The sequence below is a fragment of the Dermacentor albipictus genome, chromosome 1 (genome assembly GCF_038994185.2).
Source record: "Dermacentor albipictus isolate Rhodes 1998 colony chromosome 1, USDA_Dalb.pri_finalv2, whole genome shotgun sequence".
In the NCBI taxonomy this organism is placed as follows: domain Eukaryota; kingdom Metazoa; phylum Arthropoda; class Arachnida; order Ixodida; family Ixodidae; genus Dermacentor; species Dermacentor albipictus.
Window position 1 is genome coordinate 484735986 of NC_091821.1, and position 144179 is coordinate 484880164.

The window sequence follows — 144179 nt, forward strand, 5'->3', positions numbered from 1 at the left end:
TCGCTCACTACAACGCTATTTTCACGCCATCTATAACAGAGGCAGGGCAGCCGTCACCGACGTTAATTATTCTGAATGGAAATCCGCAGTATATCGCAGAAAAACAAAAGAATAAGTTGTAAAGGAATTCCTTCGCAGATGCTTGCTAATCTGAGCAATTAGCTGACGCATCAAAGACAGCGAAAATGAATGAGCGGCTTCTCATACGTACTTCAGTATTATTTTTTTGCAGTTCTAGGGGTCTGCTGGCTACGATGATTCATCTCCGACGCCATTTTATCACAGAACACCTATACAAACTTAGAGAAGGGAAACTGTACCTTCCACAGTGCTACGGAAATAAGCGTAGCGGTGGCGTCGTGAACTAAAGTATGTGACCACGGGTGGCGCTGTACAACAGGAAACGGAAACGGGGTTTTGCACACGCTTTACCAGGTGTTCTGTGGCTTTACTGGGTATCTGGCTTCTGCGCCTCGATCGTGCTCCCGCCAGTTTAGTTGCTGTGTAGCAAACGTAGCGCCTATATTAAGTAGGCCCTACGTTTGCCACACAGCAACCAAACTGGCGGGAGCACGATCCAGGCGCAGAATACATGTAGCGCTGAGTCATATCGAGTTAAGGCACACTCTGAACTGACTTTTAAGGGCATCCCGAGCGGTTTTTCGTTTATTACGCCGCCGTTACGCCGAGTTGTGCCGCCGCGCTCCAGCTGTTGCATTTCGTGTAGGGCTACTGACAAAATGCGGTTTCCAGGTGGCACGATGGCCTCGACTGGAATAAACGCACATGACACCAAAGATTGAGTAAGCCTGAAAATATTTTATTTGCATTTTACAAGTGCAACAAAAAGCACACGTCTACGCATCCACACAAACGCGGTTACATAGTCAAGAACATAGGCAAGAAATGGCTCATTAATAAGGGTAGCACAAACGCACCAGAAAGAAGACCTAAGCTACAAAACGTACGGTCGGCTGCTAAGTATAATAATTTCCCTGTCACCGCGTGTCACTTTTATACAGCATCTTTACAGCACTACCAGGCCGGGTAGTTTGGCGGAAAGAATGCAACAGCTTACGGCCGTCAGCTGCCTCTGTCATAATTATCCTAATCTCCGCATCAACGTCGTGCAAGTCCGCATACAGGCATCTGTATCTGAACCATATATCTGCCAGCTTAATACACGTGTAGTGAAATTATGACAACCACTGCGTCTTATCAAACGTATTGGTTTTGCAAATGCGCATTACAGCTGACGGAACGACATACTGTAAGCACAAGAGAACAAGTACAAAAGGAGGATACAACACTTGAAGAAATGAAGAATTAGTAAGCGTACAGCAAACAAGCGATGACGGAGAACACACAATGATCGGGTGTTCTGTGACATCGCTTTGCGTATTTACGGTGTTATGGAGATCAACGGCATAAAAACGTACCTTCAAGCGTACTCCCTCAACCTCCGCCGCATTCATTATGATAATCAACGCCTAAACAGAATGAGGCACTATTTTTTGCCAAGAGTAGACCTCTTTACAGCAAGTCTATGTAATGACTCGCAGACGAAACCAGCATGCTTTCGAAAATGTTTTACCGCCGTAGTATTCGAACACCAACGGCCAGAAAACATCGATGCCAATAGGCTGTCGGCTGTCGGTGGTTAATCAAGTACAAAAACCTTGACGCTATGACTAAAAAGCAGCTTCAACAATCAAATTTAAAAAAAATCAACTGCCTATTTGCCTGAGGTAACAAAACATCCTTAGACACCTCGATTGTTTATGTCAATGGTTTGTGTAGAGTAAAAAATTCACCATGTTTAGCGCCCCTAGCAGAGAAAGCACAAATTAAAGTATTCGACCAAATTACAGTAACTCCACTTGTGCGCTTACGCTGAAACGCGCCTCGGTTGATTTTTCGCCCTCTGTGGCCATTTGTTGAACTTGAGAGTGTACGGGGCCTGATTTTATCGCCAGCTTACGCCGCCGCGGACATACAAATTAGTTGTTGACTGACCTCCAACGCGGAGCCGGCCGAACGCGACGTGAGAAATAAAAAATTACGGGCTTCTGGCCTAAAAAACAGCGCACAAATATTGTTATCTATGTTAGTGATTTAGAGGCAACGTAACTTTTATTTTACGATCACTCATAATTAAGTTCCAAAGCGATATTTTGGAACTCGCATGGCGGTTGCCTTGCTGGCTGCTTTACGCCGAGCCCGCAGTATCACGCCGGCCCTCGGCGCCGAACGAAAACGACTGCGAAGCTCCGCGTGACTGCAAGGGACATTTCGACTGCGTCGCTGTCGAAAGGTCTTTTGTTCGCCCGGTCATGTGGCAGCGAGAGACTTGAGTGACGGCACGAAAGCTGTGCAATGTGGAAGAACTGGCACCGAGCCATGCGATGGCAACGTGATTTGGTAACGTGTCGATCAACTTCCTTGCGAAACAAACTTCTCTGTTACTGAGATACCCAGATAAGAGAAAGAAAACTGAGAGTTAGTCACAGATATGCCCACAGAAAAAATGCACGCGAGTCTTTGTTTTAAAAGACATACGTAACTGTTGCCTGCAAGCGCACTTATGTGAATTGCAATGGGAGCATGCGCCTTATTAAAAACTGCCCGCTACACATGACATATGAAAACTATCGACGTCTGGTTAGTAACTGAAAAAAAAATGTCAACAAATCAATTAATCTCGAAATAAGGATTAATGGGACGACTGACTTCGTTCGGGTTTATTTTTCTCGTTCTTCTGTAGCGCTGTCATAGAAAAACAAAAAAGGAAGAAGGCTCTTTTTGGAAGCCTCACTTGTACGCCTACGTGTCTTAAAATAAAGATCGCATTGCCAATACGTTCCAGCGTAGAAGAAGAAGAAACTTTAGTATACGTTCCAGCGTACGCGAAAGGAGCGGCCGCGTGAGAGCTTTCGTGTTGTGCATTTGTGCCCAGTCTTCGCGTGCGTTGCTGCAAACGAGTTCCGAGCCGGTCGCGCAGTCTCTCCCACAACGAGGCGGAAAAGTGGCGCCGACAAAAACAAACTCGTTCTCTTTCACGCCACATTGGCCGTGCTGGCCGTGCTGGCCGTGCGTTGCTATCGCCGCGTTGCGCTTCATTAGCGATGCGCGCGCCCGCGCTGCACGTTTCGATCGTTCGAAAGTGCACGCTGTTTTGATCAACGGCGGCCGAGCAAGCGAAGCCTTGAAACGTCAATAGAGACGCGCGCAAAAAAAAGAAAGAAAAAGGAAGCCTTGCAACCAACGTTTCTACAAGGGGACCTGACGAAGGCAAGAAACCTCGTCGCAACGTTGGTGCCGTGTGGCAACAACGTTGACTCGGCCAGTGTTATCTGCCTGCGACCGTTTCGGGTGTGCGTTGCTGTTTTTTTTTCTTAATGTGTTTCGTCCAGCAGACGTTGGCGCTTTTAATTGGCGCCGGCTACTTCTTTTCACATAAAAGTGCAAACGGGAAAAATTGCGAGTATGAAAAAAAAAAGAAATCGCAAACACACACACACACGAGCTCAAAGTCAAGGGCACGTAATCTAAATATCGAGCCATACAAATAAGCGAAACACACTCAGTCCCAGTCACATAAGTACACCAACGTTATGGCGCATAGGAAAACACGCACTAAGTTAACAGGAAACGACAAGAAGTCAGGCACAGAAAGTAAGAAAAGTCGGGCCAAATAAAACACGCACAGTGGGCTTACAGTAGATCACGTATACCCGACTCAATACTTTTAAAGAGTATCGCTCGCTTCCAGAAATATTTGGCATACATATCACTCGCAGAGCCTGAGGTATATCAGACAGATAATCGATCTCGAAGTCGGTTCCTGATACCAACTCGTATGAATTACCAACTTGGAAATACATTTTCGTTTTGTTTACTGGAGTACTGACACATATTTTCAAAGTTGTACATACGCCTCGATGCGTTTATATAACTTATGGTCGGATACAACTCAAGTCTGCAGTGAAGCCCCGCCCAAGCCCTCATAAACCTCAGCCACTGTTCCTCCGCGAGGCTGCAAATAGTCGTACTTCAAACATTCCCTGTTACATAAATAAGACGGTAACCACAAAATTAAAATTATAAGTGCGTAATATGATATATGATGGTGCTGCTCATCAAAAAATGAATAACTAGACTGATTCGCGCGTTTCTTCAGACAGAGCTCGCTTGTAGCAGCTGCAGCAATCACGGGAAGGAGCCAGTGCATGGTGACGTCATGACGCATCCACCTCTTCTGTGCGGACACCGGAACTGCTTCATAGAAACAACTATCCTAGTAAATTATTTACGGCGCTCGGGCGTTTACCAGTATAATATTTCGATGGCTTAGAGAGCTTCGAATCGTTACTGAGTGACAAAGCATTCTTTTCAAAGCTCTGGTTTCGTTGACTTAGCGGTAAAATGTTGGTTGTTACAAAAGAAAAATGAGGTCAAAGTTTCCATTTTTTTTTTACTTTGAGACGAAACCGCAGCGACGATACGTCAATGTGACGTCACGAATTTCAATGCACTTTTTTTAAAAATATATTTGGGCACCTTCTGTCTCAGTCAATGAATTATTGAAGATCGGTAGGTTCAGAATCTGGTTCCTTTAGAATGAAATGTAGTTCTCATTTACCGATAAATAATTAACCGCAAGCCCCAGGAGACGTCCTCGAAATCCATGACGTCACAGCGCGCGCCGCTTGGTGCGAGAACTTCAATATGGTGTCGGCACCCGTCCTTCGTGTTTACATTCTTTCTGGCTTATACCACGCGTCTTCTCGCGGTAATTAGAGTGTCCTTTTCTGGTATTAATCGTAGAAGGGTAATTACTAATATAGCTATAATATTCTTTTTTTTATTGTCACTTTAGGTTACGCAGTTAGATGCGGAAGGCGACAACTCCACGTACGTGGAGAAAGGGACCATCTCCTCGCGTTTCTAGTCGTTAAGACCAATTTTCCTTACTTAATCAGGAAGACGTACTAATATGTAACATCGTGATGATGCTACACGCAATGTGCTTCGAACAGCGGTTGCGTGCATTTGCGGGCTACTTTCACGCTCGGAAAAAACACATGTAGCACGTATTGAGAAACAGAAAACTGTATCGGAAGTTTTTTATCTCGCTCTACAATTTTCTCATTTGCACTTTTCATCTACTCATAAATATTTGAGAAGTAGATGATTTAATTAACACTAGTAATGTAATTAGGCGGAATGAACAAAATAATTTGAGTATCTTCAAGGGACTGTAAACAACACTACCTTGCTTCTGTCCAGGTATTCATTCGCATTCGCGTATTTTTTTTAAAACTCTGGCTAAAGTTAACTGGTACAGCCTATGCTGCTTGTGCCCGTCGAAAGATCTACTGCACGCGAAGAAATTACATAGCCATCCAAACGTGGTGTGATATTGGCCAAACAACAAAACTGCTTCGTCTGAATAGAGACAGCAGCGAGTTCGCAGGCTATAACCTATAAGACGAGACGTGCTCGACGAGATGATTAAAGGCCTCTCTGTCGACAGAAGAGGCGTGCTGGACAACAGCGAGATGTAAAGCTTTAGCGAGATGTCGTCGGGCGCGCTGCGTTTCCCCGAATATCGCGCGCCTGGCCACCGTTCCTCAGCCGCCTTCGCGGACACCTCTGTCCGAGGAGGCGACGCTCGTCCTTTTGTGTTCGAAAGCAGCGGTCGCGCAGCTGGAGAGCAGCGATCACGAGGCACGGCGGCGCATGCGCGATCCGGGATGGACGTGACGTCACGTCACTATTACTCGCAGGCTCGTTTTGACCGGGATGTTTCTTGTGTTTCAGCCGCCGTCAGTGCGAAACTTTAACCCTGCCGCGTCGACGTCTCACGGTGTGCATGCACCTGTGGATTTGATGCTTCCATTTCGGCATCGCCTGTGAACGTTGTTGGGCTTTATTAAGAAAGAACGCTGCACGAGGTTGCACGTTGTGTATATGGGACGAAAATTAAGCACGACTGTACATATTGCACTTATAGCTGCTTGTAATAGCATTTAAGTCACGGCTTCACTAAAGCTTCGCTTCACATGGATCCGAGCATGTGCGCACGATAATAATAATAATAATAATAATAATAATAATAATAATAATAATAATAATAATAATAATAATAATAATAATGTTTTTTGCCACACAATATACAAAACAGCACAAGCAGGCCGGTCTAAGCCTTAGTTGGCTTGTAGGACCGTGCCAATGAATATGATAGACAAGGCAAAAGATGTACAAAAATTGATGAGAGATGAATAAAAAAAATAAAAAATGAAAAGCAATAAATTAAAAAGAACAAGATAACATTTGGTTATCTACATATAACAAAAATTGAACAGGTAAATATTGCGATGCAAAAAAAAAAAACAACGTACAAGAGGGTAATTTTACTCTAGCTGCTTTAAGATGTGTTTGAGCGTTCTTTTTGATGTCGCGTTAAATATCTCTTCTGGTAATTTATTAAATATGTCAGGCACATAAGCACAGCGTCTGGCCGCGCCATACCTTGTCTGAACGCGGAACTACATAACGGACATGTTTTCTAAGCTCCCTTGCGGCGGCACGTTTTTGTTTGAAAGCGGAATTCCAGAAATGTTTAACGACAACTGTTTCTTTAAGTAATGAATGGAAGTTTGGTAGCGCAAGTTCACGGAAGATGTTTGCAGATGTTACTATTGGGGAATTGTACGCAACGTTTTTAAGAATGTTTTTTTATAATCCGGTCAACCCTGCATCTCCAACGATCCGAACAAAAGCCAAAGACTGTAATGCCATACCTTAACACACTGTAACCTAGTGCCTGGGCTATAATCTTTTTTACAGACAATAGTGCAATACTTTTGATATTAAATAACAGCCAGGCTACTGACCTCAGTTTGGAACAAATAAGTGATAAGTGATGTTGCCACGGTAAATTACTATTGAAATAGATTCCGAGATATTTCACACAATCCACGTATGGAATAGGTGCGCATTTACAATGAACACAGTCTGACTCATGCAAGTAGAGAGGCATGTTAATAACAGTAGTCTTAAGTGGGGAGCGAAAACAAACAAGTTTTGTTTTTTGGGCATTTACAACAATTCCATTATTAGAGAACCAAAGCATTGCCTTGTGCACGTCATTTTGCAACATTTCAGTGGATGTTTTATAAGAAAGGTGTTTCGCTAATAATACATTGTCGTCAGCATACTGGAATACTGAACATTTCGAAATTGCCAAAGGGAAGTCGTTAACAAAGATATTAAACAACAATGGCGACAAAATGGACCCCTGAGGAACTCCAGCTTTTACCGACAGCTTAGAACTAAATATGCCCTTATCATCGGTAGAGACCACCTGAAATCTGTTGCTCAAATAATTTTCGAGAACTTTGTAAAAAGGCCCACGAAATCCCCAAAAATGCAGTTTACTTAACAAGATTTGATGATTCAGGGTGTCAAACGCTTTCGCTACATCTAAATATAGCGCACATGTGAAAAGATTCTGGTCAAATGCCGAAAACAGTTCATCTGAAAATTCCTCAAGCAGTGCCACAGTACCACGCCCTAAAACAAAGCCAAACTGTCGATTGGTCAGAATAGAAAATTTTTTAAGAAAAGAAGACATAGTGTGGAAAAGAAATTTTTCTAAGACCTGAGAAATAATCGGCAATATTGAAATTGGCCGATAGTTTTCAATACTATCTTTCTTCCCTGACTTGTGTAGTGGTACAATAAATGCAGTTTTTAAGCATTCTGGAATTTCGTCGCCTTCCAAAAAACCATTCAGTATATGCAGGATAATATCTGACAGCGCATTGAAATTCCTTCTGATGGTGTGTAAAGAAATTCCATCATATCCAGTGGGCTTGTTAGGACGGAAACTGAAAATAATTGCCTCCAGATCACCCTTCAAAATTTTCGGAAAAGCCGGCGCAGATACGGTATGCCCTAACGGTGAAGTGCTTGTATATGGAGAGACGGCCCTTTGGGACGCTTTAACAAAGTGCCTGTTGAAAGCATCAGCCACTTCTGTGGGAGGTTGTTGAAAAACACCGAAAATAGAACGGCTATTGGAACTCACTCCTCTGAGATGATTTACCTAAGACCAAGTTTTGCTTACATTATTTGAAGATTATTGGAATTTATAAAAAAAGTAACGGCGTTTGGCGCCACGCAGAAGAGCAACAACTCTATTTCTTGCCAACTTGTATTCTAACCGCAGTCTTTGGTTTCTGGAATAATAATAATAATAATAATAATAATAATAATAATAATAATAATAATAATAATAATAATAATTGTAGCGTTCCTAACTAGAACGGCAACAGAAATGACATCATCTAAGTGAGACGGGTGTCGTCCGCCATTTTATTCCAACTTCTTCCTTCTCACTTCTCCCCTAGCACCTTCCTTCGTCTTCTTTCATGCGTCCAGCGCAGACCGCTTCACTCTTCCGGATTTCTTTTAATTACACCTCCTGGGGTAATACTTGAATACGTTTCCAATAGCGGCGCACTCCGTTTGGCCCGAGGCTCCGGCGTACCAGACATTCTTCAATATTCCATGCTGGCATGCAGTCTTAATAACTTGAAATGGTCCGCAATATTTTGAATTTGAGGGCACAGCTCCTTTCCTTACAAGGACATAGTCTCCAGGCTGTATGTCCGGTATCTGGCTACTGTGCCTTTTATCAAAGTTTCGCTTCATGCGGCGCTTGTAGATCTCCTGTTCTTTGACAGTTTTCCTTACTTCCGCAAGTTCGAGGTTCTCTAGGAGACCTAGCTCACGATCTGCAGGAAGTATGGGCGCTGTACCTGAAGTTACAAAATGAGGGCTGCAGCCTAAACTCGTGGTGTATGATCTGTTGTGATGCTTCACAGCGGCCTCGAGACAGCACTTCCAGCCACCGGCAAAGTCTGGATACATCTTCAGATACTGTTTGATGTCTCGTATGGCACGTTCCGCTAGGCCGTTTGCTGCCGGGTGGTATGGAGAAGAATACTTTATCATGATGCCGTGCTCCTGGGCCCACTTTGATAATTTGGCACTCCGAAAAGCCGGCCCGTTGTCGCAGACGAGCGTCTTTGTGTGTTTAAAACACTCAGCTTTGAGGAGGTCTATTACGCTGTTTGCGTCTTCTTTGCCAGCTTTAGCCGCAATCGTCCGTGTGCACTCATCTATGGAGAGCAAGAAAGCTTGCGTTCGCTTGACTCCTTCCCCCTTCTTTTTGAGCTCCGCGAAGTCCAAATGAATTACTTCGAACGGGATGCTTGAATATTCAGGGTTTGTCATAACGTCTGTCGATTGCTTGAATTTAACTTTGTTCACCTGGCAGAGGTGGCATGTGCGGATGTAATGGCTGATGTCGTTTTTCATGCCCGGCCATGTGAATCTCATGAGCAATTTCTTATAAGTGCGCCAGAAGCCATCATGTCCACCCGATTCAGGGGTGTCGTGGTATAGATGAAGAATCCTTGGAATCATAGTTGGTGGTACGTGATACCTTCCATTGATAAACTGGAGCTCTTCTGTACCTTCCCATAGCTTAATATGATTGATTGTATCTGGATTATTGCTTGATTCCTGTACAAGTAATCTTGATAGTGCGTCAGCGTCAGTGAGGAGTGGGCCAGGACGGTGCGAAATTACGAAATCAAATTGTTGCAGATAGTTCACCCATCTAGCAATGCGGCCTCTTGGCTGGGCCATGCTCAGAAGTTGAGTCAATGCTTGATGGTCCGTGAAAAGTATGAATTTGGCACCTTCCAGGTAAGTACGAAAGTACTGCACAGCTTTTAAGACGGCCAGAGCTTCCTTTTCTGTGGTGCAGTAATTGATTTCGGCGGGTTTCAGGGTATAGCTGTAGTACCCCACGACGTAGTGTTTGGTTTGATCAGCTTGTTTGGATGGCTTCTGGTATAGAACTGCACCGGTAGCATAATGTGATGCGTCCGTGTTCAGCACGAAAGGCAAGGAAAAATCCGGTATTCGCAAGATGGGGTCCGACGATATTAGTTTTACAAGCTCACGATAGACAGCTTCGCACTTCTCGTCCCAATGAAAAGGCACGTCTTTCTGAGTTAAACGTGTGAGGCACCTTGTTCTCAGTGCGTAGTCTTTGATAAACGCCCGGAAGTGTCCTGCAAGGCCAAGAAAAACACGCAGGGAGTGCACATCATAAGGCTTTACCAGCTTGGAGATTCTCTCTACCGATTCTTGCTTGGTGCTTTTAGTCTGTCCATCAAACACCCTGCCAAGAAATACTACGGTATCTTGAAAGAACGCACTTTTCTTGAAGTTGACTTTGAGTTGGGCAAGACTGAGGGCATGAAGAACTTTTGAAAGATGACTACGGTGTTCGTCCTTTGTCTTTGAGTAGATGATGATGTCGTCGATGTACACATTGCAAAATGTGCCCAGGTAAGGTTTCAGAATGTCCGTCATAATCTTCTGAAACCACGCAGGGGAGTTTTTCCAACCAAATGGTAGGCGGTTGTACTCAAACAAGTCAAATGGGGTTATGAACGCGGTGTACTTCTTCGTTTCTTCACTTAGTGGAATCTGCCAAAAGCCCTTGCAGAGATCTATTCGTGAAAACCAATGGCAACCACCGGTTTCGTCAATGATGTCGTCGATTCTCGGCATTGGATAAGGTATCAATTCAGTTTGACGATTGAGAGCCCGGTAGTCTGTGCAGAGGCGGAATGTCCCGTCTTCTTTAGGTGCAATAGTGATAGGAAGCAAATGGGGATACAGAAGGCCGGATGATACCTGCGTCTAACATTTCTTGCAACTCCTTTTTCAGCCACACCTTTTTATCTCTGGACATATTATAGGGGGTTCTACGAACCACTGTTTTATCTGCGAGCTCGAAAGGAACGACATGGGATTTCATTGCTGGAGGGTAGCTTCCTATGCATATAAGCTCTGGGTACTTAGTCTTGATGTCTTCATGGTGAAAAATTAGCCTTGATACACTAGGTTCTTCACCAGGGTCTTCTGTTCTTATCGTGTCTTCGGCCATTACCTTGTCATCCCAATAGAGGTTCATCTTAAGTTTTTTCATGTCTGGACGGGACAAAAGAAAATCGTAGGTGACATTGGGAATGGCCAATACGTCACTGGTAATAGCATTTCCTTGAAATTCAATAGCCAGGGTTACCCATTCGCTATGCATGGCCACTGACCCATCGTAGGCTTGGACACGCAATGTTCTACCAGCGTGCAGACGACTGGCATCCACTCGAGTCTTGTTGATAATAGATACCGAAGCTCCACTGTCAACGAGAGCCTTCACTTCAATGCCATCTACCTTAATGGGGGCGTACAATAAGCTTGACGACACCAAATATACTGTCTCACTGAAGCTCTTTTTCTGGGGCTTGTGATGCACGGTAGACAGATTATGTGGAAGTAGGTTGCCGTGAACTGCGGTAATTGGTTCTTCACCATCCTCACAGTCATGATTTACGCTTCCCAGAGATTTGTTTATGAAGCTGTGTTCACATTCAGTTGACGGCAACGACTCTAGATTGGAATCAAGTTGCTCTGTTCTACCATCTGGCTGTCTTCTCGATGTAATTCTTGGCACTGAGGTCTGTAGAAAGTTCAGAAGGTCATCAAACGTTCTTGGACCTTTGAGCTGGACATGACGACGGATCTCGATACACAACCCTTGCGTTATCAAAGCTACAACAGCAGAAGACGACAGCTTCGGTTCTGCAGAATACAACAGGCGACGCTTCTCAAGACAGTACTCAAGCAGAGAGCCACCTGTATAACTGAACCGCAGTGCCGCATCCCATCTTTCTACTGCGTTGCCTTCGAAAGCCCCTAAAAAGTTGCTTTTCCACAGTTCCCAACATGTTGTTCCATAATCCATGAGTTGCACGTCATACCATTTTCTGGCTATACCGCCCAAATAGCGGCGCATATGCAAAATCTTTGTGTCGTCGGAGTGCCACAGATTCTTGTCACAGGCGTACTCGAAAAAACACAGCCAGTAGTGTGCATTTTGCGATTTTCCTTCAAAAACATCTGGTTCAACAATACTTCGTGCTGACTGCTCTCGACTAAGCGCTTGGACGAAAGTTCTCATTATTTCGATCTGTTGTATAATGTTCCTTTGCAGTTCCATAACACTCAAGTCTAGGCTCACCTTCCCGGCAGGCGTTTCCTCTTTGAGGGTGCCACGTCGTATGGGTTCCAGAACGAGTTCGCTCAGTGTCTGCAGTTGTAGATTCACTGTCACCGATCCTGTTTGCACGAGGGCTTGGCGGCTGATTGCAGCTTGTTGCAGTACCACGTTGATCAGCGCGGTAGAACTAACTTCAAGAGGAAGGTCCGTCGCTGGCTCACCGTGCACTTGGTATCGGGTGAACACAACAGACTCTGATGACGCCTGGTCGACGAAAAACGTCACCCGCATCGCTGGTCTTCGAAAACTGTCGGCTGCGCCAAAATGTAAGTGAAGCGGTCTGCGCTGGACGCATGAAAGAAGACGAAGGAAGGTGCTAGGGGAGAAGTGAGAAGGAAGAAGTTGGAATAAAATGGCGGACGACACCCGTCTCACTTAGATGATGTCATTTCTGTTGCCGTTCTAGTTAGGAACGCTACAATAATAATAATAATAATAATAAAGAAATCGCCTGCGACAGTAGATTGCATTTCCCGCCTTCCCACATGAATTTCTGGATGAGTCAGAAATTACCTTCGTGAGAAATCCCGATTTGTGGATAGTTAAATCAAAAAGATTTGCCGATAAACTTTTCTTCTTTCTAATTATTCACCTTAAAGCACACGTTTCAAATGCGCACTTATCTCTTAATTGTTAGTAGAAGTCTTTCGAGTAGTGTACTTTCAATATATGTATCCGTGCTTGAAATGGGCCCTGAACTCGTCGGCGTTTCAATTAACGGTTATCCACAAAGCTTGTATCGCAGTTTGTATCCACCTTGTATCGCAGTTTGGGACTTAGCTGGAACTTAGCTTAGCTGTAACCCCAATGTATCTTATTATTATTATTATTTTTTAGTATACGACATCTCTGCGCACAGATATTTCGATGTGGCTGGTCGTCTGCGTGCCAAGCTACGATTTAAATTATGCTCGGTTTCAATTTCACCATCGCAACAAGTCCCCGAAGTGAATAATTAAAGCGCTCACTCTGTGAATTTAGGTTAATGAACCCTAACAGTAATGAACCCTACGCTGTGTGCGGCCTGCATATATATATATATATATATATATATATATATATATATATATATATATATATATATATATATATATATATATATATGTATGTATATATATTCTTAATATCCATAAATTCGAGTGACGAAAAACGCGAAGGATATGCGTCTTAAACATTTGTTCAAAATATAGACCCTTTTCACGCTTACAAGCAGGCTTCCCAGAAGACTTCCGGTTAAGCCCTCTGGCATAGAGAAAGGAATATTCCTTTCTCTATGCCTCTGGAGCAACGCAAGCAACAATAGCCTATAAATTTACAGAAACCTCCAGCTGGCATAAGTTTTGCTAAGAAGTTGGAATGTTCTACAAATTAATTTTATTGATCAGGGCCACAAAAAAATCCCATACATGAGATCTACACCTGCCGCACATTCTTTATATCTGAACACATCAAGAATATGTGCCTACAGTAAATTATGCGCAAAATACTTCCGTTTTCTTGGCAAACTTGACTGTCAGAAATGCATGACCGGAAGTTTTCTGGGGTCATGAATGCACTGCTGCCACAGCGTGGATGAAAAAGGTCTATAAAAATGTTCAACTCAGCAAAACAAATCTGGAAGACTGTGCTTGATGCAGAATATATACTATAAGCATAACAGTCATTAGCAGTTCCACGTGCGACAAAGAGCCTTTTGTAGGGAGAAAATGAGGTGCGTTCTTTGATGCGTTACAAGTATATACGAAATTTCGGATATATCTGCGTAGTCCAACCTTGATCACGATTACGAGGTAATATCGTAGCCTGGCCTGCGTTATGTGCACTACAAGCTGCGGTCACATCAAATTCCAGAAAAGTATTTTTTTTATTTTATACGGATTTACTTGCACACAACAATGTGTCGCGCAGCTTCACCTCCACATACAAGTGACTAAATTCTGTTCATATTTCAAAATATGAAATATATATATTTCATATTTATTTCAAATATGAAATAAATATTCCATATTTCAAAAGGGTGCATATCGCTGGCTTACCTTTTCTTCAGAAATATCGTATATGGCACCTCTATACACCACCGCCTCTTCACGTAAATTACTTGATCGGCGATCATATTACTTGTATCATGTAGTAGTTGGTTGTTTTTGAAATAAATAAATGGGTGAGTTAATTAACCAAATAAAGACAACGGAAGCAAATTACGGCTGACCGCACTGTATACTGTCAATATTGGTTGGCGAATCGCAGATGCAGGGCTTCCTGGGGCTGACTGGGGTTGTTCAACGCGCACCTAAATCAAAGTACACGTGCAAGCGATTTTGCATTTCGCCCCCTTCAAAATGCGGCCGCCAAAGCCAGCATCGAGCCCACACGACCAGCCTCTCTCGCGGAGGAAAACGAAGCGAAACGCCAGTGTTCTTTTGCGGGAGATTTTGTGGATCGATATGGTATCTCGTAATGGTGGCTAGTCCCCAGGATTTAAGCTAAATGGACATGGCGTCAACCAAAACGGTCCCGACGTCAGTCTAGCAATTGGTGCACGTGCCCTGAATAATTAAAGAACATCTTAATTTATGGACCGCTGAAATTTATTATCTGCTCGGTCATTGCAATTTGTTGCGCAAGCCGTGTCCTCCTCATCAACTATTAACTGCATATGGAGGAACTAATTGCGCTACCTGTGACAGGCAACTATAAAAACAACGTTCACAGAACTTAACACCGTCTATATTTACGTCAAAGAAAAGCTCCTTCAATTACAGCGTTCGCGGCTCACAATTCTACCAAAACAGCGAGCCTGAGTTGCGAAAGTTCTCGTGAAGGTAGCGCAATTTTTGCGGTTTTGAAAGCATTGCGTGCGTGGCGTTACTATGCTGCGGGAGCGAGCAGCACCTAATTTTCGTCCTTGAAAATTAACGGAATCGCGGGCTGTTTCTAGCCTGCAACCGCGGAGGGTTCAGGCTCTGGGGTAAGCAACTGTGCCTCGAGCCGCTCCGGCAACAGCGGCCGGCGGCTGCTTTGCACAGAAGCAAAACAGCAAGCAGGGGAGAACCGCGCTCTCGTGGTTGCTAGGCGCTCGCCATTGGGTGCTACTGCAACGTCACGCGGCGAGGCAAGCCCCTCAGTGGTCTGAATGGCCCTAGCGTCTGTGTCGTCACATGGACAGCAAAGGCATATAGTGCGACCTACGTTGTCAGTGGTGAAGACAAATGGTGCCAAACATTAGCATTGCGCGGAAGCCAAGAGATAATTGCGCTCGTAGCGCCGCCGCAAAGCGTCACGCGTTGAGCAGGTGCTATTGATTTCCTGTAACTTCTGTAATGTCTACCAAGTGGCGCTACGAGCGTTATAGTCGCGCTTTGCGTTGGGCTTTGTGCGGGTGTCTGTGCATTTTTTTCCGCGCTGGCGGACTTCGCCGGGAGCTACTGTCGCTTGTTCCACTAAGGATTTTGTGGAAAATGTTCTCGAGGTCACATGCTGCCTCGCGCAGCAGCCTGCCTCGCCAGCTGAGCATCCGTTTAATGTTCGATGTACGCTCGACCGGTGCAGTGCTGTGCGAGTGTTGCGTCGTGTGTCGTTGCCTGATTGTCCGATAGTGGTGGTGTGACGGTCGTCGATGCCTGCGTCTTCAGCACAGTGCGGATAGACTCACACTTTCGCAGTGTTCGCTGACAAGGTAGGATGTCTGCCGTGGCGCCCGCGGACGCTGTTTTCTCTCTACTCTTCGGGCTCGGGTGGGGAGAAGGAGATCGTGGGAGGCTTCTTTTTTTCGCAGCCGCCTCTTTGGAAAGAAAGAACGCGACCTGCGGTTCCTCGAGAGCGGGAGAGACAAGCAAACAAAGTATAATAAACCTTCTTGGTTGGCGATGGGCGGGCGTGGGGTGTGGGGAGGGAATGACGGAAATAAAAGAATTAAACGAAAGGAAGTGAACGGCGCAGCCCCTCTCAATTCTTCCTGGAAATCACTGCAGCAGCAGCAAGAACAACATCGGCTCTGTAGGCATCTCTCGGGTCACGCGGTGTTTTTCCACGGCGTCGGCTCTCCCTCCAGTGGCGTCGAGCGGTCTGCTGCGTAGGCTTCCCCCACGGCATCCCCCACAAGGTGTGTGCACACGCGTTGTGATCTCTCGTGTGAGTATCAATGCACACCGTAGCGTCTACTGGTGCTGCTTGTCTCTCTCGTGCGAGGCACGTTCTCAAGGCTGCTTTCACCGTTCGTATGATGCAACGACGTCGCTCGATTGGTTTACGCGAGCCGACGGCTCGCTTCCCTCCTGTTTCACACGTCTGCTCCAGTGGCAGTGACCCGCTGATGGGGCTTGGCGACGGCGCGCGCTGTTCGCGTGCCGATGTGGCCTCGCAAAGGTGATAGTGCGCTGTGTGCGTAGCGTACGCGTGCGGCCGCAGATAAGATCCACGGTCTTGCGCGGATTAACCGGGGGAGCGCGCATCGGCTGTCCGTGTCATTTCTCACGTACTTGAAAACGGTGATGATAAAGCTCTCGAGATTATCGTTTCCATTTAGGATTTAAGTGATCAGCTGTGGAGGTACAGCGAGTAGCTTAAGAGAGATTGGCTTGAATTCATATGTAAACATGACGCAGCTAACATTTCTTGTCGTAGCTCACTACAAAAATTAGCAGGCCTATACTACTATATATTCAATTGTCCGTCTGCAGTTACACTTCTTGTGTACTATATGACGCTGTGCATACATATATATATATATAAAAAGACAAGCGCCTCAACAGGCATTCGAACGGACAATTACATAGCGAACATGCCACCGCCACCTTCGCGAAAGTCTGAGCAAAAATTTGTGCCCGCAGGAGTGTTCAAAATATTTGATAATTATGCCACTGCGTTGCTCGAACTACTGTAGTAACCGCAGTAAATCCTCGCTCATATCTTCATATTCAACCGTCACCCTTATTTGACGCCTACTACCAACGCCTTTGCTACTAATTTATGTCTGAAGTGGGCGTGCGATTATCAGCGGAAACGGATGTGCCCGCAGAAGAACGAAACCATGTATTGGCATAGCGCGACACAAGGCCACGTGTGTTACCAAGACCCTCGTTCTGCAAGAGCGCATATATTACAACAGCATGTTTGTTTTCAGCGTTTAGTTTCATATGTTTGACTCGGCATTTGTGATATGTTAGCACATTGGGAATATTCTTTTACATTTGTGTAGCTGCCTTTTTGTTTGAAAGGTGTGGCACAGAGCTTAGTTCACTTTAACAAGGATAACACAGATTACGATTATCATTTTGCAGAGTACAACATATGTTCTGATTGCTCAATATCCCACAAGGAATGCTGAAGGAACAGAGTGCCCCAGCAGTACTCTGAAAGACGTTACAAGAGAGCATTGTGTACATAGCACAGTACTGCTGAAACGTGTAAAAAATGATGTCATCATGCTTCACTGTTGGAGAATGAAGGGAAGTCGTTATAACGCTGGTGCTGAAGGCGCAACATTTCATTTAAGATGTGTTGTCATCTCTGACTGCATGCTGAGCAAGGAAACAGCAGGCTTCCAGTTTGTGTTGATATCTGCATACCAACACGAGTGTCTCACTCATTGCTTTGAAGAAAGAGATTGTGGAGGCCAGTTGTCTTCTGTACATGACATTTGCGGCTAAAGAAAGAAACGCGAGATGCGTCGCTAGAAAATAACAAGTACAGCAATCTTCTTGATGGTTGGACTTGGATGCCGTGTTGCTTTTCAAGTGTCAGGATATAGTGCTGTCTGAGAGAGTGTCTTTTCTAATCATTTGGTAACATTATAGTTAGCCTATTATGAATGACATTGTGGTACTTTTGTGGTTGGGGTTATTGGAGGGACATCTGTGACCATGTGCAGTGCAATGGAAAAATGTCTGGAAAAGGTCATAACTTGCTTCAAGGTGCAACACATGACTCAATGCTGATACTAGGGGATAATTTTCATATCTGTCTTGCAACAAGCACCAGGAAAATGGGAGAGGAAGAAGCAAATATTCACAAGTGAACATTTATGTGATCTAAATCATAGGCAAACAGACCGTCTGTATACTTATTAGATTTATAAGTTATTCAGGAATACACAAACCATCACATTAATGTGAATACAAAGTTACAAGTGCATTTTTCGGCTTCTGTGGCCGCATTTTGGTTCCCATGGAAGCGAAATCCGAAGGCGCTTATGTAGCAAGATATTGTTGTGCACCAAAAAGCCTCACATGGTAAAAAAAGACAGAATAATTCCAGAGCCCCTCACTATGCTGTTCTTAATAGCCACGCTCTGGTTTTGCTATGCTAGTTATTATTCTGACATAGCAGAAAGCAAATTTTAGTAGAAAAATATGATACAGCAACAGAAGCCCTCACTTTCCATAGGGCCCACACGGACTTGACATATGGACTGATACTGTGAGTTGCTAAAATTTCTTTTTAAAGGGTTTTCACAGTCGGTGTGCAGTTCACAAGGTTCAAATCTAATCTGTAATCCGAATGCACCATAGTACCATAGTAGCAAAAGAAGTTGTCTTTGCCACATCTATGAAAGGGCCTTGATTCTCTGATATGCTGTAAATTCTTGCTTCAGTAAACCCATTTGTATTGAATTATAGAGATGTCTTAGATAAAAAAAAAAGCCTTACAGAATGTCCCAAAAGAATTGTGATAGATATAGGTAATAATGATCCATTTTAAAAACTGAATTTCTGTAGTCCACAACGCACAGACATTCTGCATTATTCAGTGAGGTTCTGCAGGTTCTCAAGATACATCAAGTTTCATTTAAAGAAAAAACAATTTCAATCCACCTAACTGCCACAAAATGCTACAAAGGGACCCATTTTGTTGTCCTTGAGAAAGCACACTTCGCAGTTGATGAAAATTTCATCCTGCTCTGGTGATGGAGCCCTTGGGACCAATGCCTTTTCAGGGCAGTCACTTTACCATCTGAGCCAACTAGCAGGCTAGCAGAGGTCAGATTGAGGCCAAACTAGTTTACACCCCAAAGTGCTGGAAGCTTGAACAAATAAGTTACTTCAGCTTGAAGATTTCTGCCAAACATAGTGTTTGGACGATTTGTTCAAGCTTGCAGCATTTCTTGTCTTGAGGTGCATGTTACTTTCTAGGTCAAATAACTGTTGTCTTCTTCTGCGTCTGTAGGCAAGCATGTTTTTCAAGCAACTCCACGAAATATTGTGGCTATATAATCACAAAAATGCTTCGCCCTGACTTCCATGTACAATGGCAACTATTGTGAGCTGTAGGTTACATGCTTTCATATGTTAATGCTTCAATGCCCAGAAGTGTTTCTGAAATGTACCCTCATAATTTGAACCTCTGCCACATAGTTTAGCTCTTGGAACTCTGCATAGTTGGCTGGAAGTGTAATGTCATTAAAGGAGTGCTGAAACGCTTTTTGAACATAGTAAGAAAACTTTGCAGATCTTTCGTAGAGGCTGCTGTGAACATGTGAGCCAAGTGGTATTGCACAGCACGCATCAGGGACAATCTTGTGTCGAACACAGCGAAAAATCGCTTGCTCTTGCTTCCACGATGTCGTCGTGCAGCGTTAACGCAATGAGCTGGACCCACCAAAGCTATTAGCTGATTTTGTGATCGCGAGGGCATTTTCACTAATGCATAATTGCTAATTTCTGGTCAAATAAATTAAACGTGAATGTCTGCAATCTCAAAAATACAGAAAAGTTGCTTCATCTCTGCGCTATCTACAAACTACAATTGCATGTAGACGACTGTGGACAACTGCTTTGGACGACTTTCTGTGGACAGTACAGTATATTCAGAACATGGGGAGAAAGTAACTTGTAAGCAAGTGCGCGGAGTGGCGGAAGTTTCACTAGGAAAATATAATCATGGTCTGGTGCATCAAACCTACCACAGTTGCATTCCCTTGTGGGTTTCTGCAGAACTTATTTGAATAATTCATTTGTTTTGCGCTTCCTGCGGCAATCTGCTAGCCTTCTGGTTAGTTCAGGTGGTAGGAGAGATTGCCCTGAAGACATACATAATGTCAATGAGAAACATATTTTGTCTTTTTTGCTGTAATATTGCCAGACGTTTGAGGATCCATTTCAAATAGCTTAATAGCTACCATGTTATTATTATGGCTGAAATGCATTCCTATGGTATTAACTAAGGTAGCCACCTGAATCATTTTAGACCTGCACGCACAGCCTTTAGTCAATTTTTGCAGTTCTACCTCGTAATTGGCATGCATTTGCCAATTTTTCACTGTCTTCGTGCATTGTGAGGAGAGATCCCTTTTTAAACAAAGTTAAACAAAAGACAACCTGAAATTGGACCAATGATACTGTTCACCCATGAAACCCCAATATTGGCAAAAACACAAGCCCATTGTGTTGCACCTTCGTATGGCAATGTCACCTTCTAATGATGCACTTTCCCAATTGCCTGTCAGTACAGCTTTCCTTTTTTTCTTCTTCACTGCACGCTACCTTTTGACAATAAACCTAGCGATATGTCATCCCTCCCCTTTGTCAGTTCTTGTGTTGCAATATAGGTGGCAATGTTAGTACTGACTTTGAGCCACAACAACCTGAAACACATGTTGGCTGTGGTTGAAGTGTGGTTTTCAAGCATCAAGGGTTAAACACTAATGCTAGAAATGATGCCAAGCCGAAAGTGAAGAGTGTTTCAAATTGAAGTATCTCCCTGGTTGTCTCATCACTACACTACAGCGCAGCAGAGGCAATATTAATGTCTTTATATTCTCCAAAGAGCCTGTTGCCTTTGCATTAATGTTGTCACAATTTGTAGGCACCCATTAGGTGGGAGCTCTCACTTGACGGAGACAGTAGACTCCCCGCTCTGTTTTCAATGCCTGGACTGCCGATGCGCAGGTGACATTTTGCTGTGACATGAGAAAAAGCACCTGAAAAATGTTTGCACATTGTTGAGGTGTCAAACGGAGAGTCATTCATCTGAGGAAACAAATATCAAAAGCACATAGTCACATGTGCGAACAGAACACACTACACACATTGCAGGGCCTTAAGCAACTACGGAGCACAGCATGCATGAAGTACTGACCTGTTCCTGCATGCTGCAATTGCTTGCACCATTGCCTACGGTGATGTGTTTTGTTAGATTTAGGTGTGTGCCAATGTGCTAATGTTTGAACAAACCAAGAATAATTTGTATGAATGGAGAAATCCTGCCATATTCCATATAGGCATTAACGCAACCTCTTGGGTCAGTTGGTGCATGATGAACTTAGAAAAAGGGGGTGCCAGCGATACACAAAGGACACCTTTTCCTTGTGTACGTGTCCTCTGTGTCTTGCTGGTAACCCCCTTTTTTTTTTGAGTCCATATAAGGCACCAGTGAGCTCATCTTGGCATGCCTTAGTATTCTGTAGATTTCCTCTTCTCATGCAGTTTACACTTGTGTAGGTGTGTATGCAGGCATGCTCGTGCCTGCATGTATGTACGCAATATGCTAACATGCTGCAAATAACTTGGCCATGCCTCAATGGAACACACATTCTTTGCTTTGTCGTAGTATGTCATATTCTTTTAATGTATGCCACAGTAGTAATTTGTGGGGTTTTAAATCTTAAAACTGTATCAAGGCTATGAAGGATACCTTAATCATTCTGATGGAGTATATTTAGCCATTGTGGACCCTTTGACTTGCTGCAAGGTTGCCAGGGCTAGTGCTCTGCTTCGTCCAGCCAGTGCTACAAGAACGAAAAAAGTTTAAGTTACAGGTTGGCTGAAGGAGTATGCCTCTGGGCCTACTACTCAACACTGGGGCAAATGAGAAAGGGTAGACACAATAATATAAAAGATGAGGCTTTGTGATGATGCAGTACCCCCTTTTTTTAATAAAAGAACGAGGTAAGCAGCTGTTATGCAATGTCATACTTCCACAGTGTAGCCAGATGTAATACCCACCTGACTTAACTACAGTGCCGCTTGGTGGTGGTCTGGACTTCGCATCGATCACGCATGGCACAACCTTGGACTGAAAACGTGTGTATATGGATTCACTAGTGACTCTGGAACACTTCCCACTAATACATTTCTTTCTTTCTTTCCTGTTTTTTCATTTCAAGGGCATGCAATGTCTGTAATACTTGGTCTGACCTTGCTGCCTCTTCTTATTTCTTGCCAGTACTCTAGTTGAGACTTTAATGAAGATCCTCATTTTTATGCGTAGCATATTGCAATCACTCAGTTCAGCCCTTGGGCGCGGCCACGCAGCCACCATTGAGGGTATGAGCCATTGTTCATTGCTGCGCGTCTCATATGTGGGTCTATTCTCCTTTAAGTTTGCTATGTTTGTTATTAAGTTGCTTCTATTTTTATGCGTTGCATATTGCAATCACTCAGTTCAGCCCTTGGGCGTGGCCGGGCAGCCACCATTGACCTTTAGCGCAACCACGTGATGTGACGTCACAACAGCCGGAGGAAAAGCTGGGCCCCAAGTCGCGCAATATGCAACGCATTCTTGGCTTAACGAAGCTAAGCCTGGCCATTTTATAATGCTGATGTGCTTTGTCAATTTAGGTAGCCAAGAAAAGTGTTGTGATCATGCTTTGCTTTCAAAAATTCATGGACGTTAACAAGTTTATTCTGACAAGGGTAACCATGGTGGCGGAATGGCTATATGGCAAAGTTTCTCATTTTTGCTGACTCGCAGTTTCAGGGAAGGAGCTTGCGTTGAAAGAATTGGGAGAATATCGCGTGAAGGTGAAAGGGCTGTCTGGGCAGGTGTAGGGAACAGTGTTTTGTAGTGGGCTCTTCTGGGCAGGTGGGTGTTGCCCACTGGTTGATGATTGTTTATCATCAAATGGCAGTGCCTGGTACACTTCAGCTGTGATCACCCGTTTGTTGTAAAGGATGTGATGAAAAAAATGGCAGAACAGTGTGGGTGGTGACGCCCTCTGGTGGTAGTGGACAAGTGATAGAATGCGGCTCACGGCCTGTGAGATAGGTCAGCAGCGCACAGTGTCTTTGCTAGGCTGTCCCACTTGACATGCTCCTCAACTAGCATATAGTACACACTACTTCAACTGAGAGTTGCTATGTGCACTGTCCACCAAAGGGTTGTTTTTGGGAGGACCTCGGTTTCAGCAAATAAATTATTTACACGCACAAATCACACACGTCATGTTTACGCATACGTATGACGTATGAGCATTTTGAGCTCGGAAAGATGACCCGTGCTGCCCATTCTCGGAGGCGATATGTGGTTACCCTACTTGGGGTTGGCAATAGAGGAAGTAATGATTACAAGCACCAGGACAAATGTGGACGTGGTTAGTAAGAGGCATTGGGCTAGTCGGCAAAATATATATATATATATATATATATATATATATATATATATATATATATATATATATATATATATATATATATATATATATATATATATATATATATATATATATATATATATATATATATAAAATGAACGAGAAGAAAGGGGGTTAACCGAGGGGTCTGATTTTTATTAGTCATATCATAAGAAGCCAACAAACACTGACGCCAAGGACAACATAGGGGAAATTACTTGTGCTTACTAAATGAAATAAAGAAATGATAGATTACTGGAAATTAAAGTGGATGAAAAAACAACTTGCCGCCGTTGGGAACCGAACCCAGAACCTTTGCATTTCCCCTATGTTGTCCTTGGCGTCAGTGTTTGTTGGCTTCTTATGATATGACTAATAAAAATCGGACCCCTCGGTTAACCCCCTTTCTTCTCGTTCATTGCATAACGAGGGTCTCGAATCCGGCAACATTGGTGCCTTCAGGTAGCATATGTGGGTTTATTGGCCAGTTGCCCTCACCCTAAAAAGATCACGTTCTCGTGACGCCTGCGGCAAAAAAGACGTTCCACGTCCGCCGCCAAGGTCTGTGAGTGGTGGCGCTGGCTAACACTCCCAGGGTTCTACTAGGACATATAAATACCCAAGAAAGTGGATGGGAAAACGGCGCCGCGGTAGCTCAATTGGTAAAGCATCGCACGCAAAATGCGAAGGTTGTGGGTTCGGTTCCCTCCTGCGGCAAGTTGTTTTTTCATCCACTTTAATTTCCAGTAATTTATCGTTTCTTCATTTTATTTAGTAAGCACAAGTAATTTCCCCTATGTTGTCCTTGGCGTCAGTGTTTGTTGGCTTCTTATGATATGACTATATATATATATATATATATATATATATATATATATATATATATATATATATATATATATATATATATATATATATATATATTGCAGATACCTACGCAACCTTTAGCAGCTACATATTAACAGAGAGCTGCCTATATTTGCTGACTGACTTCTGTGCGCCCATTGCTGGTTTATGATTGCATCATGCACCACAATTCAGTGCAGCAAGGGTGAGAGCTCCACTGTACAATGCATTCAGTGAGCATGTTGAAAGCCTTCAGTCTTGCTACACTTTTCCATGCTGCGGGAAGTTTCACGGCACAGGCGGGGAGTGGATGGGTTGGACACTGAAATGTGCAAATGCAGCAGGTTGATATTTTAAATAACAGTCCACGTTTAAACATTCGTATATGTCTCTGTACTGGTGCATTCAGTGCAAGTTGCAATGTATGAGCCATTATGGGAGCAGTCTTCAGGTCAAGTTCATGGCAATAACGTGCAATGGGCCTAAGAAGAAAGCAGGAATAGTTTTGCCTTTTTGTGGGTGAACAGCTGTGTTTTCCTGCATCTACCTTCTCCGGATGATCAGTGCCTATATCATTAAGCAATAGTACACTAACCCATTGAGAAGCAGTAGCATCTTGTGACGAAGCACTTCGTGGCAAACCAGTGTATTAATGCTTTATGATATAGGCATAATGTATCCGAAGAAACAAGACGTTGGTAAATTCAACGTGTTATAAGCGCAGGTTAGATTTGTGTACAAGATAAAGCCACTTCAGCGAGACCAACCACTACTTTTCAGCAGTTCTCAAACTTCCATTCACCTTGACTTTCCTCAAGGAACAAGAGGTTGCTAGAGTACTAATATGAGAGTAATGAAATCTTTTTGTATAGCAGCAATGAAGAAAATGCAAGATCAGATAGGACAGGGCTGCGTGTTCTATCACAGCATCAGACCCAACCACATGTTGGAAGGAGTCTTCGGCCGTGAAATTGATGCCATCTGTTCCCCATCCTTCATACTTTCATAGTCTTAGCATTATTTTATTATCAAAGCAAAAGCCACTGACACCACTAAGAAAACCCTTGCAAGCAGCTAGGAGACTTAGGTGGGCTTGTTAGTTGCTGGTTTGGGGGAACATGGTCATAACGGTGCGTTTGAGTATGGGAAACAGAAAGAATGCACAGGGGATCGGCGATCGTCCTGGCTGCATTCTTTCTGTGTGCCGTCCTCAAACGTGCTGTTATAACCATGTTCCACTAAATCTTGCAAGCAGAGCCGTGCTACATTACAAATCAAGCATTCCAGGATTGCACCTGTCTTCGACTTGTATGCTTTGTCTCGCATTATGCGCTGGTCATAATTGGACTGGAACATTAGGCAAAATGCTTATTTTTTTTTTCTTACGTCCTTATCGTGCCTATTTATTATAAGCACGAACTGTGGATCCAGAAACGTTTTAGTGGCACTTGAATTGTGCCTATAAATGCCTCTTTCGGTGTTGGTGGCTCTGTTGGATTTACAGAGCCTAAAAATTCCTTCTTCTGTGTTTTGTCCTAGGCTTATTTTTTTTATAATGTTATCACTCGCCGGAGAAATTGAATGAAGGCAGCCAGTTATTACCACAAACACCTTGCAGGTGTAGAGGCTGCCATTAACAGCTCTGCAGCAGACTAGAGCATCACTGTGAGCAGATGTCAAGCTGCGCTACATTACAATACACTTAGGGTTACTTAGCGTACTTGTGAGCTCACTTCAGATTTTTAGCTGACATCATCGAGAATTTTGAATGCTCGTACGAAACTCTCGACCCAAATTCGAGGCTCACTTAAAATGTTCAGAAAAGGTTTGCCGCCATCCCCAATGGACCTGTTGCTTATAGAGCTTGAAACTTCCATCTGCCTCAGTCCAAAATCCCGGATTTTTGGTACTGAGAGAATTAAAAGGTTCTGCCATGCGAACACTGGCATTTCAGAGGGTATTGGATCATTGAATGTTCCGGAGGACATATACATTCCCCTTGCTTCGGTAGATGTTGAGGGTCCCTTTTCTGTATACAAACCAATACTCGGTGAGAAAAAAGATGCAACATGAAATCCGCAAAACCTTCATATGGTGCTAGTTTGCCACTTCTTTCACAACTTTTCTCGTGATGTCTAGGCACTCTAAATGTAAGATAAATTGTGTGCTCACGTCTTGCATTTAGACTTGGAAGTGGTTCACTATCGAAACAGCCTTTGTGGAAGGAGAGAACAGTGCGGCACCGCAGAAGTGCCCATGATGTTGGCATCAGTTTCGATAGTGAACCACTGCATAGTCTAAATGCAAGACGCACGCTTTTTAGAATCTTCACAAAATGAAATTTGCCAAAATCCAGAGTTAGCATCCAGTTTGGAGATCACTTTGGCCCGTGAAGAAGTCCGAGAGTGTGCTCCACAGATGGAATAGTATGCCGTTCTCTCGGAACGTGGCGGTTTAGTTCTGTGAAGTCCATGCCAATTCTCGCGTCTCCAAAGGTCTTTGGGATGACTACCATTGGTGCACACCACTCGGTCGGCTCGTCAACAGGTGATATGGCGCCAATTTTCTGCGTTATTTGCAGTTCCAACTCTCTTTTCTTATAAACAAGTGGGGCTGCACCTCGGAGAGCTGAATATGAAAGGTTTCGCTCCTGCTTGCAGCTGAATACGGTTTACTTTGTGCAGCTTGCCGAGTCCCTGGAACAATGCTGAAACTCGTGGCGTCTAGGCACACAAAATTTCGGATGAACCTTGTAACCTACACAACGTGCCTCATTTTGTTTTATCGAGAAAGTAAAGTGAATTCCACTAAACAGGGGTTTGGTGAACGGTGTTCCTTAGAAAATAATAATCGCTTGTGCAGTGTAAGTTCTTATTATTTGTGCCTATATATCAGTGCCTACATATATGTGCCTCTATAGAAGTACATTCGTTTGTTTTGGTGGGGCAGTTGTTGGCACCTTCTTCATTTTGCAGTAACTTTTTACCACATGACCTCGCAAAATTTGTCAAAGCTTGTAATGGTGCACGAGCATACAGTGTTTAAATGTTACTGTGTGGATACACTTAAATCCCACTTTGATATATCGCCTCACCTAATGCTTTTGCTCAGCCTAGAGTAAGCGTGTAACTCTTCAAAGTGGTGATTTACAAAGCGTATCAGTGACAGCTTTCTCTAAGCATTGAAGAACCCGAGACGTGAGGCGAAACGATATTTTTTGTTGCCAAGATTTATGGGAACTTTGAGAAGGGGCAAACGATCTCATAACGAGCAGTGGCATGAAAAAAATAATTAAAGGGGCAGTAGAGAGAAAAATATACTGGGCTGTAGTAATAAATCATGCTTCTCCAATGCCAAAACAACCACTCGTACCGTGTGAAGAGCCCTGATAAGCCAGAAAAGATGCGAAAATGAACGCACTGCAGTGACACTACACTGCCTTGATGTTTCCGCACCAGCTCTCCCCGACGTCATGAATTTGCCAGTGCCTGCTTGGGCCTAGTTAGTTAGATATCAGCAAGGATGGACTACATTGTATTCTAATTGAGCCAAAGAGTTAACTTAGTTTGAGAACCTTGGCTCGATAGCAAACATCGAAATCCAGTGTCACACTGACGTACTGCCGCTAAGGCCTGCGATGTAAAAAGTTTTTTTTTTTTTAATTGTAGTGCGGCTGTTATTTTCTCTTCAAATAACAACCTATTACCGCAGAGTTAAATAAAATAAAGCTTAGAATGAATGCCTCATCAGTTTTAACTATAAGCTTCTGTGCAAGGTTTAGGACAGGTGTTAGCGGTATGTACTGAAAGGCAAATTTTTTTAGTGTATGTTTTATTTGAAATTAAGAATTCAACAGATCTCGTCAGGCCATGTAAGGTATAGGGCAAGTAACTGGAGCTTTCTTAGGGGAGCCAGTGGGAGGGAAACACGGTCGAGAACAGCAGAGAATTAGGTCGTGGGATCACAATTGCAGGCATAGAATGACGTCTGCCTACACAAAACAAGGGTAATTGAAGATCGCCGAGCAGCCTGTGTTCTACAGTGCACATGAAGGAGGCTAATGATGATGATGGCCTAAAAGAGCCACAGTAATGATGATTGACATAAAACGTAAAAAAAAAGTCTGCTGTGTACCATGCAACTTGCTTCCTGTTCTAGTTATGTGGCCGAAATATTCCGCTGAACCAAGAAGAGAGGAAGGGACAAATTTGTCTTTTTTTGACCATATGGGGAAAGGGGGATGCTTTTCAGGGTTTTGCTGTAGTCTCAAAATTAACTTTGAGATTGTTTTTGTGCTATGTTGAGAGGTAATTGTTGGCATTTTCCTCCTGTTTTTAGTGTAGCTATGTTGTAGCATGGCAAAATGCATGGCAAAACGACTTAAGTAATTTAGTTTGCTAACTTAAAGTACACTTTGCACATTAAAGGTAGTGCTGTTACATGACGACTACTTTGAAGAATCTTTTCAAGATATATTGTAATTGTTTTTATGTTCCAATTTAGCGTGTGTTTTTTTGTTTTGTTTTTTTAGCGTCTCGGAGGTTTTTTTAAAGCAGCATAAAGGGGCGTGGCCAATCAGTTCTGCAGAAATCTGCAAGGTGGAGGTAGTTTCATGGAAGGGAAAAATTGTCATTCACCAATTCACCAGAGAGTAGCACAAACTTGCAAAGTAAGCTCACTGTGGGGTTCTGTGAAAGAAAGATCTGCACTAGAAGATAACTGCGTCCTTGCCCAGGGGTTTAATCTGGAACCAACACTTTTCCAGAGCAGTCGTTCTGCAATCTTTAGCTTCTCAGCTGGATGACAGTGTTTCTTTCCTTTCATGGAACTTCCTCTACAAAGTGGGAATCCGCAGAACTGATCAGCCGTGTCATATGACCCTGTGCTTAGAGTTCTCAATTAATTCGGCCTCGCTCTGCAATCTCCTAGCTTACTGGTTAGCTTACTTGGTAGAGAAACCACCCTAGAAAGACGTTGGTCTCGGGTTGAACCTGACCAGGATGAATTTTTCTTCAACTGCAAAACTTTCTTTCCTAGAAACCCGGACAGGTTTTCTTTGTAGCTTCATGCTACAGTCGGGTGGATGACAATTTTCTCTTTTGGGCCGCATAGACTGCATCTCAAACAGGGTGCTTAAAAACCTGCTTTGGTGCCTTGGCTCTATACAGAAATGTTCCTTATTTAACAAAGCAGACCTGAAAGGATATGTACAAGATGACCCAGCTATCGTGCACTGAGCTTTAAAATGCAGCACAGCATTCCACCATCATGATAAAATCAATTACATTGTGTTAGCAAGACCCTCAAGATGCCTCCTATATATTTCTTTATACTTTTTGCTAACTATATTTAAGGGAGATTTGTGAATACTAGGTTTTAACACTTCCAAAAACCTTCTCACTTAACATGCACTATTCTTTGTGTGGCTCACTTTTTTTTTTTCCCCCGGTGTTTAAAAGAAAGCTTGCGAAATATAAAAAAGTTGACCTAGCTTCCTGCTTGTGCTCTGTGGCACTGCTACTCTCAAGCCTACTGCAAAAGAACCAGTTCTTACTGTGTAATTGCTAATCTTGCTCGTAAATGGGAATCTTTGCCGAGGGGGCCGCCGCACTCGCACCGTTTCTGCTGTCAGACTGGATGCACGGCTTGCTACTACCAGGAATTGTGCCACCATACTAAGACAGATGTCCTGGCAAGCCAATGTAACCATTGGTTCAGGCATCGGGCACATTGAATTTGTTTGCAGTGTGCTTGAGAGCAGCACCTCGTGCCACATTTTTTAGTGGCATGAGCGTTGAGTGACACTCTTGTTTCTTGCCCAGTACTTCTGGTTCACCTCCCGAAACGACCGTGCACAAAATTCAATATAAATAAGAAAAAAATACGAAAAGAATAAATAGTACAGTACAAGATTTATGGGTTTCATTATAGGTATGATATGAGAGCATAAGTTTAGTTAAAAGTTAGTGTCTGTAGCAATTAGAATTAACACTGATTACTGCACAGCAAAGCAGAATCGTATACTTTAGAGACCTGCCATGTGAGCATGGCTTTTGCAAAATTCCTGGAAACCCGTAAGTAAAAAGCGGAAGTAATGATGTCGCTAATGATGTCGCACACAAGGAGGTGGAATTATATTTAACCGGATAATTAATGGAAAACAGTTGCCTCTGAGTTTGGTTCGTACATTGCGTTTCCCTAAAGTTAACCTAAAGAGCACCAATGCCAATGTGTAATTGCCACTAATAGACACCCAAGCCAAAGGTTAGGGTCACCTACCATTTCCTGATGTCCACTTTGTGCTTTCTTTTTCTTTCTTTTTTTTTTCCCAAGTTCGGCAGGTTTTCATTCAAACGATGAAAAACAGAGCCACACAAAAGATGATGTGCCGCAATCAAGTGGAATTTGCATTTTCGTGTTTTACGGCACTGTATCGGTATATTTGCAATAAATGAAACAATGAAAGTGTTCATTCCTTGTCGCACCCTCCAGTCAACACTGCCACTATGTGGGTGCGTGGCATTGCTGAGGAGCTGCACCGCAAAAGAGAAGCACCTCCGCATTCTTGACCTGTCATCACAGGCTGTAGTTAACTTTTGAACAGTGACAACTGCGTACGCAACAGGACGTTCTTAAAATACAAACATTTGCGATCAGTTGCAGAGTTTCAGTGATAACTTGAAGCCTGATGTCAACCCAAAATTTCTGCAAAGCTTCAGATTTGTTGAAGTATTTTCATTTTCCAGAGTTTGGCACCTGGAAACTCAACTAGTCATTCTTCGTCAGTTGAGCTGGCAGAAAAAAGATTTGCATTAGATGCATGCCTTGTGTTATGCGCAGGAAGGAAGAACAAACTAAAGGAAATAGGAAAGGTTATATTAATTCATCTGTTTCTTTTTATTCGAAAATTCTATAGCTTTGTAGTGTTATGAGGAAAATGTGGTAGTTCCTGGAGAAGATTAGTGTGGGGGAAGTTACGAGATGGGAAACTTATTTCACTTAGTGCTTATCTTTGTAATCTGTGTGAAGGATTTAGGTAACTTGTGCATGAATCGATGCAGTATCTTTATTCAATGCACGGATCAGTACAGCAGCTTGACTTAAATAAAGTAAGCTACGCGCTGCCAAGCATCGGTGCAAAAGGATAATTGTGACTCTGGGTTCTGAATTTAATTTTGTTATGATTACTGCGCCATAAGGACTATCACTACACACAGAAAGATTGTCAAAAGGAGGGGAGCATTAAAAAGCAAAGGTTTTGCTTTCTCATAAGATTACAGCAGCAGCTGGCCGCCAGTTCTATTTATTTCTTGTGCCAGAAAATATTTATTGCAAATGTTGCATTTATCTTCCTGCACCTTGTACTTGTGGTCTATTTGTTATGGTGCATAAGATGGCTGGAAAACATGCCTAATATTTTCAATACCAGTTTACCATAAAAAAATATTGTGAAAGAACTTTTCATGTAAGCTTTGCCTACGGTGCTTGAGCTTTACTATTCATATGTATGGAGGGATTTCGTTCAAATAAAAAATAAATTTGTTTGGACCTACCCGTGACTGTTATGATCTGAATACATTCTCATCTTTCTCACAAATTCTTGGGCCATAAATTATGATTTCTTGCAAATTACAGGCACATGGTTTTTATTGATGTTACAATTGCAACCCCTGCGTTTAGTTGCAGTGTTTCGATTGACGCTGGCGCTTACTGGTCTCCTTTAGTAAGTTAACCAGCTGTGCCTTAAAATTTTTTAAATTCCTTTAAAATGTGACCAAGTCGGCACCTTTGGTTTCAGGCACAATTTCAAAAATCTGGCAAATAGTATTCCTTGAATGCAAGACTGGGACCGACATAACGTAAGGATCTTTCTCCGCTTTATTCTATTTGTTATGAAATAAGAGCAGTGCGAAATACAAGGACGAACATAGGAGGCATTGCCTTTATTCCTTTTTGTCTGTTTTGCGCTACCCTTGTTTCATAACGAATCCTTAGCAACTCTCCCAGAAAGAGAGAGATAAGCTATTTATTAGTAGAGAGAGGTTCTTGCTGGTATTCTACTCACATGCTAGTCTGCACGGAGAGAGGGAAGGGGATTAAGAGAATTCCAAGGAGAGTGGGAAAAAAAGGAATTAAAAAAAATTTTTTTCATTACATTAGTATATAAGCCTGATAGCGACATTTACAGGGGAGACAGTGGTGAAAAAATTCTATCGTAAAGCGAACTTTGGCTAAAGCTTTCTGAGAAAACCAATTTTCAAACATTGTTGAGCAATGAATGCAAGGCTCACTGCCCATCGACAGGCTGATCCTGGTGGCAATGTAGTCAAAGCGCCAATCGGACCACCGAGCGAAGCACAAGAAGGAAAAGAGTTGGAGTAGAATTGTTACATTATCCCAGCCCTCTTTACATGATACTTGCGCCGTCTTTATCTGTGGGTGCTATCGCTGTCTCTTGAGCAGTGAGAAAAGCTAACAGATAGTCTACTAGTCCTCAGTAAACATACTCTGGTTTGTTGTTCTTCTGTGATCTTGTGATGTATCTCATGTCTGTCTTTTCTATTCTTTCTTGCTTTGACATATGCTGTCATTGCATTATCAGATATTTTCTAAACTTGGGAGAAGTTGAATGTAGCTCATTTCTGCCACGAGGTCTTGGTCAACAGGTGTAGCTCACAACATTTTCCAGAAGGAAGAGAAGAGCCTGCTATAGGCTTTAGACCTGCAAGCAGTTGACCTTCTTTTCCCAGCTGCAGAATATCCTGGGAGTGTCCTCCTCTTAGTGTCTTAGAAGAACACCTAAAATAATCTTATTGTAGTACAGTATTATTTAAAAACTATTGTTTTCATTCACTTAGCAGAAAAGCTTTATGACAAGGGCAATGTAAAGGGTGACCTAGAAAAAAAAAAGGTTTATGAATATTTTATGCATTTGGTGATAGCCCATTCCATCACAAGAGCCACGTGCCTCTTCATGGCATTCGCCATAGGAAAGTTAATTTTAGTATTTTATTACAGAATTTTAGCATTATTTCTCCTTGCCCCTAATATTTTCGAAAGTTAAGGACTAGCTAGTCTAAATAATGCAGTAGCTTAGTAGGGTAGGAGTGGAAATATTACTTGCAATGTTAAAGAATAAAAAATATTGTTTGATAGTCATTGTTAATAATTTTAACAACACTTTGATGATTGAGCTCCTACTTGCTTTAGGGCACCTGTTGCACTTGTGAAGTTGAAACCAGTTGGTCCCGATAGCATGTTAACCATGTGGAAGTCTTGAGACTAGTGCCATTTTTGAGGTAGTTGCGCCACGAAATTTGCCATAAATAGATTAGTGTTCCACATAGCCAAGGAAGTGTCACAAGAGGGTAAATTGTCATCCACTCGACAGTGCCGCTGGCCACCTATCTATCTGCCAGAGTGAACGGCAACACTCCCTTTCACAGAGCCTTGTGCAGCAATATTGTTTGATAGTCATTGTTCTGTGCGCGTCGCGAATGCACGGCCAGACTTTTCTTTCAAGAGGGAAGCGAGCCTTCCTTACTTTTGTGGCTTTCTCTTTCACTGGCCCCCCGCGGACTCCAAGCTGTGCGCGAGAGAAAGGACCCCGCTCCCTCCGTTCGGTTCCTGAAAGAAACCCAGTGACGACGCTTCAGGGTGTCGGCTGTTGTTTCCCGTGCCTGGGGGCGGCGACGGGGATGGAAACCGCAGTTGGAAAAGCGCGGGACGGGCAGACTCGCCCCACCAGCCCTAGAGACCGGACCACTCTTTTACGGGGCTAAAACTGAACGTTTTGTGTATTTCTGACTTGCTTTTTTGACCTTCTCAGTGTAATTAAAGTTTGTTTTAAATGTTCAACTGCGTTCGACCCGTTATCTAGCTGGACAGCGGACGCTTTGATCCTGTCAAGTGCGATCCGCGAGGCCAGCATAGTAAAAGAGTGAAGTCGACTGCCATCGGCCGCCAACTCAACGTCCGCTGCAGTGGAATACGTCACACGGCAAGACCTCCGGTTTGACCATGACATCCGCCTACTGCAAGGACACGGCATCGCCTACAAGTTGAGCAGCTGACGGCACACAGGGCATCGACAAGGTGGGCTCGTTTCAAATTTCATTGCGCAGCTTAGCAGGCTTCACCACATACGTCCGCTTTGAGTGAGATACGTCGTGAAGCACGCACGCCAAAATGGATCAGGATAAGCGGACGCCTGAAACGTCTCAAGTTATGACAGCACAGCATGAAGCTTCTGCGGCAAACATTCGATCCCAAAGAGCAACTACGCTTTCCATGAAAGCTAAAGAAACGTATGAAACGAGCCGCGAAGAGCACTGCCGGAGAATAGACGCTGCCTGGAAGAACGTGGAGACAGCTATTTTCAAAGTGTCATGTGCAAAAGAGGAATACGTTAACAACGCCGCAACGCAGCTTCACGCAAGCTATGAGCGCTACGAACACGTCGCAGCCAGATACTCTACCTTCCTCGCCAAAACGAGCATATCTGAAACCCAGCAGGAATTGGAACTTCAAAAAGCAATCGACGCAGATCGTTATGTGACTGTGAGCGACAAATTACGTGAGGCTTCAGAACGAGAACGCGACCGCTTACAAGAGGTAATGTCGCAGCACTCTCTATCGGCCCACTCAGGCGTTTCCTCGAGGTCACGACGATCGGGTTCGTCAACAATCAGCCTAGCCGCCGTACAAGCATGCGCACAAGCTGAAGCCGTCCGGGCCAGAGCAGAGTTTGGTCGCAGAGAGGCCACGATGCGTATTGAGAAGGCAAGGATTGAGGCTGAATTGGATATTTTGCAGCATGAAAAAGAAGCGGCAGCTGCAAACGCCCAGGCGAATGCGCTCGAGGCAGCCGTGGAGCAGGATGGCGGGGAGCGCATGCGCACGCTCCCTCCTGTGGACCGAACGCTGCAGACTAGGAGTTATATCGATGAGCAGCAAGCCCTACGCAACTCTGCGCTCGTGTTTACTGAGGAGGCCGTTACCAACTCAAGCGACGACGTAAACAATGCTCGCACGTCACCGAGGGCCAACACAGCTGCGAATAATTCGATGTGTCTGCGAGCTGATGAACGTCCACCTGACTACCATGCTGCCCCTAACAACCCAAGTTTTAAGCATGCTGGAGCTACGAGTCCTCCTATGGACTTACGAGTTGATCCGCAGCCGCTTGTGAATGCCCCGACACACAACAGTTCAAGCTCAGAGCTAGCCGATGTCCTCAAATTCCTGTGCCGCAAAGACCTTGTTTCAAGCGGTCTTACCAAGTTTGATGATCGACCTGAGAACTTTCGCGCTTGGAAATCATCGTTCAAAGGTGTCGTCAGAGATCTAGGTCTTTCTGCCCAAGAAGAGCTAGACCTTCTCATCAAATGGCTTGGCCCTGAATCGTCAAATCAGGCTCGGAGGTTAAAATCGGTGCACGTGGATGACTTTTCAACGGGCTTGAACGTTGTGTGGAAACGGCTCGACGACGTCTTTGGGCGCCCTGAGGCAATTGAGGATGCACTACTGAAGCGGCTGGAAGACTTCCCGAAGATATCTTACCGGGAAAATACCAGACTCCAGGAACTTGGCGACCTCCTGCTAGAACTCGAGGCTGCGAAAACTGACCCGTATCTTGCCGGTCTTGGCTATTTGGATACCGCAAGAGGGGTCAACAAAATTGTCTCAAAGTTGCCATCTGGACTTCAAGAAAATTGGATGTCGGCGGGGTCGAAATACAAGAAAGATCACGACACTGCATTTCCACCCTTTTCTTTCTTTAGCAAATTCGTTAGAGATCAGGCCACCATGAGGAACGACCCGAGTTTCATCTTGCGTGCACAAAATGCGCCGTCTGAATTCAATCAGAGGAAGCAAGACAATGCTACCAAGACCACGCGGCAAAGATCGTCTGTGTCAGCGAGAAAAACAGAAGTGGATCCTGCTTCTGCCAAAATTAATCGAGATGCCACTGCTAACGAACAGCAACCGGAATCGAAGGACTTGAAAAGGTGGTGTCCATATCACAAGAAACCTCACCCTTTGGAAAGGTGTCGCGCCTTCCGTGAGAAAACCTTGGAAGAGCGGCAATCTTTCATAAAGAAGCAAGGGATCTGCCTACGATGCTGCTCATCCAAGAACCACATGCAGTGGCAATGTCAGGCAGTTGTGATATGCCTCATATGCGACAGCGCCGACCACGCCACAGCGCTTCAACCAGCACCGCCAACCTCAGAGCCGTCAAGGGCTAGTGGGTCTGATGACAGTACCACAGATGACTCAGAAAGAAGAGTCACGTCTAGGCGTACTGAAGTGGCAAACGCTGACAACAGCACAAGGTCGTGTGCCAAAATCTGCCTCGTAGAGGTCACCCATGAGACTCAGCCTGAGAAGACAGTTAGAGCGTACGCGATTCTTGACGACCAGAGCAATCGCTCGTTGATTAGGCCAGAACTCCTCAACGATTTCGGAGTGAAGGGGACGCCTACGCAATACACGCTCCGCACTTGCTCCGGCAGTACTGAAGTGGTTGGAAGAGTCGCTCATGGTTTTTTCGTGCAGAGCATGTCAGGCGAAGTCAAGTTTCCTCTTCCACCTCTCCTCGAGTGCAAGGCAATTCCAGAAAACAGAGAGGAAATTCCGACACCTGACGCTGCAAGGCACTACCCGCACTTGAAGTCAGTAGCAAATCACATTCCGCCTCTTGAGGAGGCTGGAATACTGCTCCTTCTTGGCCGGGACATCCTAAGAGCTCACAAGGTTCGTCAGACAATCAATGGACCCCACGACGCGCCGTATGCTCAGAAGCTCGACCTCGGATGGGTCATTGTCGGTGACGTTTGCGTTGGTCGAACGCGGAAAACGGGCAGCGTCAACGTGTTCAAGACCCATGTGCTGGACAGTGGGCGACCATCTCTTTTTGAGCCATGCCCAAGACATTTCTTTGTTAGGGAGGCGCCGATTCTCTACTCTGCGGATAAGGTCTCAAAAGATTTACGATTGGCAGCAACATTGGATGACAACCTGGCCCCGAACCTTTTCGAGACAACAGAATTTGACAACCAGCGTGCTCTCTCCATGGAAGACAAGACATTCCTCAAGATAATGAATAGTGAATTCACCCAAGACAGATTAAACAATTGGGTCGCCCCTCTCCCCTTTCGCACACCGAGAAGTCGGCTTCCGAACAACAGAGAACAAGCTCTGTCTCGTCTGCTCTCGCTACGGCGTACCCTGCGAAAAAATCCTGAAACAGGGGAACGTTTCGTGAACTTCATGAACGAGCTCTTCATCAAGGGTCATGCGGAGGAAGCTCCACCACTTCACGTGGACGAAGAATGTTGGTATCTGCCCATATTCGGCGTTCACCACCCCCAGAAGCCTGATCAAATCCGAGTCGTATTTGACTCCAGCGCTCAGTATGAAGGGGTATCTCTGAACAACGTTCTCCTGACCGGCCCTGATATGACGAATAACCTTGTGGGGATTTTGATACGCTTCCGGCAAGAACCAGTTGCGGTTACAGCGGACGTCCAGCAAATGTTCTACAGTTTCATGGTTCGCGAGGACCATCAGAACTACCTGAGGTTCCTCTGGTTTAAGGGCAACGATATCTTCAGAGAAATCATAGAATGCCGAATGAAGGTTCACGTTTTCGGCAACAGCCCATCGCCAGCTGTTTCAACGTATGGCCTTCGACGGACTGCCCAACAAGCTGCCCCACGATTTGGCGAAGATGCCAGGAAGTTCGTTGAAAGAGATTTCTACGTCGATGATGCACTTAAGTCTCTTCCGAGCAAAGAAGATGCCATTAGTCTGCTGCAAAGAACACAGAAAATGCTTGCAACGGCTAACATAAGGCTGCACAAGATAGCTTCGAATAGGCAGAATGTGCTGAATGCATTTCCTCGAGAGGACCACGCCCAGGGACTGAAGAACCTCGGCTTCGGCACAGACGCGTCGCTTACGCAGAGAAGTCTCGGTCTGCTGTGGGACATAGGCGACGACAGCTTCGTCTTCAGGGCTCCTCGTCAGGACAGGCCATATACGCGGCGAGGAGTGCTGTCGACCGTCAACAGCCTTTACGATCCACTAGGGTTTGTGGCTCCAATAACGGTTCAAGGCAAGTACCTTCTCCGTGACCTCGTGACGAAGGGTTATGACGGGGACACACCGCTTTCGGACGAGAAGAAGCAGAGATGGGACGAGTGGAAGAACTCTCTCCAGACACTACAGCACCTTCACGTGCGAAGAACGTATGCGCCAGTCTCGACGCTTGAAGCCGAAAGCAGGGACATTCATGTATTTTCAGACGCGTCCACAAGGGCCGTCGCAGCTGTGGCATACCTACGCGTGACTGACAAGCAAGGAAACAGACACGTCGGATTTGTCATGGGAAAGGCCAAGCTTGCTCCACAACCAGAACACACCATCCCAAGGCTTGAATTGTGTGCAGCAGTGCTTGCTGTAGAGATGACCGATTCTATACTACGAGAATTGGACTTCCAGCCGAACTCGGTCACGTTCTACACGGATAGCAAAGTGGTCTTGGGTTACATATACAACGAAACAAGAAGGTTCTACGTGTATGTGGCCAACAGGGTGCAGCGGATACGTAGCAGCACGCAACCTGAACAATGGAAATACGTTCACACAGACGAAAATCCAGCAGACCACGCCACTAGAGCGATTCCAGCAGCACAGCTTAAGAGCACGAACTGGCTGTCCGGACCTGATTTTCTCTCACGACGAGAAGAGGAAGCACGGTCGTCGAGCTTCATCCTCTTAAATCCTGATGAAGACAAAGAAATACGCCCTGAAGTCTGCACTCTGGCGACGGAGGTGAACAAACGACAGCGACTCGGAGCTGAACGCTTTCATAGACTCTCGAACTGGAAATCTCTCACTCGTGCTGTAGCAAGTCTGATCCAGGTTGCCCATCGCGCAAAGAACGCATCACAAGGAGAGGTAGCTCCCGTTGAGGCGCTCTCCAAAGCCAGGCTCGTCATCATTCGCGCAGTACAGCAGGACGCATTTTACGAAGAGATATGCTGTATCCAGAGAGGAGAGCAGGTTCACAAGACAAGCTCGCTTCGAAGGCTTGACCCATTCTTAGACGCCAACGGCTTGATCCACGTCGGCGGCCGCTTGAAGAGAAGCGACCTTCCAGACGACGAGAAACACCCTCTCTTATTGCCAGGTCGGCACCATGTGGCGAAGCTTCTCGTGCGCCACCACCATGAATGCGTGCAACACCAGGGCCGACACTTCACAGAAGGAGCCGTACGAGCTGCTGGGTATTGGATCGTCGGAGGTAAAAGGTGCATCTCATCCGTGCTGCAAGCATGCATTTCATGCAAGAAGCTGCGAGGGCGCTTTCACGACCAGAAGATGGCTGACCTTCCGGCAGACCGAATCAGCACAGATCCTCCTTTCACGAATGTTGGAATCGATGTTTTCGGTCCCTGGATGATTGTCTCTCGCCGAACGAGAGGTGGTGTTGCAAACAGCAAGCGCTGGGCAGTCATGTTCACTTGCTTAAGCATTCGCGCAGTGCACATTGAGCTGATCGAATCAATGGATACGTCGAGTTTCATTAATGCCTTCCGAAGGTTCCTAGCAGTGCGAGGGCCCGTCAAGCTAATACGCTCTGACTGCGGGACCAATTTTATCGGAGCTTGCAGAGAACTTGGGATCAGCGCAGAGGGCATTCATCGCTCACAAATAGGCAAGTTCCTCAGCGGAAACGGCTGTATATGGATATTCAATCCACCGCACGCGTCCCATATGGGCGGTGCATGGGAGCGGATGATAGGCATTGCACGTCGCATTCTTGACTCAATGCTCATGCAGTCACGTCATCAACGACTCACGCATGACATTCTTGCAACCTTTTTGGCAGAAGTTGCGGCCATCATTAATGCCAGGCCCATAACTCCTACTTCGTCTGACCCCGAAGATCCCACAATCCTAACTCCGGCGACACTCTTAACCCAAAAACACGGAAGCGCATCTGTAACAACTGGGCAGTTAGATACAAGCAACCTCTACAAACGGCATTGGCGTCTCGTGCAAAACCTGGCTGACGAGTTCTGGAAGCGCTGGCGCACAACGTATGTCACTACTTTGCAACAACGCCGAAAATGGCAAGCAGCAAAACCCGACCTCAAAGAAGGCGACGTCGTTCTACTCAGGGATAAAGAAGCAACCCGCAACGACTGGCCCGTCGGAGTGATTACACGAAGCCTGCCCAGCGCAGATGGAAGGGTGCGCAAGGTCGAGCTGAAAACAGCCAAAGACGGGGTTCTGAAAACATTCTTCCGGCCAACAACAGAAGTTGTGCGTTTGCTGTGACCGTGATATAGTGGTGGCGTCTTAACAACGGAAGACACCAGACGGGGAGTGTTCTGTGCGCGTCGCGAATGCACGGCCAGACTTTTCTTTCAAGAGGGAAGCGAGCCTTCCTTACTTTTGTGGCTTTCTCTTTCACTGGCCCCCCGCGGACTCCAAGCTGTGCGCGAGAGAAAGGACCCCGCTCCCTCCGTTCGGTTCCTGAAAGAAACCCAGTGACGACGCTTCGGGGTGTCGGCTGTTGTTTCCCGTGCCTGGGGGCGGCGACGGGGATGGAAACCGCAGTTGGAAAAGCGCGGGACGGGCAGACTCGCCCCACCAGCCCTAGAGACCGGACCACTCTTTTACGGGGCTAAAACTGAACGTTTTGTGTATTTCTGACTTGCTTTTTTGACCTTCTCAGTGTAATTAAAGTTTGTTTTAAATGTTCAACTGCGTTCGACCCGTTATCTAGCTGGACAGCGGACGCTTTGATCCCGTCAAGTGCGATCCGCGAGGCCAGCATAGTCATTGTTAATAATTTTAACAACACTTTGATGATTGAGCTCCTACTTGCTTTAGGGCACCTGTTGCACTTGTGAAGTTGAAACCAGTTGGTCCCGATAGCATGTTAACCAAGTGGAAGTCTTGAGACAAGTGCCATTTTTGAGGTAGTTGCGCCACGAAATTTGCCATAAATAGATTAGTGTTTCACATAGCCAAGGAAGTGTCACAAGAGGGTAAATTGTCATCCACCCGACAGTGCCGCTGGCCACCTATCTATCCGCCAGAGTGAACGGCAACACTCCCTTTCACAGAGCCTTGTGCAGCGCTGCATAAAAAAACGCTTCCGCTGAAGGTAATGCGTGGATTGCCAATGTATTACACCGCTACTTTGGGAATATTTATCTTGAAAGACTCGCTAGTCTTAGAACTTCTACTCAATGCACATAACTTGAACACTGACCAGACTAGACCTAGACTTTAACCTCTTTCTTCGCCATATGAAGTAAAGCTGGGCAGTCCTGGCTCTCAACTTTCCTGGTGGCTGTACTATGTAAGGCTCCCGAGTGATCCCTGTGGTAAAACACTGTGACCAGGTACTTCCAGTATCTGCTCCAAGGCAATGGGAGTGTACAGGTGCTCCTCAAGCAGCCATGTACAACTTATCACTGCAGGAATTTACAGTAAAACCTTGTTAATATGTAGTTGGCAGAGAATGAGGATAAGGTACACACAAAGCGATGTACTAATTAACCGACAACGGCAGATGAGTGGCTATTGGCTCGCCAGCGAGAAAAGAAGTGCATCTTAATTCTCACTCAAACACACATCCAGACAAGTTTTATTTGCGAGCAGGCAGCAAGAAAAATGGGCAATATTTATTTGCTGTCATGGCAGCTTTGCAACGATTACATCGTCAAACTCGGCAAGGTCATGAGAGTTTCTCCATTGGGTCCCACTCGCAATGATTAATGGTCGCACCACATTGGGTACGGAAAGGCCATCATCCACCTACCCATCGTCGCCACGGACGACATGGAAGCGCCATAACTTATGGAAGCAGGAAACGCACCACAGCCCCCATGTTCTGGCTTCGCTGTCAATGGCGACTGCAGTCCGTGAACGATCCCTGCGCCACAATTTCACTGTATATAGTCTGCACACATTATATTTGCAGATTTCATGCTTGCGCACGCCGAAAGTTGAAATACCACACACAAACCGTTTGTCGTGTGGTAAGCGACTACAGCTTAAGCAGTCTGCCAATATATTAAGTTCAATGGCGGCAGAGGGGGGGGCTTCATCACGACTATATTTAAACCGGAGTTACTTATTAAGTAAGTGCACATTGAGGTTTTACTGTACCTGGGAAGGTTATTGATAGTTTAACGGCCAAGCTGAACTTTTCTTACCATTTTTATTGCAACAGCAATTGTAACAACACTCGCGGCATGTTTTTGCCTTCACTGTTGTCGCCGCTGGGCTGTCACGTTATCGTCGACACATGTGCAGCCCATGCCCAGAGGCTTAGACGGGTCTCCAGAGACAGCAGCAACCTGCAGTGCACTTGGCTGCAAAAACGACAAAGCCAAGAGGATTCGCCTTCAGGCTCGGCTCAATCATCTCTTACAGCAAGGCCAGGGCAGCATTCTGCCTTGTGCTGCCTGGCATGGGCATCGATAGCACGAACACTAGCCTTCCTGCTGCGCAGCTATGTGCACACCACACCGCTGTGCAGACACCGGTCTGAGCAGAACAGACAGCATAAGTCGAGCTAAAACAAAACTATCTTTATCCTTTCATTCAACTCTAACACCAATCCCTTCCCATTGGCCTGGTTTCGTGTGCCATCGAGGTGCAACACCGCAGATGCCGTTGTTCGGGCCTGTCATCGCGTCAGCATTGCGATACGCCTGGGTGCAGTTCCTTCTGCGCAGCTCCAGTTATCTCGCATGCTGTGTAGCGCCAACGTGTCCCATCGTGCTGTTAGAACACTGTCGCGTTCTGCACTTCACTGCTCAGGCTAAACTGCCAATTTTTGTTAACATTGCCAAGGACAACTCCTACTCATCCGCACAATGAGTCATGCATGTCTTGCTCATTTCACTGCCTACTGTGGAGTGTGGGCACTTACTCGTGCTACATATTATTTTACAGTTTACATTTCTCTTGCTGTCATGCATTGAGAGAGTATTTAACCCTTTCATTGTCGGGTTCTTTTTATCTCTGCTATCGTAAAGCGAACGCAACAGTTATTTTGGGTTGTGGTTCCCGCATTCCTATCTGACGAAAGGAATATCAAGAGGAACATGGCAGGACAGAAACGCGCAAGAGTTCCGATACGTCACTGACACTGAAAAGTGTTTCTAATACATTTACATATTGTTGGAAAAGCTGCCTTTCTTGCACGTTGTGTTATTCAATGTCTTCATTGAGTACATGAAATAAACCGTGCAGTTAATATTTATTCACTGAGAACTTGATAGCCTAACATCATCGAACGAACAAAAAATGGGGCATATTTGGTTCACTTTTGCAGGAAAGTACTTGGGTGGTAAAGGGCTAAAGAAACATTAAAGAGGAATCCTTGTACAGTATAGAAAGGAAAGTGGGTTGCCGATACGATAGTTAAAATTTTGAGGAAGTGGACAGATATATACTGGTGCATAGAGCAGCTGACCAGAGGTATTGTAACAGACTGGGTGCCAAGGGAAGTTCTACAGTCAAATCTCATTAATTCAGTCCTTGCAGAAGCGTAAAATTTGTTCAAGTTATCCAAAGGTTAACAAATGGCATCAAAATTAACTAAGTCAAATCTTTTTTTTTATAGGTTAAAGTGGTCTGTGATGTCCTTTTGTCTCTGGCTCTTGAAGCACGACTCAACATGCACGAAGCGAACAGCGCTGATATGTTTAAGTGCTAAAAAGTGCACCTGTCGGGAAACTCCAATAAACGGTGCCATCACCTTTTCTTTCTGGCAACAATTATGAAACCCAGGAAAGGGGACATCGCGCCAGCATGTAAAAAAGGACACGGACAGGAACATGAAAAAAGACACACCAAACACACTGAATGTTCCTGTCCGTGTCCTTTTTTACGTGCTAGTGCAATGTCCCCTTATATGAATAACCACCAACTAGCCCTGTTTTCTGCCTTGAAAATAAATGTGTAGGGAATGATGTCTTATTAATTGAACAGTAAAGTTGAAACGGAAAATGGAAATGACTGTGGAAGGACAGACAACTTGCTGCCAGTGGGAGCCAAACACACAGCCTTCAGATGACATGGGCAATGCTCCGTCACTTGAGCTACGATGGCAGCTGTGCCCTCCTTTTCGCTTTCTTCGGTATTTGTGTGTGTACTAAACCTAGCCCTGGGAGTATTAGCCGGCACCATTCACAGCCATGGTGGTGGATGGGGAGCATCCTTCTAACTGCCTGTATCGCATAGTACATTGACTTGGGAGCACGCAAATGGCTAGTAAACCCTTCTGCACTACCTCCAATCATCAAGGCTACCCGAGTCATCACTATGCAGCGAGCCAGGTTCTGTTGGCTTCATGTGGTTGTTACGCTTGTATATCAGTATTGTCGGTTGCACTCTTGAATGCAAAATGTCATTGTCTTTGTAGTCCTCTGGTCCCTGCAGATACTGAAGAGATATTCTGTTTTGATATACTCCTAAGGTTGTTCTTTTGTTCCCCTGTACATAGCTGTTTCAGGCACCAGCGGGTTGTTTAGGTCGTATAGAGGCCACTGAACAATCTGAATCCCTGCCGGCAAGACATGCTTGGAATGGCTACACAGGTTAACCGAGCTCACACTTCATGGAAGCAGGCAAATATTTTACAATGGCTCTAAACAAACAAAGGAACGGAAGGAAAACAATGCTGCCACGTGTTAGCAAATGACACTGTACTGCAGAAGGGACACACTTGCAGGGCAACAGCTGTTTGTAGAATGCAGGTTTGATAGCATGATCAAAACAGTCGTAACATGAACACTGAAGAAGAACAAGAAAATAACAAGGAATCCGCAGTTCCACAAGCACCTACGCCATCATCCAAAGATTAAATCGACAGCTGGCTTAACATACGCTCCTGGCTTCTATAATTTTTGTTGTTAATGGATATCTGTGCCCGCTCAGCACATGTGCTCAGTTCAGTTTATTACCTTAAAAGTCCCCCGTAGGGGCACTACATAAGGGGTGGGTTTTTATGAAAAATAGCAAAAACGTCGTGAGAAATAATTTAGCAAAATGGTTGGTTACAAGTTCCGTGAACGAAGATGGACAAGTGGTAGTAGCGATATTGGTGTAAAGGCCGTTCCAGTCTGTGGCGGTACGGAAGAAAAAGCAGGCTGCGTAGGTGGTTGCTCGTGCATGTGCACGCGCTACTTGAAGTGGATGGCTGGTGCGATGAGATATGCGTGCTGCTGCTGTGATGTAAGGCTCTTGATTAAGGGAATAAAAGAAGAACTTGTGGTACAGGGAAAGACTGGAAATGCGATGTCGACATGAAAGCATTGACAAACCGGATTCTTATTTCAGGGATGAAATGCTGACATCGTATGAGGTATGAATGAATCTAACTGCACGATTTTGAACTGATTCTAATGCATCGGTGAGATATGCTTGATGCGGGTTCCAGATGGCTGACACATATTCCAGCTTAGGCATGATAAGCGACTTATATGGTAGTAATTTTACATGTGGTGGGACGTGCCATAGATTCCGTTTTAGAAAACCTAAGGGTTTGTTAGCTGCGGAGATAATGCTAGTGACGTGCACGCCAAGATAAATTGTGAGATAGGGTTATACCTAAATATTTGTAGCATTGTACCGATTCTAATGTGTTATTAATTGTATATGGGAAGAACAAAGGGTTGCGATGGTGGGAGAAGGACACAAATTTACATTTGTTGGCGTTAAGGGTCATCAGCAAATTGCTGCACCATTCAAAAACACTGTTAAGATCATTTTGGAGAGCAGTATGGTCAGAGGAGTTATTGATAGAGCGGTAGATGACGCAGTCTTCTGCAAACATGCAGATATTACAGGAGACACACTGAGGTAAATTATTAATGTATATTAAAAATAACAGGGGACCAAGAACAGATCCTTGGGCATGCCAGTGGTTACTGGGAGAGGACTGGAAGGGGACTTGATAGGTTATTATTGCCTAATATCATTTGTGTGCGATTAGACAAAAATTCCTTTATCCAGATTAGAATGTTAGGGTACAAGTTCAACAGTTGAAGTTTTAGTTCCAAATGTCGGTGGGATACTTAATCAAATGCTTTTGAAAAATCCAAAAAGGTTGCGTCAGTTTGTACATTGACGTCAAGGTTAGTATGCAAGTCATGAGTGAAAAAAGGTAATTGAGTTTCGCAAGAGAAACTTTTGCAAAAACCATGTTGTGAAGGGTCAAAAATGTGATTACTGTCCAAGAAGGCCAACGATTTGAGAGTACATGACATGTTCCATGATTTTGCACGGCATGGTTGTTAGTGAGATGGGTCGATATTTTAATGGAGAACTCCTGTTACCTGTTTTGTAGACTGGAATGACCCTTCCTACTTTCCAATCACCCGGCATGTTTCCTGAAGGGAGTGACTGTGAGAACAGTAAGGACAAGTATGATGCAGCCATGCATCTTGTGTTTCTTAGAAGTTTAGAGTTAATTTCATCAGTGCCAAATTAAGATGATAGCTTAGTCTTCTGGATTATGGATGAAATTCCGTCGGCAAAAAATGTGATGCATGGCATTTGACCTTCAATATTGTACAAAAGTAAAGAAATATTTTTTTCGATTTCTTTCGTGAATACTGTTGCAAATGCGGAATTAAAAGTGTCGGTGCATTCAGTATCAGTGATCGTCTCGTGTGAGTCATCGGTGAGCATAATAGTGCAAACAGGATTAGGGTTTATTACTTGCCAAAATTGTCTTTGGTTAGTGCGCAGCAAATTTGGGAGTTTGGTGCCATAAAAGGAACGCTTTGCGCTGCGGATAGCAATCGGGTATTCGTTTTCAATTTTGTAGTAATTTCCCATCGATGCGAGTTCCTGTTATTTTTAGCCGCTCGGTAAAGACGTTTCTATTTTTTTTTTTTTCAAGTTTTTTTAAGGCGTTAGTAAACAGTGGTTTTACACTGTTTAACACTGTTTTTACACTGTTAAACAGTGGATTACTGGGGTGAATGTGAACTTTAGGAATATATTTGTTAGTCAAATCTGTGAACTTATCCTTAAACGTCGACCAGTTATCAAATATTGACTGATTGCGATACGCGGCTTCAAACGTGGGGAAGAAGGTCTCAAGTTCGCGGTTAATTGCGTCATAGTCGCCCTTTTCATAAAGCCTTATAATTTTCATATGTATCTTATTTGGTATTACAGGAAAAGAGAAAGCATGAATGACATTATGGGCACTAATTCCTCGAAGGTGTGTAATTGATGAGAGGGTACTGGGATTATTAGTCAGGATTAGGTCGAGAATGGTTGCAGATTGTGGTGCGACGCGTGTTGGCTCTGAAACTATGCCAGATTAAAGTTCAAACAGATGTCGATAAAATTCCTTGCCTCTGGGGGACCTGCTATTGAAGAATGTGGTAAGTTGCTCCAGTCTATGTTTGGGAAATTAAAGTTCCCGAAAAGTATGATGGAGGCATTAGGGTAGGTTGTCGTAAGTTGTATGAAATTGTTATTTAGCTCCCCACAGAATGCAGGAGTGGCATGGGGAGGCCTGTAGCAAACCCCCTGCAGCACTGCAAGTGGTGATGCACTATATAAGAGCCATAGTATTTCGAGTTTTGATGTGATGTTAATAAATGAACACAAAAGTTGCCGGTGGACTGCTACGCAGTCAGTTCGATTTCGATAAACTTGGAAGTCAGGTAGCTCGGCCAAAACTTCGGTATCAGTGACGTCATTGTGTAGCCAAGCTTCTGTTAGAATGACCAAGTTGCTGCCTGTTGATGATATGATGTTAGATACAAGCTCGCACTTCGGAAGATAACTGTGCGTTAGCGAAAACTGCGGAAAATGAAAGATCATTTCTGGGTGCAAGTTCTAATTTATTTTTAATTTTTTTTGTAGTGGATGGGATGATTGCTACGCAATTTCTTTTACAGATTTAGATGATTCATCAAAAATATATCGTTTAGGACCAATGTACAAGGTTTTATAGCGTAGAGAGTATGCAAGTGACATAGAATTGGTGAAATAAAAGAGGGCTTTCCGTGCTTTCTTAGTCAGGCGAGAGAAATCTTCACCTACACTATAATTTATTCCTTTCCACATTCGGCCTCTTGACAGAAGGGTGTCTTTCGTTTTCCAATGTGTGAATTTTACTATTATTGGACGATTTCGATCTTTGGTGTTTTTTCCTAAGCGATGTGCCCATTCTATATCTGTGGGGTTGATTTCAGTTTGTAAATGATTACGGCAGATCTGAATTATTAATTCTTCAGACTTAGTAAAAGTTTCATTTGTGGTGGGGTCAGTAATTCCATAGAAGATCAGGTTGTTGCGGCAAGATCGGTTTTCGGCGTCCACGATACGGGCCTCTAACGCTGTGACCAGGTGAGTTGTTTCAGTTGTTGTTTGTAGCATTTTTATGTCTTGGCGTAGAGGCATGAGGGCCTGATAATGGGCCTCTAAGTCGGTCATGTGCGTATTCAGGTCGCTGATTGTTCTTTCTGTGGTGGTCAGCTGCAGTTTCGGGCCTTTTAGCTCCTGCACAAGTGTTGTTTGGCCTGCGGTAAGTTTCTGCAATTTGGCCAGTACAGTGTCTAGGCTGGCAGGACCAAGGTTAGTCTCGACGTCGCCAGATGTGATTATTAGCATATGGATGACACAAATGCACTCAGTGGCAATCATGACACAGCACCGTGGGCTCGGGAGCTGTACCAGAAGATACTTGCTTGATTTTTTAGCAAGAAGTGCATATGTTTGACTAACCTGCATGGCGAGAGCAAAGCGGTTAGCGAACTGCGCCAGGGTACAATCACCGGGCCCACAGAGCTGCGTCGACGGTGGTTGTTCCTTTATAGCTGGTAGGGCTGTCGATGACGATGATTCTTTCCAAGTTGTGTCCAGGACCGGTAGCTCGCGTTCAAACGGTGACGCCAATGAAAATTATGATAAGTTGAAACCGGGCGAAGGATGGCACGTGGCCGCCCCGGCTACGTGCCATCAAGGGTGACAAGGGGAAGCCTGCACTGACGAGGCATCCGAGGATGTGCATGCCAGAACAGGAAGCAGCAAGTTGGAGATGAGATAGACAACCATCTGCATGGCGAGAGCAAAGCAGTTAGCGAACTGCCCCAGGGTAGTGGCACCGGGCTCTGTTGGACTATGGCTGACACGAGCAGCCCACACAGTACACTGCCAAATGTGTCTGGGACTACCATTCTTAGTATGAACTATTCAGTGCACCATGTATGTCCAGTACCAATCTGGATGCACAATAGAGAATACATAAGAGAAATGACATAGAAGGGCAGAGGTGCACATTTTCCCCTATTTACCTTTCCTTCGTTCATGAATTCTTTGTCTTGTGTCATGTGCGCTACACCTGGCCACCGTGGGGCGAGTCACCCTGCTTTAGTGTCCCACTGCACAACACAAGGTTAAGGGTTCAACTTGATCTCTGTCATAGCTGCTGCATTTCTTAGTGAGGGGTGGGGGGGGGGGGAGGGGTGATTAAATATGTTGATGTGCTGAGCTGGGGTGGGGAGGGGTGGGGGCAGGTGCAAGTCAAGGAACCCCAGGCAGTCAACTTAATCCAGAGCCCTGCACTACGGCATTTCTTGTAGCTTACGTGCTGCTGTGGAATGTTAAACTGAATCGAGTAATCAATTAATCACTGCTGTTCGTTCCAAGAAATTAGGAAATTCACGGGCGCTAGTTGGAGTCGGTTGGCGCAGGACAGGGGTAATTGGAGATCGCAGGGAGAGGCCTTTGTCCTGCAGTGGACATAAAACAGGCTGATTATGATGTATGTTCCAGAATGACACCTTAATATTATGAGGATGGTAAATACTCAAAAATTGTGAGGGTGCATTTCTCAGTCCAGGGCTCTTTTCTCCAGCAACCACTGATGAATTCTGCCCTGGTTGCTGTATATAGTCGTCTTAGTCTATCATTCAGCAGTAAGTGTGCAAGGGGTAAAACATGTCCTTTTGAACAGGGCAGAAGTGTGGGCTTTTTGGTTTAACATTAGGAGCGCTAAACCATTGCGAAATATGTGGATGAAAGATCACATGCAAGATGCTGTACTATCAACTACACTTTATTTGCTGACATGTGGCTATCATATATATCAATGCACAATTAAACAGAAAAGGCAGAAAAAGGGCAAAATAATTCGGACAGGAAATCAATATCGTTCATGCTGGAACGGAATTCCAGAATACCGGAATGGAATTGTAGGGTTAGGGCACCCCATTTATTTCTATTTGTTGCTTTTGTGCTAATTATTATGTGTTTCTTTGTATTGCACAATGACTTGACTAATTGTTGTGTATAGCAATTGTTTGTATTTACTATTAGTGACAGTTTATTCAGTATTCCTAGTCATTGTTTGTATCGGACCATTAGGCTCACTCCAAATATTTATGTATGAACCTTTTCTAATCGCATAAGTTTACTTTAATAACGATTATTTCTTTGTAGACTTTAGCAGAACACAAGATCTGGCCTGCTCAATCCACAATGGCTTACAAGGCAGCACTTCACAGCTGACAACACCCCCATTTAGCCATGTGGGGTGGCGCACTGAGCACATGCCCTCCCTTCCAAAATTTGTGTGTTAGTATGCAGCCTTCCAAGCACCCCTCCCCCTTTCTCCTCCTCCCCATCCCTGGTCAAATGGGTGTAACACCTGAAAAAAATTTCTGGCTACACCCTTGTTGAGTGTTACTCATTTACTGAAATATAAATAGGTATAGAAAAAAAATGTAAAAAGGCAAAAGGAACATCAATTACAGAAATGTCTGAAAAAAAAAAAGAAAAGAAAGGCTTGAGCAATATACATCTTCCACGACAATAGTCTCTGTGGCGCTTTGCTTTGTTAAAGCAGCAGTCACCTAGTCGTTTTGAGACAGTTGATTTGATTGATTGGTCATCTCACAACCACCAACACTGTGTGCGCATTCTATCATGTGCAGGGAGTGATGGTGGTGCACATGGCCAGTGGGGGCCGTGGGGACACAGAAGCTGTGCTGCTGCCATTCACCCACCAGGTGGGGGGACACAGCCGCATGTTGCTGCTGGACCCGGGCACCCTGTGCAAGCCGCTCATTCCCAGGGAGCTCCACTTCTACCTGCATGTGCCGCGCGAGATGCGACCCTTCGTGCCCGCCTACAAGGGCGTCATCCAGGTGCACCACAGGCACGCCAGCGAAGATGAGGACGACGAGGACGACGAGTCGTGGTGTCCGGGGAAGCCCTCCAGTAGTGAAGCCTCACAACTCAGGTGTGTGTTTGGGGGCTTCGAGTCTTGAAGGGACTCGGCAACATGTCTGAAACACTGCAAATAAGTGTGCCTAGCTGCAACGTACCGCTCTCGTGAGAACGTGAACCAGGTCATATCAGTACGCACTGCAGGGAAACTACAGTTTTACTAAAGAAGACTACCTGACCTTTCCTTCAATGTCCTGAAATTTCCACTGCTCTTCATGCTTATTGTGATGCACCACAGTAGAAACTGTTGTCCATATATGGTTAGATGTCACTAAGCAGTGCTTACAAGAGGAGCAAAATTTGAGAATTCTCAAGACTGATAGGTTGAAGATGGTTGCTTTTCCTACATTATGTGAGAGTCGTTGCATCCTTTAGAAGCTAACAAATTTTACAGCGACAACAAGCAGTGTTATTGCAGGGCCACGGCTTTTGTTTTGAAGGCTCAGGTGTTCATGAAAACAAATGAAACAATGTTGCCATGACAACCAAGCTGGCTTTCATTCGGCATTGGGCGGCTCCTGCAGTGAATTCGCCTTCTGCTCATTTTTTTCTCTGTGTATTTCATGTCGTCTGGTCTCTCCCTGTAATTGTCACTTCCCTTTTACTGAGGTGCTTTGTGTCATGTGTGTATGGAGCTGCTAGACTAGGGAACAGGCGATCAAGACAGGGACAGCAGGACAGATGCAGACGAAGGCAACCATTACAGTGCACACAAAGCCACACTACTACACAGTGCATGTAGCATCCAGGGTCGGGGAGAAGGTTAATTCTGTCTGGAATGCCAGGTGAATAAACAGCACACAAGCATACCGAATATGAGCACCTCAGATTTTTTGCCAGTTTCTGCAATTTCTCTCATCCACTGACATTGATATTAGTGCCCAGTCATCCACTCATCAAACTGTGGTTTCCAGTCGCACATGCTGCTATGGTAGGTGTTGTAAACCAGGAAGCGGAGCCGAAGTAGAGAATGTCTTGTTTATTTGACGCTTGCAAAAACAACTAAAAAGAATGTGGGTGCGCACTCGTGTCCTCACTCGTTTGTATCTTCTCTTCTTTCCCAAAACACTGCACTGCAACTGCTAGTATTGTTGCCGCATGCAGCGGAAATCTTACTTCCGGTGCGACGAAAATCGCATCATGTGAGACAGGTGCAACTTTTAAACAATCTGCGTGTGCTTGCTTCTTTTCAAGACAAATGCTTCTGAAGTATCGGAGCTCGTCCAGCAGATTCTAGGTGGTTCAGCATCTGTACTGGTCTCTGCAACGTGGTGCCACTAGAATCTGCTGGACAAGCTCTGATACTTCAGAAACATTCGTCTTGAAATTGAGCAAGCACACGCAAATTTGTTGGCTGGAAGTTGTTAAATATTATGCTCTGGGAAAGAAGAGAAGAAGATACAGGCGAGCGAGGACACAAGCGTGTGCCTGCATTATTTTTAGTTGTTTTTGCAGGCGTCAAATGAACAAGACATTCTCTACTTTGGCTCCGCTCCCTGGTACTGAACAGTAGGTTACCAGGTGGTGATCAGGGCCCCAGTTAGCTTTATTCATATGTTGGTGCAATTGAATATTAACTCGCCCACATCTCTCCTGCTGTCCCGTTCCTGATCTTGTGCTTCAACTGTAATTAATGATCATGAAATACCAATGAGCATTGGTAAATTGTGAGTCCCTTGTTGAATGTAAAACAAGTTAAATGAAATAAGGGACAGCTTGCACCTTACCAAAAATGCAACAGCAGGTGTAAAACTAGTCGAGTGAAAATGAAGCATGGTTAAAAAGATTAAAATTGTGCTGTACACAGGGAACTGAAAGAATGGAACAAGACACAGGAGTGCAAAGCTGCAGATAGGGCTCTTTGGGCTTGTGTAATGCGTGCAGTTTCCTGTAAATTGTTTTTCATGCATGCTTGAGGTTCCTTTCCCTTTTTTGTTTCATCTTACATAATTTTATGCTTTCGGTGTATTAGTATTTTATTGCCACGTGCCTTTATAGCATTGGGAGTGGTTGTGGCTGGGCTTGTGCATGTGCTGTGGTCCACTGGGTGGAGGGTGTTATCGGATTGCCAGTTTGAAGGTAGTGCGCATGTGTCTCCTCCTATTTCTTCAGTCCTCTGTGTGTCACACCATTTTAACTTCTTAGCGATTTTTAAGTGGTACCCAAGTAATACTAGGCTGCTCTCATGCCTTGGCGTATGATGTTAGAGTCAAAGTAAGGTCTTCTGTGTATTTCAAAGGCAGTGTCTTTATTCTGTGTTGCTGCGATTGCCTTACTGTCTCATACATTTTATCTTCCTTCCTTCAAGTTTAGTAGTAATAAGTTATAACTAGCACAGTCGTGGCCTCGCAGTAAAGTGCCCGTCTCGGCTGTGGGAGGTCGCATGTTTGTTTCTCGCTGCTGCCAGTCACACACCAGTTCGCAATGTGCACAAGTGTCCACAACCTGGCACTTCGCTTTCCTTGGGGGCGATAGCTTGGGAAAGGAGCTTGTGCCTTGAAAACCCATGGAACCACTTGTGAGCACAAACATAACTACTTTATGAGGGGCCGGTTCTGGGCTGCTTCCATGGCGGCGATTCCCCATGCAGTGTCCCAAAGCATGTACTAGGTGGGGACGCCCTTAAGTTGGGGAGAAACACCCCTTTTCAAATGTCAAGGCCCCGTAATGACCAAACACAGGCCAAGAGTGCACTTGTGCCTATTTTACTGCTACGTACTCCGCGGTGGCTCTCGTCTGTCTCCTCACAGCCGTGGCAGATCCTCCCTTCTTTCTTTGAGCTTACTAATTCAAGTATCTGTAGTAATAACTAGCCCAGTTTGAGCTGTAGTAAGTGACGGTAATGTTTGATAGTGGTAGCAGGTGACAAGGGAGTTGCTGAAGGCGATGAGCAGAAAGAGGGAAGTGGTAAAAGTGCCCCTGCAATGAATGGCACACACTTCTTTCTTGCAGGGTGCAAATCTGCAGCTGCAACGAGGAACGCCTGCTGCTGCGCGAGTCTTCATCTTGGAGTGGAAGTCAATGTATCCTTGCCACCGTGGGCTAACCACACACATTCATTGATGTACGATGGAGCCACAGTTCTCGAAAGTCTCCAAGACATTTGTAGCTTACTATGCAAAGCCACTGCTCTTGCTTAAACAAACCTGGCTTGCAACACTTGCGGAACATGTGAACCTACTTAGTTGCTTGACAATGCTGTAATTAACATACATGATAAGTATCATCCCTGTATACTGCATCTGTGTTGCATCCTCGCTGCTTGTGATCTACGAAGGCTCTTCCCCACCTTCTTTCTCAGAACACCATCTGCTCTTCCCCTTGTAGGAGGAGGATGTTGTAGACTGTAGGAGGATGGGCGTCTTGTGCTGGAGTTTGAGGTATAGTAGCGGCGCCTGGTGGCGGCATGGAAAACGACATCTGGGTCGTACCAGCTTGGGTCATATTGAGCCCTGGATGTGGCGAAGCACGTTTCTAGTCTGAGTTTTGCATCGATTTGCACTTTTTTCTGCCCTGTTGCGAGTGCAAAAAGGCTCGTCACTTCTCATAGACTATGCCGACCACGCTGCGAGCTCGCCGCAGCCTATAGTTTAACGAAAACGGACTCTCCGTGTGCCGTTGGACATAATGCTGGGAGCAGAAGGAATCGGTGACGCCGATCCGGAGAGACCTAGCCCAGCCTCGAAAAGGCATCACCGTCATTACTTCTGTGTCATGGGCTGCCATGAACAAGAAGGCCTGAATCCCAACATCAGATTCTACCGTTCTCCTTCAAGGCCTCACAAAGTGGAGCGTCAGGCGCGTTGCATAGCTGCGATTCGTCGTGCTGAGTAAGCGAAACTTCATGCCATGCTGACTGTTTCGCCTGTCTTGAAGCTTGCTTGATTATCTGCGTTCTAAATTTCGGTCTTTCGCACCTACAGTCCCGACAGCAGACCGACATAGCAGCAGGCATGGCTGGTGATTCACGATTTGAGACCCGGCCACAGCGACAATTGACAATTCGACCGATGCGAAGTGGTGAAGTGACCAGGTATGCGCAAATGACCACAAATGGCCGGGCTGATTCGGTGACAATTCACTACCCCACTGTGAGCAGCACAGGTTAGAGAGTTAAATGTGCTCATACTTGACCTCAAGCCAGCATGTTGAGGCAGCGCAGCGAGGTAGTATTGATTACAGCAGATCGATGTTCGAGAGCTGTCATTAAAAGCTGCATCAAGCGAGCAGCGCACAAGCTCGTGCTGCAGCGCGATTCGCACGTATGTGCGAGCTCACATGCATTGCATCAGTTATTACCAGTTACTAAAAGGGACAGATGGCCGCTACTACAACGCAGGCATAACTACTTGTTTAGCGGCATGCAGTCAACAAAGATTGCAGGAGGCCCGCCATTTCACGGCATGTCGAAAGACCGCTGCCGTCGCGGCACGTACGACCGTGCGCTCGAGCAGTTCGTACATCGCGGCGCGTACCGTCCTGTGCTCGAGCAGTTCCGTACACGTCTGCTTATCGCTGCTGTGGATTCATTTACAGCAAGCATTTCCTCGCGTTTGTGCGCCTGAATCTAGCAGCGTGCAAACCTTTTCTGAAGTTCCACTTTGTACGCGACTCGCTTCACTTGCGATTGACACCGTGCTAAAACTTCGCCGTTTAATTCTTGAACGGCGTACAGGTATTTGGCACTGCATAATTTCTTGCCTTTAGGCAGCGTGCCATCCCTGAAAAAATATTTCATGCCCGATATTCGCTGCAGGCCGGGATACAACACAAACGAAAGTGGCGGGTCCATATTGTAAACGTGCTTTCCGAAGCAGATGACCAAGCTTGGTACGACCCATTTTAGGATAGAGGGCGCTTTTCAGCACCTTTTTCGCAGTGCCCCCTGGGTAGTGCAAGAGCCGCATTGGCAACTGTGGGACATGAATACAAAGGTGAAAAAAGCAGCACAAGCACCCACTCGCACTTGAACTTGGTTGTTCCCAACTTTGTGTTCTACAGTTTGCACTCTAGTTATTAACCCCACAACACCGAACATTCCTTTATTTTTTATTTTTATGTGCGTATATATATATATATATATATATATATATATATATATATATATATATATATATATATATATATATATATATATATATATATATATATATATATATATATATATAATATGTGCTGAATTTGGTAGAACCTTGAAATGCTGTTTAGGCATGAGAAGCTTAATTCGAAACTGATAAAAATTTTTGACATGCTCAAGCAAAGCTTCAGTTGCGAACAGCATAGCAAACCAATTGCTAATTAATTTATAACTCAAGTAACACTTTATTTGTTCTTTTTCTTTATGTGAATGTACCCTCCATGGCCAGACATAAAGGTGAACTAGTTGTTTTAATTACATTTGGTGTGGAATGGCGTTCGGGTTTTGCAAGGTTAAGATGATTAGAATCCAACCAGACCCAACAAGTGGTTCTTGTGCCTTTTTCACGGGGGGCTCGAAGCTCAAGCTTTTCATAGACCTCTAGCTGTATGTGCACCAGCGCTAGCGAGCTTTGGTCTCCTTAGCCCTGCATGACCCAGACTTGCTGTTGCTGGAGAACGTTGTGTCACACTTCCGCCGGCCGTGCATTCTGGACTTGAAGATGGGCACGCGACAGCACGGTGACGATGCCTCAGAGGAGAAACGCCATCGCCAGATGGCCAAGTGTGCTGCCAGCACCTCTGCTTCCTTGGGTGTCCGCATCTGCGGCATGCAGGTCATTGATCTGCCTGCTATATTTAGGGGCTTAGCGCTTTTGCGTGCAGGAGGGCTTGCACATGAGGTTGGTGATGCAGTAGCAGTATTAACAATGGCAATCATGTGCAGAGTCAAATAATGGGGTGTTTAAATGCCCCAAAGCAAAGCACAGACTATGAGGGACACTGCAGTGGGGAGCACGGGATTAAATTCGGCCACCTGGGCTGCACGTACCTGTCCTGAATCTAAGTAAATATGCGTTTTTGCATTATGCCCCTATTGCAATGCGGCCTCCGTGGCCAGGAGGCAAACCCATGACCTTGTGCTCGGCAGAAGAGCACCATAGCAACTACGGCAGGTAATCTCGTACTAAGCGATGAGTCTACATATGCATTTCTGTTCTGCATTTAAGAAAAATGTTAAATTCATGTCATCATTATGTGAATATGATTCCTTCCTTCTTTATGGTTATAAGGCTTTGCATGTCCCTATAATAAAAAGATGAGCTGTGCACTCAAATACATGCAACACTATTTATATACATCTTTGCCTTTCTCATGCATTAGAATTTCGAACCATTTCTAACAGCCGTTTGCTGCTTGGCAATCTGATCAGTACCCTCTCAGTGGAGATCATTCACTTTACTTGCACACTTAATGAGTAGGAAACACTGGCAGAGGTGCTGATCAAATTTTACCTTGTAGAATTTATGAAGCCTGACAAGCATTTAGTTGGTCATGCTGCTCCAAGTTTGTTAGGAGGTTGAGGACAAAGCTGCCAATCAATTACGAAAAGTGCATTGAGAAGCGAAGGTGGTTGTACCACGAAGCAGTGGTTGAGGCTACAGCATGAAAAGAAGGCAAGAAAGGAATTTGATTGCAGTGTTTGGCAATGTGATATCGTCAAGTGGAAGCTCAAGAATGACTTCTTTATGGTTATGTGCAGTGTTTGTGTATGACCTACTTCGCGAAATCCACTTCAAATATGCAGTGCTGGTCAGCATGTTAGGTTACCAACATTCTTTAGCACATGTAGGCCGTAGTTGCTTTTACATGCTTTGTGCGTGTTTATAATGTGCTTAACACATGTGCGGCCTTCCTTGGCTCGTCCATACACAGGTGTACCAGTCGGGCAGCTTCATGTGCCGGGACAAGTACTACGGCCGTAGGCTGGACGACCGGGGCCTGCGCCACTGTCTGCGGCAGTTCTTCCATGACGGCTACAGGCTGCGTGCCGACCTGGCGGCACTGGTCACGCAGCGACTACTTGGGCTGCGCCGTGCCGTTGAGCGCCAGAACTCATTCCGTTTTTATTCATCCTCGCTGCTTGTGATCTACGAAGGCTCTTCGCCATCTTCTTCCTCGCACGAAGACGATGAGGCCAGTCACTCCAGCAGTACAGCAGGGACTGCCGCCGAGTCTGAAGAGGACGACACGCCGTCGCCACCACGTGTGGATGTGCGAATGATCGACTTTGCACACACGACGCACGAGGGCTACGAGGGGGACACCACGCGACACTGTGGGCCAGATGCGGGGTACCTGCTCGGACTAGACAATCTTGTGCGGCTGCTGAGCGAGGTGCAGGCATCGGCCGTCGACATGTAAATTGGATGCCCCGTGCATCGTGCTGTTTCGTTACGTGCCCGCCCACAGGGAAAAGCGGCGGTGTTACCGTGCCAGTGACTGGTTGCATTTCGGGATGCTGCAAGTGCGAGGCAGCGAAACTTGTATGTACATAACAGCCCTGCCAGTTTGTCGGCAAGGGGCCTTACCTCACTGCCAGCTTTCACAACTTCGACTGTGGACAGGCTGGGTGGAGACAACGGTGAATGTGTTTGGGACAACAACGCGTGTAAAAATACATTTGTTTTCTTTACATCTGTGTTGCTGTACGTCATGGATACTGTGGCGGCTGCACAGCTTGGGTTGTCAGAAATGTTTTTCTGGCTACCATCTCATGGATACATGACGATGTTGACATCGAGCATCTTTACTTCATTGCTGCAGATTTTTTTTCTTTCTTTTTTACGATGGTAGAATCATAAACTGATAAAAGGCTGTAATTGTTACTTGTTGAAGAGGAAAGAGGGAGGAGGGGAGGGGGATTGCTGAGGTCTTTCCTCTTACACAAGCACTGCCCAAATCCCAGTTGTCTTTACCACACCTGATGTTACCTCTCTGTTGGCCTTCTAGGTTCAGTCATCCCCGGTGATTTCAGCAATCACTTTTTTTGCATTGTGCTGACTGTCTTCCAGACCACATGGCACAGATGCTGGTAGCTTTGTGGTGAAAGTTGTTGTGGTTCTTTTGTTTTGGCGCTTATATTCGGTGGTCGAACCAGATGCATTGTGTGATTGCAGCCCAGCGACAAGACCAGTTGCATTGTCCTTTGCCTGGTGCAACATCAATGTAAAAAAAATATTGCAGTAGGTACGTGCTTGACCTGTACGTATGTGGTACGTGGAAATCAACGACATTGTATTCTGTAATTATTAGCTCTGCTTTAAGGAAGTCTAAAGGTTGCGGACGCTTCCAAACCAATGGGCACTTGTTGACTGTGCTCTTTACAACATTTGGCTCATTATCTTGTGTTTAGCAGATGCATATGAAAAGATAGTCTGTTTCTACAAAGTTCTAACATGTTCGAAGTTTCAGCAAGTGAGTTCCTTTCAGCCTAAATAGGAGTGCTTAATGAGCTGAGTGCATGAATCACTTCTTGTCTTTTTTTTTTCATTTGTCCTGCCTGAAAAAAAAAAAGAAATTGGTAGCAATAAGCGCTATCCAATTAATGCATCAATTAAAACGCTATCCGGTTGTGCATCTGTGCAGTACTTTGTTGGTGTGGCATATAGCCTAACATGTACTGCCGTTACTATGGAGGGCGGAGTTAATGGTCTGGTGCTTCCTGGTGGTCTAGGTAAACTACGTGCTCATGTTGTCCAGTCAGTGAATGTAGCATGCGTTGGTTTGTGTTAGCTCCTTTGTTAGGTACACACCCTTGGCGCTTGCAAGGTGACCGTTTTGGCTCCATTTCTCTGGCCTCTTCAGGATTACATGACTGCAGTTGGCATGCGTACGGGTACTTTGGCTCGCTACTAGCACTGCCCTAAACCCAAGTGCAGCAAAGGGACTCAAGTGACGGCCTTCTCCCAGCAACAGTTGCAGTCTTGCCCAAACAGAATGTACAGCAGAATATGTGCAGAAGTGGTGTGCTTACTCGGCTGCTTTTACTTTTCCGGTGAAGTTACGTGAAGAGAAAGAATTGTGAGCCACAACTCCTGCACCATGCTCTGTCTGATGTCCAATTAGGCACAGCAGCAGCAATTCGAACAAAAGCAGCATATTGGCAGTGCCCTTCCCTGCTGATTGTCTCCTATGTTAGGGGATTGTCCCGTGCCAAACGACCTTGTCAGCGGGGCCACCGCGTACTTTGTATTGAATATTTTGCGCCTTTATTAACTGTGCATCAGTGATTCAAGATCTGTCGCACCAAGGAAAAACCATTAAAGTCAAGACAGCTTCTACAACACGGTGTGCCAAAAATGCGGTCCAAGTTGTCGTTAGAAATCTCTGTGGCTGCCTCTTCCGAATTGTTGTGGCCTTTGTTAAACTGCACCCTCATCATGTGTTGCATAAACACTGCACTACAATGTTGCCTCTTTTAAAGACTGCAGCCCGAACTTGGGTCTTATGACTTTAGTACGTGACACACTTTCACAGTGTTCACTTTGTATGCAGCACCGGCCAGTTTCGAAACACTTGTGAAATTGTGGAGCATCATATTTTGCCTCGAAGACATGCGTGTCGGTGCAACCTGGATGCAAGATCTCACAAAATGACAGTTAATTTTGATGGCAATAGTGATCAGGGAAGTCAAAGTCAAGAAAAGAGTGATGGTGCACTGGTGCTGGTTTGGGGATGAAGTAGCACGGGTGTTACACCAGCACTAGTTTTTCAGTCAAGGCGCGCGAGCAGTTTAAATCTTTTGTCATCGCTGTTGTTGTTGTTGTTGTTGTTGTGGTTGCTAGTGGGTTTTGCAGTACGCTGATGCCTGCCATTCAGCTGATGCATACTGATAGTGTCCGTGAACTGCACAAGTGAGATGTAACGGCAGCTTTACAAAAAAGCGTTAGCATTGTGCTGCTGCAAATTACAAAAAGTGTTTACTTGCAATCTCAAGGCCAGATGTTGCTCATTTAATATATATATATATTTATCTACCTGTTTTGTCTTTGTTTAGGGCCTCCACTGTGTGGAAACGTTTTTGTTTTTTTTTTCCGTGGCTGTGAACTGTTTGGTGTATTGTGTGGAGTTTGGCAACTTTTATTTTTGTGCGAGTTTTTGCTATCGTCTGTTAATGTTGTTTACCTTTATTTTCCTAGATTTCTTATTGATGTGCTTGTTGCGAGGTGTAGTGTATTCTCGTGCTGCAAATTATGTGTTTTCCTTTATATAGAGTGTTGTCAAGTGGAGATGTGGAGTGTGCGGACATTTTGGCCTCGCCTAAGCAATAGTGCAGCACTGGATTTTCGTCTCAAAAGGGGCAGACTGTCTGGACTAGAAATGTCACTTCTCCGGTCGACTGTGTCTTGCGTGCACGATTGCCCACAGATGGCGATTGGAAGTTGCAAAATGATGAGCCGAACACTATGCATAACTCATGTTGTGGTTGTATCTCATGATATAGTTTTAAATTAAATTTGGGGAGACCTCGATTGTGCCTCATGCTTCGACGTTCTTTGCTCTGCTGACAGGGTGCCTGCTTGGCCTTGCAGAGCAGCCATTTGGGCAATGTTCTGCTGCGGCAGAACACAAACTGATACTACTCTGCAAGTTAACTACACTAAGGGTCTCTGACCACCTGACCAGAAATATTTTGGTGTTTGTTTGTATTATCATATGGAAAACTTGTAGACATATGAATTTCATGCGCTTATATTGAATGGGAGGTCCATTTTTGTTTACCATCATTTAGTTTTAATTTTATGCTAGTTGTTCTTTCGTAATGTTTATATTAATTCCTCAGATATCAATAAAGTGGGCAGCAATGGCTTTTGCATGATTTGAGAAATACAGTAAAACGAACCTTTTGCTCTCCCTTAGAACAAGAGTTGCGAACTTGACACTCACAGGAGTGTATTCCAGTTCGTCAACTTCGAAGTCTTGCAACTCGTGCCCCACGGTGAAGAGCAGTATGGTTGGTTTTATTGAATTTCTTGGAATTATTCGGAAGTCATCGATACCCTGTATAGAGAAATCCAAGGAACCAATTTTTTCCAGAAAATTATGCAAACTTGATAAACTTAACCCTTTCAGGGTCAATGACGTAAATATACGGCACCGCAGACAAGTCCAAAAATTGTCGATGCTGTATATTTACAGACCGTCTGTCGTTTAAAAAGCACGCCAATTTCCTAACTTTCTCTTTTCTGTCATGTGCTGCCACGGTGTGGGAATACAGGGAAAGTTTTTTGCAAGCCTCCCTCTCTGTTTTTGCCCGGTTTGGTTTTAACCCTCAAAGGGTTAAAACCAAATGAGATCAACAAAAATGGTTATAGTAACCTCATAAAATTACATATATCTATAAGTCTAAATATGTTTGTCTAAACCGAACTTTCCCCTATAAAGGGACACTAAATAGAAACATTAAATCATTTACATTGATGAAGTATCCTTTATAAACTCTATTTTTATTAACCTTGCAATAATTAGTTGGTTATTACAAGAGAAAGATGAAAGTCAAACTTTCATTTTTTTTAAATTTTGCACCGAAATCCCAGCACCAATGTGTCAGTGTGACGTAGTGGATTTCAAAGTATTTCTTCGTGTCTGTGCTGTTGTGTTGCAGTGGGAGTTCACGAAACGTGCCAAGTTCATGCTTTGGCTCCTTTAGAATACAATGCCAGTCCATCTTTGCGGATAAAACATTTACTAAGCCCAAGTAGATGCAGTCTAATGATGTCACAGCAACTTAGTGCAGGAACTTAAGGTTGTCATCACCACTGGCCTTTCCTGCCAGCCTTCTTTCATGGTTCCAGTGCATTCTTCTGGGTATTGTAGAAAGGTAATTTGCTATATAATACACATTTTTCTCTTTATGGGGACCCGACTTTCTTAGGGGCAAATTGCTTGGGAGAGGCTCTGCTAACCATGCTGGCCCGTTCGTGGGATCTGAGAAGTCAAACGCACAGACACTCCAAGCATTCACTGTGGCCTTGGGCCGTGACACATGTCGGGCAACCGAAAACAGAGGCCTACTCTGACAACGCGCATGCCATATGTGGGCATATATTTATTTAAAGATAGCATTCAGGCCTTTGCAGGCATTGCACGAGAGAGGGATGCACAGCAAATTTCATGGCACTAATATACAAAGAATAGGAAACACCGACGGTAGCAAAAACACACAAGCTACATTAGTGGCTAATGTACAACTTGCATTAAAAAATTTATTAATGCTAACCCCCTTGCAAGAATCGAAGAATGTGAGGGCATACTAAAAGAATTTCGAGACAATTATTGAGCTAATCAAGGCTATTGGCAAGACATAAGACCTGTAAGAGCAGCTTCTTCATGTATGCCACAGGCCAGGATCATGTGATCAATCATTAGAACAAGACTCTTTGAGACCGTCTCATCCTGCTAGGAAAAGGCATGAATAAAGGACTCCAGTTCCCTGCCACGCTTCATTTGCTTATGCTGCCCTTGACCCTTGTCCGTTAGCTCCTAATCAAGAGCCTCAATAAAATGTTTTTCTGTATCTCTATATCGTATCTTTAAAGGAAGGACAGTGTACAGATGAAAGCAAGCAGTCTCTATGTTGCAAGTAGCAAGGTTGCTACAAATATAGCAGTTTCGTTGACTCTGTTCAGTAAGTGACAACATTGCATACTGATTTCGAATCGCGTTCCAAAAATGTTGCGATGTTGTGATGGTGAGGAAGCAGAATGGTGACCGGAAAGTGTGATTAAAGCTCTTTATTGGGCGAACTTATGCTGAGAATGAAAAGCAACATCCAAACAACGCTAGTGGAGAGCACGATCATCAGTTGTAGACTCTGATCTTCCAGAGTAATAGCTGGTGCTCATGCAGACTCGGAAGATGGTGCAGCACTGTCTGCAGCATGCATACAATTCAATTAGATATGCCTCTCTCACTACAGATGCGACAATGTGAGAAATTTCGGATACAGTAAGCTACAGTAATGCTGGGTACAGTAGAGTAGGATACATTAGTATTTGTACAGTTTATTGATAACGTGCCAACAGTGATAATCTCTTGAACGGTCACAGGCCAAAAATAAAGCAACATACGCGAGGTAGTAATGCACCCTGAAAAAAAAGAAAAACTGTTGGAACCAGCTTTGTTTGGCTGGCTTTTTCTGTCTTAGCATTTTTAAAACTATAGTCAAGTGCTTGTGTTGCACATTTATGTTGCAATGAACACCTGTTGGGCATTCATTATGAAATTTTTAGCCTTTCCCATGTATGTGTAATCAATATCACTGCTTTTAAGAATTGGCCGACCACACTGCCTGCAAGACTGTACATGATGGAGTGGAATTAGTTTCCACGAATGTGCTTTGTCAAAGTTTTTGCTTCTTAAGCTGCTTACAAGTAAAAAAAAAAAATGCGGCATACTTCAGCACATTGCCCTAAGGTGCCTCAAAGATGGTTGCACAGCACTGTGGTAAGCCCTGCACAAGATTGCACACAACTGCTCAGGATTTGGAGGTGAAACGGCTATGTATTTGCTATGCATGACTCTGCAAGCACCCACAGTGATCTGGTGCCATATATTTCGGCTGTTATTCCAACTTCTCAGACGTACTGTTTGGCATTGTCCCAAGTGTCCCAGTCGATGGTGTCCCAAGCTAATTACGAAGCAATGAAAGAATGGAAAGTGAAGTCGTTACAAAAAATACAGCCCCTTAAAATTTTTCGGTTATTGCAGCCTTGGGCCAACAAGCGAAGGTCTAGTGAGATGTGACCGTGGCACAATTGCCAATTCAGTGCGTAACACGGGACAGGCCACCAGCATGGGGCCCAATGATATGCCACGATTATTGCCTGAAAAGTACCATGTCTCTCGGGGGGGCCAAGGACTGTGGAAGTTCAAGGGATCAACTTGCATTGCACGATACAACAGAAAAGTTTTAGCTGACTATGTGCCTGAACTCCCATTCTACAGAACAGAGTACACCATGTGAAGTCACTGGTGATGGCAGGCCACAAGAGACTATTGGTACGCTCAACCACTCAATTCAGAATGCTCGCTCCAAGTAATCTTTGCCTGTCCTGTTGTGCAAAGTACGCTATAACCAGCTGTACTGTCCACAATTCTCAATGACTACTAGCAGGCAGCTGAGAAAGTTGACACACTTATTTAGCTGTTGCAAGGTTGCGAATTACCACATTGAACATAAGGAGAACTGGTAGAGCTAATGACTCGGCAAGCCAATGGCACAGACTTGCTTCATCATTTCATGATGTTACCGCTCCTTAATGTTCTGTCAGGCGGAGGAGTAAGAGCACTTTACTTTCGTCAACATAATTTACAGCATGTAAGTGCTACATACATAATTCTAATAAAAAGCATCAGCTAGTTGTGGAATTTACATAGGACCAATATATTCCTGTTGATAATGCACTGACTCAACCAGAAAGTTGAGCGTATAAGAAAGAACTCCCATGTTTCTGTTGAACATTTATCTTTTCATACTTCATTTTGAATGAGAAGGGGAACCCAGGGGTTCGGTTTCTCCAAGTCACAAAAAGCATAGGGCAGTTATTTGAAATGTTCATTGAAAAGTAGAAATGATAAGGTAAAGGGAAATAAAAATGGACAAAAGGAAAGTGGGTAATGCCGTACTGCGGAGGATGTGGCTTCAGCTCCCACTGGCGGAAAGTATTCTTGTTCTTTCATTTCCCTTTACCTTGTAGTTTTTACAGTTCAATTAAAAACAAATAATTTCCCTTATGCTTTGCTCGGTTTCACATGGATATCTATTGTGAACGCCTCTACAGTGAAGATTAAACTCAATTAAGTTATGAGGCTTTACGTGCCAAAACCACTTTTTGATTATGAGGCACGCCGTAGTGGAGGACTCCGGAAATTTCGACCACCTGGGGTTCTTTAACGTGCATCCAAATCTAAGTACACGGGTGTTTGCGCATTCTGCCCCCACCGAAATGCGGCCGCCGTGGCCGGGATTCAACCCCGCGATCTCGTGCTCAGCAGCCCAACACCACAGCCACTGAGCAACCGCGTCGGGTCTACAGTGAAGATCACAATGAATTTGCATGCATGACGAAGGAACTTGACAGGGGTAGGACTCTTACGTCATTTTGATATAAACGAAAATTCCTGTGCCGAATGCAGAAAATTCGTTGAAATTGCACCACACTGTGCCAGATGGCTTCGGCATGTGTGCTCCAGCAGTGGCAGTGAACAACGGATTCATCTTCAAAAAAGAGTGCAGTCGTTCACATTCCGCATACTATGCAGGCCGCACCCAAGCATTCAGGGAACACAAATTTTGCTGTGGGCAATTTGTGCTCTTTTGTGTTCACTTTGGGTTCTTTTGTACACCCAGCAGTTTGCGTACCCAACACTCGCATCCACTACCCCAAGACTCTCTATTAAAAGTGCCGACTCTAAATTTGTGTGTGCTAGAGTAAAATGGTCTGGTCTATATACATTGCACACAGTCACTGCAAGCCTTCATTTTTGCTCCACACAAGGCCAGCCATAGGCAAAGGTCTTGTAGTGCCATCTGTCTTCAGTTGTAGAAACTGCTAGATAAAGAGTGTTCATAAGAGTATTAATATTACGCCCTGAACAATCGTGCAGTTTGGAGATGGCACAATGCACTCGTCGTGCAAAGCTTCCTGACGTCAGGAAGCTTCAATCAGCTTCCTGACGGTTACCATCTGACAAAGCTGCAAGAGCGAGACACAGACACGAGGGCGACAACATAGGGAAGTGAGACGTCATCGTTTATTGAAGCTCCTTTTTCCACCTCTGCTCGTCGGCTTCGGCAAACTGCCTGTGCGAGCGCTTTACAGCCTTCTTGGGCTTGTACTTGACCACCTTCTTCTGCTGCTGGCGTGTTTCGATCACGTTTCGACGCTGTAGACTTTTATAGCGGTCCTCAAGCACGTTTATCTCGGGCCGCAGCTCGCGCAGCGAATCCCGCAGTTCGCTAGACAGCTTCAACGGCAAGTCTGGTTCCTCGTATTTGTACGCGCTCAGCCGCCGCGCGCCGTACAACTTGTCCACCTCGCGCTGCTGGCGGCGCTTCTGACGCGCCTCGGACGCCTCGGCGTTGCGCCGAAGCTCCGCCTTCAGTGTCCGTATCCGGTACACGTCGTTGGCTAGCACACGCGCCTTCTTGCGCTCCAAGGCCTCTCGACGCAACCTCTTTTGTTCCGCAGCACGACGTCTCTGCTGCCGAGTCTTACGAGCGGCAGTCGGTGCCGGTAACGCGGGCGCTTCGGCCGTTGCTTCGCCGTCAGAAGCTGTCAGCTCACTGGCCTGGTCGTCATCCTCTTCCTGGTCGTAAAGTCCCTGCGACATCTCGGCGAGCCTGTCCTGCTCGGTGGGCCAGTCGCGCTTATTCGGCATCGCAAGGCAGCGGTCGAGGCGGCGCTCCTCGTGCAGCTTTCGCTGCTCGACCTCCACCGCCCGCCGCAAAAGGTCCTGGTGGTCGGCGTGCGACGGGTTGTACGACGTCCCCGGGTGCGGCGGTTCCACTGCTGGAAGCAGCGATGGTTTCTGGTGTCGGTGGGACGGCACGCGATGTTTACCATCCCCAGCCATCGGTGACACCTCTTCACTGTCTTTGCTCCAGAGGTCGCTAAGTCCTGTCAAGTCAAACCGGCTCGTCGTCACTTTTGCTTTTCGCGCAACGCCGCGCAGGCGGTCGACGGTGCCTTGTTCAAGCCGTTTGGCGAGACGCTGCCTCTGCGTTTCGCGAACTTCAGCGGGCTTGCGGGCATCAGGATCCCGCACACGGCGCGGCTGCACCGGTGCCTTTACCTTGGAGCTTGGCTCGAGGTTTCTGAAGCATGTCAGCTTGCGGCTGCGGCGCAGCTTCCTGCTCGCAGCATTAGCGAGAGCCGCGGCCTTAGGCGCTGCGGGTAGCTTATCCACGAAGAACAACTGCTCGTCCGGCTTACTGGCCACAGAGCCGCCGATACGCTCGTCAAAGCGCTGGTCCTCAAGGAACTCTTCCACATCGTTGATGTCGCAATGCTTCTTCCACGCTTTTTTGCGGTTCTTACTGACTCCCACACGTTTGCGCTTCGTGGTCGCTGCCATTTTGACGTGAAAAAGAAAGGTTGACTCCGGTTGTGGCTGGATTTGACTACAAATCCGACTAGCTTTAGAGGGTTGCCAGCGTGCACAGTCACAGCAGCTTCTTTCATCAAGGCACCGCCAGGGCCAGCGCTGCACAGAGAGAAAGGGAAAGAAAAACAAGGAAAGATGGGAAGTTAACACGAATGTCCGGTTTGTTACCCTACACGGGGAAAAACCGCGCGAACAGTCAAAGCTGGCCTAATTAGTGACCACGGAGACCCACATAGATACCACGACACAACGACCTCCTCGTGGAGGTCGTGGACGTGACAGGAGAACAGAAGTTAGTTCTTTATTCTGTGGGAGAAATGGGCAACTTATGGGACAAAAGGGTGTCAACGGTCGCTGTGGCTAGCGAACGCGCGACGTAGCACCGATACCGAAAGCCGTGGCTCTTTGCTGGGAACCGCCGCACCCGAGAACGTCGTACGGCCCGTCGGACGCCGACCACTAGAGCGTGCCGCGTCCTGCGGTGGTCGATGGAGTTCGATGCAGCGAAATTAAGCTTAACGATGAACGCCGCCTCTATCGCTGCCTCGCGATGCTGAACAAGCGGCACTAGCGCCGTCCGGCGAACAACCGGGCGCACGTGTGCGGAGCGCGCGTAGATGTAATTAGACGAGGCTGTGGGACTGGGGCCCACCAAGCAAGATATGCTCACTGGTACGTCTCAGGGACTACGACCATGCAGGCCAGTGAGCTGACAGCTTCTGATGGCGAGGCAACGGCCTAAACGCCCGCGCTGCCAGCACCGACTGCCGTTTATAGGATTCAATAGCAGAGGCGTCGCGCTGCGAAGCAGAAGGAGTTGCATGAAGAGGCTGCAAAGCGCAAGGCGCGCGTGTTGGTTATGTGTACCCCATCCAGACACTGAAGGTGGAGCTTCGGCGCGACGTGACACCGAGGCATCCGAGACCCAAGCCCAAGGACAAGATATGCACAGCGCGCGGCGGCTGAGAGCATACAGGTACAAGGAGCCCGACTTGTCGCTGAAGTCGTCTGTGAACTGTGGGAGTCGCTGCGCAAGCTGTGGCATGAGGCGAACGTGCAGACCAATTTAAAGGAGTACTGATCGAACCACGCCTCGGGCTTGGTGAAAAGACAGTCCGCATATAGCATACACTGCTGCAATGGCTGCTGTGAACATCTCAGCCAATCTTTGCTGTCACACGCGGCGCATGGAACTCGCAAGTGGAGCGCGAAGTCACTTTAATCTCAAACGCTCTCTTTTCAACAGAAGCCTGCTCCTCACTCTCTCCTGGACGCTTTATTTCATAATAAAATTAAGTGAATTCCCATACGCGGCTGCTATTGGCCGATAGGTCACGTCAATCAAGAAGGGTGTTTCGATCGGTGCGTGTCATGCAGCGAGCATCGGCGTAACCGAGTAAATGAGCACAGCGAAAAATGAAAGACACGAGGATGAAAGTGGTGGAGGAGGGTATGACAAGAGCGCGAAAAGCGTAGTGCAGCGACGATAGCACCAGAGTAGTGCACATTGTCTGGGAGGTCTGCCTGTGGCGGCTGCTGTGAATCGTGCCCACGTGCTGCCACTTGCGATCTACAGATTAGCGAGGCAGTCGCACCATACTTTGCTCGTTTGCAGCGTGCCGCACGAGACAGATTATCCACACCAGCCAATGTATTGCGAAATCAAAGCATGTACATATATAGAGCTGCGCTCAAATTCCACATTAGGGAGTATATCATAATTGTCAGTGAATTTTTGATTGGCAAAGTCCAATGAACAGGCTAAAGTAAGCGAAAATGTGCTTTCAAATTTCAATAATAATTACATATGTACTTCCAGGAAAAGATGACTATCGTCTAGCCATGTGCGGCCACCCGCATAGGAATTAAACTTTGGCCACCCCGCTTATTGGTGTCGTACCCGGTGTGTATTGCTAATTTCGACTAGTTTTGAACACTCAACTAGCCTCGAACGATGCAATACTTAAGGTCAGACCACATGCATGCTTGCTAACATGCGCTCACTCCTGGCCGGTCCTGTTAGACACCTTGGCAGTCTAATCGATAGCGTTTCAAAAGGGTGCAAGTTGGATGTGGCTACTATGCAATGATCAAGCTGATGAAGGACAAAGCCGGTCTGCACCATGCAGCATGTAGCACGTAAGCGTGAGCACGCACTCAAGCCCTGTCATGCACAAAGCAAACCCTGAGCATAAGCACTACTGTTGCACGTAGCTGCGGTCTGCTATGTAGCATAAATACCGCGGCCACCATGGCCTGCTGCGACAAGTCCACTGGCTAAGCACACTGCGGCTCGCTCAGGACAGCCGCATTTGGCTTACATTTGGCCTGTCGTAGGTGCCAAATCAAAAGTAGTAGCATCTATATTGCTATCTAAAATTAAATTTCAACTGCGTGCCATGGTGAGATTTAGAAGGCGGACTGTTGTGGGAAAGCCCCACTCCGCCGTAGCCTTCACAGTGCAAGGCATTAAAGAAGGAGCAGAAGCACTGCGAAGTTTGATTGCCAATAACTCCACTTCTGTTGAATGCGTTGAAGTACTTTCAGTGGCAAAGTATTTCTGAAGTAGCCTAATTTAACTTCTAATGCATTTCTCCTATTCTATAAAAAGTGTTTCAGGGCCCCTTTAAAAGCCTTCAGCAACGAGACATGGTAGGAACACACTGGCAGCAAAAGAACGTGACCAAATATAAGCCGAAAAAGGTCCGCAAGTGCTCTCACAGGCTGTTTGCCAAGGCCAACGAGCAGAGGTGAAAAATAGAATTTTAATAAATGCTCAGGCATCCCTACTTGTACCTGTGCCTTGGTCTTTGTCAGATAGCTGATGGAACCCTAGGTATGCACACATTGCAAGGCTTCCACTGTATGCAATCTCTAAAGTGCATGATTGTTCGCCGTTTGGTCATAATGACCATAAGCATATATAAACGCTTACACTGGGGAGCTCATGCAACTGAAGCCAGATGACATGTCTACAGTTTGCATCTGGCCTTGGCACTTTACTGACATTATGTGGATAGCCCAAACGCAAGGCTAGCAGTGACTGTGCACACCGTTTCATGACACTGGCTGGCAGTACAATGTTGCACACATAGAAGATATGACAAGATAAAGGATAGAAAACTATGTTGCAGTTGGCTCTAAAGACATTGGTTGGCTCATAAGAAGCCTATGTTGTCTGTACATAAAATACAAAAGCGTGTGCTGCATAAACAAGCACTGTGAGGTGGCTAGTTGGTGAGTAACCATAGCTGGGTGTTACACAAATGGGAATGCAAGACAAAGGAAAACGGGGTGGGTGCAAGTGCCTGTCTGCCCCTTCTTCAGCTTGTCTTCTACGAGGGCGAATCAGAAAGTATTTACCCCTAATTTTTATTAGCCAAATTAATATACATACAGGTAATTACAAATATACATACTATTCTATGTATCTTACACTATTTTTCCACATAGACCCCACACCAGCCCAGACATTTGTCCCATCACAGCACTAAGGAAAGCATTTGTCACCTTCAAGAAGACAAGTCCACCTGTTGAAACGTTGGTGCCCGCTTTTACCTTGTTCTCATTTTGGTCATCGTCTTATATGGGTTAGTCACTTGCTTATTGTAAGCTAAGTGCGCAAGTTAATCAATTCATGCTTCTCATCCCTCGCCTACAAGTTCTGTTGTTATTTGCGACTGACTGCATGTGTGTGATTAAGCTGCCTTTTATGAGTGGTATCCTATAACTAAACCCTGGGCTATCGGCAAGGTAATGAGAGTTAATGGCAACCAGCTTTTAATCTCTTGCAAATGACTGGAATCCCACCGTGCTGAAGTTATGACGTTGCATGGCAATAATTTCGTCTGTCCTGTCAGGGTCAAAATAATGCATGTCAACTGTAGTGTTACTCAGAAGAGTAATTGCCTGTCAGCCCAATTGACATGTTCTGCAGATGTTGTGGTGTTACCTAAGACATGGCTGTAATATGACAATGTTAATTGAAGTGAACTTTTCACTAGCAAAACTAAATTTTCTGCTTATAGAAGCGATTGTAAAGGTCACAATAATGGTTGTGTACTGATTGCAGTCTCTGAAGAATTACTTTCATGCGATGCTGATTCATCATCTCTTGAGCTTAAGTATAGTTGTATTAAAATGAACAACAAAGTTGTAGTATTACTGTGTGATTGTAATTGTCTACCTGATGCAGAAACAACATTCAGAGATCACTTGCATGACTGTCCAAACCAGTTTTGTAACCAAACTTCCAAAAGCTCCAATATTTCTTCTTGGGGATTTCAAATATCCTGTTATCTCATGGAATAGTGTATATCCATGTGTAAATTCTAGTTCTTCAGAATGGCAAAGATTTATTGACATCACACACATTTAACCTTTCACAATTAGTTACAGAGCCTGGTGTTGCAGAACCTGGTTTATTCAGAACGTTGACAGAACCTATTTAAGCACTGAAAAAGCTAAGATGAAAATTATGCAGATCCGATGCACATGTTTGAAATCTGTGTTGAGTAAAGCAGACACAACAAATAATGTTATAGGGAGCATAGTTAAGGCATGTGTGCAAGGTACCAATGTTTTTGTTCAATAAGGACAGGGACCACTATCAAACAAAGAACTCGGATAACTTGCAAGCATGCCTTGTTGACAACATTATCTATTGTGTCTGCTTATCTTGTTTTTTTTTCAGTATATATTCTGTTAACTTTTTAATAAATGCCAGTTGGAAGTAGTGGCACGTTTTTCATACCTGCTTATTTGTCTCTGTCTCAATCATAGCATGCTTTTGCAAGTTTACTACAAATGAGCAACTCATCCAAGTTCACACCCCTATAAATTTTCTATCACAGTGCGAACCAAACAAACACATAGAGAAGGCATTCAACAGAGGCATCTTCTCTTACGCAAAGGGACAGGTGTCCCAATGCATGGCCAAGTGAACACACATACATGTGAACCTAGAGTGGCAACACACTGGTTGCCCACAACAAAGAGTGTGCTTGCCACATTAAACTGCAGTAAATATGCTATGCTCAAGCACATCTAAGCCATTCTTCAAGGCACAACACGGCTTCTTTGATCAGACACCTAGCGTTTGGCGACAGGAGAATGTGCATGTGCTTACTTCACCTTTTCTGCTTTAAGCTCATGTGGCACGATTGCATGGCAAAAGCCACACATTTGTTAAACTGATTAATTGTATAATGAAATAAGTCAGCTTTGAGTGCGAACTTTGTTGTCCGTTTTACTTGGCTCAACTTTTTGTGCTCTTTTACCTCTTTTTATGAAAGGGACGCGGACTCAAAAAACATGTTTTATAGTGAAATGTTCAGTGTACACTAAAGAGAACAAAATATTTCAGCTATGCCAGTAAATCAGCCTTCCACATTACCGAAAAAGCCTCTCCCACCACTAGAAGCTGCTTGGCAAGTCAGAGCAGAGGACTGAACTTAGGAAGTTTCAAGAACATTACTGAATGACGATGACCGAAATGCGAAAAAATGCTTTGAAATCTGTTATGTCATGCTGATATAGCAGCTGTGGGGTTTTGGTGTGATATTCATAAAATGAAACTTTGACCACCATTTTCTCTTCTAGTTATCAACCTATTGCCACAACATCAACAAAAGTAGAGTCTTTGAAAGATACTTTTAAAGATCTAAACTGATTGAGTCTTTTGTTTTAATGCCCCTTTAAAACTGCGAGGGTCGAGATACTTGCATCTTTAAATAATAATAATAATCATAATATTTGGGGTTTTACGTGCCAAAACCACTTTCTGATTATGAGGCACGCCGTAGTGGAGGACTCCGGAAATTTTGACCACCTGGGGTTCTTTAACGTGCACCTAAATCTAAGCACTTGCATCTTTAAAGCAAAGCTTTTCTAGTGAACCCTTCCAAACATTGCTGACTGCAGCTGCTGTTGTCTTATCAGGTAGCTCACACAACAAACAAAGAAGTATGTGCACTATGTTTGGATCAAACCTCAAGCTCCCAGCACCAGACCCTGATGCTCTAACCATTGGGCTACGATCACACACATATTTGTCTCATGCCAACTCCAAGTAGACCTTACTGAAGACTGGCACATGCATTACATCGCTAACAGTATCCAAAACTGCCATGCACATGCACCAGTTTCTATTTTGTCACATGCTGGAATGAAATGGACAAATGATTGTCAACCTTACTGCTGTCCTTCACTTCCTACTTTCTCAGGGCATGCACCTCTCCTCATTATTTATTGCTTTACTTATTTATTTACATATACTGCAGCCCTGATTTGGGGCGATAGCAGGAGTCGGAAACATTACATAGCATCAGTAAAAGACGGCAAACTCAAGAAAATAATTGAACCAAGCGTCATCGGAAAGCAGACTTGCACATAAAAATGGCCACCTCTATTCCACCCCATGAAAGTGGATGTGCAGTGAAGCTGGTGCAGACGTCAGACAAGTATCACCACCCCAACTGACATTAGACAACGTTACACATGCGTCACCACCGCAAGCAACATATGTTGTGCGCATGTGTGCGGAAGTGCAGCATACATCCTCATTCTTCTAGGCCATTTACCAAGCGCAAGTGCCCTATTGAACTAAATTAATGATTAAAAGTAAAATGTGCAAGAAAATTCAAAAAGTATGACTTACGCACTACCCGCAGACAAGATAGCATCAGATTGTAATTCGAACATATAGGAAAACATAATTCTGTTACGTGAAAAACCAAACACAGACACCTTTTCCAGCTGCCGAGGCAGTACTGTTGTACATAATGTCGATTACAGTTGCAGCACACACTGTGTGACAGATGCAACAGGCAGAGCTGCTGGATTTCCACACACGTGCCGTGTGCATGTGTGTGGAAATCTAGCATACATCCTCATCCTCGTAGGCCCTCCGCCTGGCATAAGTGCTTACTATCAACTGTAATTATAAACTGAACTAATTAAATTTTGCAAAGTAAAATGTGTGATAAAATTCGTAAAGTATGACTTACACACGACCTACAGACATGATAGCATCGAACTACTGTAATTCGAATATACGAGAAAACAATTCTGTTATGTTGAAACTCGTACACAAATCCCTTTTCAAGCTGCCAGTTTTGGGTGAGCGTGCCGCTAAAAATCCCAACCAACGAGAGGCTGTAAAAGAACAATAATACAGATGATCATTGACTAACATTCCTCGACAAAGATCGTGTTCATCTTCGTGACGTCACTGCGTTGACATCTTGCAGTGTGCATTTGCAGGAACTGCTGTATACACTTTGGTACAGCTTATGGTGTAGTCCATAAACAGACATTGCACGAGATTGCATGTTGCATGGGATGACAATTTACACATTCCGTCTTGTTCTATAGCATTTAGCGAGTCGCCTAACAAAAGCTTATTCTGACATGTGCATTGTACCTGCATACTTTTTAAAGAGGGACATGCAAACTGATGGCAGACAAGAAAATGCAAGTTGTTGGCAGCAAACAGGTAGACTGTGCTGTACTTTCAGCTCAAAAAACTGAGTGTTTGGCGTTTGTAGTCTCAGTTGCTTCATAAAAATTCAGCAAACATGAACTCAATATGAGGCATCAGGCAAGTGTTCGAAAGCTACAAAATAAACCCGAGAACTGACAAATCTAACAGAATCAGTGCGGTCAAGGCACGTTTATTGCTAGTATATACATGCACGTTCAGCCTGTGCTACTGCGACTAGACTGTTCTGAAATTTTGTAGGAACGGTAGAGCTCTTCATGCGATTGCGCAACGAAGACGGCTTATTACGCTGACGCGAGACTGTTTACAACCTTGGCGACGGCACTGATATCGTCCGGCCCAGTCCCGCAACAGCCGCCAATCCACCGCGCGTTGAGGTCAATCCATTCGGGGACGTAGGCCGAAAGGGGCTTGCGCGGCGCTCGGTCGGCCGGAACCCTGCCGGACGAACTGAACATCTCGCCGCTATTTGGATAAGCAATAAAGGGGACCCGAAGGTGTCCGGTCGACCGCAAGGCGGCCGCCACATTTTCCGGAGGACAACAGTTTACGCCGATGGCGATAATCTGTCTACAGGTATCGGCGAGGAGGCACTCGTTCATGGCCTCTGCGAGCGGCTCTCCCTTGGCCGTGCAGTGCGGTGCATCCGGCGAAGTGCTAAAACTGAGCCACGCCTGGGCACCGGGGAACTGGCGCAATAGCTTTACAAGCGCCACGGCCTCGCGTGCCGCCGGTATCGTCTCGAAGGCCAGCACGTCGCAGCCGGCCGCGACTAGACACCGAACACGGGGCCGGTGCCACTCGACGAGCTCTTCGACGCTCTTGGCGTCTGCGTACCCACCGGTGTATTCGGACAAGTCTGCCTGCGCGGCGCCGTACGGCCCGACAGAGCCAGCGACGATCACGCCTGGTCGTCCGCACTGTTCCCGCGCCGCGACGGCTGCCATGCAGCTGCGAGCTATCAGGGCCTCGGCCTCAGAAGCGCCGATGCCCAGATGAAACTGCAGGTTGTCGACATTCGCTTGGTAGCTGCACGTTGTGACGACGTCGGCGCCGCTCCTGATGTAGCTCTTGTGCACGTCCACTATCGCCGGGAGGTCAGTGACGAGTACTCTGGCGCTCCAGAGAGCATCTGTCGGCGGTATCAAACCCCGGTCGCTCAGCTGCGACCCCATGCTCCCATCCAAAATGCGCACCGGCCCGCCGGAGTCCGCTGGCGCCGCCATGTTTAAAAGGCGTGGATATGGATTGGACTTCGCCATGGTGGCCAGGTCGCTTCGCGGCTTCCAGAGGTTCCAGACCTTCCAGACTTTCCAGGTAGAGTTCTTGTTCCGGAATGCGGCAGCCATGGCGGTATTATGAGTGGTACTAAACATGTGCTGGTTTGATGGCGGAATGTACTAATGGTGGATAAAACTGTTGCATACGTTTATTTGTAGGTATTCTGTGCCAATCTTCAACGTGAGTAATTAATCTTTCCACTCATTATGCCTGTAGTATAAGGTTGGGGCTGGTTCAGGTAGTAATGTTGTTGTCTTGAGTGGCCGTGGCACATACCCACAGTGGGGGATTGGCCATGAATCGGGTGGTTCAATTAGGTGCATAAAAATAATAATAATAACAAAGAAGTTAACAATTTGAGCGTTGGAGTTTAAAAGTAATGCCTGACAGAACGTGAACGGCAGAAAACAACAACGTGGTTGAACGGTTCTTCCATCAGATTGTGTTTTCGCGCTTTTTTCAACAACGTGTTTGAGCAGCAGCTCGCCTGCAGCTCATTTAATAATCTAATATACATTGTTTTTAATGAGCCAAATGGCATTACTGCATAGTGGCATTCACGAATTGCAGCTGGAGCTATCGTGCAAGTGTCTTTTGATGCTACGGAAAAAAAAAAATGCGTATCCCATGCGCTGTTGGAATTTGTTTAAGCGAAGCTTTCATCTGTGTTTGGGAAAAACGTTGTTCCTGCGTAGCGACCATTTACAAATAGAGACCACACGATCCAGTTGGGCATTTCACTGGGAACCACATCGTGCACACTCGTTGACAGCGGGTGCGTACTTTTGATCGCGATCAAGCCCGATCCGGATCGAATTGGTCGCGATTGGTTCCTTTGCGCAAGCTGCGCGAGGGAGCAAATGGCGGTCGAAAATTTCGATCCGGATCGGGCATGAACGCGATCAGAAGTGATCGTGCGACATCGGTATGCGATTGTCACACGGCGCACTTTTGATCGCGCGATCAAGCCCGATCCGGATCGTATTTCTCGGTCGTGATTGGCTCATTAGCATAAGCTGCGCGAGGAAGCGAACCGCTGTCAAAAATTTCGATCCGTATCAGGATTCATTGCTATCAAAAGTGGTCGTGCGACGCCGGTATTATTACCGCTCCGTGAGCACGCACCCAGGCTCCAACCGCCGCGCCCAGCCGGGGGCCCCCGAGGCACCGCGCGCGGCACGGCCAGCCTCGAGTCTCGCCAGCTCGGAGTTCGTTCCGGCGGTCGTCATAACCCGTCCCCCTTCGCCTCTACGACCAATCGCTAGCCCGCGGTGCAGATACCTCGACCGCTTACTATCCCAGATATGAAACAGACCAAGACTTCCCAGGTAGGCGACGCCGGCAACGAGTGGCTCTCGGTGAAGTACAAACAGAGGAAGGCAACGCAAGCACCACCAGAAACAACCCCCAGTCCTCCCACCCAGACTCGCGCCGTACACCTTCAACGCCCACATCCACTTCTTAAGCACGCCATAAAAGTCATAATCCGGCCACGAGATAAACTACACAAATCACGGTGAGCATCAAGACTGCAAGCAGTCACCCAGCACCTGACCACCTCAGCAATCTTGCCATCATACTAGCCATTGAACAGAACATTACAATCGCGAGCACTCCTCAGGAAGGCCTGACAGTCAACATCCAATGCATCGCATCTTTATGGCTCGGCACACAAGACTACACAGTCACAGCTTATATAGCTGCTCCTGACAACTTTGCCCAAGGCGTCATACATGGCATGACTCTGAGCCAAATTAATGCCAAACTCGATGCCCAACTTGAGGCTAGTCAACAATCCATCAGACAGCAAATTCGGGAAGCACATGCCATGATACTGCCTGGTAAGGAACATCGCTGCAAATAACCTGCAAGTTTATGCCCACCGTGTAGTCTACCTCAAGGTGCAATCTGAGCCGTATACCAACCAAGATGAAGCCTAGAATACCAGCTCCGTAACTACACTCGTCACAATCTTGCAGTGGAATTGTCGGAGCTGCACTCCAACAGTACATATGTAGTGTGAGAATTCCAGCAGCAGTTCTAGTCCTACAGGAGATGAGAGAACAACCCTCTCTTTTCGGCTCAAAATCATTTTACAGCCGAAATGATGTCGACTGTAAAATTCAGCACTAGATCAGATATACATTCTTAGGTTAGATAGAAACAAATGCTAAGAACTGTGTTTGCTGCCATACAGCCAGCTATAATTCAATTTTCTTCGAATAATGAAAATTTCCACATACCTAGTTTCCAAATCAAATATGACTATTAAAAATATAGTATTCAATAATATTGAACATTTTTGAATATTACCACACCCTTACAAATAAGCTTTGGGAACTTGTACACACATCTTATGGATGAAAGCATAATTTTTTTAAGTACAGTAAGAGTGCATAGTCCTACAGGGGCAGAGATTATGACTGGCTTCACTGATGAGGCAGTACTGAGGCATAGAAGTTCTTGTTACCAAAATAAGTGCAGTCTTTGAACACCTTGACATGCTTATTGTCAAATTGTGCAGGTTGCATCACGAGGCAGGCATCGGCAATATCTGTTTATTGCCATCGCACGAAACCAACATAAACAGCAGGCCAACCTGCTAACACCGATAAATATATATATCGCTTCCCATGCCCAGGGTGCAGAACACTACTCAACTATTCTGCTGAACTTAGCAGTCAGCTTCAGTGCACAACACTTATTATGTTCTTCGTGCATATCATTACATGAGAAACTGCAGGTGGCATGGTCCACAGTGAGACATATCCAAAAATGTAGCTTTCTTTTCTACACACGTTTATAGAGGAATTGCAATTTCTTTTCATGAGCAGAAAAAGAAACAGACAACATGTAACTAACTTTTTTGCAGGTAACTGTGTGACTGTAATATTTGATGTTGGACGACATGGTCTACAATAAACCTGAGATTAAGCAAAGTACAACACAGGACATTATTAACAACTATAATTTTTGTAAAGCAATGAAACTACATGTATCAAAATGAAACATGAGCAAAGTGCAATAAAAATCATACTTTTCAGATCACTGGAATGTTGAAATGCCCAAACATCACATCGTAGACACAGTAAAGTTTTCTGCGTGCATGTCTTTTGCTTATGCAACAGCATATGTAGCCTGGTAACTTTAGCTGCTCCTCTACAATGAGTCAACACATCAATTTCTGGAAGTAAAAATCAGAGCCTCTCCTTGATGTGTGCACTCACTACAATGAAATACAGCTTCTCGGTGACATCTAAGGGAAGGAATCACTTGCAAGAACTCCCTCCATTGTATAGCCTTCATGAAGGAACTTAATATTCCTGAAAACGCTATTATAGATCAGAAATAGTAGGGAAATGGCCCTGAGATGCAGCCATTAAAGCCCAAGTGCAAAGAAGCCTGCACGGCACCACTGATGGTGGAGCATTGAGTAAAAGTTGTCACGTCTTGACGATATCTCCGATTCTGAACAATGCTCCATTCCCACAAAATTTCACTCTCTAATGTCAAGGCAGTAAGCCCAGTTGAAATAATATGTGGTTGAATCACATTGTCAATGGTTTCAAGCTCATTACATGCCCCTTCAATAATGTGCAAGTTGGTTGATCTTCATGGTAAAAGCAGTGCAAAAATAACGGCAACACAATGCAGAGAAATACACAGGACAGGTGCTGCACTAATAACTGACTGGCAATAAACCAGTTAGTTGTCAGTTCAGCGCCTGTCCTGTGTATGTTTCCCCAATAATATCTGCTAGCCTGCCTTATGTAGGAACATACCGAAGGGAGGAATTTTTTTAATGAATCCATTGGCTACTGATCTCTGTGCACAGATGACTGCTTACTAGGCACTGAGAAGACTACCAGCAGTAGTGGTTTCAGCCCCTTACAGCCTTCGGTGGATGATAGATGCCATAAGCACATACTGCAGCACTTTTACTTAGTTCACTTTAAGTGACTTGGTGACAAGTTTCACCAAGCAACCTTTTGCCAGGTCAGGAGTCTATGGGGTTCTGGCCTGTTCCAATAAACTGCTTTCAACTTAGAGGAGTGTTCTCACAAGATTCTTCTAGCACCAAGTGCTCTAAACGTGATGTAATTTCTCACTGTGCCTAAGTGCTATTTCCTGCAAGTTGAAGGGACAATACGTGCAGGGATGACTCGTTACAAGGCCCTTAAGAAAATGTACCTTCACATCTTGCAGCTTGAGGCATTTACCACTTTCTTGCGCTACCTTCATCCATCAGAGAGGAATGCAATCATTTCCGAGAAAAAAAAGATGGGAGCTTGGTCATAGCAGGGACTGGTGAGAACGGTATTTTTTCCAGCGCCTACCAGTGTCAAATATAAAGCAGTTTTCTTCAAAGAGACAAAAATTTGGTAAGACACGTTTGTGGGTTCTATATGTATAACTTGGCATAAAAGCTATGCGGCAAAAGTTGCAACCTTAGCTGCCAACTTGTTAACAAGGTAGTTATAGCATTCCCTAGCTTTCAAAAGAAAGTGGCAGACAGGGTAGGCATGCAGGTTGTATTTCCTGTAAAATGACCTAGGCACTTTACAATGGCTCCGCTTTCCCCTCCTCTCTACCATTATATCTAGCTTCTCTCTGGACTTGGATGTTAGTAGAAAGGCAAGCGCTGCAATTTCTGTAATGCTTTTGCTGAGGTCACGGATAATTACAACTGTCAAGAGGCTAATGTGACGATGCCCAGGGAGCTCCAGAGGGCATTGTGCACGTTCGACGCTGTGTAATATACAAACAAGTTTCTTGCGTCGCTTTACCTTTCTGCCACACTCCTATCATATATACACATGCTCTGAACCACCTCCCGATGCAGTGTGCCAGACAGCAGCAGCATCAGTGGGAAATTCGAAGGGAGAGACAATGAAAGCTTCGATTGGAAAAATGTTTGAAAGGGAATGTACAGTGGCACCAAGAGTGCAAATTCAGGAAGTACTGTGCATACCATTCTTGCTAATACTTTTACGTAGCAACATATGTGGCGGCTGCACCCATACAGGCAAGGCCTGAGCCATTTTGACCTCTCATAGAGGGCTAACGACTGATGTGGAACAAAAACAGATTGGAATAGTTTTATGTTATTCCAGCCCAGATAATGTTTAAATTACTCCCTGGGCAAGCATGTGTGTCTGCTTTCTAGATGCCAAATTTTGGCAATCCAGGTACAATTTCCCGCTTCTGTAGTAGCTGGGACGACTCATGCACATTCATCAAAGGCCATGGGAAGCTCAGATTAGCAAACACTGCTGTTGTTAAAGGGACACTAAAGGTTACCAGAAAGTCAAGTTAAAGTGGTAGAGCAATGTTCTAGAACGTCTAAGGCGTCAATATAATCGCGAACAGAGCTTTAGTAACCGAGAAATTGAGGTAAATGCATGACACGATTTGAGACCCCCCAGCGACATTCCGGTACTAAACCGATGACGTAAGGTCTCCCCGTAATTTATGTTACTAATACTCAACTACTCGTATTAAAAATATCATTTCATTCGATTATAAGACGGAAAAAAATGCTACTTGTCTACGTCTATTCGATTCTAAGAAAAAATAACATTTTGACGTTGCCCTTCAGTAATATGGGCGTTCGAAAGGTTTCGTTTTCGCTCGACTCTGCGCGCTCGACCCTGCGCCGCGCACGCTTTGGAGTTTCAGTACTTTCGTTATCGCGTCGTGCTGTGAGGGTTCTGCTGGCTCGCGAAACTTTCATTTGGAACAAGCAGCGAGAATGCCACGTCCATGTGATGTCGTGGGAAGCCCTCGTTGCTTTCCCGCTCCGGAGAGCCGGTGTCGAGGCCGCCGTCGTAGTACGCAACGACGCCGGCAGTGCGAGCCCTCAGCAGCAGGTTGCGCTCGTCGGTGCTCAAATCGCTGAAGTTGAGCCCACCATCGCGAGCCAATCTGTCGGTGTCAGGGTCCATTGCAACGAGCGTCGAAGTTAGCGTCATAGAATGAAGTACCAGCTTATGGGCGTATTGCGGTATAGTAGCGGCGCCTGGTGGCGGTGCGGGAAACGACATCTGGGTCATGCCAGCTTGGCTGTGGCGAAGCACGTTTCTAGGCCGAGTTTTGCGTCGATTCGCACTTTTTTATGCCCTGTTGCGAGTGCGAAAAGGCTCACAGACCAAGCCGACCACGCTGCGAGCTCGCCGCAGCCTATAGTTTAACGAAAACGGACTCTCCGTGTGCCGTGGGACGTAATGCGTTCCTCCTTCCGCTAGCCACCATACTCCCGCCGCTCCCGCTTTCGCACTGCTGTCGGCTCTGTCTTGGCTCTATTTCTGGCCGCGCGTTTGCGTTTTGCGCAGAAAAGCCGTAGCGCCGTCTGCGGACGCCGTTCTACTCACCGATGGCGCAACGTCACTATGAGACCATGATGTCAGTTCTCCTCGATCGGAGGGCGGGCGATTTGAACTGCGCTAGAGGTACGCGGACGCTTCAGAACGCATTTTCTCTTAAAATAAGTCTCTCCTTGGCACGAAACAAGCGTTTCGAGGTTTCTGTGATGGTATTTCAACAGTCCACGTTGACTTAATAGTAACCTTTAGTGTCCCTTTAAGGAAGGTTCTGTGCACCTGCATGTACATTTTGGTAGTTTAATCTAAAAAAAATATAGCACTTTAAGCCAGGTTAAGGTGGTCCTCACCACTAGAACGATGACACATACTTGATAGCTGGAAAGTATGAGTTGTTTCACAAGTTTCGTTGTTAGGTTTGTTACAGTGCATTTCAAGACACAGACAAAAGGAAGGTATAAAACGACAGCATGGCCTACCATGACCCAACTGGCCTAACCTAACCCAGCCATCCTAACCTAACCCAACCATCCTAACCTAATCCTAACCAACTGGCCCAACTTGCCGTCTTTATGCAGTTGGTTTCACATGTTCCCTGCATGGTGAAGTATTTATCGGTAGCAACGCAACTATTCACGTAGAAAATTTCACACTTTTTGCTGTGAATGTGCAGGCGCAGATGTCTGCTCAACGGGCACATCCAAAGGCTGCTGGGCAGTGCTTGTTGTGGCACCCATTATGCGCTGGGCCCAGAGCTTGGACACGCCACACGGCATCATATTTATGGATTCCACATCATGTGATGCAGATGGTAGCACGGTGACTATGCTACTCACGGCCACCAAAGCAGGGGCAATGCCTGCAGACATGCTTGTGCACAGTTCCCAAGCAAGGGAAGGATACCGTGTTGCATTTCAGCTGCTGAAGAACAGGAATCCATCATGCTTCACTGGCAGAGAGGTACAAATGCTCACATATTGCAACTAAAACATGTAAAAAAAATCAGTTTTGCCGCGCTAAGGAATCAAATTTCTATAATATTAGGAGAGGTATGTTAAAAACTCAAAACGACTTGCCACTTTGATAAAAACAGAAGGTTACTATTGGCCTCGAGCTCCACCACTGGAAAAGCTGGCGCCACCGTCGGCGTGACGTGGCATGAGGGATCACGTGGACACAGCGGCTGCGTCGGCTGCTTCGGAAGCGTCGAAGCGAGCTGAAAACGAAAGTTTAAAGTCGCACCTGCACCGTGGTTCTGGTTAAGTGGTGCGGCCTTACCAGGTTTGGTGTCTGCTTGACAACATCTGAAACTACTATAATAGGTAGTGGCTGCTTTTGGAGGCGTGCAGCATGGTAGGCTACTGCTCGGTGCCGCAGTGCCGGACGCACGCAACGGAGCCCGGTGTCAGCCTTATTCACACGTAGCCACAGGGCAAGGAGCTGCGTGAAGCCAGGCTGGCAAAACTTGGAACCGGCAGACAGCCATAGGCTACGACTCGGGTATGCAGCAAGCATAGACGCGAGGAACATTTCTGCTATGGCGCCAGGACTGTGCGATGTTCGGTGAGTAGCAGAAAACGCGCACCAAGACGCTCGCCCGCGCCCGCTGCCCGGCTAATGTCATGACGGTTTGGTCAGTGAACTTGTTGATGCTAGATACTGAAAAGTTCACTGGAACGGAAAGGGAGCGGTAAGACGCACATTATGAAAAGGCACGGCATATGTTATGTTTGTGTTATGGATTAATGCACTGGATTACGAAAATGAAGCTGAGGGAAATGGCATGCTGAGAAGACTGATAAACATACAGTGCGACGTAACTTGAGAAGTAATATTGAAATGTCCAAGAATGTAGAAGACAAAAAAAAAACAACATTGAATCGTCGCGACGGCACATCACAGTCGCCGTAGGAGTCGAAGTCTCTATAAGAAAATTATTTTTGAACAGTTCTCATAGCGTCCACGCAACAATGGTTGCTAGTGTACAGGGAGATGCTCATATGCTGCAGCCTAAAGCTCACGGCACGGTGCGAAAATGAGCTCACAGCGAAAGCAAAACATGGTGCGTGGACATGCATGCAGATGCACAGTCAGTCGCCGTGAACCCATGCGATGGCTTCACGCATTGAGGCTTCGTTCTGTTATGCGCCATTTGGTTATACAGACCACCCACTATAAGAACATATTTCACATAGTTTGCGCTCAGCGAGTTCCGACCTTTCACGCAAGATGCCGGTTCGGGAGATTCCATCGCGGCGACCGCGCGTAGTGGCGTTCACTGTACGTATTCGGTAAAGAGATAGCGTCTGTAAACGTTTCTGTGCTTTCAGTTTGCCCAAGATTATTATATCGACAGTCAAAAACTTCCCTCGTTTTGAAAGTACCTACATAAATGTCCAGGAGGGCTGCCGCCTGGTGTTTTTATTGAGCGCCGTAAGCGAAACCTACGCGGAGCGCGCCGCGTGATCCCTCATACTACGCAAGGGAAGCGCTTCCGACAGATGGCGACTCCGTAACTCCTCGCCGCCAATATTGTATTATGGCTGCCAGGAAACATATTTCTATGCTTTTTCTAATCACGTTTACTGACTGACTATTGTACAGTACAGGAATATACAGATCGCCAGTAGCTGCATAGCTAGAATGGTGCCTGTTTGCAATATTATCACTGATTTAAGGATGTAAGCAACATAAAAGAAGGAATGTAATATAGGCAGCCATTTCAGAAAGCACATCTTGATAACTTCAACAAAATATTACGAGATACCCAATTACAAAAACATAATTGATTAATAAAGAGTCCAAGGACTGACTACAAAATGGCACATAGGGAAAAGCAAGTTTTGTGTGAAATAATGTTCTGCACAGCGTAATTAACACCAAGGCACAAAAACCTTCATAACATTTGGGGCAAAAACAAAAATAAAATTGCTACATTGGGAACAGACCTTCCTTGGCCAGTAGGGTTACCTATTTTTATTTCAAAGACTGTGCAAGGTAGCACACGTTTATCTTTCTTATGAGACCTTGTCTTTGCCTGGTTTGATAAAGCATGCTAATGTATCAAGCAAATGCACCATAGCCTATCCACAAAAGTGCCGATTCATTAAGCTGTTTTCACCTGTGGGTCCCTGCAGCTTTCATGAAATACAACTCCTGAACAGAAAAGGATCCCCTGTCTAACGTCCGGCCCTCAATGAAACAGCTGTTCTGCATATTCCATGTCCTGCAAGCAGAATGACGATGGCCAATGTCTGCACAAAAAAAAGGCGCCAAAAGATGACCAGCACCAAAAGGTAACAAAGAAGTCTTAGCATTAAAGTGCGTGCATTATCAATAGTTTAAAGATGTCAGAGAAAACAGCACAACAGAACTTAACGTACATGTTACTTAAAACAGTTAAAAATAAAGAAAAACGAACTAATGAGATGGTATTACTACTACTACAGTAAACGTGGCCTCTGATTGTTTTTACATTAAGGCTTCACTTTTTATGTACTATCATGTAGCATTGTGTGTATTGCTTGTTAGGACAAAGGCCTTAGACATGTTCTAAAGAGGACCTGTGTTAATGGACGGCAAATACAGCATGCAGCAAACTCGATTCACTGCTACCATGGTACATGCTCATCAACACTACTGCAACTCTTTGAACAGGAGACTTATGGCGTTTTTCACTGGTTGATCTGGAGCGGCCGCCGAAATCCTCGAGGAGCGCTCGAGTTTCACAAATACGAATCGGCCAGCGAAGCACAAAAACGCTCCGCGGCGGATCACACAGGAAGTCTGTGTACACGTCGCACGAACCGGTTCCGAAAACCATGCCCTACGTACTTCTATTCTGTACGTTTCCACGGCAACCAAACTCGCCGTCCCCCATGTGTAATTTGACCGTGGCAGTCGCATAGTCTGTCATTTCCATGTCGCACCCGCAAGGATTGTGCATGGACAACGTGCATAGAAGTCTTCGTACAGCACCTGCGTCACTTCGTAATCGCTGTCGTCCGCGCTCTCGTCGCTAAACGCGAGCGCTGCAGCAGCACCGAACGCAGCCATTTTTCGAAGCAACACAATGTTGTGCGTACCAACCGGGTACCGATTTCGCTTGAAGATGGAAGTGACGCGAGCTATTTCTGCCCGAATCTGCGCCTTGGGGGCGGAGCAAGTGGGAGCGATCAGGCGCGGAGCGAGTTGATCCGAAACGACCAGTGGAATGCGCGAACCCGCTCCAGATTGACCAGTGAAATTCGGATTCATTGTTGCGGAGCAAGAAATCCTGCTCCGAATCGACCAGTGAAAAATGCCATTAGTGTTTCCAGTAGGGCTCATGCATTTAATACAGCAAAAAGTGCACTGCAACCCAGGTTCCATTAAGCTGAAACCGTACAAACTTGTGCAGTCTATCTTACTTCAGGGCTTCTTAGTGCATGCATAAAACAGAGACGCATGGTATCAACAGTTCACGTAGGAAACAATGGAAAATTGATGCAACAAACTGATTACAGTAAACTTGCGTTGACTCAAAGTGGTAGAAAAAAGGAAAAAGTTTAGATAAGTGGAGTATTAAGAGAAGTGAAATCACAAAAATTGAAGCCTGCTAGTTGTGCATAGACCACACGCAACCTTCCCAAAGTTCACGATAGAGTGTATAAGCGCGACTGAAAAAGGAAGTAGAAAGAAACAGATACACAGAGACAGCACTTCACTTTCACTATAGATTTTATTTTTGCACGCATCGATAAATATATACCATACAAGCAGAAATAAACGTGACAGCAAAAAAGAACATTCAGTGTTGCATGTCGATGAACCATACATGTGTGCAAGGCATGGCGAAAACATATACTGCAATGGTTGCAAAGATAAACCGAGGAATCGTATCTCGTTTTCAGGTAGTGACACTGATGGCTTGCTTACGTACCTTTCCTCTAATTTTGCAATTTCATAGGCCTCCACAGCCTCCGTTGTCCAGTGGCATAGCCAGAAATTTCTTTCGGGGGGGGGGGGGCTCACGTTGCAGCTCGGCCTCCTCCTCATAGAATTTGTCCAGTAATCCAATATGTGAATAATAACTGCATTGCCATTGCCAAATATGCTGCAAACGAATTCTTGAATGCTACGTACTGTCAAGACAAGTAAAATATGTATTTTTTCATAAAAGAATACACTCGTATGTCCCAGAAGTTGTGTCTGAAATAACTGATATCAATACTTCCAAATTTTTTCTATATTTATTAAGTAAAGAAAATATCGCACAAACATTAGAACTATATCAGTTCAAAACCAGCAAAGCAGCGCATGCCAGTGCTATGAAAAATGTAAAGGCTATGAAATGAACAAGTTGACAAATCTTTCAATTAAAATTTGTCAGTCAAGAACCTTGTTTACATTTTTGTACATATACAATGCCAGTGAAAATTTTCGATGACACTGTCATTTGTTCCAATGTATTGTTCAGGAGCAGCTGCCACCGGTTGTGTATTGTAATTGCACCGAAATTATAGTCTCAACAGAGAGCACATATAAAAAGCTAGAGTTCTGCAAAATATACGAGGGCGAGTCAAATGAAAGTGAGCCAATGCGAATATATGACAAACGGGACACTTTATTTAAAAGTAGTCTCCATGAGCATTTAGACATTTGTTGTCCTGCTAACAAGCCGCGTGGTTCCCATCTCATGGAGACGGTGTGATGGGTGTGATTTCCAATTCCTCGGGTTGCTGCTTCGAAAAAAGCTTTAACTGACTCTGTCACGTCATTGTCCGACACAAATCTGGTTCCCTTGAGCTGTTCTTTCAATTGCCCCAAAATGAGGAAGTTGTAAGGTGACAGGTCTAGGCTGTATAGCGGATGGGTGTATAATGGTTTCCAGCAAGTACGGACGCGAGCACAAAGTAAGTAGAAACGGACAGGGCAACGCTGGAAACCATTATACGTTCACCATGCATCAACTGGCCCAGCAAACTACTCTACTGTATAGCGGACGTTGCAGCGATTCCCTCTTGAACTTTGCCAGTTTTGTATTAACCACATCAGTGACGTGTTTATGGGCATTGTCGTGGAGCAAGATGACCCCATTTGTCAATTTCCCACGTACTTTCTTCTTAATTGCGACACGCAGCCGATCCAGCGTTTCACAATATCGGAAACGATTGATAGTCTCTCCAGGTTTATCAAATTAAATGAAGATCAAAACCCCTGGCGATTGAAAAAAAAGTCAACACATTTCTGGCGTAAATGACAGCCTTTCCTTTCTTTGGGGGCGGTCAATTCGAATGTTTCCACTGTAGGCTTTGCCGTCGTGTTTCAGGCTCATACAGTGCAGTCCACTTATAACGATACCACATATAATGATATATCGGTTATAATGATGGGTCGACATGAGAGTGTCATTTTATGCATTAGGTCTATGGGGAAAAAGACCACTTATAACGATGGGTTATTCACTGCATATCGGATATAACAATAAAAATTTTGCCGTCTGGACGGCCTTTTCCGTGCCAAATAATCGTAACATTTGCGTTGCTTAGTTCCCCGAAACAAACGATGTCGAGACGAGGCGATGTTTACCTTCGTAAGTTCGTATCTGCCGCCATTACCGCGCAGCGCGTGCCGCCCTGCCCGCGCACCAGAGAAAAAATTGGGGGACGCTTAAGCTTCGCCTTCAAGAGTGGAACGCGACAGCGTTCCCGTCGACCTGCCAAGGGGTGTAAGACAAGGTGCTACGGTGCAGTGATCACTTAGGGGGCGCCCCACATCGGACTTTGAACCCACCAATCACACGGTGAGCATCAAGCAACGCAGCGTTCGGCGCGGCAACGAAACGTGCACCTAAGCAAGTGGAACGAACCAAAGAACTCGGTGTCTCAGAGGGGGAAACGATGTGCGCCAGCCAAACGTCGTGATCGGCACGGGCAGAGAGATAGACAGATAGTGATCTAAAGAAAGGAAGGACGCTTGATTCTGCAACCCGTGAGGGAGCACAGCGAAGCATCGTCAGGGGAGAGGGAGTCCGGGCCGCAATGCGCCTCGCACTTGTCCCCGCACAGCCCCAATGCATGTGTGGCGCGCCACCTGTCGGGGCAGCGCTGTACATTAAGAGGAGGGTGTTTTCTGTGTTTGCCGCAAGATGGCTCTGCGTGTGTGGAAAGTGCAGAAGAAATGTAGCGGAAACGCACTTTGCTTCTCGTGTAACTGCGACTTCTGTAAGTTACATGTTCATAATTACCGATATACACCGCAGTATTGGCAACGTTTAACATTACAATGTTATCTAGTGAGGCGAGTCTAGCTGTGGTATTGGAGGAATTAGAGGGCAGTAAATGGGATATAATAGGGCTCAGTGAAGTTAGGAGGCCAGAAGAAGCATATACAGTGCTAAAAAGTGGGCACGGCCTGTGCTACCGGTGCTTAGCGGAGAGACGAGAACTAGGAGTCGGATTCCTGATTAATAAGAATATAGCTGGTAACATACAGGAATTCTATAGCATTAACGAGAGGGTGGCAGGTCTTGTGAAACTTAATAAGAGGTACAAAATGAAGGTTGTACAGGTCTATGCCCCTACATCCAGTCATGATGACCAGGAAGTCGAAAGCTTCTATGAAGACATGGAATCAGCGATGGGTAGAGTGAAAACAAAATTCACTATACTGATGGGCGACTTCAATGCCAAGGTAGGCAAGGAGCAGGCTGGAGACAAGGCAGTGGGGGAATATGGCATAGGCACTAGGAATAGCAGGGGAGAGTTATTAGTAGACTTTGCAGAACAGAATACTATGCGGATAATGAATACCTTCTTCCGCAAGCGGGATAGCCAAAAGTGGACGTGGAGGAGCCCGGACGGCGAGACTAGAAATGAAATAGACCTCATACTCTGCGCTAACCCTGGCATACAAGATGTGGACGAGCTCAGCAAGGTGCGCTGCAGTGACCATAGGATGGTAAGAACTCAAATTAGCCTAGACCTGAGGAGGGAACGAAAGAAACTGCTACATAAGAAACCGATCAATGAGTTAGCGGTAAGAGGGAGGAGGAGGAATAAACTTTTATTTTGGAAACAGTATTCCGGGGTAAGCCCAGGTTCTACTCTCGGTGGGAGGTCTCCTCATTCCAGGAACCCTCTGGCCTTCACTGCTTCCTTGGCCCTGGCGACGAGACGTCATTGTTGTTCCAGGTCCTCGGAGATGAGCTTGGCCTCCCACATTTCTATGAGGTCTTCGCTTTGTCTGGCGTTGCAACAGTTTCTCGGTGAAGGCAATGCGTCTTTGTCTAGATGCCATGGACATTCGAGGATCAGGTGCGCTAAGGTGTCCGGTACACCGCACATTGGGCAGTGGTATCCTTGTAGCGTTGGGTACAGTCTATGCTTGATGATTCCGTGGATATAAGTATTACTTTGCAGTCTTCTGAGTGTAGTGCTTTCTTTTTTGTTGAGCTTTGGGTGAGGTGGTGGGTACACCCTGCGTTCCAGCCTGTGCTGTTGAAGGATCCCTGAGTACATGATGGGTACGATCTCTGCCTCCGCTGGCGCAGACCGGGTGTCTCGAGAGTAGGAAGGGTTGGCCCGGCAGGTGTGGCCTCGGGCCGCGGCGTGTGCGGCTTCGTTCCCCTCCAGCCCCTTGTGCCCAGGAACCCATTTCAGGCAGGTGTAGGGGATCGGAGTACTACGGTGCTTCAATAGCTTCAGTGCTTCTGTTGATACACGACCCTTAGCATAGTTCCTGATGGCTGCTTGAGAATCGGAGAAGATCACAGCTGCGTCATGCACGTAGTAGTTGCTAGGGCAATCGTTGTCTCTTCTGCAGTCTCGGGGTTTTGTGCACGGACTGTGGCATACGCTAGCTCTCTGCCCTGAGAATCTACGACGCTTAGGGCGTAAGCGTTTCTTTGCGGGTATTTGGCTGCATCGGTGTATCTGGCGTCTGGATCTTGCCTGTGTCTTCGCCGTAGAGCATCCATTCGGGCTTGTCTTCTTTCCTTGTGGTGCGTGGGGTGTATGTTGCGTGGAATTGGGGCTATGCACAGGGATTCGCAGAGGTTTGAAGGAATTCTTTTTTTTTTTGGTCCGTGGTGGCTATAAAGGTTTCACCGTAGCTCAGCCGTTGCAGCACTGATCTTCCGGTGGGCGTGAGCTTCAGTCGTTCTGATTGACTGGCTTTGTGAGCTTCAGCTAGCTCTTGCCAGGTGTGGTGTATGCCCATCTTGGGAAGTCTCATAGTCGATGCTGTAGATGGTAGGCCCAGGGCGTTTTTGATGGCTTTCCGTATTTGAATGTTAATTTTTTCTACCTCTACATTCTTTAGCGCGAGGTAGGCCGTGCCGTATGTTATTCGACTGGTGAGGAGTGCTTGCATCACGCATAGCGTGTCTTGTTCTTTGAGTCCGCTTCTGTGGCTTGCAACTCTGCTGACGAGATGCGTGAGCTGTGGTAGCGTTCACTGTAGTCGCGGGAGGGTGGCCACCCCAGACCCGTCTTTGTGTATGTGTAGCCCTAGAACTCGTAGGGTTTCCACTTTTGGAATGGGCGTTCTATTGAGGGTGACGTTAGGATCAGGTTCATCATAGCCGGGTGGTCTGCCTCTCGTTCTTGACTTGAGGACAAGGTGTTCGGACTTCTCGGGAGCACAGCGGAGGCCGCATTTGTGCAAGTAGCTCTCGATGGTATCTACTGCTTCCTGTAGGCGTGTTTCTTGTGTTCCAGTGTTTGAGGCCCTTGTCCATAACGTGATATCATCTGCATAGAAAGCGTGTCTTACGTCTGGTATCGCATCAAGGAGGCTGGGTAGTTTGATCATTGCGACGTTGAAGAGCAAAGGCGATATGACCGAACCCTGTGGGGTGCCTTTGCTTGGTAGTCGAAAACTGTCGCTGCGCAGGTTGTATATTCCAACTGTGGCCGTACGGCCCGTGAGGAAATTCCTGACATAGTCGTATGTCCGAGAACCTCAGCCCAGGTCTTCGAGGTTGCAGAGAATAGCTTCGTGTCTGACGTTGTGAAAAGCTCCCTTTACGTCAATGGCTAAAATCGATGATTTGCTTCTGGTAATCAGGTGGTCGATGAGGTCTTCTTTGAGTAGAAGGAAGACATCTTGCATTGACAGGTTCTGCCTGAAATCGAACATAGTGTTTGGAAAATATCCGTTGTCTTCGAGGTACGAGGTTAGTCGGCTGTGAATCATATGCTCAAAAAGTTTCCCTACGCACGAAGTAAGGGAAATTGGGCGCAAGTTCTCGATGCTGAGCTGTTTATTTGGTTTGGGGATCATGGTAATCTCCGAGTGCTTCCATGCAGGTGGTAGCTTTCCTCTCTCCCAGCATGCATTGAAGTACTGGAGCAGGGCTGCAGTAGCCTGCTGCGGAAGGTTCCGAAGATGCTTGTTCATGATCCGATCTTTGCCAGGGCTGGTGTTTCTGGTGAGCGTCGATAGTGCTGCAGAGAGTTCAGCATGCGTGAAGGGTTGGTCAAGGTCGGGGTTTGGTTTTCCCCCGTAAACTTTGTCATGTGCCGTTGTATTAACGAGTGGGTCGCTGCGCAGCTTCTTCTGAATTTCTCGGAGGAGGTTCCCTTCCGATCCGGTGTGGTTGTGCATGAGCCTACAGAGGTTCTGTCGCTGCTGCGTCTTCGTAGGGTCGTTGTCGAGAAGGGCGCGCAGGAGATGCCACGTCGTCTTTGTGCTCAGGGTTCCTTGGAATTTGTAGCAAAATGCATGCCATTTCTGTCTTCCTAATCTCTACGCGTATGCCTGTGCTTGCTCGGTGAGGAGGGCAATTCGCTTTAATTTCTTGTTTAGCTTCTGTCTCTTCCACCTCTTGAGGAGAACTCTTCTGGCTTCCCAGAGGTGGAGGAGGTGCGTGTCCATGGCTGGCACTACTTCATTGAGCTGTATTGTTTTTGTGTGGCGTTCTGCCGTGTCGAGGACTTTCTCCAGCCAGTCATCTATGTTCTCGATGGTGGTCTCGACATTTAGCACGTCTCTGAATGACTTCCACTCCGTTACCCGGACCATTCCAAGGCTAGCGAGCTTGCGAGTGTGAGCCACAATTAGTTGGAGGATGTGGTGATCACTGCCCAGGGTTTCTCGGAGTCGGCTCCATTCTTCCGAGGGCACCTTTAGCGTGAAGGTGAGATCCGGGTTTGTGTCTCTGGAGACACTATTACGTATCCTCGTTGTTTGGAGTGGGTCATTCCACATGGTGAGTCTGTGCTGTTGTGCAGTGTCGTGCACTCAGACTCCTTTCTTCGTGGTGGTCTGGTATCCCCAGGCCGCTTGTGGGGGGTTGAAGTCCCCTACTATAACGATTTGATGACCATCGGTGCACTTTTTAATTTCTCGGACAAGGTGGTCGAAGTCTGAAAGGGTGTCTCTGGGAGGGCTGTACACACTGACTACGAATACGCTCTTGAGCGATTTGCTCTCCGGTATGATTTCGATTAAGGTGTGTTCGATCGGTGTATTGACGGGTTCCCATTCCTGTACAGTGAGATTCTTCTTGGTGAGAATTGCCGTGCGTTTTGTTTGTATGTGGGCGTTGTACACTTGTAGTCGGACATTTAGTGTATTTGTTTCTTGCAGCACTATGAGGTCGGGTGGGTCTTGTTTGACAAATTCTTGTAAGGTAGCATGCCGTGGTTGATAGGAACGACAGTTCCACTGCCATATCCAGAGTTCAGAGCACATTTGCAGTCCTGTGATTAGGGACCGCCATCTTCGGTTGTTTCTGTTCTCTGCCGGCGCTCGCGGGTAGGTGAAACTGAACGAGAGGCACTTCAGCCGTTTGCTCGCGGCCGCTTTCTGTCGGGCTGAATGTCATTTAGTGACGTGTTGAGGTGCTGTTTTGTTACGTATGTCTTCTTGATGTGGGCTATGAAGTTGTTTTGTTGCGCTACGAGTCCATCCACCTTGGCGTCTAGCGTGGTGACCTTACTGGCTATACTTGCGGCGAAATTCGTTATTGCTGCCTGGACGATTTTCTCAATTGTGTCATGGGTACTTTTCATGAGAGTTTCTTGGAGAATTTGGAATCTTGCGTCAACTACGGATTGAACATCTGCGTCGGGAAGTGAGGGTCGCGGCTGTGCAATGTTCTCTTGGACTTTCGTACATCTCTGTTGCAGTTTATCAATGATAAATTTTTGCTCTTCGCACTTCTGTAGAAGCCTGTTTATGTTGTCTTGCTGTATCTGTTGACATTGGATCAGCTTGTCGATGAGGGCCTCTTGGCTTTGTAGTTGACTGTTTTGATTGTGCAACGTGTTTTGTTGAATTTGCACTTTATTTTCGAGAGCCTGAAGGGCCGCAGTTTTGGCCGACAAGTATTTGGAGCTGCTCATGGTTCTCGATCCACTCGATCCGCTTACCACATCCGCATAGCTCATGCGATTGGGCGAGTGCGAGCGTGAGCGTGTTCGGGAAGGCGATCGGAGTATAGATCTAGATCTACTTCGTTTGGGGATGCTGCCATCACTGTCCCTCAAGCTGGTGGTTGAGCTTCCTAATTGTGGGAATTGTTCACCACCTGAGCTCCAGCGACTGTCTCTTACTTTGAGCCTGTTGATGCGTTGCTGTCGTATGTTGAATGGCGGCGGGTTGGGTTTCAGTCTTTTCTTGCGATCTTTGCTTGCGGTTTCGTGCCCTTGTCCACATAACATGCATGCGGGTTTGCACACGTGGTCGGGTAGTTGATCGGTTTCGCCACATTTAGAGCAGAAGGCTGGCAATGGTCTCGGCCAGACATCCTGGTGGTGTCCCGTGTTGCCACAAGTTCTGCAGTATTGCACTGACTTGCGGTAGGGTCGGCATCGAAAATCGAAACTCTGGAAGCGGACGTAATAAGGAATGTGCGGTCCTTGGAAAAAGATCACGGCCACGGACGATTGCCCAAGCATACGAGCGTGGAGGACGGTGTACCTCACTGGTGCGCGAAGACTTGCCTTGAGTTCTTCTTCACTCGTGCCGGGCAAGAGCCCGCTTATTACGCCTCTGGATACATCGTCCGGGGTTCTCGTGTTGCGTTTTACAGTGAAGAAAGTGCCGCCAAGTTGTCTTGTGCTGATATTTTCGAGTTTCTTCGCGTCTTCCCAGTCGGCCGTGCTTGCAATAATCAGGTTCTCAATTCTTTGCACTTGAACACACACTTTTTCGCCGGCGTCTTGCTGCAAGAAACCGCTGGCTCTTCTGATGGCATGCATAATGGCGATATTGTTCCACTTTGCAAGCTTGAGGCCTGGTTGTGGGCGGAATACGACCTTGTAGTCGTCGACTGGTAGAGGCGGCATTCGGGGCTTTCGCTGTTGCGGTGGTGGTGGCTTTCCATTCGTTTGTTGCTTGGCTGGGTTGCTTTCTTGTGTCGTTTGATGCTTTGCGTCCTTCTTGCCTTTTCTGCCCCTCGTAATCCAGATACTGTCACGTTCAATAGTTCTTCTGCTGCTTGCGTCATAATTCCAGGCAGCTTCTGCGTTGTTTACTTCAGTCGGGTCCATCTGCATTGTGTTTGTATCTTCCAGCTGTTCCCTTGGTGTGTTGATTGCTTCTACTGCTGCTTCGCTCATCTCGAGAGCTCGTCGCTGCGTGGGCAGGCGCCCGTGCTATGCTCGCAGATACGCTCGAGCGGCGCAAGCACACGCCACGGGGTTGCAGCCGCTCGTTCGTCATTGGGCTTAGCTAGGCAGCTGTGCGGCCGTTGCAGAAATCAGTAAATATGACACTCACTTGATGGTGGCTAGTGTCCGCCGATTTCTCTCATCTTGCTGGTTATGCAGTTGGCAAAATTAAGTTGGTCACTGGCCGTGATCCTGGTTGACAGGCACGAGAATCGGGAGCCCATGTGAAGCGCGTCTGTTCTCCACAGCCCCCTAGCGGCTTTTTCTTTTCAGCGGTAAGGGGGAAAATAGAGGAATTCCAGATCAAGCTACACAACAGGTATTCAGCTTTAACTCAGGAAGAGGACCTTAATGTTGAAGCAATGAACGACAATCTTGTGGGCATCATTAAAGGGACACTAAAGTGAAAAGTGATTTCTTCTGCATCAGTAAATCACCGTTCTACAACACCAAAAACACCACTCTTACAACGATAAGACGTTTGGTAAGCCAGAAAAAGCGCAAGAACGAAATACGGGTGGCGACGCCTACTTAAGTTCCCGCACCTGGGGGCTGTGACGTCATGGATTTTGATGGCATCTTCTAGGGCATACTAAATATATATATAGCGGTACAGATTGACTACATTGTGTTCTAAAAGAACCAAATATTAAACATGCCAAGTTTCGGGAACCTTTATTCAGCCAACGCGGCCCAAATGCGAAAACAAACTTTGAAATCCCTGACGTCACGCTGACGTACCGGCGCTGGTGTTTCGGCGCGAAATTCAAATACTGATACTTGGACCTTCATTATCTCATCTAATATTCAAACTATTTTCTTGAAATGACTGCCTGCAGGGTTCTCAAACAATGCTTTATTAGTCTAAACTGATTTATTGTTTCCCTTTAGTGTCCCTTTAAGGAGTGTGCAATAAAAGTCGGCGGTAACTCCGTTAGACAAAATACCAGTAAGCTATCACAGGAGACGAAAGAACTGATCAAGAAACGCCAATGTATGAAAGCCTTTAATCCTACAGCTAGAATAGAACTGGCAGAACTTTCGAAGTTTATCAACAAGCTGACAGCTGACATAAGGAAGTATAATATGTATAAAATTGAACATGCTCTCAGGAACGGAGGAAGCCTAAAAGCAGTGAAGAAGAAACTAGGAATTGGCAAGAATCAGATGTAAGCGTTAAGAGACAAAGCCGGCAATATCCTTACTAATATGGATGAGATAGTTAGAGTGGCTGAGGAGTTCTATAGAGATTTATACAGTACCAGTGGCACCCACGACGATAATGGAAGACAGAATAGTCTAGAGGAATTCCAAATTCCACAGGTAACGCCGGAAGAAGTAAAGAAAGCCTTGGGAGCTATGCAAAGGGGGAAAGCAGCTAGAGAGGATCAGGTAACAGCAGATTTGTTGAAGGATGGTGGGCAGATTGTTCTAGAGAAACTGGCCAACCTGTATACGCAATGCCTCATGACTTCGAGCGAACCGGAATCTTGGAAGAACGCTAACCTAATCCTAATCCATAAGAAAGGGGACGCCAAAGACTTAAAAAGTTATAGACCGCTCAGCTTACTGTCAGTTGCCTACACACTATTTACTAAGGTAATCGCAAATAGAATCAGGAACACCTTAGACTTCTGTCAACCAAAGGACCAGGCAGGATTCCGTAAAGGCTACTCAACAATAGACCATATTCACACTATCAATCAGGTGATAGAGAAATGTGTGGAATATAACCAACCCTTATATATAGCTTTCATTGATTACGAGAAAGCGTTTGATTCTGTCGAAACCTCAGCAGTCATGGAGGCATTACGGAATCGGTGTCGATGAGCCGTATGTAAAAACACTGAAAGATATCTATAGTGGCTCCATAGCCACTGTAGTCCTCCATAAAGAAAGCAACAAAATCCCAATAGAGAAAGGCGTCAGACAGGGAGATACGATCTTTTCAATGCTATTCACAGCTTGATTACAGGAGGTATTCAGAGACCTGGATTGGGAAGAATTGGGGATAAAAGTTAATGGAGAATACCTTAGTAATTTGCGATTCGCTGATGATATTGCCTGGCTTAGTAACTCAGGGGACCAATTGCAATGCATGCTCACTGACCTGGAGTGGCAAAGCAGAAGAGTGGGTCTAAATATTAATCTGCAGAAAACTAAAGTAATGTTTAACAGTCTCGGAAGAGAACAGCAATTTACAATAGGTAGAGAGGCACTGGAAGTGGTAAGGAAATACATCTACTTAGGGCAGGTAGTGACGGCGGATCTGGATCATGAGACGGAAATAATCAGAAGAATAAAAATAGGCTGGGGTGTGTTTGGCAGGCATTCTCAAATCATGAACAGCAGGTTGCCATTATTCCTCAAGAGAAAAGTATAATAGCTGTGTCTTACCAGTACTCACCTACGGGGCAGAAACCTGGAGGCTTACGAAAAGGGTTCTACTTAAATTGAGGATGACACAACAAGCTATGGAAAGAAGAATGATGGGTGTAACGTTAAGAGATAAGAAAAGAGCAGATTTGGTGAGGGAACAAACGCGAGTTAATGACATCTTAGTTGAAATCAAGAAAAAGAAATGGGCATGGGCAGGACATGTAATGAGGAAGGAAGATAACCGATGGTTATTGAGGGTTACGGACTAGATTCCAAGGGAAGGGAAGCGTAGCAGGGGGCGGCGGAAAGTTAGGTGGGCGGATGAGATCAAGAAGTTTGCAGGGATGACATGGCCACAATTAGTACATGACCGGGGTTGTTGGAGAAGTATGGGAGAGGCCTTTGCCCTGCAGTGGGCGTAACCAGGCTGCTGCTGATGATGATGACCACAGTATAACTTTCTACGGCTCGTTTCTAAGGCAACACCGCATTCACTAGAGGCGCTTTTGTACTGCTTTGAAGCATGGAACTCGTGGCTGAGTGGTAGCGTCTTCGTCTCACACTCCGGAGACCCTGGTTCGATTCCCACCCAGCCCATCTTGCAAGTTGTTTTTTATTCATGAAGTGCCTCCCGGGATTTATCGCTCACGGCCAACGCCGCCGACACCGACGACACCGGTTATTCTGCGACACGAGCCCCTTCACGCTCTCGCGTTAATAGCTGAGTAGGCGCAGCATGCCACATGATGGCGCTAGCTGCTTCATGCGCATAGTCTGCCACAGCCGCTCCGAAAGAGAGAGAGAAAAAAAGCGACAGGCAAAGCGGCGCGGTGGCGCCCGTCCTGCGTCTCTCTCTCTCGCGATAGCAGGCTGACGCCACCGAAGCAGCGTGCAACCAGTGGTTCAACCCAGTTCGAAGATGGCGCTGACAAAGCGCAAAGCTGTGTCGCTTGACATGAAGATGGATATTTTGCAGGACTCTCGATGCGGCTTCAAGGTGAGCGCCCTTGTGAAGAAGTATGAGCTCACCCAGTTAGCGATATCAACCATGTTGAAAACCCGGGGGCACTGCGATTGTGAAGGCAGGAGCTATCAGCAGCTATGCCGATCAGCGGAAAAGGGTTAGAGACCCTTTGTACGCCGATGTTGAAGAGGCGCTTTACCAGTGGTCCATCACCAATTGCTTCAAAAAGGTGGGGTTTGTGCATAAGGACGAACTTCCCCAACCCACTGAGACCAACACGGTGGAAGCCGTTGACATAACCGAGCGCTGGGAGCTTGTTCCTACTGGTGACACAGGTGGTGCATTAAAGGAGGAGTTTTTGACTGCACACAGTGCTGCCTCGTTCTGCGATGAGGTCACCGACGAGGCGATTGCCGGAGATGTGCTGTCTCGATAGACGGCAAAGTTGTGCGACAGTAGCAGCGACAGTGACAACGAGATTGACAGTGGCTCCTTGACCCCGACCTCGATGTCCACGCAAAGTGCACTGTCGTCGATCGACTCCTTAATTGATTTTATGCATGCTAATGGATTGCCGCCAGTGTTCGTGCAGCAGCTGGAATCCATGCACACCGCTGTTGTGAAGCTGAAGCTGCCGCAAAAGCAAGTGCAGATTTAGGACTATTTCGGCACGCCTAACCCTTGACACAGTCATTGGCGCTAGAAATAAAGTTTGTTTTTCACGGCCTACTTTCTACATCATCTATTCTTTAGAGCAAGTAGCGAATTCGAAGCTGCAAAGGTATGTTCCGCGTTTTTTATTTATTCTAAAAATTTTTTTAATAACTGCATTCCAGATATAGCGATCATCGGTTATAACGATCATATTTTTCGTCTTTCTTGATATCGTTATAAGTGGACTGCACTGTAGTAGTGGCACCATGATTCGTTCCTGGTCACAATTGCAGACAAGAAGTCGTCACTCTCAATGTGACACTGGATCAGAGGAGTCAAGGCTGCACCGAACTTCTCGGTTTTCTGGCAGTGGTTCAAAATCTTGGGCATCTGTTGCGGACACAAGAACCGATAACCGAGTTGTTAATGAATAATGATGGGAACCGAACTGTGTCTGATGTTCACATGTTCTGCCAGTTCATCGATGCTTACCCTGCATTCTTGTCTGAGCCACCCATCAACCTTTGCAATTGCGTTGGGGGTGATTGCACAGCGGCTTTGGCACGGTCTTACATTGTCTTTGGAACTTTCACGTCCTTCTTTGAACCGTTTCCGCAAACGCTTCACAGTGGCCAATGAAACGCAATGTTCAACGTACACGGCTGCCACATGGCGACAAATTTTTTTTGAGGAAACACCATCAGCTGTCAAAAACCTCACGACACCGTGCTGTTCAACTTTTGGTGCATCCATTATGTACGCAACCATGTTCAACCCAGTGTATGAGAGCATTAAAAAACATTTATCCTCACAACTGCGTGTCAGTTTTGTAAATGAGAGATGCCTGTGTGCTACACGCATGCCTTGCAGGTAATGAACCGAACCATTATTGCGCGGGGTTGGTTGGCTCACTTTCATTTGACTCGCCCTCATGCATTAAAAATGCGAAGATGCAATGGAATATACAAATGCGAAGATTCAGCTTGGTATAGGGCAAAAAAGTGTTTCTGGGAAACAAAGTTCACTGTACGTATACGTAAAACCTTGCAATAAGATATTTAAACATACGTTTTACTCTTTAATAAGTCTCCGTATCTAAGAAAAATCACGGTAAATAATGCGGCAAACAAGGCAAATAACCATGTTGCACAACCACAGATTCACAGCTCAACAGAATCCTAAGGCCCGCCACCCCTTCCTCCACTCCCCCTGATGTATCGCGTGCGACAAAATGTGCCGTGCTTCCTCCTCACTTCTCTCTCTTGCGCAGACAAGACTAAGCCACCATCGTCGGCTCACCCATGCCTCGGCCCCCACATTTCACTCACACATACAGCATGCAGCGCGCAATCACAATGTTACTGCCATTGTACTTTATACGGAACATGACGGCGACAGCAGGAATGTGCCTAGAGTGTCCATATAATTGCTATAGCAATAATATAATAAGAATATCCGGGGACTGAAGCATCCCGTGGCCCATTACTTTCCGCAAAAGAAGGAGTAACAAAATCGAACTTTCATCATGCGACAATTCGATGCGCCACAACAATGTCTTTTTTTTTTCTTTTGTGGGGCGGCGACACCAAAGTGAAAAAAACACAAAGGAAAGTATCTTGGCCAGAATGGAATGCCTACTTTGGGCACCTAATGTGGCTACCGAAGGAATATCGAAGAAAACGTGACACGCTTGGTCCACAGAGAACCATATGCATATGGCTCGATATCCTACACCAGCAAGACAAGACTTTCCGGAGAGGTTACGCTCAAGCGAATGTGTTTCAATACGTTGATTCCCCACAGTGATTTCGGCGAGCGACCATTGTTTCTTTTTGTCGTCTGCTAGCCAGAAGGCGTCCAAAACTCTGCCAGGCAAAAATCCACTCTCCCAGAGAAAAACGAACGCGCACCGAAGTGCACCGCGTGGTGGTCGGGGCAACACGAGAAAAACGCATGTGCTCTGGCTGGCTCTGGCAGCCTGCGAGTAACGAGAACAAGAAAAATGAAAAGGCCCAATGTGTCCTTGCAAATAAAAGTCAAAGTAGAAAAATAAATAAGAATGTAGTTACCTTTGCTGGCTTTAGTGTCTCGAAATGGATGCTTTGGCCTAGGTAAAAAAAAAAAAAAGTTGATATTTTTTTCTGTGATATGACAGCACAAATGAATCACCACGTGTCATCTCATTGGACCTCGCTGCGTGCCTTGTCAAGTTGTCTGATAGTGTGTTGATTTGGCTTTTCTTGCTGTATGTTCTGATGTACGACTTTAGAAAAGTCAATGCACGTTTGGCACCAAGTGTTTATAACAATATTAAACCCACAAAGTTTCGGAATTGAAGATCTAAAGGATGACTTTAGAAATGTCAATGCACTTTTCGCATCAAAAGTTAATACCCATAAGTTTACGGAAATGAAATGCATGCGATCTGTAGATTCTGCGGCTTCCGCAAGATGCCTTATCCAGGCCGCTCGCCATAGCTTGCCATCAAAACGCCTTTGAAACTCTGTGCTTGGGTGGGGCTCCTTGTGTCATGCGACTCCTGGTGCATGGACGTTGCCGCGAAATCCAACGTTACTAGATTATTTTCAGTTGTCAAACTCCGGCGCCGCACCTGACCCCTTTCTGTCGCGCCCGCGGGGCGGCGCGCGCGACACTGTCGGCCCGAAGCCGGGTGGTGCGAGCAACGTTTGTGCGGGTAGACAGAGACTCCGACGCGTTAAGCAGAGTGCTACGTTTTGCTCGTGTTTCTTATTTGTGCGCCAGGAAAATGCTGCTCGCCTTGTGAACAAACATGCCTGCAATGAAACAATGAAACGGCAATGAAACAAGAAAAACCATGAGAAAGAGACAAAGTGATAGCTAGGGAGGATGCAGCGCCCTTCCTATCACTTTGTCTATTTTTACTCCTGCTTTTTTGTTTGTGTTAATAAAACCTTGCTAGCATTCTACGACGAAATAGTGTACGTGACCACCGCCTTTGAACTTCGTGCGCATTTCCTAAGGGCTATAAAGTTGTTTCACTAATTATTTCAGGTGATCAAAGTTTTTTTTTGGAACTGCTAAACTTGACAGAACAGAATGCAATTCAAACGAACCTGAAGCTTTTTGCATCATAACAAACGACAGAGTCGCTGCAAGTAACTCTGATGTCGACTTTAAACAATGTGGATAATCTGCTGCGTCAAGGTGCGCTGTATGTTTCGACAGCCAAGTTAAATCAATATCGATTGGAGGTAAGGCACACTGTTCACATTTGTTGTGACTGCATTCACGTTGCACTGTTTGCTAGGAAATTCACTCCCTTATGTTTTTTCAGCCTCACTTTGGACTAGTGCGTTCCTTCGGTGGAGATGAGTCTCATCCAACTATAATCAACTTCGCGTAGATATTCCGCCTTCTAAGCCTGTATACACCTGTTAAAACGGCGCTACGTGGGAGTGTGGAAGGTGTGCCAGGCCCTGCGCTCGTCGTTGTCAACGACACATTCAAACAGACCAGAGAAGCCTGCAAGTCAAAGCATAGTCTTCGCAATGCCATTGAGGCGACGTTGATAAGTTGCGTGGAGCCAAGCAGCTCACCAGAATGTGCTTGCAATGAGCACACTTATGTTCGAGGAAACATAGAGGGCAATGTTGGTTATTATCTGTGTGGATATGTCATTCAGAAAGTCAGAAAGGGCGCACCATGTGATCTATGCATAGCGCACATAAGCTCTGAAATCCCAGAAGTTGGCTGCGACAGTTACTTAATTGAGCACAGAAGTCTCAAGCAAGGTTCCTTAAAGCACCCGACGCCGAAGATGCTGGGCTTTATGAAGACTGCTAACAAAAGTGTGTCAGCTAGCTTCCCTGGATGAGGCAGGCCTTTACGGAGAGATATTTTGGAAGGTTTTAGATGATCTAGAGGGGTGCTGCCTCCCTCTTCTTGGTTGTCCAGAGCATATGTTCGCGCTCACGTGCGAAGTACTGAATTTCTTCATTGTTATGCGGATGCATTTGTACTCCAGGGATACAAACTGTCAACTAGAAAGTGGTCACAAGGTAGCTGTAGCAACCAAGAAAGTGCATCTTTTGTGAACATCGATGCAGCATGCTTAGATTCATCAATCCGGCGTTGTACCGGTCCTATTCTCTTTTTTCATGTATACATAAAACAACATGCCGCAAACGAAAAGACTCACTCTCCTCTTCAATCACCTATTAGCTGATTTTTAGAGTGCACAATGTAAAAAGGTTATTCTTTGAACATTTAGTGCCATGAAGAGCAGCAAAAAAAAACTAGCAGAGTCGGCGGCGCGCTGCTGCCTTGGGAAGCTTCCGTAGCCAACCGGGCCAACCGTTGCAGCAGCGCCACCACGCAAGAGGAGACGGCAGAGGGTCACGTTCTCGCGCCGCTCCCAGGCGGAGTTTTACAACTGAAAAGTATCTAGTAGCGATGGCGAAATCTAGCCCAAGTTTGCAATCTACGCACTGAGATGTCTTTTTGAGCGTGAAAGACATTCTAGACAAAATCCAGAATGATTTCCGGCCCCGGGGGTTGTTTTGATCGGCGGTGCATGGACAGCATGAAAAAATTTCGGGGCGGCTGAAGCCCCATAATTTCCCCCCCCCCCCCCCCCGGCTATGCCTCTGCCCTTGTCATCCTGTTATGAGCCCGATACAGAATGGAAGTGTTTTCAAACATGGGTTTGCAGGAACAATCTCAGCAATAAATACCCAAATGACTCGAGATTACTTGAGTGATGTTATATTGATGCTCTTTTAATCTCTCATTGATGCATCTACTGATTTGACCAACATACGTTCTTCTGCACGAAGATGCAGAAGAACGTATGGTGGTCAAACCGGCCGATGCATCATTGAGAGGTTTGAAGAGCATCAATATAACGCTGCTCTTATAACGTTGCTGTCACGTTTGTTTCCGCTCAAGTGGGTGGTGTCCTCATTCCAGGACTCCACTGGCCATGGCTGCTCGACGTACTTGCTGGATGAAAGCTTCTTGTCCCGCCATGGTATCGCCGGTCAGCTGTACCTCCCACCGCTCAAACGACGTACTGGGCATCTTTAAGTGTTGAGGTTTGCCCCCGCACCCCCATGAGATGTGAAAGAGTGTAGGGTGTGTGTCGCCGCACCAGGGGCAGATGCCACGATATGTATGTGGGTACATTTTGCTGTATCTGTTTAGGCTTGGGAATGTGCTAGTCTGAATAAGTCTGAGAGCTACTGCCTCTTCAGTACTGAGCTTTCTGTGAGGAGGAGGATAAATCTTGCGGTTGAGTCGCTGGATCTCGAGTCGGTCGCAGTAATTGGATGGCAGGGGCACGAAGGTAAAGGGTGGGGATTGATGAGACAATTGGTTTTGCCCCGCTCGGTGGATTAGTGCTCGAGCTAAAGCATTCGCCCTTTCATTCCCCTCCAGTGTCGCATGGCCCGGCGTCCACGTGATTTGATGGGATTCTTGCAGCCTCGGGCCTAGAATCTGAGCTGCCAGCAGTGGTGTTCGTCCGTTGGTAAAGTTACGGCAGGCCTGTTGCGAGTTGGTTATGACATGAACTTCCCCGCCTACCCTGTCTTGTTGCTTTATTACTGATGCCGCGGCTACGGTCTCAGCCGCAGCTGGGGTCTCTGCCCTGACGGAGGCCGTGAGGGTGAAGGAGTTGTCTCTCCCGTTCACGGCGGCTACCGGAAAAAGGCCTCCTACAGGGTATCTTAATCTCTTAAACGGTGCTACTCGGGATTTTGAGGGGATCATAGTCACCTTTGCTTCCTTGACCCTGCAGATGCACAGATATACAACTGCGCCGTAAGCTTTGGGGCTAGCATCTGTGAAGATGTGTGCATTTTTCCGGCATTTGTTGGGCAACCTACCATATCGTCTCGGCGGTGTTATACCCATTAAATGGCATGCCACTCAATCCAAGCTGCTTTGACTTCTTCATGCAGAGGGGAATACCGCTCTATGCCGTACTCCCACACTGTTTGGAACATCAACTTCGTTGTCACTGTGACAGGAGAAATGAGACCAAGCGGGCAATGCATACGAGCCTATACTTGAAGGATAAATCGTTTTGTGCTGTGGTTGCGGTCTAGGAAATCTAAGGTGGCCTCTGTGAAAAAAGCCAAATGATCTCTGTCATTTTCCCATACAAGTCCCAGGAAAAGTCAGACACTTGCTGTTGGACATTCCACGTAGCTAAGGGTGCATCTGGTTCCTTTATCATTGAACAGCTGTTGGAGCTTCTTGGAATTTGAGTTCCTTTTGCAAAATGTCATGCTTGCCCAGTTCCTGACATCTAGTGCCTTTCGGTAGAAGTCTCCAGCCTCCTCCATTATGTTTGCTCCTGTTATGTGGCCATCCACGTAAAGGCTCTTGCTGCTGATTTTTTTTATTTCTGGGTAATCTCTTGTCATGGACATATGCTGGTGCACGGTGGCTGCGAGGAGGAACGGACTACTTTTCATGCCAAAAGGGAACCGTGTCATTCTCCAGACTTCCATGGGAGGCTCTGGGTCTTTATTCATTGGAAGCTATTCACACCAGAAGAATTGGAGGGCATCACAATTTGTGAGTTGCACCAAAATTTGCAGAAATGCCTTTTCAACTTCTGTGTGATGATGAATTCTGAAGTTTGGTAACACCATTTAAGCAAATCTGGAATCAAGTTTGGTACTGGTTCTAGGGCTTCGCTTAGAGATATATAACCAGCATCGTGAGAAGATGCGTCAAATACGACTCTAATCTTGGTTGAAAGGCTGTCAGACCTTAAGACAGCACAATGAGGCATGTATTTTACTTGTGTCTTTGATTTCTGCCGATGGATTTCCATTGATTTCTTCCGATTACATAAAGGGTGGTTTGTACATAAAGAATACATTTGGACACATTCGTTTTAGCAAAAGAGGTGATTTGTTACGTTTGCAATGAAAGTTGATGGGCAGGTGATGGAAACAATAGAGCAGGGAAGGTTGTTCCAATCTTTGGCTGCACAGGGAAAAAAAGAGGCGGAAAAAGTGACACTTGAAGTGGATGGGCGGCGCGCTGTGAAATGTATGTCAGGGGGATGATGTAAGGCGTTAGGTTGAGGGAAGAATGAAAACTTTTATGGAAGAGGGAAAGGGTGGCAATACTACGGCGAACAGAGTGGTGATAACCCAGATTGTGCTTGCAAGGATGAAACGCTGATATCTTATATATATATAAATGATTTATTTATTTCGAAAATTACATACAAATACGAGCCTGCCCAAGCCAACAATGGGCTTGTGGGGCAGCGCTCGGCAGAATGGAGCAATCCAGGGAGCGGCACAGTAAATCAGTTATGTACAAAACTCAAAAATAAAACTAAAGAAAGAAAGAAAGAAAGGAAGAAAAGAAACCAAATTACACATACAAATCAAAAATATAAGATTTAACTTCTTTCCGTGTGCTGGAAGATAAAACTTTATCTGGCAGGTCATTTAATACATCAGGTACATAGAAGGCACGGACACGTTTGGCATATCTTGTCCTTACTCTTGGTAAGGTAAAGCGGTCACGTGTACGTAATGCTCTGGCGGGGACATACGGGAGGCAGAACTCATTGTTCCATATATACAAAAGGATTACCGTTTCTTTGAATAACAGCCTGAACGAGGGCATGTGCGAGCATGAAAAAAGACTGGAATTGTTAGTAATGTGCACACCATACATCACCGCCCGAATTATGGATTTTAGTAAAGAATCAACTTTATTGCGCCAAAACACTGAACAGAAATAAAAAGAACAGATTCCATATCTTAGCACACTGTACGCTAATGCATGTGCTATTGTTTTCCTTACGTAAATTGGGCATAGTGCTTTAATAGAATGCAGTAGGCAGGCTATTTTGCGCAGCCTTTCACAGACGTTAGCCAAGTGAGTGTTCCAGGACATGTTAGAATCGAAATGAACACCGAGATAATTGACACTTGAGAGGTATGGAATAGGAGAGCAAGAGCAATTGTTACACAGAGGAGAATGAAGAAACAGTGGAGTGATAACAGGGATAGATTTCAGTGAATCGTGAAAACATACTAATTTAGTTTTATTCTGGTTAATAGAAATTAAGTTTTTACGGTACCAACTGATAACATTTGTAGTGTCAGTTTGTAATTCAGCCACGGCTTGATGGTAATTAGTGTGACGAGATACTAAAAGCGTGTCATCTGCGTATTGAAACACCCGACAGCGAAAAATTGCTTGACTGAGATCATTAACGTACAAGTTGAATAAGAGGGGAGCTAAAATCGACCCTTGGGGAACTCCAGCGCTCAACTGTCTAGGTTTGCTTTTAATATTTCCGAGAACTACTACTTGAATTCGACCGTGCAAATAATTCTTAAGGAAAGTTAGAAAAGGCCCTCGGAAGCCATAGCTATGAAGTTTACAAAGTAAAATTTCATGGTTGACGGAGTCAAAAGCTTTTGATACGTCTAGAAATAATGCACAAGCGAATGCACTAATTTCAAGAGTACTATTAAGGAAATCGGTTAATTCATCTAATGCTAATCTAGTACCACGCCCACAAGTAAATCCGTACTGATTAGGCGACATTATGTTGTGCGCGTCAATGAAGCTCTGCATTACGTGAAAAATATGCTTTTCAAGTATAAGAGCAATGCACGAAAGTATCGAAATTGGCCTGTAGTTTGTGACAACATTGACCTGTCCGCTTTTGAAGAGAGGAACTACAAGCGCTTCCTTGAGGCCAGGCGGTATTTCTTTCGTGGTTATAATGTTATTTATAATTGCTAAAAGAACATTCTTCAGGGCCTCAAAATTTCTGCGAAGGACGTCCACAGATACACCATCTAATCCAACCGACTTGTGCTGTTTTAAGTTAAATAAGATGTAGCGAATATCATCCTCGGTACAATCAGGTAGGAATGCAGAGTCAACTACCGATTGTGGCATACAATAACTAGCCGTATTACCGGACAAGCTTGCTGCAGTAGACGAGAAAAAGGGATTAAATTGGTCTGCTAACGTTATAGATGGTGGACCGAAATTCTTCGCAATAGTTTGGTATGGGCCTTTCCGGGGACGACCCCTTAATTCGTTAACCACGGACCAAGTCTTGGACGGGTTTTTTCTAAATTCAGAAAATTTACCTTGGAAGTGCTGTCGCCTGGCACCTCTAAGCACAGCAGTGACTTTATTGCGAGCCATCTTATAAGCTTCACGAAGATACTGATTATTAGGTGAGCGCCGACAACGCGCCCAGGCTAGTTCTTTTTCAGCTAACGCGGTTAGAGCATTTCCATTTATCCACGGGCATTTCGGCTTTCGTTGCTTTAAGACGACTACGTTTTTGCAAGAGTGCACTGCCTGCGTATAAACGGCAATAAAAGATTTATACAGGTGACTGGCAGGAACTTCTGCTAGGAAAGATTTCCAGTCGTAGCCTTGCAACAACGAGTCCAGCTTCCTTTTATCAATAACCTCTATCTGTGATACTGGGTTGTTAGCCGCAGCATGCTGAGACGATAGAAAGCTACACCCAACATAGAAGTGATCGGATAGCTTTTGCTCAATAATAAACGGAAGTACCTGGTCGTTCTCAGTGCGAACGTTGACGTGATCTATGCATGAAGAAACAAGCGATGTACCCAAAATTTCGACACGTGTGGGAAGGTTGATAATAGAATCTATTCCAACGTCAGCAAGCGTGTTCAAGTAATCAGCTACAATGTGTCGTTCTTTCTTCAGCACGTCAATGTTAACATCACCTATCATGCACACTTGACCAGATGGAAAAGCAAGTAGATGCAATTCGTCCACAAACTTTCTAACACTTTGATTTGGCGGCCTATAAATAGCGAGCAATGTGATGGCAAAAGATCGTGTGTGAATACGAAGGGCTAGCGATTCAGCACTTGTGAAAATTATGTTCAGAGGACTTGAAATCCAACAATTTTTGATGAAAATGGCAATTCCACCGCCACGGCCGTCCTTGCGCGTCAAAAAATGATTGTGATAACCTTGGAGTTGAAAGAGACCAGTATGTTCCTGCCCAATATTAATTTCAGTTAAGACAAAAACATCAGCTATATCACGTACTGCACCAGCGTGGACACAAAATTCATTCCAGTGCTTGCGAATACTACGCACGTTTGCATGAAAAACAGTGAATGTGCCTTCACCTGGTTTTAAAAGAACAGAAAAAGAAGGAAAGTCTCGAAATTGTTCGCACGAAGCCATGAATCAGGAAAAAGATTACAACAGACAAAGCAGAGGATAAGAGGTCAGATTAGCCGAGACAAGTCACAAGGGCTCATTATGCGCACAACTGGGTCACCCTCCTTCTTACGGGCATAAATTTTGCCATGTTTCACCCATACGAACTTGAAATCGGCCTCTTTGGCCTTAGTCTTTGTCTCCCAGAACAGTTCTCTGTTGTATTTCGTCAAGTTTTCGACAAAGAAAACCGAGGGCTCATTTTCCTTCGCCAGAGATTTCAGTTTCTTTCGCTTTGCCAGCCAGCTGTCACGTATGCCCGCCGAAAGGAAGCGCACTAAAACTGGAGCTGTTTTGCTCTTGCTGGGCAACCGGTGCACAGCTACTACGTGACCTGGCAGGAATGAATCAATGCCTAGTTGAGCGGCCAGTTCAGCAACAGTAGTAGTCAAGTTTTCACTAGGAAGTTGGGGTACGTTATGAATTTCGAGGTTTGAGGACCTACTATACTGTTCAGAGGCATTTATTTCTCCTCTAAGGTCTTGAATGACAGCTGCCTGAGAAGCGACCTGATCCTCAAGTACCATCACCCTAGAAGACAATTCAGTGACCTGTTTCTCTCGTGTTGCTGATCCTTTCAGCAAGGAATCATATTTATTTGAAAGAAAGTCGACCAAGTCGTGTATTTCCTGCATTTTTGTTTTCACTACTTCGATCTCGGACTTGAGGCACAACAGTTCGTCTATTTTCGACGGAACCAGGGAAAGAGATTCAACTTTCGCACGAATAGAATCCAGCAACGACAGCTTTTCAGCAATAGCTGTTAACTGGCTAGAACTGCCTTGGGAAGAATCCGCTGATCTACATGTTTTACACCGCCACTTTTCCCTCTTTTTCGGGCCCATCGACAAGAATGTGCCTTCAGCCACACCTGAGCACTCTTGACCGAGGTGATACAACGATGCACAGTTAGAGCATTCCATACATCGGTCTTCGCCCGGCAAAATCAACCCCACATTGAGCACAATCTTTTCCTTCCATCACACATGCGCACAAGAGAACACATGCGGTAGATCAAGCAAATGACAGTTTTGCAGTTGGCGGCATGGAATGTACAGAAAAGTTGCTACAGTGAAACCAGCTCACCTGCAGGAACAGAACAAATCGTTTTAGGGCCGGCTCTGGACGTGCCGCCAACTGCGCTTGCTGCTTGCAAGCGATGCGTTTTTATGGGGACGATGACGGCGCTTGTTGATCAGAGCACCATCTTGTGACGCGAACCGAAGTCAAGAAGAACTGGAAAAGTTCCACGTTTTTCAGCAGAGCTGCCACACCGTCGAAGCCATCCGTGCAAAAGAGCATCCGACGTCCGATGAACCACTTGAAACTCTTGTGACGTAGTTCCGCACCTGCAGGAACAGAACAAATCGTTTTAGGGCCGGCTCTGGACGTGCCGCCAACTGCAAATGAGTATAGGGAGTGAATGAATCGGGCGGTGCGATTTTGCACTGACTCAAGATCATTTACAAGATATGTTTGGGGCGGGTTCCATACAGCGGAGGCATATTTGAGTTTCGATCTGATGAGTGACTGGTATGCGAGCAATTTTACGTGCTGGGGCGCATGACATAGGTGACGTTTTAGGAAGCCCAGTATTTTGTTAGTGGATGAAATGATGTTAGTTATATGCGCATTCCAAGTGAGACTGTGAGACAGTGCGACACCTAGATATTTGAACGATGATACTGACTCTACAGGGACGTTTGCGATATTACATGAGAAAAGTAAGAAGTTTTTATGATGGGAAAAGGAAACAAGCTTGCATTTGTTCAGGTTAACCCTGTGTAAGGCAAGGTATATTTTTTTCAAGAACTAAGAAAAATGTTGTGTTATCTGACTAAATGAAGCCAACAGAAATAGTTTGCACGAAATTTCAAGCCATTAGAACAAGTAGTTTATTCAGAAAAAGTGGGACAGATGTGTCCCACTGACACTCAATGAAATTTCAGAAAGTGGGACGTATTTGTCCCATCGCCTCTCAAGGGCTTTCAGTTCACTTTCGACCAGCATGAAAAGGCCCAAAACATGGTGCGCAAAGTGGCACATTGCATGCAGAGCACAAAAAATTGGTGCGAGCTTCTTTCTTGGCACTGGAGCACCAGCGACATCGCCTCCTTTTCGCGACTTTCTGAGGGTGGGTGGTGTCCATCTCCCAGAAATCGGACTTCGTCCTGAACTCCTACCATTTTTTGGCCATTTTTGGTGCCTTTTTTGTTGGCTTTATAAGGCCGATTGTTAGAGCCTTTGAAGGTTTGGCCGTTTATCAACTGGCGACTGAGGACAAGCCGGAACCACAGGTAGCTCATTTGATTGTCTTCTTTCATTTGGAGGAAAGCATTCACTACTGCTGCATCCAGCAGAAAGTAGAAAATTCGATACCAGGACTTTTTAGATCTTCTGTCTGCCGGATACGCATTTCTCCTCTGGTCAAACCTGTCGACTCCACCCATACAGGTGTTGTAGTCTGAGATGGCCTTTGGGCATTGGACAGACACGGACGAGCCATTGGCAAGCTTTCGAACAGCGTCCGCAGTGTCGTTCGGGTGATGAAAGTTGGAAAGTGCGTGGACGTTTTTCGTATCCTTCCACTGGTAAGCCGTGATGCTTCCTTTTGTCCGCCATATATAGTCACCCTTCTGCAGCTTGTTATCATGTCTGATTTCTTCAGGGAGATTCTTGCGATTTGTTCGAACGGTCCCCACTGCCAGAATTTCCTTTTCTTTCAAGGCCTCCATTAGCCGTGTGGATGTAAAAAAGTTATCAAAATACAGTTGTGTACCAGGCTCCACACCATCAAGCAGGGAGAGCACAACATGTTCTCCGAGACCCATGCTGGCTGGGCGGTCAGCAGCTTTCCCTTCATAAACCTGAAAATCAATAAGGTATCCTGTCTGGGTGTCAGCGCGGCACCAAACCTTATATCCGCGTTTTATTGGCTTCATAGGGAGTGTTACGTTTCGCCTATGACGCGCGGTGTAGCCGTCGCGAATTCAACGGACGCCGGGGCTTCATTCAAAGCGGCGGACATTTTGGGCCCGTTCGGAGCGGCCGCGACGCATCCCCGGCGAGCGCGTCCCGGCATGTTCAGTGCCACGTGTCTTTGTGTGTGCGTGTGTGTGTGTGTGCCCACGCTTGTCAAAGCGCGGCAGCCGGGGAGAGGAGCTCCCCCAGTGTGAAGCGAGGAGGTCTGTCCGGCGCCGGCCCGGCTGATGCGTCACCTCCTTGTCCCAACGTGTCTATCAGTCCGTCCGTCGCCGCTGTCACGTGGTGTCGTCCCATGACCTTCCCTCTTGCTCTCAACTCCAGAGTATAAGAGCAGCTGCCCCCGGACGCCAGGAGAGAGGCTCCGATTTCTTCTGTTGAGTAACGTGCTCTCCCGTCTCTCTACTTCGGTCGACCTGACCACAAGTTGTTCTGTTAGCAGTCGCCTCATGCTTTGCTGGGACCTTCGGATGCTTCCAGTGTGCCCCAGGCCGCCAGGCCAACGCTACCCTTGGGGCTTGCGACCCATTTGCAACAACGGGCGCCAACGGTCCGGTTGCAACAACGGGTGTCAGCACTGAGGTTCCGACAGCTGGTGGCAGCGCTGAGATTCCAACAGCCGGTGCCATCGGTGCGGATCAAACATCTGGTTGCCAGCGGTGAGATCGCGACAACGGAGGCCAGCAGCGAAGATATGCGGTTGACTGTATGCTGAGCAGCACAACGACCATCCGGGAGCAGTGCAACGAGCCCTGTGTGATGACTGGTTGCCTGCAGCGGAACGACTGCGCTGAATTCTTGGCTTCGAGGTTTGGTGAGTGCGGGACTTTCTTCTTCTGAGTTTTGCCAGGCTTTTGTTAGTGTCAGAAACAGAGCTGGTAATTGTGGTTGTCGTTGCTGCCGGGTTAGTTGCGGCAAGACAATAGTAGGCAGTAGAGAAAGCAGCATTCAGAGCAGCCATGGATTTGAAGTCGTTGCGCAAACCTAAATTGTTGGAGCTTGCAAGAGAGTTGGGTCTGGATGTCTCAGACAAACTCAGAAAACCAGAACTGCTAAGGGCTATTCTTGAGTTAGGAGCTGAGGATGACGAGCTGTCGGAATGCCTTGAGACCATTGAGGAAAGGGCAAAAAGACAGGAGCGCGAACTTAAAGAACAGAGAGAGCGAGACCAACAAGAAAAAGAGCGAGAGCAACAAGAGAAAAAAGAAGAGCGTGACCGTCAACACGCTTTGGAAATGAAGCGTCTCGAGTTAGAGATGGAACGCGCTCGTAATGGAAATCAGGCACACGGTGCAGGAGAACGAGTATTGTTTAAAATGACTGACCTGATGCGGCCGTTTAAGCTTGGAGAGGACATTGGTTTGTTCCTGGTTAACTTTGAGCGAACGTGCGAGAAGCAGGGGTTCTCTCGGGAAACGTGGCCACAGCGCTTGCTCACTTTGTTACCCGGCGAGGCGGCCGACGTAGTCGCTCGCTTGGAGAGAGAGGAGGCAGAGGATTTCGACAAAGTGAAATCGAGTCTGCTAAAAAAGTACAGGCTGTCCGCGGAGGCGTTCCGTCGGAAGTTTCGAGAAAATGAGAAAGGCAAAAGTGAGTCGTATACAGAGTTTGCCTACAGGCTTATGTCAAACATGCAGGAGTGGCTCAAAGAAGAGAAAGCGTTTGGTGACCACGAGAAAGTTCTGCAGTGTTTCGGGCTGGAACAGTTTTATAGTCGGTTACCTGAGAACGTGCGGTACTGGGTCTTGGATAGGCCAGACGTTAGTACGGTGGCTAGAGCCGCTGAGCTAGCCGAAGAGTTTGTGACGCGTCGGGCTCGCGGAGCTAAGGACGGTCAAAAGGGTGAATTTGGCTCTAAGTTCGAGAGGCCGAAGTTCACGCCCATAAGAGCAAAGGGGGACACACGTACTGCGGATGCGAGTGAAAGCAGTCCGACCGAACGTAAGGAGACGGCGGCAGCCGAAGCCGAACGCAGAAAGCGGTTCGAGACGAGGCAAGCGCGCGTGTGTTATACGTGCCAGAAGCCGGGTCACTTTTCGGCGCAGTGTCCGGAAACAAAAGCAAAAGTAGTGTTTTTGTCATTATGCAGCACTGACGAGAACATGAAGCTTCTCGAGCCTTACATGCGAGACCTCCTCGTGAACGGGAAGGAGTGCCGAGTGCTTCGCGATTCCGCAGCTACGATGGATGTAGTTCACCCTTCTTACGTAGAACCCGATATGTTCGCGGGCGAGTGCGCATGGATCAAGCAAGCCATGGAAGCTCATAGCGTGTGTCTGCCCGTAGCAAAAGTGCTTATTGAAGGACCTTTCGGAGCACTTGAGACGGAGGCGGCAGTGTCATCTATGCTGCCCCCCCAGTACCCGTACCTATTTTCGAACAGGTCCGATCACCTCCTGCGCGAGAAGGGGCTTTTGTTTGGTGAGGCTAGCGTTCAGGCCTTAACCAGATCGAAGGTTCGGGAGCTCGCTGCAAAGGCGGTAGTTGCGGGGCCGACGTTGTCGAACGATGAGAAAGGGTCAGAGGCGCAGCAAGCTGATATTCAGAGCACGCCCGAACTGAATAAAATTGAGCCTGTAGCGTTAAAGGCACCAGATACTGGAGAGGAAATGCCCGACACGGGAAAGTTAGAAGAGCTATCTGAAGATTTGCTCATCGCGCCTACGTCAGACGGACTTAATAGGTTGCTAAAAGTCAGCCGGTCGGCTTTGATAGCCGAGCAAAAGAAGGATGGCAGCCTAGAAAACATACGCTGCATTGTCAAGGAAGGTATCGCCAAGAAAAATGCTCGCTTTGTGGAAAGAGGTGGGGTCCTGTACCGGAAGTATGTAGACCGCAGGGGAGTGGAGTTCGATCAGCTGATCGTGCCTCAGTGCTATCGTCAGGATCTGTTGCGCTTGTCTCATGGGGGTTCGTGGTCCGGACACCTAGGAGTTACGAAAACTAAGGACCGTCTCTTGCAAGAGTACTATTGGCCAGGGTGTTTTCGGGACGCAGACCACTTTGTGAAGACATGTGACACCTGTCCGCGGGTGGGCAAACCAGGGGACAAATCGAGGGCGCCGTTGAAGTTGGTACCTATCATTACGGAGCCTTTTAGACGGCTCGTTATTGATACATTGGGACCTCTGCCGGTAACAGCCACGGGGTACAGACACATTTTGACTGTGATCTGCCCAGCGACAAAGTTCCCTGAAGCAGTGCCGCTTAAAGAACTCAGCTCAGTTGAGATAGTCAATGCACTACTGTCCATATTTGCGCGAGTTGGTTTTCCTGCGGAAATCCAATCAGATCAGGGCACAGTGTTTACTAGCACTTTGACGACAGCCTTTCTCGAAAGGTGCGGGGTAAAGCTGTTACACAGCTCAGTGTACCACCCACAGTCGAATCCCATTGAGAAGCTCCTCTCCGTCATGAAGCGCGTGTTGAGAGCATTGTGGTTTGAACAACAAACTGACTGGGAGCTGTTTCTGCCTGGGGTGATGTTTGCATTGAGGACCGCGCCGCATGTGGCTACAGGGTTTTCGCCAGCTGAGCTAGTGTACGGTCGCTCGCTGCGATCTCCGCTTCGCATGCTTCGAAACGGATCACTGCCCTCTCCAATGGCTGCAGACCATCTGTTCCACAAATGGCCGCCTCCTGCGCTGGAGCCTCGCTTTGCAACAATATTCCTTTGAGGTGCGTTACAAAAAGGGGAGTCTCAACGGTAACGCCGATGGCTTAAGTCGAAGCCCCTAACGTGGGAATCAGCCTCAAAATTGGTTGTTATTGATGTTTTTCTTCCTGAGGCAGGATTTTTAACATATTGCTTTTGTGTAGTGTTTCAAAGTGATGATGTGCTTTCTAGTGCAATTTTCCGATTTGTGGACGCGTTCTGAGTGCTGCTATAGACTACTGTAAGGAACTAGGCAGTAGTATAAAAGGGGAAAGAGCCTGGCATGGCTTAGTGAGGGTTGTGCCGTGCTTGCTGACTGAGCGGCTGAGTTTCGGCGCAGTTCTAACGCTTGCTGGGAAAGAGAACAAAAATGGCAACTCTCCCGAAGTCACTTTGCAGTGTCCTGTGTGAACCTGAACGTGAGAACGAGGCCTTCTCGGTGCGCTGCGCTCAAGAAACGCCGAGGGACGACCGACTTCGGTTATGAGCATCATCGAGCGACATCCCTCCGGACAGCGGATGCAGTCCCCTGACCATCGGGATCTCCTTCCCCTGGCGGGGCGGTCTGTTACGTTTCGCCTATGACGCGCGGTGTAGCCGTCGCGAATTCAACGGACGCCGGGGCTTCATTCAAAGCGGCGGACATTTTGGGCCCGTTCGGAGCGGCCGCGACGCATCCCCGGCGAGCGCGTCCCGGCATGTTCAGTGCCACGTGTCTTTGTGTGTGCGTGTGTGTGTGTGTGCCCACGCTTGTCAAAGCGCGGCAGCCCGGGAGAGGAGCTCCCCCAGTGTGAAGCGAGGAGGTCTGTCCGGCGCCGGCCCGGCTGATGCGTCACCTCCTTGTCCCAACGTGTCTATCAGTCCGTCCGTCGCCGCTGTCACGTGGTGTCGTCCCATGACCTTCCCTCTTGCTCTCAACTCCAGAGTATAAGAGCAGCTGCCCCCGGACGCCAGGAGAGAGGCTCCGATTTCTTCTGTTGAGTAACGTGCTCTCCCGTCTCTCTACTTCGGTCGACCTGACCACAAGTTGTTCTGTTAGCAGTCACCTCATGCTTTGCTGGGACCTTCGGATGCTTCCAGTGTGCCCCAGGCTGCCAGGCCAACGCTACCCTTGGGGCTTGCGACCCATTTGCAACAACGGGCGCCAACGGTCCGGTTGCAACAACGGGTGTCAGCACTGAGGTTCCGACAGCTGGTGGCAGCGCTGAGATTCCAACAGCCGGTGCCATCGGTGCGGATCAAACAGGAGGTATTGCTTCAACGAAGACCGTCCTTTGAAGCGCACCATGCTCTCATCAATAGATTGATGGCTTGACGGAGTGTATTGCCTTTTGAAGCTGGCATTCAGCGCTTGTATGAGAGGGCGTACTCTCGACAGTCTGTCGTACCCGTCTTCCCCTTTCTTTTTTTCTTTGCTTAGGTCGTTGATATGTAAACAGTTCATAATGTTTTGGAAACGGCGGAAAGACATGACCCTTGATATTTCGGGACAATTGAAGAAACTGTTGCTGCTCCAGTACAGATACATTTGATGCCTTGGATTCGTGCTCATCAGCAGCAGTATGCCGAAATATGCGCGAAGTTCATCAATTGTCAGCTCTTTCCAGTGCTTGCGGTTTTTCTGCTTTGCAAACCGGTTTGTCTCTGTTACTAGTGTATGCATGACACTGTCGTCAAAATATAGAGCAAAAGCTTCACACGGCCTCGTCGGTGATTTTGATGAGAACTGTGGGTCCCAAATTTTCGGGTCGCGGACGGCGTGCTCCAGTTCGCTGCTACCCCAGACTCCAGGCTCCTCTCCGACTTCTTCTTCAGCAGAAACTGTGGGCGCTTTCGGTCGTTTCCTTGTCTTTCTCGTGTAAGTAGCCTTGTGCTTTTTAGGTCTGCTTGTTGAAGCTGCTGCTCCATCGTCGCCGCTTTCGTCATCAGAGTCTGGCGGAGCGAGCTCTGGTACGAAGTCGACGTCTGTGTCCCCATCCGAGTCACTCGACGTGGGGTCGTCCGGAAGGCTAAAATATAGCTCAAGCGCTTCTGCTGCCGTCAGAAATCGATTATCTGCATTTCAAGAACAAACAAAATATAAAAGTTTGAGTAACGTATTCCTCAACACATCGTCCCCGAAAATCGGGAAGTTAGTCCTAGCATAACTCATGCTGTTTTCTAAGGGTGGTCCTATTTATACAAGATTTTCAGGCTAAATATTGCTTGTATTCCTCAAAAAACGCGATTCATACAAGCTAGTGGGCTTTGTTTTGAAGCAGAGAAACGGAAATGCTCACCTGACATCTCGAATCATTCTTGTTTGGAGACACAAGAAAAAAATTCCTTCGCCTTCCCGAACGGAGACACAATTTTCCAAACAACGGACGCCTAGTACCACCTGTCGGAAAGCAGCAAAACTACTTTCAAAAGTAATTACAGTATTCGCAGATAGATGGCAGCACAGTAAAAAATTGGATGCATGCTTCCCAATGCCTTTGAAGAGCCCTTTTCGGCGGCGTAAAAAGTGGGATGTATATGTCCCATTGCCCTATGAAGGGTTAAGGTGGCAGGCCACTAAAAAAAATGTATTTTGAAAAAGGAGCTAGGGTTGATATAACTTTTCCTTCAGAATAAGCATGGTTTATTTACCTTACCCAGCTGTTTAGAGCGTAAAATATTGTTTATTTGTTTGGCAGGTAATTTTTTGTCGAAAGATGGGCTAAAAGTGGTAGTCACGCCAGCCGTGATAACTTACTAATGAAAGGCTTAATTGAGTAAAACTTTGGCATTTGTGTACCTACATGTTGGGGCTATGCAGTCAACTAGGATAAATATTACACAATAAATATTAATGAAGTAATGTTCAAAAAACAAAAAACTGCAATTTTTAACAAACCTCCTTGCAAAATTAGCCCTGAATTAAAAAGTATTGCATCATTTTCTTTTATTCTGGTTCATTGCACAGGTATATATGTTGGAAATGAGTATATAAAATTTCAGTTCAATATACACACCCAGAAAAAGGTTATGAAACTTTCTATCACATGAGCTGGAGAAATATCTTGTTTTGAGAAAAACATAAACAAAGTTTTCAGATCTAGTGAAACGTGCAAAACACCACATAAGGACCTAATATGCACCAGGTTCATAGCTGTGTCCCTCGTCAGATGCATTAGAGTCTCCTTGCATTAGAGTCGAAGTCTTGCATGAGCTAGAAAGGGCCTCAACATCAATAACCTTTCCTGTGTCGACAGAAATCACTGATACGCAGCCATTCAAAAATGAATGTCCACACTTTTGCCATGTTCCATCACCTGAAATGCTGACGCGGCACTCCCCACAAGACTATGAACTTCCGCAGCAGGATCAATCATCGATTTGAACGCCACTTCTGTAGCCGCTGCAGAAAGCTGAGACGATATATTGTCGTAGGTGGAGTGACGTGGACAGACAGGCATGTTCATCACTTTAGAAAATGTTTCCGCACCTGCGCGCCCTTATTCTAGCTGGGGCATCGCGTAAACGAGAGGAACATTGTTCTCATTGCCATGCGCCACTCTTCTCGATGTATCGAATACAAGCTCGAACCCACAATCAGTACACACGACTGCGCAAGTAGAGCATATCCGTCGTTTCAAGTGTTCCTCGACCTTCAGTGACGTCTTCAAGCATTTACTACATGCCAGCGATGAAAACACATCAGAAAGGATAGAAATGTCCACTACCCTGTTTTCTTGGAGCGTAGAATCCTCTAGCGGAGCTTCGTAGGCTTTTGTGATGTCCCAAAGCTCCTTGGCAGTCTCCGAAACACCCGCATCTACTGTGTTCGAAGTCAGCCTCTTCGGCGTGTGTTGATTCCCAGCAAACTTGCACTTCCTTGTTTTGCATGCTCTGAATTTCGCCATGCCTGTCGGAATGTGGTCTAGATGGCCGAAACACACTGCTGTAGTTGCACTAGCACTTGGGAAATTCGCCAAACGAAGCCTGACGTAGCCACCAAGTTAAACAAAACAGATATTCTATGAGCAATGCAACGAGTGTCTTTTGCCCCCCTTGTGGCTGTTTCTAGAGTTAAAAATAGTTACAAACGCAAAACTACGTTTTACAACATCAATTAAGCTTTCAATCGTAATAAAATTTAGAAAGTATCTTGAATAATAATAATGTAGACGAAAAAACACTTGCTTTCTGAACCCATAGAATGTGGTTTTGGTTTTGGAATACGAGGGCATGGTATGGAAAACGTACTGTAACTCCGGAACTAATGACGATAGGAGAATAGTTTTTGTTGCTACATATTGAATGTTTGGGCATACAGAAAGCACCAAAAGCAAAAAATCGATCTCATGTAAAAAAACTGACTTCTTTATGTGGCCTACCACCGGTTTGACAGATACAAGTCATTTATCACACCATTCTTGAATGTGGTTAAGTTCTTTCTGTACGGTTACTTGGTCGTGGGTGTTACTTACTGTTCGGTAGATTACGCAGTCGTCAGCAAACACTCGGGTTTTGCAAGATACACTAAGGGGTAAGTTGTTAATGTATATTGGGAATAGAAGGGGGCCGAGGACTGAACCTTGAGGTACACCTTATGTTAGTTTGAGACACTTGGAAGATTTGTTATTGACATGCACGAATTAAGAACGGTTAGTTAGGAATGCTTCGATCCATTTTAGTACATTAGGGTCCAAGTTTAACTGGGATAATTTTAGCGTAAGTCTTTGGTAGGGGACTGTGTTGAATGCCTTTGCGTAATCTAGAAAGATGGCGTCAGTTTGTTAGTTGTTGTCAAGGTTAGCATGCAGACTATGAAGAAAGATTACAGTGCAGTCCACTTATAATGATATCGAGAAAACCGAAAAATATGATCGTTATAACCGATGATCGCTATATCTGGACCGCAGTTATAAAAAATAAAAAAATAAAAAATAAACGCTGAATGTACCTTTGCAGCTCTGAACTCGAATTCGCCGCTTGCTCTAAAGAATAGATGATGTAGAAAATACGTTGTGAAAAACAAACTTTATTTCTAGCGCCAATGATTGTGCCAAGCGTTAGATGCGCCGAAATAGTCTGAAATCTGCACTTGCTTTTGCGGCAGCTTCAGCTTCACAACTGCAGTGTGCATGGATTCCAGCTGCTGCGCGAACACTGGCGGCAATCCTTTAGCATGCATAAAATCAAATAAGGAGTTGATCGACGACAATGCACTTTGAGTGGACATCGAGGTCGGGGTCAAGGAGCCACTGTTGATCTCGTCACTGCCTCTCCCGTCACCACCGTCGCACAGCTGTGCCGTCTGTCGAGGCAGCACATCTTCGGCGATCGCCTCGTCGGTGACCGCATCGCATAATGAGGCAGCACTGTCTGCAGTCAAAAATTCCTCCATCGGCGCACCACATGTGTCACCAGTAGGAACGAGCTCCCAGAGCTCGGTTATGTCAGTGGCTTCCACCGTGTTGGTCTCAGTGGTTTGGGGAAGTTCGTCCTGATGCAAAAAGCTCGCCTTTTTGAAGCAGTTGTACATGGTGGACTGCTTTACTTCATACCACGCACCATAGACAAAGTGCACGGCTTTCAAAAGGCTGATCTTCAGGTCAGGGGGCCTGTCTGCATGACCCGATGTGCCAGGAGCGGCGCGGTCAATGGCTAAAATTAGCCACTCCAGCATGTGCCGCCGATACAGGACTTTAAAGTTCTTTAAAGTTTATAGCTCCTGCCTTCACAATCGTGGTGCTCCCAGTTTTCAAGATGGTTGATATCGTCGACTGGGCGAGCTCATACTTCCTCATGAGGGCGCTCACCTTGAAGCCGTGTCGAGAATCCTGCAAAATATCCATCTTCATGTCAAGTGACACAGCTTTGCACTTTGTTGGCGCCATCTTCGAACTGGGTTGTACCATTGGTTGCACTACAGTGGCTAGAATAGGAGAAGTGTGATGAGCGCGCGTGCTTCGTCGTGATGCTTTGCAGGGAACGGGACAGGTGGTGCTGTAACTCACTCACACAACAGCCGCTTGGAGCAGAAGCGTTGCCTAGGCCGCGCCTGGTTGCGCTTCTTTATTCGATTTAGTGTTCATGTTGCTACACAGCCTAAGATAACATGGTGTAGCAGGAGGAAGTGGCAAAATCTTCTGCAGAAGCTTTTAAGCTAGCCAATGCGGCATGCATTTAATGGAATCCAAGCGACGGGCAGTCGCACACTCACGATAATGGCGTTTCCATTTGCCCTGGATTTTAAGCAGTGCCTTAAACAAGAGTGAGGGCCACAAATACTTCTATTGCCATAACAAGATTAAGTTTCAGACTCACAATATAGAAATACAGACGCGAATCAGTCCCTTTTCGATTGAATGCTCATGTAAGATGACTGAGCTTCAGATGCTTTCTTTTCTCGCAAAAAGATGCGCGTTACCTGTTCAGGGACTTCGTGAAGAAGTGAAGGCGTGAGATGAAAAAAAAACTTTATCATCTGGCTCGTAAGATCGACACCACGGCGTGCACAGCCAACCAAGACAGAGTTTTTCTGCAGGCAGGAGGTCAGCTCATCCATACTGTCTTGGTGTAGTTCATTGTAGCTGAACCATGTCGTGAAGGTTATCTCAAGGGCATCCACAAAGGAGAAGAGCTTCTCCGAAGGATAAAGGAGGCCGCCGTTATCACAAAAAACTGTAAGCACAGCAAGATCTCTGTTCGCCTTCTGCGGTGATATGAGAAGCTCATCAAAGCAGTCGCTGCAGCTGCTTTTAAGATTGTCTTCCTGGCAACATACCCTGTTATGCAAAAGACAAGTCGGGCATCGCTTGTCTTTTCGAGATAAACATGATCAGGAATGATCTTTGACTTCTTGAGAACCTCGGAAGCTTCTTTGGGCTTGCCTTTGTCAAGCAGTGAATCCACTTGTTTGGCCTTACTTCCATCGACTAACAGAGATGTAAGCGAGCCTCCTGCACGTTTCCCGCTGCTTGGTGCCTTTACCAGATCATAGAAGCTTAGGCAGTTCACTGTGATTAAAAATTGGGTAGCTGTCGGGTGATCGTTGCACCCTGAAAACTGATGGATAATGCCGAACAACTTCTCTATACAGTCTTGGCTGAGTCGGCTTGTGAGGACGTACTTGAAACAAAGTTTCTCATTGAGGTACTTTAGAAGGCCCAGAGTAGTGTGCAAGGTAACTCTCAGTCCCTCAGCAGTGCTTGCGGAAATTAATCCAAGCTTGGAACTGCACAAGGAAGCTTCCCATCTGTTTGGGTACTCTTGAAAATCGATTATGTTCTTTTCCTGGGGAGAACCAACTTTCAGCCCTTTTGATGGGATGCGTGCTGTCATGGCCTCAATTAATTTCACCATCATGAGCACAAATGCTTGTGTTGGTGTCTGGTCACTCCAATGCTTAGATATCTCACTCTTGTAGAAGAATAGCCCACAGAGAACTTGAGCACTGAACAGATGGGATGCGAAGTTTACTTTCATCTTTTCGAAGTCAGGGCGAATGTGAGACATCGTGATTTTAGGCATAACTTTCAATGTTACAGCGCATTTATCTTCATGGTACGCCGCCTTGATGTGCTCCATGTAAACAGCACCATCTGGTGTTTTGTAAGGAGCTTTAATACAGCCATTTCTGACACATTTCACCAAATGTGGAAAATCAGAAATGAAAAAAAAAGGCGCTTTCCTATCTCGACGAGATGTGGCACGGATGACTTTATCGAGGATGAAGCCCCCGATATCCCAAACTTGGGCCACATGGATCGATTCCACGAGGCTCCATCAGAGGTGATAAAATCCACCTTAAGGCCCGCTTTCTCTGTAAGCAGCACGGCTTCCATTATGATCTTCGAAAGCAGTGCAGCCTTCACATTGCCCCTGGAAGCGAAACAACCCAGTACTTGGTGCCAAGAACCTGTCAATGGTTGAAACATAATGACCAAACCATGATCACAAGAAATGTGTTGTTCGGTGTCAGGTGTAAGCTCTCCCAAGTCCACAAGCCCTTCCACCTTCTCTCCTGTGCCAACACTCAAGCATTCTGACAACTTCATTTCATCCACTATGAGTCCTCCGTGTCATTTGAATTCATCCATTGATTTTGTTTTCTGAGCAATCCCTGCCAAGACAGCAGAATTAAAGCCGAACCCACTCTTGTACTTGCGTGTATAAACCTAGAGGCATGATCGACTAGGCTGCAACAATATGCCCTCCCATCTCACGTGCTCATAGAGTCTTCAGCTCTCCATCCTCATTATCATGCATTCCAGTAGCCAATCCGGGTTGTATTTCATACCTTTCGGTGTCTTCCATCGAGCACCCCCAAAACACTGCATGACGGCGAGCCTTTGCTTGGGTGTGAGGGCTTTTAGTTGGCCTTCGAGGATGGTTTCTTTGAGCTCCTCACTCAGTTTCAGTTTCTGAATTTCAGTTCTGAAGTTCTGCTTCAGTTTCTGAATGGTTTCTTCATGCAGCGAAAGCCTAGCCTTCAGCCTTGTGCAAACGCAAGCCTTCAGATGGCTTGCGTTTGCATGCACCTTCTCATTGAAATACGTGCAGCTTGACTCTGGTTGCATTGTTTCCTTGCAGATCTTTGATTGAGAAGAGCTTTCCTCAAATGTTTGCATGAAATGCATGGCTTGCTTTTGTTGGCAGTTCCCTGGCAATTCTGGCTTGAGATTGCAGTTCCTGAGACAGAAAATTTATTATTTCCAATGACGAAAGGAAATACTTGAGTTCCTGCACCCGCGCACATGCTGAGAACATCTACATTCCTTAACAAACAGTCAGGATCGTCCGACACACAGTGCGGTATCTGCAACCCCTTCAAGAACACTTCTTGTTTCACTCCATGCTCATCTTGAGTGAACACAACTTTTTTCTTGGCGAACAGAATACTCTAGTCCTCAGTGGGCTCACACACACTGTACGCAACAGTTAGGGTCAAAGCACTCGGGGTGTGTTGTCCCCATGAACACGACAGTAACGTCAAGATGTCAAACGGCGTGCACGATGTATTTTCGTAGTCAACACTCTCTATCATACTTTCAGCACTTACAGGTATGGTAGCTCCCTGTCCACGTTTCTTCCTGGGTGGCGCATTCTGTTCACTTGTAGGATGCTTTCTCTCCGGTGGCAGCCTCTTTGAACAATAAGCCGGGAGGTACAGGAACAAAGTAGGGACTGCGTCTGGAAGCAGCACAGGCCTGCTTCTCTCGATGCGGACGAGCTCACCGTTCACTTTATGCTCAAAGTGCCTTGACACGTACCGTTCGTCGAAGTGGAGCTCACACACTGCACAGTTTTCTTCCAGCTTTTTGTCAGCGCGAGGAATAGCACGCTGCCATTATGCGAGCGCACTTAAGTCTTTTGGTGCACCAAACAAGGACAGTTTCTTCTTGCTCGACTTGTAGCCTGTTGTGCACCCGGGCACAATACAGTGACTCTGCCTTCTAGGCATGACTGCACAGACGCTAAAGTGGGCGAATTATTGACTGCACGTACATGTCACATGAAAACTGCACGCACACAACGCTATCAATACAGGCGGTGTTCTGCGCTGTGTCTGGGCTTGACGTATGGATGGATGGATGAATGAGGTTCAACCCTTTGAATCGGGCGCCGCTAGCGCACGCCACCTAACCTTGAATGGTACTAATATGTGCATGCATACCCATGTATTTACTCCTTTACATTTGTGTTGATATTATCCACCAATCAGATAGCCTCCATTTACTTATTTCTACCTGTTCAAAGTCTATTTTGCTTTCACTGTCTTTAAAACTTAAAGCTTTGAATAGTTCCCCATTACATTCAACTGCAGGGTGAAGTTGTTTACAAGCAAGTATCAGGTGTTCAGCCGTTTCCTCCTCCTCTCCACATGCCCCGCACAAGTCTATCTCCTGGTATCTGGCTCGGCACGTTTTAGTCCGCAGTACACCTGTCCTGGCCTCAAACAACGAATTTCCCTTAGAGGTATCGTAAATATTTTCTTTGGGTATTTCTTGCTTAAACATCCTGTATGTCTCTAATGCTGATTTGGTTTGCATCTCTGTTTTCCACATACCCCTGTCTGTCTTTTTAACCTTTTCTTGACGGATGATTCCTTACCTGTCCCCCCACTGCTGCCCAAGTATTTGCTTGACAATTTTCTAGTTTGTTTCCTCCACCTTGTGTCAACATTCCTCGTGTATAAGTAACTGAAAACCTTCCTAGCCCACCGCATTTTCCCCATTTTTTTTTCTCAATCGCTCCTCAAATGCTATCTTGCTACTAGTCTCTCTGCCCTTGAAAAAAGGCCATCCCAGATCCCCCTGCACCCCAAGATTTGGTGTCTTGCTATGTGCTCCCAGAGCGAGCCCTACCCACACCACATTGCCTAGTCTCCAACTGTGCCCGGGTCTCTGCTCTCATACATAGAACTGCATTGGCAAAAGTCAGGCCCGCAACCATTACCCCTTCGAGATCCATATCCATATCCCTCATACTACCTCGTACCTATTGTAGTTCCACAGTGCCCTACTCTTCATAATCGCTGCACTTCTGTTACCTTTAGTTGTTACATATTTTTCGCACTCTGTCAGATACCCAACGCCATTATTTATCCACACCCCAAGATACTTGTACTTATCGACTATCTCCAGCGTGGCCTCCTGTATCTTATGCTCGCCGCAAATGTTATCATTCAAAATCATGACTGCTGATTTTTCTTTGCTAAACTTCGAGCCTAATCTGTCTCCTTCTGTACCACATATGTCCATCAATCCCTGCAGATCTTCTGTATTGTCAGCCATTAATACAATATCATCCGCATACATCAGTCCTTGTAATGAATGTTCAATCAATTTTCCTTGTTTGAAAAATGATAGGTTGAAGCCGAGTCCGCTTTGCTGTATTTTGGCCTCTAAACCTTGTAGGTACAGCATAAGCATCAGAGGTGACAATGGACACCCCTGCCTAAGCCCCCGCTGAATCATTACAGGCTCAGAAACCTGTTTTTCCCATTGTATAATCACCCGGTTACATTTATAGATATCTTTTAAGAAATTGGTTACTCCATTCGCACTCCTACAGTTTCCAGAATGCCCCACAAGCCCTCTTGAAGTACACTGTCATAGGCTCCCTTGATGTCCAAAAAAGCCAGCCATAGGGGTCTGTGTTCCTTTTCAGCTATTTCAATGCACTGTGTTAGCGAGAACAGATTGTCTTCTAGCCTTCTATGCTTCTGGAACCCATTTTGTAGCTCTCCAAGTACCCCCTCGTTCTCTACCCATGCCTGCAGTCTGTCCTTTATAATCTGCATAACCACCCTGTAAACCACTGACGTCACTGTTATATGCCGGTAGTTATTTATGTCAGCTTTGTCCCCCTTTTCCTTATTTATCATTATCATCCTACTTAGCCTCCATTCATCAGGTACTTTACCATCCATTAGCATTTTGCTCACTGCCTCCCTTAATGCTTTCTTAGATTTCAGGGCCAATTTCTTTATTAACATAATTGGAATACCATCCGGGCCTGCCGATGTGCTACTTGGTACTCTCTTCTCGGCCCTTTCCCACTCTCCTTGTCCAAGCGAAAGCAGTCGATTGACCGGGCTATCCCTCTCCGAGGTACTGCATGTACCATTTCTCTGTTCTGTAAATTTTTCCCTCATCATGGTTCCTATATGCTTTATTGCCTCCTCTCCTTCTAACCGAGTACCTTGAGCTGTTACTATATACCTCTGCTCTAGGCTTGTCCTATTACCCAAGGAGTTCAGATGTTGCCAGAATTTCCTAGCTGCCTGTTTAACTTTTTATTGCTTATTTCTGACAGCCATTGGGACCCTTTTGTCTTGATTTTTCTTTGATAAAGTAGGATGCTTCCCTTCTGCATTTTGTGTAGTTTGCCCATTTCCTCTCTACTTCTGCTTCAGGTTCTCCCTTACTTTTGGAATACCTGTGTTCCCTGGAGGCTTCCTGATCTTTCTTTATAGCCTTCTTAACCTCTTCATCCCACCAGCTGTTGAGTTTTTGTATCCCTTGCCTTTTTTTCCTGACTCGCACCTTACCTAGCTTATGCCCAAATAGTCTCATTTACTTTGGGTAAGTCCAATCAGTTTCAGTACCCTCTGATATTCGCTCTTCAGTTTGTTTGGCTGCTATTTCCACTTGCTCTTCTGAGTAAAAAATACCATCTGGCATTTCCTCATGCCTTGTTCGTGCTTTAGTTTCCCTCTTAAAACTCAACTTGATACGTTTGTGGTCGTTACCTATACTTCTGGAGCCCTGTTCATCTATAATCATGGCTCCTAAGCTATCGTAAATCCTGTGTGACATTAAAGCATAATCTCTTGTCGAGTGTCGACCCCCTACCTCCCATGTTATAATCCTGTCGCACTTCTCAGTAGAGTTACAGACTACTAAGTTATGCCTCTCACACATATCCAGCAGCATGTTATCTGTGGAGTCTGTGTACCCATCCATATCTTCAACATGCACATTCGTGTCTCCTAAAACAATTATCTGGCATCCTTTTCCTAGCTCATTGATGTCCGCTGGTATACAGTCCAACATTTTTTTTTTCCTCTTTAGCATTTAATCCTGTCGAAAGGTAGACAAAGCCTAGAAGTGTTTTATCCCCCGCTACTGTTCCTTTTAGCCATAAATGCTCCTTGCATTCCTGTTTGACCCTTTGCCAATTTGTATTTTCATGAATGAGTGCTCAAATTACCCTGCCCTTTCTGCTACCCTGCACTCTGTTGCAGTATTCCCATGCATAATCAGGGTTACAGGGCGGTTGTTCCATGTCCCTAAGATGTGTCTCTACAAACCCATAAACCATTAAGTTCTCCTGCCTTAGTGGCTCTTTGATTTCCTCCCATTTTAGCCTATTTCTGCCACCTTGCATGTTAATGAACCCTATGTCTGACTTAATTTGGCTCTGGTGCTTACTTCTGTTGCCTCTCCTACAGTACCGATGCTTGCTTGTTTGTAGCTCCTGCCTCGAATCGTCCAAGCCTACACTGGTTCCTTCAGGACTCTAGGTCCCCCTAAAAAAGCTGTTGCCTGGCGACCCATCTGTCGTATGCTTATATGAACAATCGGACAAACATACACGACAATTTTCCTTTTCCCTTTTTTTTTCTTCCTGCGTCCTTGTGTTAGAATAGTTGTGAACAAATTTCTCGAGAAGGGGAGTATTGTGATAATATATGGTATGCGAAAGTGGAAAGTATAAACATAAGGCAGTGCGCCGTGCGGTAGTGAAGAGGACACTGACTCTTTGCAAATACCTGCGAGAGAGCCATCATCATCATCAACGCCGATTTGGGAGCGTCGACAGTGGCGCCTCGAAAAGCGTGGCGCGAGAGTGTGTGGCGCGTAGCCCGGTGGTGTGAGCAGTGCGCGAGGTTCGGCGTTCGATGGAAAACAGCTTCCTCGCTGGGCGTCTGGCCCATAGGAGCTATCGCCGCCTGCGCCACTACGCCACAACCGAGTCAACGCTGTCACCTGCTGAGACGTTACCTTGCCCCGCTCTTCTGCTGGGCAACTGGTCCAGGAGGGCTGGCGGTCCTGAACCGGGGCGATCGAGCGTTCGGGTGAGCAGCCACAGGGCTACCCCGCCAGCTGTGGACGCAACCCGGTGACTGCGGCCCTGGGCTCCCGAGCGCAAACCCCGCCAGAGGGAAACCGGGCACGCAGAGGCTCCCGTATATCAGCTGTTGCGCAGGGCCACCTGAGCCCCGCGAGGCGGTCCGACCTGGCTGTCCGACTCGGCCGTCCGACACGGCTGTCCGACCTGGCCGGCCGACACTGCTGTCTGACCCCGCTGGCCGACACAACGACACGCGCTTCCGCCTGAACTGTCGGCCAATTATAATCAACCGATCCATAGATATTGCTGCATGTCATCTATGAGGTATTTTGGGGAACTGTCACGTGTGTGTGCCCTTTTCTGTGTTATGTGCGTCAATACAAGTCTGATGCGTGCTTGTGCTTCTGCGTGCTGCTTCTCCCTTTTTCTGGAGTGATCCTGCATCCAATAACATCACACCATCCTGCCCCTTATCCTTTTGCCAGTGGTACCACTGTAGTGAATGCCATCCTGCACAAAAGGCCGGGAGCCGGCTCCGTACACGTCCCTGTTGACCTCCATCACGCTGTACCCGAGTCGTCCGCTCAGATTCCTAATGACCCGATTGGCCTCAGCCACCCTCCTTTCTATCTGGTAAGTCTGGTCCTGGACCTCTGGGATAGTGCATATGGTCACATGCACCCTCCCGGAGGCCTCTCTAAGCTTACTCAGACCAGTCTCAATGTGAATGCATGTATGTAGGGTGCCTCGATGCGCGCGCACCTCTTCGCCGCCGTGCAGGGTGAAGACAACTGCGTTGTCTGCTATGGCGTTCACCATTATGATGCCCACTCCCTAGGCAGTCAACAGGCATCACGCAGCAGCATGTACAGTTCGCTTTCATAGCGTGTGCTGCTTTAATAATATGTCGAGAACACGAAATTTTTGCATCGGCAGTGAAGGTATCAATTTAATATTCTGTCAATTTTATTTTTAAAGCGGAATTTCCAACTGGACTTGCTGGCAGCAGAAGCAGAAAACTTCCGTCCACGCCAGAGAATGTCTTGTTGGGCTAGCTGGTGACTGTTCATCTTGGTTAAAGGCACGAAACATAGGCAGGCACGAGTCCCGCCGTCTTTTGCTGTGTCTGTGTGCGAGTTTTGTGCCTTTAACCAAAGCGCAAAGACCGTTGGGTGCCAGCTGAAACCCGAATTTGTTAAACAAACCACGTGCCGCCACGGGACAAAAGAATAATTATCATCGCACACCCTACTTTCAAATCTTGTTTTCGAATCAGACATCAGTTAGCCCATTTACGGGCTGAATGCTGCAACGCTGGGTAGAAAGCAATGATCGTAACAGTCAAATAACCACTCTGCGGTTGAAACGAGGCCGTGTGTAAGTGATGTTCTACCAATGTTGAATGGTTGTTTCGGGGTCATGGAAACTGCAGTGAATGTGCCAGCTTTTCATTTGTGTCTGTGTTACCTGTGCTAAGCTAGAGCAACAAACCGGCAAAGACTGCAAGAAGGAACAGGATTAAGAAACAAGCTCCGAAAACTTTAGTTGGTGCGAAAATATGTGGCTTCTTAGCTCTGAACGAGAAGAGCGTTGGCACAGCATTGGGCTTCAATTTTTTCCAGCCGTCCGCCCGGTTCTGCTCAAAGGCGCTTTCTTCAAAATGTGCCTGCAGCACGGAAGCACGCAATGGGGACACCAGCTTATCACTGTTTAAATTGAAAAGGCTTCATGCTAACCTTCTAAACAGTCCAAAATAACAAACACACACAGGGACTTTCACGAACAGTTATAAGTGAAATTTAGGGGCTCGCTAAAATATAATCAGGAAGAAGCCAAAGACTTGGCTTTCTCTGAACAAACAGGGACAGTGTGAGGAAATTCTACAATATGAACTGAAGGCGTGTGCGCTTCCCAATTTAAAATATTAAAGCTTCTTGCCTATACTGACAAGGGTAGTGAGCTAAGAAATCATTTTAAATATGAAAAGTGGCACCCTGTTATATTATATGTATACTCAGAAAGGCAATGTTGTAGGTCAACACTGGCGTCATGCTGTCCACAAAGTTCATGGAGCTCGAACACAACAGCTCTCTTTTTCGCCTAATTCTGTCACCACCCAAAATAAATTTCTGTCGTTAAATGGGCACGTAGCCTTGACATCCTCATCAATCGTCTATTATCCGATATTCAAATAATTCACCGATCATCGGGTGGGGAAAAAATAGCGAACGCACAGACAATGCATGATCAAATTACTCATGTCTAATGCACAACTACGTGGCTTCTATACATAGCAGTAACCACCAATTAATTGTCACTAAATCAGTCATGATGAGTCATGACCATACATGCGTCATGCATGGTCATAGGTCTCATCCCTCCCCACACACAAACACACGCATGAATACGCACACGCATGGACACCAAGTACCGCCCGAGTTGGACAGCGGCACAAGAATAACGCTGGGAAAACATGTCAGCACGATCCGTATGTCATCACATGAAAGGCAAGCTTAAAGCTCACCTTACCTTCTACTGCGCCATGCGTATGCTCTTCCAGCTAAGTACTAAATCAAATTGTACGAAGTGCCGGTCACAAAGAGTGCACAACGTATGCGTACTGTACTACATCTTGACGCTCTTGCAGCCAGTGTGCAACAAGCGATTAAAAACAAAGCATTTTGTGTTATCCAGAAATAAACTAGTTACACATGCATGCATATGTGCCAGATATAAAAAATACAAGACGAACATGCTACAGAAAAAAGCACACAAATGAACAAATAACTACGAATGCAGAAATGGCATAACTTACGCTGCACACACACGACCGGTCCGTGGGTTGCCACTTGTCGTCCTTGACCTTAACCAGCCAGAGGAGTCGTCTTTTCAATTCTTTAGGAAACCGGAACATCTTCCACTCATTCCGTGAGTGGTTCATGCACTGGGGCACGCTTAGGTTACTAAGGCGAATTACCAATAGACACAGAGGCTTAGGAGAAGACAGCGCTTTGAGGCTAACACAGGCCTTTGCTCTCTGTCACTTCACTTATGTGGCTGGATTATTCAAATGGAAGCAGGCAGAACTTGAAAAACTTAATGTGATGCTCAGGAAGCTCGTTAAAGTTGCCCTAGGGATACCCAGTAATGCTGCAACCGACTCACGAGTCTAGGGGCGCACAACACAATGGAAGAAATCACGGAGGCCCAACAGCTAGCACAGCACGAAAGATTGACAAAGTCACAAGCTGGCAGGAACATACTACAGGCAATAGATTCAGAACTGAATACATCAAGGAGCCCAATAGAGGCTGAACTAGAATTAAGGACTGGAGTTAGGAACAAGATCAGAACCAACCCTCTCTCCAGAAACATGCATCCAGAATTCAGTGTCGAAAGGAGAAAGGCAAGAGCTAAAGCACTCTTGCAGGAAATAGAGCAGCAGAACCAACTGGCAGCTATAGTTGATGCTGCCTGGGTGAAAGGTAAAGAAGCATATACGGCCATTGTATCAAATTATCAAGGGAAGGTGCAAGACGCTCTCAATATTTTTACCAGGGACCCCACGGTGGCGGAACAAGCGGCAATTGCTCTAGCCATCAGGAGTAATAAGTGGGCCTGCATTTACAGTGATTTGAAATCTGCTGTAAAGTGTTTTGATAAAGGTTACGTAGCTGGAGTTGCAGCTAAACTTTTTGAAAACATTGGGATTGTGAGAACTGAAATCTGATGGTTTCCTGCGCATATGGGGAAAGTGGACGAGACTCGGGTAAACCTCAATGAGGTTGCTCATGACTTGGCACGAGGACTTGCTAACCGCGGCAGTCACAATCGAGCCGTTCACCATCAAGCCAGGGAATCTAGAGATCATTTAATAACATACCAAACATTACTATTTAGGACGGAGACAATTCCCATTGTCACATTCAAAACTGAACAGGGCTCAGGCAGTCTCACTGCGCTTATTGCAAACGGGTACATATGCCACACCGTACATAATTAATAAAATATATCCAGAGAGGGAGATTAACATGGACTGCAACGATTGTAATGGCATCATTGGAATCAGACATATGCTGGCGGGGTGTCCCGCAAATCTCCCCAACCTCATTGAAGAGTGGACACAGTGAGAGAAAAGGATTCAAAGCCCATTGTTTCAGGACCAACTGAGGGCAGTCCAGAGGGCCTATGATGTCGCTGAAAGACTTGGCCTGACAGTGCCAATGTGGGAGCCTTGGCTTAAGAAGTCGAGCCTCCGGACCTCATTGCAATAGATGTTTTCACACACACACACACACGCAACACCTGGGCATTTCGGACCAGAAAACGCCGTGCACGCGTCTCTCTCAACCGACTGTAACGAAATGTGGGGAGCGCAATGGCGGCCGGCGGTTGGAAGGCAGCACTGACCCCTGCACAGAAAGACTCCACCCTCCAAGAGGGCGCGCGTATCGAGTCGGATACAACTTTAGAAGAAAGGGGAGGCCCCGCCCAGATGACCGAAGCGCGATGTCCGATTGCCTCCGCAACTAAAATAATACCTCTAAAGAAATCGTGCTTCTGAAACGTGCAGTTCTCGGTATAAATACTCTTGTATTTTGATGACTAATTTAGTAGAGCTCTCATGTGCTACAGCACATGCCGGATCGGGACAGAAAAATAACCCCATGCATTCCACAACGCTGCCCGTCGTCTGCTCTTTAGCTTATTGCAAGTGACGAAAGTAGAAAGAGCAGCTCTGCATGGCTTTTGCGCTTGTTTACATGTACACAGCACATATACTACTCCTGTTCCGAGCTTCAAATGAATCAGTTGATATTGAATAAGTATATATAAAACAATGCATTTATCACAACCATTACAAACTCAAGATGCTCGGTGTCAGCGAAAGTACAGTGCTCAAGGTGAGGAGGGAGGTCAAAGCTTCGCATATTTCGGGTGGCAAACTGTAGACGCCCTCGCGAAAGCGCCCATGAAGTGCATAGAAAAGAAGACGCAGCACGAAGTATTACACGTTGTGCGCGCTGAGGTTGTGTGCACGATTTCTTTCGCCGCAACAAGGTACTGACGGTCGTGATCACTAACGAGTTCTCGAAGCGTATATGGTGTTGTGTTTGTGCTCTGGGATTTGCCTGACGGAAGGCCAGTGCTATGGTATGTCGATCATGGAGGCAGCATTCATCCCCGCATGGTGCCTGCTTCGGGCACACGACTACATGCACGGGCCGGGTTTCCTCGTGGCTGCGCGGTGTCCACGACTGAAGCGGCCACCGGATCACGAACTGCTATTCAGCCTCTCCTCGTGCCGGCACCAATGCAGCCCCCCCCACCCCTCCTTTGTCTAGTGGCGCCCGCACCACGAACGACTCCCACTGTACGTGTTTGGGACAGTTTCCAAAGGAGGGCTGTGTTTCGACACCGTGCCTTGCAGTTGCAATGTTCCCTTTGTCCTATGCGGGCTATAAAACTTCCCCGGCGCACCATTCTGACTGACCACCAGATCGGCTCGACGAAGCGCTGGTCACCGAGAGCGGCGTTAGGACCACGGAGGCTGCCCGGACCCTCTCTCTCTCTACCTTGTTTCTTCCTTAGAGGCTGTCTGGAGAATCTGGGGACTGAGGGGTGTTATTTAAGCAACTTGCAGCTGCTCTGTTGGTCTCTCTCCTGATAACGACCACAACATGTAAACATTGTATAAAGAATTCTTCGTGGAGAAAGCTCTCGTCATCTCTTGACTATGCATGAAGTTGGGTCCAGACCTCCTGCCGGCCACACATACCTCGGCACACGCAAAAATGGATCTCCCATCACTGAAGCGGTGAACTGTGCGTCGCCTGCTTGTCAAGATCTGATTCAAGTATGAGAAGAGGATCCGCAATTCGCTGCTTATCGACCGGGATGACATCGCTGAATGGTGGAATCGCGACCTTCTTGACGTGGAGCGCTACAGGCTTTGTGCTTTGCGTGCAGTTGTGCTGCCCCTATTGTTTTTTTCCAGCCCGTTGAGATGAATAATGCCAATGTCAGAAGGCCCAAAATACCCTATTGGGCAGCCACCTACAAGCATGACGGGCCCTGTGATGAAATAACAATCGTCGGGGCACGCTTGAAAGGCACCTTTCGCATCTGCACTTCAAAGCGCAGCCACGTCGTAGCCATTGTAGGTGAAACAGCAGTAGTCAATGCGAAATTGACTGCCACTTTTAGCAGTTTGCATGCTAAAGCACATTCATGTGGTCGCATTCATGTTGGTTACCTGGCCCAGGCAAGTAATGCGAATAAGAGAACAATTATCAAACATCATTAGCTTAGTGATGCTCAAAATACTCATTCGGGTAACTATTAATAGCAGTAGTTGAGGGCACGCTTGAAAGACACCATTAGCAATCTCCACATCAAAGCGCACTCAAGCTGTCGCCACTGTTGGTGAAACGACAGCAATCAACGCGAAAATGACAGCCACTGTTGGCAGCTTGCATGCAAACATACATTCATGTGGTGGGATTGTTTATTATGGTTACTTGACCCAGGCAAGTAATGCGAATAAGAGAACAATCATCAAACATCATTAGCTTAGTTAGGCCCAAAATACTCATTCGGGTAACTATTATTGGCAGTAGTCGAAGGCATGCTTGAAAGGCACAGTTTGCAGTCTGCACATCAAATCACAGTCATGCTGCAGCCATTGTTGTATTTGTTTATCTGACCGGGCAAGTAACACCAATATAAGCTGTTAGGATCGGCCTGCAGCTATTTCAGCCCGCTGCAGATGCATCGATCAATCCGGGGTGGCGGCGCCCTTCGAAGAATGAGCGAGGACGACGATGCTAACTGACCATGTGCCGCGTTTGGAAGATCGGTGACAACAGCAGGGCTGGCCACGTTTGGCACCCTGTGCATTGATGGTTAATTTGCCAGGTCGTCATGGTCTCTCTGCGGCACGGAGAGCCGCCTTGGCAAAAGGGTGCTTTGCGGTACGGGGGCCCCAGGATTCATCACAGTCTGCCGACACACAAGGCGACCAAGGAGAAAGGCAGCTCTGGAATGTAGAGGCGCTGGATGGGTTCGGACGTGACCACCTGACTACAAGGACGCAGGACAATGGATAACACGACGGCCGCGCTGCAAAGGTCATCTGCCTTTGGAGGGGGGCACTGAAACTTGTGTGTGCGTGTGTGTGTAAACTGACCCGCGGAAAGGCGGCTGGTCTATGGTGACGTCGAACGGTGACGTTGAACGGAGTGCTTATAAGCAGCGATTGTCAGCTGCTAGAGAGTGCTCGTTGTCGTGCTCGAAATGTACTCGTGAGCTGTGTGCTCCGTTGCTGTATGTTCGTCTTGCATGCTTCATTTGGTAGCCACGCTAGACTGTCGATGTATCTCATGTTCAACTGTAAATAACATGTAAATAAATCCTGCTCGCCTAAGTCCCGACGAAGAGTCAAGCTCCTTCCTACAGCTACGATTGCCAAATCTTATATCTGAATGGCAGCGGTGAGATCGGCCTACAGCTCGTAGCTCGTTCGACAACTCTAACAAATGGTGGCAGCGGCGAGATCGTCCGACGAATCTTACAAAGCATAATTATTCACCCTGAATAGCTCTGCTAGCACTGTCTGTACTAAAAAATGCTGAGTGAAGTAGAATGTGTTTTATTGAGGCATCTATTTAATTCACAAGCCATCGGCATAGTGATAGACGGCCAGATTCAGACAATGACATTTGTGAAGTAATAAATGGTGAAAGTTGCAAAAGCTCTCAGTGAACTGCTTTGCTGGGCTCCATTCACTGAAAAATGTCTTTGCAACGACGAAAGCGTCAGACAGGAAATGACTCCCCACTGCACATTGTTATTCGTGTTGAAAACTTTTTCCATCATATGTGATGGGCAGCGAAACCGTCTGTTTACTAAGACTGAATGCATGAAAAATGCAACAGCATAGAAAGGTGTTGCTTTGCAATATGCAGCCTTTCATGTGCATTTCTGGCGAGCTACCACATGTACTGATGCTTAAACATGAACAGAAGTAAGAGGCAAAGTTGCTGTGCAACCACATGACGCTTTTAAGAAAATGTATCTCTAAACCTTTCTGTTTTCATAGGCGATCAAAATTTGTTTTGAGCAAGTTGGTTAATCACATTGCAGCAACAACACAAGAAGCAAAAACAGAAAACACAGTAAGTAGGCAGATTGAGAAGACGAGGTAGACCAGTGAGAAAGGTTTTTATGAGATGGAAGAGGCCAGCCCTGCAGTGTACAGGAGTTAGTGCTTTGAATGAGATGCGTTAATGAAAATGTGTAAAGACTTTGCTGAAAGAAAACTAGCAAAAACAAATGCTAATATAAAATAAAAGTACAGAAATAAGAATAAGCGCAAACATGCATGGAAGCAGGCACACAAACGCGAAAACTAAGAAAAACTCAAATGTAAAGAAATGTCAGAAATAATTAAAAAATATTGACAAACGCAAGAAAACATACACACATTTACAAACAGAATTGGGTAGATGTATTATAGGAGCGGGTTCACAAGCTGATGTGCCTACTTTTCGTGTTTTTTTTAAAACCGTTCTCCTAACACTGTCTTAGGAATTTTTAATTGCAACATATCACGAGAATCGAAAAGCAGTGCGAAGCTATGTTGTGGGAAACCACATCGAGCGCTGGCAACACAACTTATGCGTGACTGTGCCACAGCACGCATTCTACAGCTTGCGCGTGCGGTGAGCACTGGTGAAAAGCATCAATCGACGGTGCTACACAACGCTCGAGCACTGTAGTTGCACGCTGCTTCTGTGGCTTCAGCCTGCTAACGGCCTCGGTGAGAGAGAGAGACTGAGTGGGGGATGGGTGCCACCACGCCGCTTTGCTTGTCGCTTTTTTTTTCTTTTTCACTCTTTTGGAGCGATTGTGGCCAACGTGCACAACGTTTATAGATATGCTTGAGTTCCGGAACTCTCCGCCGCGCCCATTGGCAGGAGCCGGCCCGCCGCGGTGGCAGGAACCGCGGCGCTGCGGTCGAAGGTTGAGCTTCGCAATTGAGCTTCGAAGGTTGAGCTTCGCAAAAGCAATTGTGGAGAGGGTGAAAGGCGACAAAAGAGTGGCGGTAGGGACATTTCCAGGGCAGACACTGGGTTCTGTCATGGAGCGAGCAAAAGAAAAGCTCACGGAAAATGCCCACGTGCGCAACCTTGTCGTAGTAGCAGGTGGGCTAAATGACGTCCTGAACAGGAAACGGCCAGGACTAGCCCAGCGCTTGGCGAAGGGGGTGGACGACTTGCGCGAGCTATCCCCTCAAGTGCAGATCGTGGTGTGCACGGTACCGGAGGTGCCTGTGCGTGACAGTCACGTACAAAGAGCCGTAATGGCTGCCAATGAGGCAATATGGAAAATGAGCCGAGAGAAAGGCTTCGAGGTTGTCGAAGTAAACAGGGAAGTGAGAAGTTTTGGTGGTTTTAAACGAGATGGGATCCACTTCAATTACAGGCTAGCACGAGAAGTGGGCTGGCGACTTGGGGGGTCGCGCTGTTGCTTTTTTAGGGGGCCCGCGGGCGCTCAGGAGGTCAGAGTAGGTAGTAATAAAGAAGGTCCCCTAGGGGAACATCAGAAGAGCATCGCCGTCGATAAGAGAAAAAGGAGGAAAGCAAGAACAAGAGCTCGCCATGCAATAGGCTACATAAACATGCAGGGCGGCAGAAGAAAGGAAAAGTGGGCAGAGATTGAGGAGCAGTTACATAGAGAACAAACAGGGGTGTATGCGGTTACAGAAACGCACCTTAGAGACTCAGAAGAGCCGCCAGTTATTGAGAATTATGTATGGGAAGGGTGCAACAGAACTAAGTTGGAAAGAAAGGGAGGGGGAGTCGGAATGCTCATCCATCAGGGAGCCAAATGGAAAAGAGTAAATTCACAATGTCAAGAGCATCTTTGGTTATCAGGTACAATGAGTGGGAAAGAAACTTGGCTTGGTGTTACGTATTTGTGGACTGGAATAAATTGCACAGAGAAGAATAAAGAGTTAGTGGAATGCATAAGCGCTGATATTAGGGGTTTCGGGAATGGTGCTGAGATAGTCCTTTAGGTGACATGAATGCCCACATACAGGATTTAGATGGCTATACCGACAATAACGGGAAGTCAATGCTAGACCTTTGCGAGCAACATAACCTCGTGATCGTGAATACAGGGCCTAAGTGTGCAGGACAGATCACGTGGGAAGTGGGAAACCCGCAATCGACCATTGATTATACTGTCTGATGACAGAAGGAATTCATGATAAGTTGAGAGAAATGGTCATCTATGAGGAAGGGTTTAACAGCATAGGGAGTGACCATAAACGCATCATTTTGAAAATGGGATATGTAGTTGGGAAAGAGGGCAACGAAAGCAAAATGGCCAGTCCAAATTTGAACGCTGAACAAGTAGCAAATATAGTCACTAGAGTGGAGGAAGAAATTGGCAAGTCGCCAAGTAAGGGGTGGGAATATGGTGAGCTTCTAAGTGTAGTAACGACAGAAATACGGAAAGAGAAACAACATGTTCATTGGAAAGGAAAAAAGAAATCGAAAAGCTGGTGGAACAAGGAGATACGAGAAGCGATTGCCGAACGACAGAAAGCATCTCGAGAGCACAGGCAGGCAAAGAAGGCGCAGTTGCCACAGGATGAAGTAACCAGTAAATGGGAAATATACCGGGAGAAAAAGTCTATGGTTCAAATACTGGTGCAAGCAAAATTAAAAGGTGAAAGTGAAAGTTGGTTGTCTGAAATACGTGAGAAAAAGAAGGCCGCACCTAGAATATTTTGGAATCACATAAAATTATTAGGCAGGAAGTCAACAACAATAGAACAACATATCCTAGACGAAGATGAAAACAGACTGGAAGGAGAAGCAGCAATAAATTACATCCAAAAAGTAACAGCCGAATCTTTCCAAGGCAAGGACGAGGTTGTATTTGAAGAAAAAAAGAGCATGAAAGAGACCCAAGGGGAAAGGAGCTAGTGCTTACAAATTTAAACTGGAAGAAAGCGGAAGAGAAAATTCCTAAGCGCACAGCCACAGGGCTAGACGAGGTTCCCGTTAGGCTGATAAATGAACTGGGACCAAAAAGTAAGGAAGCTCTCGTGAAAGCAGTTGAAAAAACTTTAAAAGATAGACGAAAACCAGACAGTTGCCGACAAAGTAGAATGAATTTAATTTATAAAGGTAAGGGGGAGAAAGACAGAATTCACTCGTATAGACCGTTGACCATTACATCGGTAATATACAGGCTAGCAATGCAGGCAATCAAATTAAAGCTTCAAGCATGGGCAGAAAATAATGGCATTTTGGGAGAGCTTCAGAATGGCTTTAGAATAGGTAGGCGTTTGGATGATAACTTGTTTGTTCTTACTCAGTGTATTGAAATATCAAAAGCAGAAAGCAGACCGTTGTATGTGGCCTTTTTGGACATTACAGGAGCATACGACGACGTAGACCGCAGCATTTTGTGGGATATTCTGGAAGGGGAAGGCTTAGGTAACGATTGTATACAGCTTTTGAGAGAGATTTACCTAGAAAATACTGTTTGCGTTGAATGGGAAGGGATGAGGAGCGCGGAGAAAGTTCATATCAACAAAGGACTGAGGCAGGGGTGCCCTTTATCCCCGCTGCTGTTTATGATGTACATGGTGAGGATGGAGAGGGCGCTAGAAGGAAGTAATATCGGGTTTAATCTCTCATACAAACAGGCAGGTACAGTAATAGAGCAGCAACTCCCAGGTTTATTTTATGCGGAGGACATTGTGTTGCTCGCAAACAAGCAAAGTGATTTGCAACGTCTGGCTAATATCTGTGGACAGGAAGGCAACAATTTAGGTTTGAAATTTAGTGTTAGAAAATCAGGTGTTATTGTATTCAGTGAAAACAGTGAACAGACAGTGGAGATACAGGGCCAAGAAATACCTGGGGCAACAGAATATAAATACCTTGGTATATGGATAAACGAAGGCAACGGATATATGGAAACACAGGAAAAAACCATAACAGTCAAGGGGAAGAGAAATGCAGCCATAATGAAGCACAGAGCGCTATGGGGATACAATAGGTACGAGGTCCTCCGAGGTATGTGGATAGGGGTAATGGTTCCAGGACTTACTTTTGGAAATGCGGTTGTTTGCTTTAAATCAGGGGTACAATCAGGACTCGACGGGAACCAAAGGTCAGTGGGTCGCCTCGCATTGGGCGCTCACGGGAAGACTACAAATG

The 144179-nt window shown here is 46.0% G+C and overlaps 3 protein-coding genes and 1 non-coding gene across 7 annotated transcripts; 2 read left to right on the forward strand and 2 right to left on the reverse strand.

The window, feature by feature from the left end:
• The first annotated feature begins 15674 nt into the window (after positions 1 to 15674).
• On the forward strand, positions 15675 to 62152 carry LOC139054868 (inositol hexakisphosphate kinase 1-like). Of its 4 annotated transcripts, none has more exons than XM_070532545.1 (6): positions 15675 to 15887; positions 22168 to 22230; positions 51407 to 51714; positions 54654 to 54724; positions 57279 to 57454; positions 58554 to 62152. In XM_070532545.1, the coding sequence occupies exons 2-6, from the start codon at positions 22207 to 22209 to the stop codon at positions 59040 to 59042; spliced, it is 1068 nt and encodes a 355-aa protein (XP_070388646.1). In that variant the 5' UTR covers positions 15675 to 15887; positions 22168 to 22206; the 3' UTR covers positions 59043 to 62152. The 4 variants fall into 4 exon arrangements, with proteins under 4 accessions (XP_070388646.1, XP_070388645.1, XP_070388648.1 ...); XM_070532544.1 differs by lacking the exon at positions 22168 to 22230 and adding an exon at positions 32203 to 32263; XM_070532547.1 differs by lacking the exon at positions 22168 to 22230 and adding an exon at positions 16183 to 16313 and having other exon boundaries at positions 15676 to 15887.
• Positions 24203 to 24275, forward strand: TRNAL-CAA (transfer RNA leucine (anticodon CAA)). The gene has a single exon. It is a non-coding gene; the product is annotated as a tRNA-Leu (tRNA).
• A 5262-nt stretch (positions 62153 to 67414) lies between the features above and the next one.
• LOC139054869 (ribosome biogenesis protein NOP53-like) lies at positions 67415 to 70076 on the reverse strand. Its single transcript, XM_070532548.1, has 2 exons — positions 69179 to 70076; positions 67415 to 68888 (listed from the first exon to the last, which is right to left on the reverse strand). The coding sequence occupies exon 2, from the start codon at positions 68757 to 68759 to the stop codon at positions 67437 to 67439; it is 1323 nt and encodes a 440-aa protein (XP_070388649.1). The 5' UTR covers positions 68760 to 68888; positions 69179 to 70076; the 3' UTR covers positions 67415 to 67436.
• A 6358-nt stretch (positions 70077 to 76434) lies between these two features.
• On the reverse strand, positions 76435 to 77855 carry LOC139054870 (homocysteine S-methyltransferase YbgG-like). Its single transcript, XM_070532549.1, has one exon. The coding sequence runs from the start codon at positions 77664 to 77666 to the stop codon at positions 76575 to 76577; it is 1092 nt and encodes a 363-aa protein (XP_070388650.1). The 5' UTR covers positions 77667 to 77855; the 3' UTR covers positions 76435 to 76574.
• Positions 77856 to 144179: the final 66324 nt, after the last annotated feature.

What these genes read in the sequence shown, in the direction of transcription:
- LOC139054868 (XM_070532545.1), top strand. Translation starts at nt 22,207, where the DNA reads ATGGCACAACCTTGGACTGAAAAC. An exon ending in AGTGAAGCCTCACAACTCAG is followed by an intron (nt 51,715 to 54,653) that starts GTGTGTGTTTGG and finishes TCTTTCTTGCAG; the next exon opens with GGTGCAAATCTGCAGCTGCA. An exon ending in ATCTTGGAGTGGAAGTCAAT is followed by an intron (nt 54,725 to 57,278) that starts GTATCCTTGCCA and finishes TGCATGACCCAG; the next exon opens with ACTTGCTGTTGCTGGAGAAC.
- LOC139054869 (XM_070532548.1), bottom strand. Translation starts at nt 68,759, where the DNA reads ATGGCAGCGACCACGAAGCGCAAACGTGTGGGAGTCAGTAAGAACCGC.
- LOC139054870 (XM_070532549.1), bottom strand. Translation starts at nt 77,666, where the DNA reads ATGTTTAGTACCACTCATAATACCGCCATGGCTGCCGCATTCCGGAAC.